Raw genomic sequence first — 133968 nt, 5'->3', positions numbered from 1 at the left:
CAGATATTTTTTATTTTTTAAGTGAATAATTAGCTATTCAGAAATAATTAGCTATATTGAATTGAACTATGCAAGTAAGGGAATAGTTCTTTGCACGTTTCCATATAAATAGCTGAGAAATTAAAAATAAAATATATAACATCCCAATTACCTTACCTAAAATAATATAATGAAATTTAATATATATATATATAATATTATATCACAAAAAATTATCTCTTTATATGAATTTTTTAAATCTATATAATAAAAAATAAAATGTTTTTCTGTTTTATCCTCTAACTCCAGAGTTCCTTGCTGGTGATATTTATCACTAGTACTAGTAATAATAAAACACGATTATTACAAATTCTTAAAAAATACAAACTACTTTATTGTTTTTATATCGATAAACATTAAAAAAATATATAATGTCTTTTAAATTACACTATAATATATTAATGAATGTGTTTATTCTCAATTCTCATATCATTATTTATAGTTGATGTTATAAATTTGTTATCAAACAATTATAAACATTTCCCTATATTTTCAAAAGACACATTTCCCTATATTTTCAAAAGACTTGTATATGTATATATTTTAAATTATCTCCCCCAACAACTTTTCATCTCAAACCTAATATGTATATTTTTTGCACCACAAGATGAATCATAGGAACTTTATTCAACTCTAACACCTTTGTCTATGTGATTCCAGTATCACCAGAGTCCCGATCATCTCTTTGACAAAGTCTGAAAATCAATAAACAACAAAAACATCTCAACACAATAGTTCATTTTTTGAAAATAACATTTTCACAATATTCATAAATCATTTCTCATATCAACCTATCATTCAATCACACGTAAATTTATATTTTTAAAAACAATTAAAAAATTATAAAAAATAATAACACAGACACATCAAATCAATGTTTCATACACATTAAAACTAAAGTCATATTAAACATAATATAAAATAAGAGGATTTTTCTTTTACATACTTTTTTTATTCATCGTTACACATTTACTTTTTTGAAACACTTAACCTCTCCTTTGCTATTAGTTTAAAATTCTATCACAATACATAATATCTTATCCAACTTAAAATATTTGGATTTTTATATTTTTTATTTTTTAAATTTGTCTATAATAGTCTAATTTATTTCATGATTAAAGTTTTTCTAAACTCTAAAATAAAATGTTACAATAGAGTATTATGTGCATTAACTAATGTGAGCACGGGTGCTCTTCGAGTGATCTCATTCAAAATTAAGAATATGTAAAAATCTTTCTATTTCAAAATTTATTAATCATGTTGAGAAAAAATATTTACTTTCAATTAATTATATACTTTTATAATAATAATGTATACAGGTATTGATGTCATATTTAGTTTTTTTCATAGGCAGTGTTACATGGTACGCCATGCATGGGTTGCATAGCCTCATGCATAGGTCACATGTCATTTCTTTTTTGTATTTAAACTCTCATTCTTTACGTGATACACATAGAGAGTTCGCACACTTGATATTCTATTATACGTAAATATAAGTTTTTTTTTCTTCTTCCCCTCTGTCTACTTTTGACTTATACTTTACATGGTACTTAGAGTTGTTTGATTTTTTTTTGGGACAATGTCTACTTCTTTTGTTGTTACGTTACACCATGAAACAGGCTCTTCCACTTCTTCCTCCCCACCACAAACATTCAACACACCTATCAACTTGAAGTTAGACAAAGACAATTTTTTCATTTGACGATAGCAGGTTAATGCCACAATCAAAGTTCTCAATCTTTCTCACTTCTTAGATGGTTACTGTATTCCTCCTCAGTTTCTCATTGTTGAAGATGTCACCTCCAACAAAGTTAATCATGTGTTTCGATATCATTAACAATAAGATCATCTAATTGTTACATGGCTCATAACATCAATGTCCACATATATACTCACTAAAAAAGTGGGTCTTCACACTACCTCTCAGATATAAAACAAAATCATCACATACTACACCACTCAATCTCGTGCGAAGGTTAAACAACTTAAACTCCCAACTCAGAAATTCGAAGAAAGTTCGCACAATAACAACGTATCTTCTTAATGTCGAGAAGATTATTGATACACTTGCAATCATTAGAGCTCCTTTAATGGTCGAAGATCACATTGAAGTGATTATTGAGAGTCTTCCTGAAGAATATAATATTTTTGTTACCTCCATCATGATTCACATAGATTCTTACTCTATGGTAGAATTGGAAACTTTTATGTTAGCTTAAGAAGAGCATTTATAGATTCACTGATAACATCGTTCTTCAATTCAATCTTGCCACTGGATCATATTCTAATTCAAACCAACAAAAAATTGATTCTTACAATTCCAATCATCAACACTACCCTGAAAATTGTTATCCTTTTGTAACAAACACAGGTGGTTGTTCTTACTATCATAAAGGTGTTTTTTAGAAAATAGGTATGGTTCTTCATCTTCGACACATTCTTTTAGTTCTCTGTTTTTGACTCATACCTTATCGCAATGGTCTAAGAAACTTATTTTTCTTGAGCTCCAATTTTTTTGTAAATATTTTTTTCTTAATTTGTAAAGTAGTCATCAGTTACCCTGATATTATTTTTTTTACTTACAGTAAGAATATTACTTGAATTTTGAATTTTGAGTGGGAAATATGAACAATTGATTAGAAGAATAAATACCTCAACAACACATTATGACTCTAAGTTAGTGTTTAGATTGTTATTAATTGATTATACTAAATATCACTTGGCAATTATCTTCCAAGTAGTTAGATGGCTAAGTTGGGTTGGAGATTAATAAAGAAGGCTACTACAAATAATAGACGGTTTTTTTTTAAGTCATATGGAAAAGAAGAAGACTTAATACGACTCTACATATTAAGAATAAAATAAATTTATCTTTTGTGATCATTCAAATATAATTATTTTTATTAGTCAAACTTTTAATCAAGCCGAACATGATAAGTTATAACATAGTTCACTTAAAACAAAAATGACAAAGAGGGACCTAAATAGTATATGGAATTGATTGTACAATTGCTTATGTGTTGGTAACCTTCAAGATTAGTTGTTGAAATACTTATTATCCAAGGTTTTTTTTGCTAAGTTTTTAAAATAAATTTTTGAAACTTTAGAAAATTTATTTGTAATGTAAAGTTACACTTTCAAAACTTTAGAGAATTTAGTTATAAAATATATTAAAATTATATAGTTTTTAATTATTTATTTATAAATAGATTTAATTATATTTATTTATTGAAATTTGAAAAATCTGAAGTGTTTTATTGAGGCTCTACAATAAATCTTTGGAATTTAACGAAGGTTAAAAAAATCTTTGTTATTTTGTTGAAATTTTAGAATAAATCTTTGGACTTAACGGATGTTTAAAAAATCTCAGTTATTTTGATGAGATTTTAGAATAAACTTTTGGAATTTAACGAATGTTAAACAAACCTCTGTGATTTTGCTGAGGTTTTAGAATAAACCTTTGGAATTTAGGAAGGTTAAAAACACCTTCATTATTTTGCTGAGATTTTAAAATAAACATTTGGAATTTAACAAAGGTTAAAGAATTTCTCCTATTTTACCGAAGTTTTAAAATAAACCTTTAAACCTTTGTTATTCTGTTAAAATGTTAGAATAACCTTTTGAAACTTAACAAAGGTTAAAAAAAACATATGTTAATTAAATCAATTTCTAGGATTATATTAACTTGCACTAAATAACTTTCATTAAATAACTTCAATTAAAACTTTTTTTTTTTTAATATACATTTGCCAAAAAAATCATAAACTTTCTTTGATTTGATTTCTTTGAGCAAAACTTTATGCAACCAACACCAACCACATCACATGATTTGAAGTGTGATTAATGTTTTGATACACTAAACTACCAAAAAGTTACAAATACTAATATACAAAATAAATAAAAAATATTATTTAAGTTTAATCATATAGTTTTTAGTTATTTATTTTTTATTTAAAATAATTTTTTTTATATAAATGATATTTTTTTTGAAAAAAATATAATTTTATATGGAAATTTATAATTTATTTACAGTGTAATTTTTATAATATTTATAATATATAACAATTAAATAATTCAAGTTTTTGTTTGTAAAAAGTATCACTTTAATATTTAAAATTATTTTTATAGTTTTTTATTCAAATTTTAGTCAATGTAGTATTTTTAAATAAAATATAAAAATATCAAATTATTAAAATAAAAAAATAAACATTGAATATTAAAAGTATAAGGAATGTAAATATTTATTTAAAAATAAAGTATGAGTCTCATTCATTAGAATTTTAAAACTATAAAAATATAAGATTATTATTTAACATGTTCTAACATGTTCAAAAATATCAATACAATCTTAGAAAATTATTATTATGTTTAAATACATCTTTATATCTTTATTTCTTAATTTTTTAATTTTTTAAAGTGTTTTTTATAGAAAAAATCATACAAAAATTCCAATTTCAGAGAATTATATTCAGTCACTTCAACATCATCAACACATCATTATTGCTTATATTTTTTCTAATCATGTTATCTTCCTTATTTTGCCATTATTTCTTTATTAGGATGTCCATTTTAACAGAGTTACCTTACTGCACCATTTGCTCTTTGATAAACGTACGATTGAGATTTTTTTACTTTGTTTTAGTTTAATAGCATTTTTTGGATTAGTTTGTACATTTTTAAACTTAATTTATCTTCTTCGTTTTTGTAAAATATGTTTATACAACCTGAACATAAATAATGATCTTTTTTTAGATATTAACGTGTAGTTGGCCTGATGAATAAATTCACCATCACCAGTGTGTTTTTTTTTATTGTTACTCCTTTATTTAATTTATTTTAATTTTTTATACAGTGATAATTCATCTTAATAGTATTGTCTCAGATGATTTGAGGAGGTTGAAACAATTATGTATATTGTATATATATAATATGTGGTAGAGAAATCTGTACATTTATTTATATTGATTTAGAGTGCTCCTTAAAAATAATACATAAAACCCTAATTTATTATAAAATATAATTAAAATTACAAAGATATATTTTTCATGTATTAAAACTTAAGGTTTCATTTATCGACCTTGTTTATAACTAGTGTCAAGATGCAAGCTTATTTCTGGATTGGTCGAAGAGGAAGCTGAGCTAGAATAACGCTTGGTCATAAAAAATGTTGGTTGTCTGGGAATTGGCATGGTTGTTGTCTCTATGTCAAGCATATATAAAATATTTGACATAGTGGGTCGATCAATTGGTTCATCTTGTGTGCATAATAGTCCAATAATTGCACACTTAATGAATTGATTTTTGTTGCATGTTTCACCAAGGCACGAATCCATTAAATCCAGTAGCTTGTTCCCTGACCATAAATTCCATGCCTGATACAATGTCAAGAACAATAAGGTCAATACAAGGCACAAAAACAACGAAAGACTACAACACAAGAAACATACATAACCCAAAAGGCTAGAAATTTGTTTGGACTCGTAGAATCCTGTGTTCTTCTTCCCACTAAGAATCTCTAGTAGGACTACTCCAAAGCTGAAAACATCAGATTTGACTGAAAAAAATCCATCCAAAGCGTACTCTGGAGCCATGTACCCACTTCAAAAAACCAAAATCAATGTTATATGTACAGCAAGCATGTATTGAACATCACATTCAGAAAATTAACAATTAGCATTTACAATCACATGTAGTTGGTGAGCTTACAAGGTTCCCACCACTCTCTCTGTACTTGCTTCAGTTTCTTTTCCTCCAAATATTTTTGCAAGGCCAAAGTCTGATATCTTTGGATTCATTTCCTTGTCTAGAAGAACATTGCTGGTTTTCAGGTCTCTATGAATCACTCTCAATCTGGAGTCTTGGTGAAGGTAAAGCATGCCTCGTGCAATGCCCACAATTATCTCAAACCGCATTGGCCAATCTAAGAGTATAGTTCGACTTCGGTCTTTAAAAATTTCAAATTAAGAACAAGGTTAGTGAAGTCATGGTTGCAATAATTAGAGAATACTTTAAGGAAGTTGTATGATGGAATATGGAGCCTAACCAAATATAATTGAGTCCAAGCTCTTGTTTGGCATGTATTCATAAAGTAAGATTTTTTCAACTCCTTTTATGCAGTAGCCCCTCAGTCTGACTAGGTTCCGATGTTGAAGTTTGGCAATCAAAATAACTTCATTCTTGAATTCTTCTAGGCCTTGAGTGGAAACACTTGAAAGTCTCTTTACAGCTATTTCTTGACCTCCAGGAAATGTTCCCTGGATAAAATGTTTCCAAATACCATGAGAAAATTTTGCATGAATTCAATGCTTGGTAGGTAATAGAGTTGGATGAAGTGAATGAATCACCTTATAAACAGGTCCATAACCTCCTCTTCCAAGCTTGTTAGAGTCTGAGAAATTATCTGTAGCTGCAAGAATGCTTGCAAAAGTGTAACAGGGCACTTCAATGCCTTCAATGCCTTTTTCTTCTAAACTTCCTAAACCAATCAGACCTTTCACATGTCTTTCACTCTCATGCAAGCTCTCCTGAATTCGGGTGCTTGCGCGATCTGAACTCAGTAGCAAGATAGCATATTGTGTGTGAAGATAACATATTTTTCATGTGTGTGAAGATAACATATTTTTAATTCAACATGCAAAACTACAAATTATTACCAAGCTTAAGGGCCTTTTTCTTTTTCCACACAATGCCAAATGCTGTTATGCATGCCACAGTAGCCAGGGAACCAAGAGTTACTAAAAGAATCAATTTCAGTCGGGTTGAATGATTTCCTGATGGTGCTTCTGTCAGAGAAAGGAAAAAATCTTCAAAAGGGTAAGATGGCAAACACCATTGTCATTGTTCTACCAAAATACCTTTAATTGACATCGCAGATTAATTCTAGTCAAGACATTGTTTTAAAGCAGTTTGGAAAATCCAGGACAAGAACCAATTGACACATACGGAAGAAAATCTCTTCAAAGTTTGCTCTTAATGGAACTTTGGAATTTAATCAACAATGAATGCTTGGCAGAAGAAGGAAACACAAGCAAATTAAATCAATTAATAATCCTAATCTAGCAATAATTTTGCAACAAAATAGTGCTAACCTCGGGTGCATCTCATAATTGTGTTATTCCAAATATAGTTTGAATCACAATAACACCTACTTTCTCCTTCCCCCGTTGCTCTGCATGTCGAATTTGGCCAATTGATGCAATCTATAAGCTTACTACACGGCGGTTCTGGCGCTGGTAGCCAATTGATTTGTATTACCCCTTCAGTGTACTTGGTTACACTAAACGGAAAATCGAAGCTATTTCGAGGGTTGAAACTGGAATCAAACGAATTGTTATAGTCTGGTTGAATGAAAAACACTCTGGTATCTTCATCGATCCAAGTTACTGGGTATGATATTCCTCCTGGCATCATGAAACTAACTTTGCCAGTGGATTTTGTGCAATTGAACTTATTGTACAAGGGATCTCCACAGTTTGGCCCAGTGCTGAGAGGATAAGGAATTGCATATGTGCCGCAAGGTTCACACGATCTTGCAGTTGGTGCTACACAACAACATATTAATTCAACCATAAATCATGTTTCATCCCTCCAACTGACAAGTCAATACAATAAGAGCTATGAATATCATCTAGAAGTTCCAACTACTTCAATTAAGAACATATAAATTACCTATATCTGCTGTGTTGACCCAGATAGAAAGATCACGACCTTGCTGGTAGTTCTCAAGAAGAGAAGGTAAATTCCGCGTCCAGATATTGCATGAGTATGAACCACGATCATTGTATCTAGAATTATTAAACGAATATGCCTGGCATTCGGAACACGTGTCGATGCATGAGGATTTGCATTCTGCTTCTGTTTGAGTATGAAATCCTTGGTCTGGGTTGCGCAGTTTTATGTTGGTTAAGTTCAGGAACGTCACGTTGCTGGTACACGATATTGATTTTCTGCTACACCCTTTGGACTTGGATTCTCCATTAGAAAGAAAACTATGAGAAAATCCTGGCAAACATTTGCACCGAAAGTAGTTATCTCTGTTACATACGCCGAAGTTCCCGCAATAATTATATGTGTCACACTTGTCCTTTGGCCCCGACCATTTCTTATTCCATTGGGATTCTTTCTTATCCCACTGCAGAAACAGTATCTCGCCGCTAGAATTCATCACCAGCCTTGATTTATTGTACATGTAAGGTTGTGACACGAAGAGTGTTTTGTTAGAATAATTGTACGATTTAGTAGCCGAGGTGTCGTTGTTCAACAGATTAAATACCGTCAGGGAAGCCGGTTCTGAGTCGAGTTCTTCAAGTGCCCAGTAGATTTGTGATTCGTTTTCCACACGGAAGCTTTGTTTCTCTTCGAGTTGAATCTGCTTGAAGGTGAAGCTCCCGGGTGTTGGGTCAGCGGAGTTTCTCCAACAAGTCAACGACAGAGTCGCGTCCATTTTCATGCCGGGAAGAAACGTGTCTGTTGGGTGTTGGAAGCTTTGCCACAGGTATGTCGTTTGAGAGTCATCTATTAGTACTAGATTCCCCGAATCTAGGAGCTTCAATGTTCGGTTTGTGGACGAGGATGGTTCAAGTTCGGAGGACCAGTGCCTTTTGGATGCATATTCAACCACCACATTTCCATCCTCCGCAATTCGAAAAACTCCACTGGAATCTGCAACGGGATCATCTCTGTTGGCAACCCACACCACTGTTTGTGGGTCCAGCCCGTGATACCATATCCCCAGGTATCTTTTCTCGCCGTTCTTCACACCAGGAGGAGAAAAGAAACCCAGCTCAAATGTGGCGTTTGATGAAACAAGGTTTCCTGGGTGAGTTATCTTCTGGGTAGCCTTCAGAGTATCAACTCCCACACATATTTGGAAGCATAGCGGCACCCAGAGAAGAAGAAGAGAGAACGACAACACTTCTCTTTCCATTGCTAGTACAAACCTTCTATGATTTCTCTGATGCTTCTTCTAAAAATTTTAACATCGACTAATATTTCAACCTTTAAAAATTTGCTTAATTTTGATTTTTTATTTTATGGTTAACTCAACTTCTATTTCCTATGATAAACTTGAAATGACTCTGATATCATATTACGAAGTGGACTTTGAACCTAATTCAAATCCATAAAATCGATTTATGAGGTGAGATTTACATTCACTTATCTACGATGAAATGTTGATATCTCTAAACATTTAAAAAAAAAAATTTTGTTAGACTTTCTACGAGCTACAGACTACAGCCATGTTTAAGTCTCACTGGCCATGCTCAACAAAGATATTCTCATGCGATCATTACTCGTCCTAGAAAAAACCCACTTCTTTTCATACAATTACATAACCGGCACCGGTATTATTATTTTTATTTTTTTATTTAATTATAAATTTACTTTTTATTATATATATTTATTTCTAAACCATTACATAAAAAATTATATATTTCTTCTATTAATTTTTAAACTTATTACAAGAAAATCATTAAATAATAACTAAATTTAAAAATATAAAAATAATTAGTCACTATATTAACTAAATTATATATTAATTCAGAGACTACAAAATTATTAATATCGAAGGTGGTTTCTATTATTAATAAAAAATTATAAAATAATTTCTAAATTGATATCTAAATTAACAATATTTTAGCTACTAATATTTATATTCTAAATTAGTCTCTAGAAAACTAATAGAGATTAATGTAGAATATAAAATAGGTAGTAACTTAAATCTTAGTAGTTAGTGATTGAGGCTTTGACACTTCTCTTAAATGACGTGTTCGTGTCAAACATACTTATCGGACACTAACACTCATAGGACACGTATTGGTGAAGTGTCCAATTAAAAAATTATTTGTTGGATTTCTGACAATTCTAACACAATTTTAAAAAGGACATTAATTTTCTAAAAACTCAAACTTATTGTATAAATTTTTAGTAAGATTATAAAAATAAAGAACAAATCATTTTGAATCAACCATGAAAAAACATCTTTTTGTTCCAAAAAAAGAAACATACTTATGCACATAAATCTTTATTGTCAATTTATATAATTCATAATTATATAATATATAGATTCGTGTCCGTGTCAATGTCTTAACTATCAATTTAGAAACTACTTTCTAAATTTTTATTAATAATAAAAACTACTTTAGATATCAATATTTTTTAATTTATAAAATGGTTTATAATTTAGTTAATATAATAAATAATTATTTTGTTGTGAGCATAATTTTTTTTTAGAAAATAATTGCGTGAAATTCCATTTAATATTCTACATCTAGAGAGAGAGAAATTAGTTACAATAACTAATACTAGGTTAAATGAAAATAATATTTTTTTTTAATTTCACGGTCATTTAGAATCATAGCTAAGTTTATTTAAAATTCTTGATTTTATAAAATAATTTTTGTTAATATTACATTCAGTCTCGTTTACTGGAAATGGTGTCCAAATTTAAATATTTAAGTATTTTTAAAATAATATCTTTAAATAAGTTTGAAACAGTTGTAATTTGATTATATATCCATTCTTTGAATAAGTTTTTTTAATTAAATTCTAAAATTAATTTTTGAAGTTTTTTTTCTCTCCCTACCACTTTGGTATCAAGTAAATGGAAAGGAATGGAAAGGTAGGAAAGAAGATGATGGAGTGAAATTGGATAGTGTGGTTGCAAAAATGATGATGAAAATAATTCTAAAAATAAATAGACTAATTATATAATTATTTTTTTCTATTTTGAGTTATGTTTTATTTTTTAACTAAATAATTTAATATTTACTTTGATTTCACATATTGGATTCTTTGCTTTTTTTTTACATATTTTTCTTTTGTCTTGATAATAATAAAAGACAAGTCAAGTCAAAGTCTACGCCATCCGTCGTGTTCTTTCTTCTGCCAAGTGTTATTGCCCAAACAAATTCTTTAGCTTTTCATTACTATAAAAAAAAATTAAAGCAAAAGACGCATTTTATTGATGTGATTTTATATATGTATATAAAGTTATTATCTGGTTGGATTACAATTCAAGGGTGACTTAAAAACATTGCAATTTATATATATGAAATCAATGAATCATAATTGATTTTTCATTTATTAAATCACAAATTCAATTTAAAAATATTGCAATTTCTAATTAAAATGCTAATACTAGAAGAGTAAATTCAGAAAAAAATTACAATTTATTATTAAAAAATAGCAATGTAAAAAAAGTTGTGAAAAATTATGTCACATGATTTTTTTTTCTCGTATTGTGCTTGTGTCGGATTAATTGATTTAATTAATGTTATATACACCATTGTCAATTTTTTTTAAAAAAATACCCATTTTTATAAATTTTTTTCAGTTATCCATTTGTATAGTTTTTATATTGAATTGCACCATTTGGGTGAGTTTTCCTCAAATGTTCAGCTTAGACAGCTTTTACTTTACACTGTGCAAGTACGTCTTTTATTTCTTAATTTATATTGAAAATCAAATTAATATTAAAAAGTGTACAGAAAAACTTTTTTGGTGTCCATTATTATTTAAAAATATTAAAAAAAACTTTTACTTAGCGTAACCCAATTCCACGAAAGTTTCACTAAAATTCCACGAAAGTCCCAAGTTAGAGATTATACAAAGTCTAGATTTTGCTCCCTTGTGGTAGGTGTGCATCATAATGCATTTGTCTTCTGGTAGGTGTGCATCATAATGCATTTTTCTCAGGGAATGATTTTATCTGAAATGCACAAACCATTCGAAACCTCATATTTTGTGTTTGAATCTTTAAGTTTATTAAGATTGATAATTAAAATTTAAAAAATCTTATTTTTTTTGTATGTACATATTATAGAAGTAAAAGATCTTGTTTCTGTTTAGTAAAAGTTATTCAGGAAAATATCGAGAAATCTTCTCTAAATGTTGATTCGTGAAGAACTTAATTTTAATATACTTATAATATATATATAATATCTATGGATATATGTATAACTCTTCTAATTGTGCAAAAGTTTTATATTTTTGTAATATATTACTAATAATTATAAAAATGTAAAATGTTGATATACATTTATATCTACGAGGATATATTAAAATTAATGTCCTCTTTAAGAAAATCTTATTAAAAAAAATTATGCTCACAATTTTTGATTAAATAATAATTATTTATATAATATTGGATGTTACATACTTAATCTTGAACGAATTTCTTTGGCAGAAAAAAATAATCGACATTTCCCACAACATAATAGATATTCAAACATGTGTTACGTGATGATATAAATTCAAAAATGTATGAATGAAAGGAGAAAAAGAGAGAATAAAAACTTGTGGTTTAAATTTATATTAACTTTAAATGATACATAAAATCATGTTACTAAACGTACAACAATAACTTTTATTTATACTCATTCAAAGTCCCAAATTAAAACAAAATAAAAAGAAAAAATAAAATTATTGATTCCATCCGACTTGTTTGTGACTTTTTTTTCTTTAGATAACACTATTTCCACTTTTAAATATTTAAAAATTTATAATGAATTTAAATATTTATAAAATTAAAATAGAATAAAATTTAAAATTTGATAATTTAAAATTAAAAATTAAAAATACAAAAAATTATAAAGAACTATTAATACAAAGAGTATTAAATAAAATATTTTATAAATATTTTGATGAAAGTAAATATCTATACCTATATATAAAGGGGATTCCCTCTTTAACTCTCAAATTTTTTCCTATTTTATCCTTAGATTAATATTTGATTTTATTTCATTATTTTGGTTATTGCGTCATTTTCTACTTTTTAAAAATATTTGAAATAGATTATCGTTTGAATTGAAAGATATGATTTACTTTAAAATTACAGAGAGAAACAAATATTAGGAGACGTGAATAGTGGCCAAAGTAGTGACAACAATTTTGAAATGTAACATATTCTTTTTAATTTCTTTCATAAATATTTTAACTCCCCACTTCTTGGGTTAACCTCCACTATTCCCCCTTTAACTATTAACTTCTTGTTTTAAGTCCTTTAATAGTGTTCCTTCTTTTTGTTAGTATGTTTCCTCTTAACGGAGAGTGACGAAGATGAAAAATGGTTTCGATGGAGTTATTGGAAAGAAGGCTTAACATATGCAATTCAGAGGTACCATCACTGAGTCAGACACCTAATTAAAAGGGAGACAAGCGCAACTCCGTGACTCGATCATTGGTGCACGCTACTGCCGCTTACTAATGCCATAACAACTTCCCTTTCTATTTTTTTTTGTTTCGGTTCGTTCTTTTATAATAATTTATTATTTACATCTTTGTCTCCTCTTCCCTTTCTATCTTTTTTTTTTCAATTCGTTCTTCTATAATAATTTATTATTTACGTCGCTCTCTTCTTTTCCTTTTCTATCTTTTTTCTTTCTGTTGGTTCTTCTATAATAATTTATTATTTAGTCTCTCTCCTCTTCCCTTTTTATTTCGTTCTTTTATAATAATTTATTATTTACGTCTCTCTCATTTTCCGTAACTGTACCAACCTTTTTTAAAAATACCATTATCTTTAAGTTGATTTGAGTTCTAATGGGATCATTCATTTTTTAAACTGTTTTTGTTCAATATTTCTGTAATATAAAAATGTGTATATTTAATTGTGTAATAACAAAAATGGTTAGTAAATTTTAATTTTTTCAAAACAAAAAGAATTTAACAAAATAAAATAAAATCAATAGATACAAGTTTATTATTTGTTTTTTTAATTTTTTTTATTCGCTGTTTGTTTGGGATTTTATAGAAAAAGGGTGCTGATTATTAAGATAGTGTTAAAAAGGGTGTTGATTATTAATGTTTTAAAATAAATAATTAATATTATTTTAAAAAAATTAATATATTTTGATGTCATAGATGAAAATCTTTTATTGTTAAAAATCCATTTTTTTGTGAGTATCATTTTTAAATAAAATATTTTATTTGTTCTCACTTAATGGAGAGAGATTGGTAAGTTAATTTTATTTTTTGGTATCACCTAACTGACAGGAGAGTAGAGAAATTTGTTACTTTTTTTTTTTGTTTTAAACTGATATTCTTCTTTATTAAGTAAGCATATTTTTATTTTAAAATTTTATTTTATTTGTTCTCACTTAACTGTCAGGAAAGTGGAGAAAGTTGTGCCTTTTATTAGGAAAGAGTGGAGAGAGAGGGGTGAAATGTAGATTTATGGAAGCTTACTATTTTTTAGGCAAAAGAGTGATATATAAAAAAACTGTGAGAGAAATAATATAAAAACATATATCTCCAAAATCTTAATTTTGAGATTCTGAGAGAGTGATATATAAGAGAACCGTGAAAGAGAAATAATATAAAAACATGTTAATGTCTCCAAAATCCTAATTTTGAAATTCTGAAACTGTATTGTTGTTATTCCGTTTCCTTAATATTTCATCACCGCCACTTCACCAGGTCTTCCGTCTCCTCAATGCTTCAAAAACCCTAATGTTGAAATTCTGAAATTGTGTATTGTTAATTTTCTTCATATTTTATCTCTTTTATTTATCTTATTTTAAACATATTTAATTAAAAATAAATATAAATATAAATAATAAAAAATTAACACAAATAATAATATATTATTTAATTTGATTAAATTTTATATTTAATTATATAAAAATAAAAAAAATAAAAAATGCGGTGTGCCCGCTAGTTATAAATAAAATAAATATAAACCTTAAATCCAAAATCCTAAACTATAAATCATAAACCATAAATCTTAAACTTTAAATCTAAATTTTAAACCCTAAGTACTAAATTCTAAATCTTAATAAATTGAAAGTGAAAATGATGATATTTGAGGAAAAAGTTCCTCATATCAAGCATGCGACATTATGAAACACTGGCCTTTTGCAATTCCATTAATATTTGTAATATATGTAATTCCATCAACTTTTACAATTGAAGATTTATATTCCACAATGAGAAGACAATTATCCGCTATTAATAATTTTTTTATAATAGTTATTTTTAAAATATATATTTTCATGTCCATCTTTGAAGAAAGACAGGCTATATGTTTACAAAAATATTTAAACAATTTTAATGTGAAAAAAATTAACCTTATTTTGATAATGATATCCTAACTTCATTTCTTAATTCACCTAAAGCTTTCAACTTTTAAATTTCACTTTATCCACTCATTCAGAAAAAAAAGAATAAATTTTCAATTTTCACAAAACAACCTTTGTGGTGTTTATGCATATTTACGAGCAAAAAAGTATTTTACGTGTAATAATATATTTAAAACGTGCAATAAAAATATTTGCATCTTAAAATATCCATTCAATAGAAAGCTTTATAAACTTAACTGTCTTTTAAGTCCACTTAGCTCAATAAATGAATACTTTTGTTCTTACAATTTTAATTACTTGTTTTTTCGCCTATATACTTTAAAAAATAACAATAGTGCTCGCAGTCTTAAATGTTCGATTTTGACGAACTTTAAGATAAAATTTGGTTCTGTTACTAACTTACATTTATTTTTTAATCTATAATTTGACATTAACTATTTAACTTCTCTTACTCGTACCAAAACAACTTTTTAGTTTCTACAAATTAAATCACTTACTAAAATATTAAATAACTTAAAATATACCAATAATAGGTCACAAAAATGCACTAACCAGCTTAAATTTAAAATTAACTAATTGAATTATCATATTATCAGAATGTAAAGGATAACAATGAAGTACAATTACTTTTTTTTCAAATGACTAGACTAAAATGAAATAATTAAATATTTATTTCCTAAATATATAAACCAAAATCATACAACTAAAACTACAGAGGCCAAAATTGTCTAATTAAAACAACAAAAACAAGAACACAAGTGAACTGTCCTGCTATTTTATCAGAAACTAAAACTCTTCTACTTGAGAAAATCCCAAGTTAATAAATTGATTTTGTTAAGATGTCGATGTTGAATTATAACATGAGATGTCTGATTAGCATCGTTACCTGGGATAAAGGAAAAATAAAAAAGAAAACAAAATAACTCTGAAGATGCCTATATATATATGTACTAAACATGAGCACCAGATACATACTGTTAAGAAGGCTTTTGAACACAATCTAAAAACTAAAGGAGAAAAAACAACAGACCCTGCTAGAGCCTGCCTCCTGTTGTTAAGATCTTTTTACGCTATCACCGTGCATTGTAACAAATCCTTCTGTAGCCAAGTTAGCTATAGCATTTCTTAGCTGCATTAACAAAAATTAACCCTTTAGTTTAGCTTATCCTTTGAAATGGGACGTGCGTAAAATAAGGTTAAAAGGGAAAATGACAGGCTTACATCATTGAGATGAACTTCGCTAACACCCGTATCCTGCTTCTTTAATTCTTCCAATAACTGCATGATAATTTTAATTGTATTAATAAAAAATCATAGGAAACTACATAATCTAAATAGTGTATATTTTATATAGAACAAACAACAATACCTCTATTAACCGCATAGAAGGTCCCCCAATCTGCATCTTCTCCATGATTAAGTTGCGAGTTGCTTGTAGCAAACTTTCTCTCCTAATCCTCTCACTTGCCGACACTCCAGTAGTAATAAGATCCATATCAATGGTTCCTGTAAAGAGGAAAATATTATATGATAATTAAACACATTTTCATTTAATTATTTTCCAGGTGAAATTTAAGAACTAGGTTAGATATGAAACCTACCAGTAGAATGATCCGTTGCAGACTGCTGCATTGCAACTTCCAAAAGCCGGAAAGCCTCCGCTACATCATCCTTTTCGACCTGTATGCATCAGGTTATTGAATAGTTATGTATACTACTCCATATATGTACATCATGAGAAAATTGAGTGTTACTAACCCATTCCGAAAAGCGAATCCGAGCCAATGCTTCACTTAGACGAATCAGACTCTCAATCTGCCTCGGAGTCGCTGTTATCACCTGTTAAATAGATTGGTAAGATTGAGCAAACACGTGAGAGAAACATTATAAAATATAAACAAAAATCCTCACAATTCCAACATCGCAAATTAATTCATTCATATCACAGATATCAATACCAAAAAACACAATATTGGTGACATATCATGCACGCCATTCTTTTCTGAGTTAAGAACCTCTGCTTTCTGTTTTGTCAGTTTACAGATAACAGTTAGTTTTTCCTGTAGATTTTACATTCCTTTCTTTTCCTATATTTATGTGTATATATATGTATATGTATATATATATATATAGGTTGTATCTTGTTTTTAAGATAAGTTCTGATATATGAATAAAAGAGTTTTCCTTCTTTCCCAATTAATCTATACACATCCTACGCATATGAAGTCTAAATGAATTTTTTCTCCCTTTTGCAACTTTCAAGAACCGTGCAGTCAGCTATCAATATGGTTATACCATATCCAAGAGAGAATAATTACTCTAATAGAGTTACAGCAAAATCGGTGAACTTGTTCTCTAAACTGATTGCTTAGCTATTAAGTAATATTTTAAAGAATAAAAATTAGTTCCATGCAACAAGCACTATTACAAAGGACGAAATTATTTTGAAGAGAAAAACATTACCTTTTTGCTACTCCCAGGAAAATTTCCTCTTCTTCTTATTTCCACATAACCTCTAGTCAACTCTTCAGCAGCTTCATCAGAAAGCTGAGGGTGTATGTGCTTTCGGGCATAGCTAACATAATCTGTTAATGTAGAAATATCCAACACGTCGTGCTCCATATTCTGTATAACACAGACACAGAACAATGTGGGTAAAAACGCTTAAATTTGGATCTTCACATTGAATAAAATGATTGCAAGTTTTCTAGACCTCGGGATTCTCAAAGTGTAGAGCCACAATATGTTTGGCAAGGCGCCTGTCAGTCTGCTCATCAGCCTTGTCAAGGATCAAGTAGATTAAATCAAACCTGCATGATAGTTCAATGACACTTTATTTTAACCCCTACTTCTCGCACTATTGTGTGTTGAAGAGAATTAATAAATTTAATAAAGCATGTTTAATATTTATTGTGCTCTTAACAAATGAATAAAAAAATATTAGAGGCTACCACCGTATACAACATAGCTAATAGATTTAAGATGCCTAGATGGGAGATAGCATAAATGTGCGGTCAGACCCATAATCTAGTTATCACAGCTTATGGGCAATGTCTACCTGGACAGAAGTGTGGGAGGAAGGTGTATGTTGTCAATGACAGACAAGCGAGGATTATATCTTGAACCACTGGGATTTGCACAAGCCAACACCGAAGTCCTAGCATTGAGGGAAGCAATTATACCTGCCTTTGCTATTGAAACGGTTTGTTGTTCCATCACCTGGATTAAACAGAGACAAGTGCATTAGTCACTAAATAGTCAGCTGAGACACCTAGCCTGTAAAAATTGTAGCATAATTTTCAACAAAGACAAATTTTGAAGGAAAAACATGTATATGACTGCAGAATACTTCATTGGCTAAGATAGGCAGATGACGAATGTAATCAACCTCATGTAACATGCTCCTTGCATTGTCAGACATTTTGTCAAATTCATCAATACAACAGATACCTCGGTCACTCAAAACAAGGGCACCACTCTCAAGAACCTGAATCATAAGCATAAATATCAGGTTCCACCGTGTTAAATACTTAGAAGGCAGTAAAAAATCATATTAATGGTCCATACAGTTTCTCCTGTCTCGGGGTCCTTGGCTACATATGCAGTCAGTCCAACTGCAGAGCTTCCCCTTCCACTGGTGTAAATGCCACGTGGAGATAGTTTGTGTATGTATTGAAGTAGCTGGGACTTGCTTGTCCCAGGATCACCAACAAGGAGAATATTTATATCACCACGGAAGCTGGCACCAGAAGCTAATTTCAATGCATTGCCACCAAAAAGCTGCAGCCAAATATATATTAGCACCCTCAGAAAATTGGTAAGTAATCAATGAATGCATAACTAAAATATGCCTAACCTGACAAAGAAGACCTTTCTTCACGTCATCTAGCTCCCAAATGTTTGGTGCCAATGACTTTGTCAGTATTTCATATATATCTGGCCGTTTTGAGATCTCCTTCAGTCGAGCCACCTGCAACTCAGACAAGCATACAATTAGCAAGTGAGAAAGCAAGCACTGGATTTTCTAGTAAATATATACAAACTGTACTTTTTCTTCTTCAAAGAAGACACCATCTTCATTTCTGCCAGGGCCACTATCAATATCCATAGCATCCTCTACCTGCATCCTGGACTTATGGGTCTTCTTTATGTGAAGACAATCAATATATGTCTACAACATCAAGAGGACAAAATAAAAACATCAGTTAGACAGCATAATAAGTGTAAATGAGATAAGAACATTTAGCACATACCTTGAACAATGACTTAACAGTCCTCTGAGTTGGTCCAACCCTAACAGTCATAGCCCTATAAATACCAGTCACCTGATAAAAAAACAAAACATTCGATGGCATGATTAAACAATCTTAAAGACATATAGCTGTCACAAGTACATCAGTACATCACTAAGGTCTCACCTCAACTCTGTCACCTGGCTTTCCAATATCCACCAGTTTATCATGCAGCAGCAAGCTAACTGTGTGAGGTGTTCCTCCTTCAGGTATCTCGTCAGGTGTCTCCTGAAGCCTCACAATTTGCTTATCAGTAAACCTGGTCGTAGAAGAAAAAAAATACACATAAAAATAGTAACACAAAAAATAAATATGTAAAACAGGGTCAGACTGCCAAAGATTCCCTTTATTCCCATCACTTAATTCTACCCAGTACCCATTGGACTTCAATTAAATTTATTTTTAAGGCACAGTAATTATCTGAACCTCTTAAAATGGAAGCATGGTTCTCAACCTTTAGATTCAACTCAGTTAAACCTTTGACACAAATTAGGCTGAGACTTGAAAGACAGTGGACTAAACAGAAAGTTAAATTTAATTTAAATTTAAAGCAGGCTGATTATGTTTATTGACATAGAAATAATCCTTACAACAATAATAAAACCATAACGTAACCAAAGCAAAATAAGCATTATTAGTTAGTTTGTTTGTTTCAAAAGGTGTTTAGAAGTAGGTGAGTTTACTGGTGGATAACAACCGATTCAGAAGCCTAAGTCTTGCTGCAAGTTATTCACGTGTCTTTTGCTTTGCCAGAAAAACATGTTATCCCAGATTGAGAAAAAGCAAATAAAGGAACCGAATCAGTGGAGAAAAATAAATAAAAGATGTCTTTCAGAATTTTGCTCAATCAAAACCATAACACATCACTCTAGTCAAGAAGAAGATCTCTATATCAAATTGTTATATACCAAGTTTTTGCTTACACATAAAGAGGCGGTATTCTGCCTTTCAAATTGTTAAATTACAAGTGTTTCCGTATACATGTAAAGGAAAGACTCTCCATTTCAATTTGTTAGCTTACAAGCTTTTCCTTATACATATAAAGTAAATATTTGCATTACCTGCATCGGTTGTGAACAAGTGTCATGGAATTCCTGGATTGGCACTCTTCCCTCAAACATATAGTGGGCTCCGTTATTCGTCCTACAAATCATAATAGTCAGCAAAACATTAAATAAGTAAAAAAGACAGTAAATGGTCACTCACTAAGTAATAAGCAGAAACATCCCATTAAAATTACCTCTCTCCACCGGAATTGGGTCACAGCAAAATCCACACACAAGACACCTAAATATAGCTTCCCTAATTTCAGGTATAATTGAACTACACCTTATAATCATTCCTTTCAATGACACCATCCTCTCAATATCTACAAAAAAATTGACATCGTATAGTTATATCAGCCCAGTTGCGAACAATAAGACATAGTTACGAATGATGGAATAAAAGCTCACCAGAAGGGTTCAAATTTCTCATTGAGGTTGAGCTTTTGAGATTGAAAATCCGAGTCTGAATGTGCTTCTCAGACATGGGCTTCAATCGGCTAACCATGTTCATCAAAACCAAGTCAAAGATAGCAAGAACCTCAAGAGGGTATCTAACCATCTTGGTGTACAAATCAGGATCATGATCAAACACGTCGCGCGCATTAACGTCAAGAGAATCTCCTTCAACTTCAATAACCTGTCTGATCAATTTCTCATACTTCCCTTCGGTGTGCAAGTGCAACCCATTATCGTCAGCCTGTGACGAAGACGCCTCTCTAAAGTCCCTCAAAAACCTGTGAATCGCATCGTTCACGTCTTCCACGCTTATGCTGGTGCCCCACACGAAGGTGGGCCTGGCGTCGTCCATGTCGTAGCCATCGCCGCCGTCAGAAGAGGCTGGCACGTCATCGGTGGTGGATGTAGGTGTGGCGGGAACGCGTCCGCCGACGCTCTGGCGGGAGCGCGGCGCGGTTGGAGTGGCTTCGGAGGAGGCAAATCGAGAGCGGCGCTCCGACGGAGTGGCGGATGCGGACGGGGTGGAGGATCGGCGGCGGCGCCTACTTCCCGGCGACGAGAACGTGTTGCCAATAGGGCTGGAAAGGGAGTCGTCGGGGGAAGAAGGACCTAATAGAAAAGAGGTTATAATAAATTACCAAATCAGAAAATTCGGAAAACGAAAACCGCAAGAAGCGACAGAGAGATGAGCTATACTAACCGTGGTTGAAATTCGGAGAAGAATCGGAAGCCATGGATTTGGTGTGCTCGGAGAAATTCAGACACAGAAGAAAGAGTGTGCGTGATACAGAAAGCGCCGTAAGTGGTGAGTAGTGGTCAATAACGGGAAGATATGGCGGGGAATGATTTGTGTATTCCCGCCAAAACTTGTGGGCTTTAATCTGGGCCTTGAGGTTGTCGTATAAAATATAGGCAACTGCGTACTGTACTCCTCAATTTAAACCTGCACCTCCATACATTCTGAAATCAAAATTGCCCTTGCAAGATTTATTTAAAAGCGCAAACTTCCATGGAAGATCGGGTTGGTGGTGCTGGCTTTTCGACACACTATAATTGAGTGGAACTATTGAATTCGTTTAACATTGAGTTCATGATAAATAATATTTATAAAACTAACAAAAACCTAATGTTATTAATTGAAATTGTTGGTGTTACTTCAAAGAGATTCACTTTCATTTTAACATTAAAATAGTTTTGTGTGAGTCGTTTGCTACTTCTTCTCCCAATTACATATTATACACTCTCTTTTTTGCTTAGGAATAAATTATGCACTTTTAAGTACGTATTTTTCATTTTTAGATAAAGTATATTTTATTAACCATCATACAAACTAAACAATATGGTATTTACTTAGGTGAGACATTTTTACTTTAATCTTAATTGAAAATATTTGAAGATATCGTACGAGATTAATAATGGAATATACGATAAAAAAATTTGAAGCTGAAAAAATAATTGATCATAGAAAAAATTTATAGGAGTTTAAAATAATTAAAAAATAAATTGAAAATATTCTACAATATATTTTTATAAAAAAGTATTTGAACGTGTAAATTTCTATAGTTTTGTATTTGTTAGCTACTTCAGTGGATAATTTTATTATTATTTTTGGCTAATTTTGTCAACATATCATTTCAAAAATCAAATCCAAAAATAAAAAACTAGATTGAAAGTGACTCCAAGATAACTTCATCTCCTTCCTCTTATGATTACTAAAAATAAAATTACTCAGTGTCTTAACACTTTAACAAGAGGTCGATATACTTTCGGTACAATTTTAAAAAAATCTTCTCAATGAACAACTATAAAATAATGTTGATACAACTATACAATAATTGCCATCAATTTTAAAACACTTTGGGTTTAAAGGCTTAAGCTTCTTTTGGGTGATATTGACATTTTACATAATATAATATTTGAGGTGATTGGATCAGCATCTAATGAATGGTGAATTAGATTAAATAAAGCATCAAAACATACTTCCTATGCTACTTTTCGCATAATATGTTATATATAAGAATCAAATGAGCAATACGTTGATGTGTGTACAAGAGCCAAAAATAGGGCAACGAAAGCAACCATAAATACACTATAAACTGATTTATTTTTCAGAAAGAAAATCATTTTCGAGCACTCATCTGTTTTGACTGGTCTAGTCGCAACATATTCAAGAGTTAAGGTTCATGAATTCACGTTCCAACAAATGTTGTATAGCGTATTACGAAGTGGACTTTTAGCTTAATTCAACCAACACTTGCTATGATAGGCTTTAAATGAGGATAGGTTTTAAATGACTCTGATACCAGATTACGAAGTGAACTTTAAGTCTAACTCAACAAACACTTGCTAGAATAGGTTTTAAATGACTTTGATACTAGATTACGAAGTGGACTTTAAGCCTAATTCAATCTCATAAAACCGACTCATGAGATTGAGGTTTGCACCCACTTATATACAATGAAATGTTTTCATCTCTAGTCGACGTGGGATCCCCAACATGACGTCCCATCTTCCTCTTATTATACTGCAAATAATATATGTATATATTATATTATTCTTAGTTAAAAGCTTTGCCGAAAGACATTTGCGATTTCATTGCCACCAACTTTAAAGAAAGTTGATTTTCTCGTATATTTTTTTCGTTCTGATGTCAATTAAACGTTAGCAATATCTGAACCAAATTTGTTAAATATTCATCATGAGAAAACTAGGATTTTGAAATCATGACGAACCAGAATTAGCAAGTCGTATATCTGTTAGGTACATATATGGCTTTATATATATATATTGAAGTATAGATGTAAAGGATATATTCGTGAGGTTTGTACGAGTATTCCCTATAGTTAGTGAGTGCATCTTTTTCTATAAAAAGTTTGAGCGCACTTGTGGTTTATCTAGTACTTTACTGTAAAAGCTAACTTCAAACTAAGTTTCACAAGATGCTTCTCATTTCATACCTTCTTTTGTGCAAACTCGATTGTTTTAAATTATTTATTAGGGTTACGGATGATTCTTCCCTTCTTCTTAAGCTTCCTTCATATTTGTTCGTATATGTTTATTCCTTTATAGTACATGGACATGTCTGTGTTTATGAGGTGCATGTATATGCTTATATTTCTGCAAAATATGAAAGCTAGGTTTCACATGTGTATGTATACCATTGGAACTCATAAAAAAAATAGCGTTTATACAAGTCGTTTATCTTGATTTGAACCGCGTTTCGAGCAAGGAGAGGACACAGAATAAATGCAGATTCGTATTCATATTGCAAGTTAATAATTAGGTGAATTACGCATCCTCGTTCTGTGGAGGCAAAAGAAAAAGAACGACCTTTTGGAATTGTGTGAATTGTGTTCAATGCAATGTCATCGAAACAAACAAAAGCACCTACCGCTTTGAAAAATCTTTATTGACTTTTTTTATCAACAATAATAAATAAATAAAAACGACTCACTTCAGGGTGATCTATTCCTTATACAACAAACCAAAACAACTAGTCAACACAAAATCAACCAAACTACTCTAAAACCAATCAAATTATTCTAAAAGAACCCCAAGTCTAAAAACACACAATCTGAGAAACGAAAAACAAGCAGAAAAAGTTTTAGAAGTAGTCAAAGATCAAACTTTCAGTTGAGCCAAAGAGAAAGTCTTTTAATGATTCATCACTTCACCTTGAAAAATGACTTTATTCCTAATACACTAAATATCACTAACCATCGCAATCTAAATATTTCCCACTACTATATTAACAGAATTAGATACGTTACTTAGTTGAACGGTAAGAAGTGAGAATGAGAGAAATAGAATCTGACAAACTTCAACCCTAATCACTCATAACAAAGAGTCTACACCGTAAATTAATATGATGGTAAGTTATGTTATTGTTTGTTCCCATCTAGAAACATTGGGTTTGATGCAGCTTATTGACAAGACACACTAAACAAATTGTTGTGAAGTGTCATTATTTGTGTAGAATTAAATATGGATGATAATGAAGACTTGGCAATTTGTCCCAACTTTGTTGCTTACAGCATGATGGCGACAAAAGAGAGTAGAAGTAGGAACATTATGATTAACAAAGATGTAAAAAGTGAATTACATCAAAACAAGAAGACAAAGCTGCCAAACCTATATAAGTAGGGGCATGTGCTGCACGCTAATTAAATCAAAAACCAAACTTAACAAATGTATAATAATATATATAATACAAGTTTTTCAACCAAAACAACAACAAGCTCCCTTAGTCTACGTTGAACAAAAGTCCTCGAAGAAGGCTCTAGCTGAATTAAAATAGTAAGTATTCTGTTCCATTCTCTTCTTTCCCCGCATCTAAATATGCCCTCTGATCTCATTTTCTTTGTATCCTGAAAAATTACGGTTTTGGGTGTGACAAGTATGTCAGATCAGGTCTGAAGGAAGCTAGGGGAAATGAATGGTGTGGAATAAAAAATGGTTCTTGAGAAGCAGTGAGTGAGAGTGGAGGCATAGTTGCACTTGCACCATCACGAGTGTGGAGTGAAACACTCCTAAGATTGAGATCGTGTTGTTGATCAAAAGGGTTGTCACCCTTAGCGTTGAAGCTTTGTTCAGGACCTTGATCATAGAGAAAACCACTAAACACGTGTCCTCCAATGTTCACAGAAGTTTGATACGCGGTTTCATTAACCGTGTCATCCATAGAACGCACCTGAACACAGCTGAATGACGCCATGGAACTTGTAACAGCTGGAAATTTGAACTCCAAGCCTGAATTAGACAAATCACTGATATATATATATACACACACATATCACCAAATTTGGATACATAAAATGAACAAGAAAAAGCAAACAAAAAAGGAGCACTAATTCTGATACCAAATGATATATGAAAATAGGGTATGTGGTTGATTTTATGAGTATGTATGATGATGTTTTTGAGAGATGGAATAAAACAGCAGAATTAAGGAAAATGAAGGTGTTAGGGCTGTATTATATATGTATATGTATGGATGTTAATTTGGTTTATGCAGTGGAGAAATGCATATATATGTATATACAGTACTTGAATATGGGTTGTGCTTGTGCCTTTTAGGAATATCTCCCTGCTGAAGATTAGTGGTGAGAGGTTGGTGCTCCACTTTGTGGCGTCTTCTATCCACAGGAATCCAAGTGCTTCTGATATGAGTTTGGCACTTGAAGCCTTTGTTCTTGCAGCAGGTTCTGCACCTTGAGTAGGCACAGTCCTTTTTGGCTTGGTTCCCACACTCTTCACACTTTGATCCCTTTACCACTGTTTCTAAGCCTTGTTCTTGCATAGTAGACATCGATCTTTACACTGAAAAGAGTGAAAGTTCACCCTTTACGACCTTCTTTTTGCCACTTCTCTGCGATCTGATGCAAGAGCAGTACTCTCTCAGAGTGATGATGGGTATAGAATAAAGCAAAAAATTGCTGCATATATATATATATAAGCACTTAAAACGAGTTGATCAAAAAAGAAATTTGCACCATGGCAAAGCTTCCATAATTGCACAGAATAAATTCTGGCTTGAAGTAAAACCCACAAAGTATGAACCAATAGCAAAATTTACTGGGAAAAAAGTAATAAGAAAGAGAAACAATTTAAATATTAATTTACAACCAAATGCAGGCATGAACCAATTTTTAGCAGGTTGATTTTTATGTATATGTGGTCATTTATTTGTGAGTATATATTCAAAAGTTGCTTAGAACCTCAAGTAGTTTAATACGTGTTCTGGTTTGGGTTTTATGATGACAAGATATACAATTACATGAAATTTTATATTTTATACTTTTTAAATATTTTGTTTTAATAAATTAATTTAAATTTCTTAAACTTTAAATTTTAGTCTAGATAAGACTATTTGTATATTAGATATTACCGAGACTAAAATATTTGACAACAAAAAAATATGAAATAATTTTTAGTAATTTGAAATATGATATATATATTAACTTGTTTTATATTTGAAGGAAATAGTAAAGACAAAAGAAAGAGGTGGAATGGAGGAAGGGGGAGTGAATAAAGAGAAAGGACATATTGAAGAGATAGTTTTAAGAAATAAGTTATTGATCTTATAATTGGTAACTCGATACATTCAATCATACGAAGCAATTTTAAGTTTAACTTATTTTTACAAAATTAACTTAGAAAATAAGAGTTATTTTTACATATGTACTATATATTAATATTATGCTTAATTGATATCAAATTTCTAAACAAATATTCTTTTTGAGAAAATTCTGATTAAGTCTTCAAATAAAAAAAATATTTATATGATTTTAAATTAAATTATGATAAAATTTTAAAATTATATAATGTATAAAGTTTTTACACATTAATTTATATATAATTTAGTTTTAATTTATAAATAAATTAATTTCATTTTTTACATTTTTTTTTTCTAATTAAATTTTATGGAGAGATGATGTACATGGTTTATTGTTTATATTCTAATTGACAATACATGATAAATCTACATAACAACATTAAGTTTTCAAATGAATATTTATATATTATAAAATAATACATATAAAAATGTTCTTATACAGTAATCATGTCACTACCATGAGTCTAATGTCATATTTTGTTATGTCAAGTACATGTCATGATATGTTATAAAGATATAATCATACATAAGTATACACACGCGCACACACATATATATCACTTTATATATACATACATCAACAATAATCTCACATTTATTGTGTTCATTGTATGCATATCATTACACATATCACACACTAATTAACCACATATCTTAAAAATATATATCATTAATCCATCAATTTATACACCATCAAATACTTAGTGCAACACATGCCAACAAACATATATACATCATCACAACAATAAGCTGCTTGAATGAGTTTTCTCTTACTTGAACAACCTTGCTTCCTTGACTGAGAATTGACATCATTGCTTAAGTGATACTATGTTGCTTGAGTGTTTCTCTCTTAAGTGTTGTACTCCACACTTGAGCGATTATTGTTTAAGTATTTTTCGCGTAATCGTTTGTGTAATTTTTAAGTGATATACTTGTTGAATTTCTTCCAGTAAATTGAAAGTTCGCAATTATCATTATGTTGTCATTTGAGTGACACTTTCATTGCATGAGCACCCTGACATATATGCATTCGTTCTCCAAATATGTAGAATCCATGCACATCACCATTAACCTCACTTTGGCCACTATTGTTTTGCTTGAGTAACATGTGACATGTTTTTAAAGAAGAAAGTTATATCAACCTCTATCTTTGTCTCTCTTAAGTTACAAACTCTCATTTGAGCTACACACTTTATCATTCGAGTGGCCACACTATCGCTTGAGCAATAGTGAGCAGTGGGTGCAACCATTACACATTGCTTAAGTGGTGATATGTCGATTAAGTGATATCCACCCAAAAACACTTATATTTAAATAACAAAGAAAAACAATGACATTATTTAATCCACATGCATTCCAATTGCATCGATAATACATTTTGTACTTTTAATTCGTCTAAGACATAAATTGTATACATACTCATATTTGTATATATTTCTAAAATTATACATGTTTTTTTTTGTCAGATACAATTGGGAATATAATCTAGAATGCAAATTTTGTATTTCAGATTGTACAATCCAAAAATACAAAGAATAAATTGTTATATATTATTTAGAATGTTTTACTTTTTTTGACTATATGAGTTATTACTACCAAAGATATTGTCATACATCCTTTATTTTTTTACATACATTTATGCATTGACAATAAATATTGTTCAAAAACAAAACCAATTTTGAATAAAATAAAAAAATAACACAATTGTCAAATTAAATTAAAACTTGTCATGAAAAGGCATACAATTAATCCATAAATTTAAAACATGAATGTAAACAATACATAATATAAAAATCTAAGTATTATGTCCTTGACTTCTGTCGCGTACAAGACGAGAATGTCTAACATAAACAACTCTCTTATTCATTAAGTCACAGGCAAATTGTAGTGCATTATGTGTTTCCTCTCGTGCTAAAATGCCTTCAGTGACGTGGTCATAATTTATCATCCTCTGCAAGATGTTGGCGACCCACCTTAATATACTTTACATTCATTAAAATGACATTTGTTAATGTCTATGTTAAAATGAAGTTCGTAGTAAATAATAAATAATACATATATTGAACAACATAATATCTTGATGGAGATTCATGATCTTAATGTGATGTGGGTATATGTCTCCATCATATGGACTACAAGCATGACGACATGGTAGTACAATCGATCGATCTTTCTCTACACAACAAACTATATATGGGGATGACACAACTTTGAACCACTGCATGTATTCAATTGCACATGTAGATTCATGAGAAGCTAGTGTCACACCTGTGACGAGGTGGTCAACAAAGTGTAACCTCTTGTCATCTCTATCGTTATATGACATAAGAGGTGGAGGAACCATCTGCTCATTTGTACTACTGCAACACATGTTTGGGCAAATTTCAATGCATACACGTACTCTTACGAATGTGGCCAAAAAATAAGGATATTGACTTAAACAACCTACTGTGGTGATGGTCTTCTTATGAACTCCAAATAACGCCAACATGGGTTAGAACATCTAAATGGACCTACACAACAACAACAATGCAAATATGTCGTCCAATGACATATCATGTTGCCCGTGGGTGAACCTCTTCATAAGTGAGCTACATACCCCTCCTTCTCATGCCCATAAAGTGTTTTTATATCCATACCTACTACAATTTCAACACAATAGTGTTTATGTATTCATATAACAATAAATGTAACTTTTATTAACAATGTATATGATTTACTTGTATAAGATCACATAACTGTTAAATTGCTTTGTTTGGGCAAATCACGCATCTCCTAACCAGACAAACATGTAGTTTAGTGTGATAGTTCTCCACGATTATCCACCACACATTCGTAGATTGCTAAACATCAACAAGTTCGACACAAAGATTGATGTTTCACTTTTGTCAACAAATATCGTGCATCCCACCAAATGCAACAAATAAACTCTCACAACACACTCTCGAGTTTGGCGAATGCAACACTCCTCGTATAACTCTCGGAGCCAACTAAGTTTGACGTGTGCATCTCAAGAATATCTCATCTCTAAGGTGACATCACCGAAGTCAACCCCTAGCAATTCCACCAAAACTATTGAAGCTATAACGAAATCAATTGGGATATGTGTAGGAAATTGACCCACAATGGAGATATAAAGCAACAATACACATCATCCAACATTATTGTTATCTCACCAATCGAAAGGTGGAAAGTTTTGGTGTTACGATATCACCTTTCCACATAGACTGAAATCAATCCATTATTGACAACCTCATAATAACTTATGTTGCACAATGACAACAATCCCGAATTAAGGAGTGCATCAATTTAAGGATAAGAAATTCCAAATTTACTTAATTTAAGACCATGGAATACCAATTTTAATTATCCACTGTCCTAACAAAAACATGAGTGTTTGTAACTAAAAACAATGTCATCATGACCAATATAACACTTAATTAAAGTTTTTTATTCCAACCTCACCCTCCCACATTTTAAGGGAACATGGTAAATAAAACTTAATAATAAAGAACGATTTGGAAGTCCTTCGAAAAATCCTTCATATTGAACATGTCCTTCTCCATGTGCATCTATCACATTACTAACACTAGAATGGCGAATTTGTTCATGATCTCCTACACGGATCGATGTTGTAGGTCTACCTACCAGTGTCTTGAGATGCACCACCTCTTGTCTTATCCAGGACTTTGTCTACAACATAATTCTTATATTAATAAAAATCAAAATTGAATAAACTTTACAAATAATAGGTATAATGACAAACACATTCTAGATACACTCTGAATTACACGATCCATAACATATTACGTTTTTAAATACACTTTGGATTGCATAATTCATTACGTATTTTCGGATCTAAAAGTACTATCAAGATTGTGCAATTTGGAATGTATTTGAAAAAAAATCATATTTTGAATTGTGCAATGCAAAAGGTATATTTAGAAATACACTATGGATTGCATAATTTGGAATACGCTATGTTTTCCAAACACACTCTGAATTATACAATATAGAAAGTACGTCCATATCAAGAAATACATTTTGGATTGTACAAACTAAAGTGCATTTTTTTTATAAAGCTTCCATGTTAGACAAATCTAAAATGCAGGTACTTCCATATCAAGAAATACATTTTGGATTGCACAAACTAAAGTGCAATTTTTTTATAAAGCTTCCATGTTAGACAAATCTAAAATGCATTTAAAAAATGTAATATGTTATGGATAGTATAATCCTTTTTTTTTTTCAAATTACCCAATCCAGATTACAATGATACAAAAAGGGAAAATGTCAAAGGTATATTTTAGCTGAGAAGACGAAGAAGATGAAGAGGGAGTACTACTAAAAAGGATTTTTTCTCATAGGGGGGGTGCAAGAAGAATTTACCAAAAATAAAATCCGAGCTAATTTAATCTTGGCTATCATTAGAAAGCCCATACTATCCATACCCCTGACTAATTACTAGTAATTCGCATCACAAATTACGCCGCTAAAATATAAAAATGGATCAAAGTTAAAATATATAATAAAACTAAAGCACGTGAAATAAATCACCACCTAAAATAAAATAAAAATTGTTTAATGTAGAAAACAAAACACCAATAAAAAGGATAAGACCCTCTAAAAAAGTACACACATCTAACAGTCATCTAAACAACTTACTAGGAGATCAATTTGTGGATTAACTCTAATATTATTGATGTTTTACAAATTACAATATTATTGTACGTATAATAAAGCTTATCTTTTATATTTTTCTTCTCTTGGTCTTGGGTCTCTTAGTTTTAGTAGATATGGATAATGAATGTCTATATATGAATCTCATCTTTTTTTTAATTTTGACTTATATTTATATGTTTATGAGTTCCAATGTTAATAAACAATGTTTTTTTTAATTATTCCGTTCTTTTACACGAGAAACACAAATTTCTCTTTAAAAATATTTTGCTATCAAGATGAATTAAAAATAAAATTATGAATATTACATTTATAAACACAGTTTTTATTTTAAATTGAAAAATAAAAACTGAAAACATAAATTTCTCTTAAAAAAATAATTTTATAAACATGAATTTAAAATAAGAAATAAAATTATATTTAAAACCAATCACTTATCTAAATCAAAAGTTATGTTTAAAACACAATTTCTCTATTTAATTTTTTGGTGTCCGGAAACAGTATTTATATATTACCTTTTAAAATTTACACATTTTAGTCCTGGGACATCCTAATTGTTTCTTCCATCAAAAATATAAGTTGCTACAGTAAAAAAAATTAAAAGTATTCAGTTAAAAAACTTGAAAATAATTAATTTCAGATCTTTTTCTCTGGACCAAAAAGTTAAGGATCGTTCGATAACAGAGGCATACCAATCAAACATTGCATGAAGAAGATAAGAAGTGGCTTCCACGAATGGCTCAATCTCAACTTCCAAAGCATGATTTGTTTGAACAAATCAAACAGCTTTGAATGAAAACCATTTTTGACTAGTCCGATTCAACAAAAATTACGAAAGGATGGAATCGAAAAATTTCCACTCCACAATTTTTGCCCCTCCAATGGAAACAGATTTTTCAATGAAAACCGAACTTTTTTATTTTTTTTTAAGAAATAGATTTTAAATTTAACTCAGACTCATAAAACCGGCTCATAAGTTTAGGTTTGGATCCAATTATATACAATGAATTATATACAATGAAATGTTTCATCTCTAGTCAATGTGGAATCTCCAACCCACCCCTCACGTCATCGAGATTACCAACATGTGCGTGAAGATATGTCGAGATTACCAACATGTGCGTGAAGATATATGTTATGGATAGTCCGATAACGATCTGATAGTGGATGGCTTGATAAATCCAACAAATACTCGTTAGGATAGACTCAAGATGACTCTGGATACCATGTTAAGAAGTGGGTTTTAAGCCTAACTCAAATTCATAAAACTGACTCATAAGAAGAGATTTACATCCACAAGTGTCCTCATCTCTAGTCGATTTGAAATCTCCAGAGTTGGAATCTCCAAAAAGTTTTGAGCAAAAAAATCAAACCACAACTTCAAAACAACCTTATCCTTAAACAAGCACACAAACGTAGTCCCTACACAAACGGAATTCAAATAAACAGAACCATTATCCCTCATCAGAACCAAACCAAAGTGACAATTACCTACTAAAACATAAGATCAACACAACATATACAAAAGCATAAGAATTTTTTTCATTTTCCATTGATAGATACATTCAGAATCAGTACAAGGTATGCACATAAAAGAAAGAGAGACATCGAATTACATGTCCTAGAGATATATCCACCTGATGTTCAAATACAAATGATAATCAGGGATTCTAAAAGTTAAATTAAGCAACCTAACACAATTCAAGAGAGCCCCCAAATCAATAATTGAAAACCCTAATTAGGAGTCAGTAACATGCTTAAGGCCCAAACCATGTTTGCCACGGACACACCCAGGCCTCACAAACAGATAAGGAGATTTTTTGGAGCTGTGCATTTTCGAAAATACCCTTTTCCCCAATTTCCTCATCCTCTGTCTCCCGAACTTGTTGCTCACCGTCCACGGAACAAGCTCGTCATCCAAACCATACCCATCATCATCCTCATCGTCATCCTCATCATCATCACCATCATCAACATCACGAAGGGGAAAGTGACGTTGGTGATAATCGTAGTGCCGAACTTCTAAACCCGATTCTCCCTGCGATTCGCTATCAATTTCGTGATCGTGTAAACTCTCACGAAGAAGAAGATGGCGAATTTCTTCAATTGGAGCATGGTTGGGACATGAATCGGAAGAATTGGAAGATTCGAACGCGTCGAAATCCTCTTCGGCGTCGACGACATCGACGAGCTCCCACTGCAAGAGAGAATCGTCGTTGACCTTCAAAAACTGAACCTCTTCGAGGAGGAGAAAGTGCATCTCTGAGGATTGGTTTTCCATTGTTAACCTAATTGACTCTTTTTTTCTTCTTCTTCTTCTCCTCCTTGTGTTTTTTCTCTCTTGTTAGTTGCGTAGGTGTGTGGTGTGAGTGAATATAAAAATAAATAAAGTATTTATAAAATACGTTGCTTGCGATGCACGGATACGTGTCGTTAAGGTACAACGTTGCAACAGCTTTTATTACGTGCTTAGGCCAATACTAATCGAACACGTGTAACTCCGTACGTGCGACTGCTTCTGGGTTACGGCTTCTTACCCACTTTCTTTTTTCTCAACCATAAATAAATAAATAACTGATATTTGTGATAAAGCGATAAATTAATTCAACTCGTTGAAATACGTTTTAAATTTCTAAGTACAAATTTAAAATTATAATAAAATGATTACCAAAAAGATATTTTTTTTATCAAACTAAATATATGTAAATTAATTTACATGTTAAATACAATTAATTTATAGTTACCATAAAATAATTGATTTTATTTGAATTTTAAAAACAACTTATAAAAAGAAAAAAAAATCCAAACTAAAGAAAAGAGTAATTAATTCATATTTATTTTGTTTGGCTAGTTTATTTAAAGGTGTTCAACTTTATATATTCAAATGAATTTAGCAATTCTATATTATTAATATTAATAATTATTATTTATGTAGCCAAAACACATTGATGTGTACCACAAAATCATTGAAACTATTAAAAAGTAAATTTTAAGTCTAATTCAACTCCATCAAATGGACTTATAAGGTGAGATTTGCACTTATTTATATACTATAAAATGCTTTAATCTCTAAAATATGTGTGATCTCCAACACACCTCATTCACACCGAGAGTGACAACTCGTGTATGAGACAACATATTATGGATGGTTCGATAACAATCCAATATTAAGCTTAAAATCTACTTTTTAATAGAAACTATGTGGTCAAAGAGATATTGACATATAAGATTAAACTTGTGTAGAATGACTTCACTCACAAATAATTTTTGTTTTAATTAAGAAGATTAGTCAAACATAACATACCTGCACTAAATCCTCTATTAATTATAATATTAGTTTGATAAGTTGTGTTAAACACAAACTCACCTACATAGGTACACTCTTATTTTTATAATTACACGTCAGATAACGAAATAAAAGTATACATTTAATAGTAATTAATACTCAAACTACTATATATTAAATTAACTAACTTAAACGTTAGAGTGTTTTTTACAAATATTCTCACATTTTATTGAGATAGAGAACCGAAACCAATAACCAAATACATTAGGAAGAATGGAGATAAGAGTATAATCCCTTCCCAACTTTAGTAAAAAAACTAATATAATAATTTTATACTATAAATATGACTTTTTAACATCGTTCCTTTAAATTGGATAAATTTATTATTTTCTCAATTAAAATAAGTTTCAATAAATCGTATAAAGAGAAAATACTCCAATTATGGAGTGTAAGTTTGGTACTCATACGTTTATATTAAGTTGAGTTTTCATTTCTACTCTCTTATTTAATTAAATTTAAACCTGATGCATTATATTTTATACATATAAAAAAAAAAAAAGTACATACAATCTCACGTTGGAAGAAAGTGGCGGCGAGGGAGTTTTGTCGGTGATTCAAGATGTTTGGCGAGCACGTTTAATCCGATACATCTATATGCACAAAATTTAAGGTAAGATATTAAAATATTTTTTATTATATTAATATACTTTCAAAATATTTAATTTGATAAAATCAATATTTTTAAAAAACAAAAAAAATATCATATTATTAATTTTACGCGTTACAGAAAAACTTTCATTAGTTTATAACAAGCATTGCTATTTTATGCATATTAATTATAAATTGTTGAAAATACCGTATTAATTATAATTTGTTTGACTAACTAACAACAATAAATAAGATCTGTTTAGAAAGTATATATTTTCAATTTATTTTAGGACAGTAATTACTCATTGGACTAATCTTAACGAATTTATTGGACAACTTTGAACCTCAATATTTAATTTATTTGTTCAAGTCTAGATTCGTCCAGTTGTTTCTTAATCATATTTTATAGTATTTAAATGTGTAATTTATTAAGTAATGATGTTGTTAAGTATCATTTGTAGTTTAAGATGAAAAGGATGTGATTTGACAATTGGATCTTAATTTTTATTGTTTGATTTCCTTTATAACTATAAAAAAAAGTTTAATTTTAACTTTTTTAATAAAAGAAATAATTATCTTAAATATTTGAACATATCTTAAATTATTAAAGTTATGATAGATTTTTTTACCAATCTTATTGTAATATATAAGTAAAATAATTATTATTTTAAATAAGAGTTAAATTTATTTATTAATATTGACATAACTTAGATTACAGTATATGAGAAATAGATTATCACGTCAATTTTATGAGACTAAATTAAACTTAAATTCTTTTTCTAACATTCATTAAAAAAATAGATTAACGTACAATATATAAATCTTTATCAGTCAAGTCAATTTTGTGAAGAAAAAAAAAATTTAAGTTATTTTATAAATTTTTTTATAACACTTTTGTTTGTTAGTGAAGTCTTCATTTTTGTAAGATGTTTGTATATTATGAAGTGGTTGTTGGATTAGGTTTTTTTAAGAGAGAGTTGAAGGAAGAATAGCTGGGTGTTGTTTTAAATGGTTGTTGAGTGGTGCAAAAATGGAGTTGGGTGTTATGGACGCCACTCACCAATGCTTTTTTTATCGTCAAATAAAAATTTGGTGAAATAACATACGAAATAAATTTTAAAAATTATAAATTTAAATGTAAGGAATGTGGATATTTTTTTTATAAATTTTTTCAGAATTTATGGATGGCTTCTAACATGTGAGTCTCAGTGAGATACATGATGTTAATCATGTTTCGTACGATACTTTATTTTATAATTTTATACTACTAGATAATAGGAATGATCTTAGATGCAATTTCGAAAATAATTATTACAAGAGTTATTATTAGTAGTAGAAATACATACGTAATATCTATCTATATTTATCTGAATTTTTCCCTTTTCTCAATTTTTACGATGATAAAAATTTAATATACATAAAAAATAATTTTGAAAAAAAAATATGTAAAAAAAAGAATTTATTAATCAAATTTTTTTTCTTCTCTCTTGGTTTGAGTTTCTCTTTTTTCTAAGTGTTTTTTTCTTCCATTGGTAATTTTAGAATTAGAGAGTGTGATGATGTTCACGTTAAAGTTAAGATTCACATGATGGTAGATACAAAAGAATAATGATTTTACCAAGGAATATAGTTGGTTGCTTAAAATGGAATAAAGAAAGTGATTGAAAATAAAAATTATTTTGTTTGATATATGAGATTTGGTGTGAGAGGGTGAGAATATGTTCTCTTTCTTTCTATTGTTGTCTCAAAACAAAAAAATTAAGAAAAGAGTGAGGAACTAGTTTGCATATAAAAACGGTCTCTTAATATTAATTTAATTTTTTTTAAATAATTTTATTTTTTTAAGTAATTTATATAAAATGATAAAATACTCTATTATATCAATAAAATGAGATATATTAAATAAGGGTAGAATTAGAAAAATTTGTATACATACAAATATTATATTATAAAGAATAATACTCTTTATATAGATCTTTCTAATTTAGCTTCATATTTTTTGTTTGAGTGAAATAAGAAAGAAAAGAAAAGGAAATATTGTTTCTCTTATTTCTTAACGTAGAAGATAAATATAAAAGGAAAGAGCACAATCCCAAATGTAAAAGTATCTTTCTTAATAATAATAAAACAAAAGAGGAAAAAATATAAAAACAATAAAAAGAGAAAAATGGAAAAAGAACTTCTCAAAGAATATTCTCACAAAGTGGTTCAATAATACTAAAACTTTGGCAACGCCATGTTCTGCTAATGATCATTACAGAAAACAAAGCAATAGGAAAATGTAAAGGAATACTCTTTTTTGTAAAAATATTTTTTAAAATTGTTATTCCAACTCATTTAATCTTTAAATTCTAATAATTATGTCAAACAATTATTTTATTAAGCAATAAGAATTAAGTTAATAACCATCACGAACCCAATAATTAAATAAGCTGGGATAAATTCAAATGATTGTCTATGTAAAAGATATTGGTAGTCTATATAAAAATATTTTTTATTAGTTTTTCATTTAAGTTTAACCATATTTATTACATTATTTTATTTATCAAGCATTTTTTCTTAAATATTTTACTTTGTTAAATTAACAAATATAAAGAATTCTTAAAAATTCTACTTTCTTAAATAAAAATAAGAGATGCAATGCATGGTAAAAGAAAATGGTTGGATATATTTTAATCCGTTTTATAATATAGTGCATTAAGGTTTTTTAATTCACGAACTTATTTTGACCTTTTTTTATATAACAAGAAAACGAAGTTAACAGTGTGTTGTGTTGTGACCGCTCAACCCACAAACTCTATTTTTTTTTCTTTAAGGAAATATTCATCAATAATGTGTTAGATCATTTTTTTTTTCAATTTAGAATTTATTTTGATTGAAAAATTGATTTAAAACATAAAAAGCAAATGAATGATTAATACCGAATCTAAATTAAATTAAGAGTCAATATCAATATTTGTTCTCTGCTAATGGACGGAATAAATTGTTGTGCTTTGTTTATAATTAATTATCATCTTAAAAGCAATTGTTTGTAATCTATAAGTGAAATTTTTCTTAGATTAATTGACTAAGATTTTCCTCTAAACAGATTAATTGTGATTTCTATCAACACTTTAAAAATATATTTATTTTACTCTAATTTTTTGGATATTTATATTCACAACACAAAGAAGATGGATATATAAATTCAGAACTTAGATATGTCTTTTAAATATAATAATTCGCAACACATGAATGTCTTTCCAACGTTAAAATTGTAGTTTTTTTTTTTTCATTCTCGATGTGAAAATTCAAAAAAAGATAATAAGAGCAATTTAGAATTTTAAAGAAAATGATAGGTGTAGATTAAATTGATATGGTGCAAGGAGAATTAACCAGAGTTTGATTGGAACAACATACACTCAAAGCCTAAATATGTTGAAATTTCACTATTGTTTTCGAAATTCTCATTGAAAAAGGATGAATAAAATAAAATAAAAAACCGGGAAGAGATGAAATCAAGTGAAATTGAACCAAATTCAGAAAAGAGAAAAAAAAAAACTATGGTCTAAAAAAACTTAGAAGAAGATTTTTATGTATCTTTTGTGCTATTTTCCAATCAAAGAGTTTCATACCAATAGTTTTTATATTAAAGTATAATTTACACACAGTGTCAGTCTAATCTTTTTACCCGTTCAACTAATTATCATTAACACGAATTAAGAATTAATAAATGTATCATGCATGAAAGTTCATGAATGAATAACATAGTAAAATCTTTCTCACTGTATGTGCACAAACTACTTCCTTTACATATTAACGTAAATTATTGAAGTGAAATCCTAATTTTAGTTGCATTAGAAAGTAAGATCTTATGAATATCCATATACTGATACCACTTAGCACTGTACACATTCATTAGTTGTTCAGAAAAAACAGTTAATCAATGAAAAATACGAAATACCAAAAATATCTATAAAATTACATCTAACTTATGGTTTCTTCCTGTATCCCATCAAATGGATAAAAGGAATAAAAGACTCCATTTAATCAGTTTGATTTCAAAAAGTTCTTTACAAAATATATTTTAAAAAATTATTCTGAAAGATACATTCCATAACGTGTTCCATCTAATTGGGTCTCATTCCGAAAATCTTTTTCCAATTTTTTTTTTCTTAAAAACACATTCCACAATATATTATACATGTTCTAAAAATCTTATTCTGGAAATGTTTTCCAAAAAATGCTTTCCATTATTTTCAGAAAAAGTTTTTCAACATACACTTATAAATTTTAGAAAGGAGTGTCGAAAGATTCTAGAAAAGCTAATCCAAAATTCATTTTAAAAAAGAGTAAAATTGTATTTTTAGATATTGATGGGTGCAGGAAGAAACATCATAGTTGATAAAATAAAAATGTTGGAAATTAAAGATTTAGATCAACTACAATGAAATGTGAGACTTGTGAGGTACTTCTAAACTCGCCTTGACAATATTCTACAAATGATATTTGAGAGTACAAGGATTAACTGAGATGAAATGAAAGGTTTAAACATCTAAAAATTTATAATTAACGAATCTTACCTTTTATTTACTTCTTTAATCATGAAAACACAATAAAAACATAAAAGTAAAAATAAAAAGAAACTAAACACAATGCAGAATAGATACATTTCTCAAAGACAATTTTAATAACATGAATAATCTAAATCATGATGGCCAAGTATTTGTTTCTTCTATGGATGGTCATATGATACTTATACGAAAACATGGAAACAAATATAAAGAACAAGTAACAATGTGTGATGTATTAAATGAGAAAAACAAGGGTTAGTTGGAAGAGTGGTTTGTACTGCAGAAAATCTATCTGAAAATGTTGGTGGTGGAGGCATATAATGGTAAAATGAGTTGTAATAGAATTACTTCCCGTTTCTAGTCTCTGGACATTAGAGCATGTAAAACAAAACAATTATTTGAAAATATAACGATGACAAATATAAAATGTTATGTAACAAGTTTTTCTCTCTCTCTCCCCACTATAACCTTTTCTCTCTGTACTTTTCCAAATATCTCTGACACTCAGCACCTCCAAACTGCGTACACTTCCTGTCGGTGGCCACTCACACCTAAAGGTAACACTTTTACTGAATTGATTATTTTTTCATTAACCTTCATACAAAACCCTAAAACACAAAACCCCTAACTCTGTAAAAAGAGTTATAACATAAAAACTTGGGCAAATCAGAATTCAGACAAAGTACACATATATTGTGGACGATTGGGTTGGGCAGTTAAAAATGCAGAAAAATGGAAACATGGTCTACACTGCAAAGCAAGTCATTATTTTAAAAAGTAATCATGAATCACTGTATAAGTGCGTTTATTAAAGCCTCAAAATGTTACTTTTTTCCAACTCAAACTAATAAAATTAATTCAACGTAATACAAGAAAACTTCACATGCATGAAAGATTAATAATAGACTTTCTCCCCTTTCTTCTTATACTTAGATGAGGGGGGTAATCGTAAAGGGAAACCATGAAAAAAAAAGGAAAGACAGAAATTCACTCAAACAGTAACTTATGACTACTTCTAGCTTCTACAGAAAAATATATTAATTGATCAATAGGACTCTTATCTGCTGTTGAAAATTGACCTGAAACAAAAATTCATTAACTGCTCCTGATCCAGTGCAATCAACGAATCTGGGAAGGAGAGCAGAGCAGTCCAGAAGCATCCGCCCCTACCACCGAAAGCTCACACACAGCACATAGCTGCCCCTCCAGGGTTGGCACGAAACGGGAAGTACAATAGGGGCAAGAGACATCCTTTTGTCCACGATAAATGGGCACATAGGTTGCCCCACAAATTACAAATGGGTTCCGAAAATCATAGTTCAATTGTAAGACATCAGTCATATTTTTTTCTGCAGCTGCCAGCACTTGCCTTGCTGTCTTAGCTTGGTTTTCAACAGTAGGATTGGTCTCAAGTAACCTCCTGGCAAAGTTAGCTGCCGTGGAGAGGTTCTTTGCCTTGTAGCAGACAGTCATGGCATTCAGCAAAGCTAGCCTCAAGTGAGGCACTTGAAGATTGCAGTGGGTGAAATAAGCAGCAAGCTCTTGCTGGCGTGCTGGATCGTCCTTAATTTCCCTTCTTTTTAGCTCCATCCGCAGCCCCAAAACATACTCTTTCACTATAACAATCAATTCTTTCACATCATCAACCTCCCTTCTTGACTCAACAACTATCAAAGGAATGGTATGAAGAATATTGATAAAGGTGCGAAGAGCATCTGTAAATTTCCCAGAAGTAGTTGACTTGTAACCAGCTTTGAGCTTTTCATCTAATTGAGACAATTTGAAAGGAAGTGCTGGTGGGCCTCTCACATTTGGACTAGATGACTCACTCCAGCCTCTTTCAACAGCAATTGCTACAACTGGTGCAGACGAAAAAGCACGCAGATAGGAATGGCTGCCTGTATGCAGATCTAGGAACATAGATTTCAAGGGGTCAAAGTTCCTTATCCCGAGTTGCCGGTTCAGTAATCTCATTGCGGTATCAAAATTGCCAGCAGCTACATGATCAGCTGCAAGAGATGATCTCTGAATCCATATCTGGCTAACTGCCATCCCAGGTGTTGGGGCCACAAACACTGAAGATCGTGAACTGACAGAAACTTTTGGTGTGTCAGCTTCGGGAGGAAGCTCTAAATCTTCCAGGTCCCATCCCCCTTCTTCGTCATCCTCTTCAGCCACTTCTACTGCATCCAAAATTGCAGCAACATCTCCATTTTGTAATGCATCAACATCAACCATGTCAAGTTCCTCGCCCCAATCACCATCAGCGGCCTCATACTCTTCATCATCAGCATCTCGATCTGTATTGTTAAAACCACCGTCAAATATTCCCCGCATGACCCTGAGAAGGGGCCAATCACCACCACACAATACAGGTGATGGTGGTATCAAGAGAGATTGTACTTTTCCCTTGGGAAAAGATGGAACATTGTCGCCAAGTTCAGCTGCAAGCCTTTCAGCAACATCATGTAGCCCATGCACTGATGCAGTGATGTAAGCAAGAGGCAAATGTCCCACATTCTCCAAGATCTTGACACGCTCTTTTATGTCGCCCATATATAGGGCATTGTGAAACTGACCCATCACATCATTCTTCACTTCAGCAATTTTCAACATTTTTGAAAGTTTGTCCACGTTACCATTAATGAGATAAAGGAATGATAGTCTCTCAAAATTTTTGGTCCTCTGGTATGCATACTCTACTATTCCAGAGTTACCTTGTCGAAGAGCTTCAACCCCTAATCGGTACCAGTGATCTTTTTCATCAATTGCTGTAGCTGATGCAACAGCAATTTGAATGTTGCCACTCTCCAAAGCTAAATTGAATCGGATTCTCTCATCTTTCACAAAATGGAGGGCAACTTCGGGAAACCCTTTCTGTTGTAAATATGCAATCACAGCCTGCCCACAAAGCTGTGAATTCCTTATCATGTTCATTACATGGTCATATTTTTTCTTCAACAACGAAAGCTTAAAGATATATTCTGTTGCATCAACAGTTATAGCCTTGTTTTTCCCATCCCGGCCCAAGCAAAAGATGGTGTTTCCAATAACCTTTGTGATATAGATTGGGACATCCAGTGTTTTTATTATCCCACTATCTCCATTGGGGAGGCAGTATTTGATATGATTTAATGTAGTGTAAATAAAAATGCCATTGTCATCCCAGGCTCCACTTTTAACTCGGATTGTCTCATGAAGGGTGCATTGATGCACAAGCTTCTTGCTAGCAATGACAATCGCATGTTTACTGAGCAGAGCAACATTTTCCATGTCATTAGACCAGACTACATACTTTATAAAAGGGGTCTGAAGATCACCAAGAACAATCCTCTGTTGTAGATCAAATATAAAAACCCTATCCTCGGACCTACATAGCAAGTTGCCGGTTCCAGCATAGAATATAGCATCTGCAGCAGTTGGGAGGGCGCTCTTTTTCACAAGCTCATTTTTCAGATTTTTTACAGAGACTTGGTTGCTACCTTTGTCAAGGACGGCAAATCTATTCCGAGCCACAAAGACTGCAGATCCTCCAAGACCTTTCTTTGGATCTTGCATATCACCCCTGCCAAAACTGTCCTTTGTGCCATCTTTCGATATGCAATATAACTCATAAGATCCTCCATCCACATCTGAGCAGAGAAGAATTGCATTTTCCGAAGGACTATAGGAAAGAGTTTTTGGACATTGATTCAAACTTGAAGAGCCAGGTCGTCTGATTGTAAGTATTTGTGTCTCTCTCTGTGTAGAAAATTCATAGAAACGCAAGAATCGGTCTTTTGTATAAAATAATGAATCACCACTGACTGCAAAAGCTGGTCTTTCTCTCTCCAGCTTAAAGACTATCATGCCACTGTCATGACCAGCTGCCAACAAATTCATTTCAGGATGTGTTGCAAGAATCCAAAACCGATCATGCTCCCTGCGAAAAGTTTGAATTCCAGTTCGCTTTGTGGCATCCCATACTCGAATACTCTTATCTTCGGAATTTGACACAATGATGTCCTGTTTGGCATGGAACATAACACATGAAACATTATTCATGTGCCCTCTCAAAGTATCCACTTCCCATGCCTTAGTATCTGAAAACAAGTGAAAAATAAAAAATATTAGGGACACTAAGAAGGTCAATAAAAATACTATACTTGGTTCGGATAACTAAGCACTAAAAAGTTAATCCATCTTGTATGAAAGGTATTGCTACCAACAATGCATGAAAGTTCGTCCAAACACTGTTTTGTTAATATTTGTAACAATCAGAATAGCATCAATACGAAAGGGCAGTTAGCATGAAAATATGGAATAGAAAGATTTTGACATTCCTAGGAGGATATGAAGTAATTATCTCGGTTTCAAATTTACCATTCATCCTCCAAAGTTTCACTTGTCGGTCATCAGCTCCGGAGACAATGAGAGGCAGTGTAGGATGAAAAGCAGCCCAGTTGACACCCCGATCATGACCTTCCAATACATACTTAACAACTGCATCAACACCTCCAAAAAGATCTGTGTTCATCTGACTCAATCGTAGAATGTCATCTGCAGGAGGCCCAGCCTTCCTTTTGAGAGAACCAATATCCCAAACACGAACAGTCTGATCAAGGGAAGCTGACACAACAATATCCTCTTTTGGATGGAATGTAGCACACATAACATAATGATTGTGTCCAGTTAAAACAGATATACAGGTCCGTGACTGCCAGTTCCAAATGCGAATGGTCTGATCATCACTGGCACTCACAATCCATGGGTTTTCATGATGAAATTGCACAGTGCGGATATAATCAAGGTGTCCTAAAAGAGTGAACAAACACCTATGCATCTTATAGTTCCAAACCTTAATCTTGTAATCATCCCCTGTCCAAGAAACAAACAAAATAATCAAATTGTATAAAGTACAAAACCCTCCCTTTCCACTTGAACAACAATTTATTTTATCAACGTACATAACACATCATTATCTTCTCCACTCCAAGTGACAAATGAAACTTTCAGAAAATCACATCGAACCCAACCATTGGGACAAGATGCCATGCAGCACTGTTTTGTTTTCAAAAGCCATATTTATAGTAGTAATTAATTTGCAGATCCAGAGCATTTCAACTACGCTAAAACATATATGCAAATCCCCCATTCTTATATTTTTTCATCAACCAGGCGCAAGCAAAGACTATAGATGAAGAGATAATACAATCACCATATACAAACTAATAAAAGAAGCATTATATTATATATAATGCAGCCCAAATATGAGCCATCATTCATAATTCTACTTTCATTCGGTTAGCATAGCAGATCTAGACAGAGAGATGCTTCTTACACAAACAAATCTACATAAACCAGAAAGATTTAACCGGATTTTGGTGTAGTTAAGATGTCTCCAAGGCAACTAATATTTTTTGCCACGGGTCTGAAGTAGAACATGAATGAGAGCCCTCATTTCAGATATGCGCAGACCAATTACAAGAAAGGATACACAACTTACAGATCAGAGATAAGCAGTCTGCGGAGAATTGAGATAGTAAAATACAGATAGAAAAACATAAGGAGGGTTTTAATTTGTAAATAAGTGCCCCCATTCAGATACACGCAGTCCAACAACAATAAAGGATATATGACTAACGGATCAGAGTATAAGCAGTGTAAGGAGATTTAGAGATAGTAAATTACAGATACAAAAACATAAGGGTTGTGAATAGGTACCTCCAGAGACAAACAGGGGCTGAGAATTATGGAAATGAACACCTCTGACAGGACCATCATGCTCGTCGAATCTGTCAATAAGGGTCCCCATTCGGTAATCCCATAGCTGGATCACGCCACTGTGAAGACTCGCGAGGATCCAGGGTCTCTTGCTGTGGAAACTGAGTCCCTTCACTCTATTACTTTTGGTCTCGAACTTGGTAAGCATCTTCCCTCGATCACAAGCACCGTCTCTGCACGATCCAATCAAATTGATAAAAAAACTCCAGTTTCCAATGCCTCAATAAGAACCCGAAACCCCAATCCCCATTCCGAAACACGAAACACGTTTCTCTCGCCTCAAATGGAACCAACCTCGGACACAAATTTCATTACAAGCTATAGTAATTAACAATCAACATTGCCCCCACATATTTTTACTGATTCCGACTAAACAGAACGAAAATCAAATCTCATTGTATGGAATTATTATCACTCCGTGGATTCAGAATGCAACACGAAATTGAAAAGTGGAGCGAATTTACCTCAGATCTGATTACAACAAAGAGATGAAGTTCACCGACAGAAGAGTGATGATAAGCATGTATGAGAGATGTGAGAGAAGGAGAATATTCAGTTCTCTTTTCAGATGAGATCTGGCTATGGTTTTTGGGTATGTTTGTTGATTTACGAAGAAAAAGAATAACGAGAGACAGAGAAAAGATAGAGAAAGAGAGAGAGAGAAAGATCGGAATCAAATTTCTATAAGTAGTGTGTGTCTAGCGTGCCCATCAGAAGTTTCAAATGCTACATTGTTATTGCATTTCTCCCATCATCACCGTTTATTACATATTTATCAACCATTAATTCCACTTAATTAATACTTTTTTTTTAATTCTCTCACACAAAAATGTAATCAACATTTTGCTAAAATAAACTGATTCATCCCACTACTCTGATAATAATATGTTTTTAATTTATCTATAATGATTGAAAATCTATGTTGCCCATATAATAATACATCACTTACACGAAAATACGTATAATATCTAAAATATAGGATATGAGACACATATATACGTATAATATCTAAATGTAGGACACAAATCTATATATTATATAAATTGATAATAAGAATTTATGTATACAAGTGTGTTTCAAATTTATTTTAGCACAAAGATGTTTTTCATGACTGGTTTAAAAGGAATTGTTCCTTATTTTTGTAATCATAATAAAAAATTATACAATAAATTTGAGTTTTAAAAAAATTAATGTATTTCTACTTTTTAAAATTGTATTAGAACTACTCTTGAATTGTCAGAAATCCAATAAATATTTTTTTAATTTGACACTTCACTGTACATGTTCTACGACATGTTCTACGAGTGTCGCTGTCTGATACGTGTGTTACACACGAACACACCATTTAAAAGACATGTCTGAGTTTTATTTTTATTTATTTAAAATTTAGTTAATCAACACATCTCATTACATAAAAATAAACTAATCATATAAATCTAATTAACTACATTAAAAATTTAGACCGAAAAAATTAACTACATTAGGAGTTTAGAGAGAAAAAATAAAAATAAAAGACAAGAAATTTTATCCAAAAGACATCAATTTTAGTCTATAGATACAAGTAAAAAACTTTTAATCTTTTTTGTAAAATGATATACAATACAAATCATATAGAAGATCGTTAGTTATATAACTTAAAATAAGACAACAACAAAAAGTTCTAAAACTACATTTTAAAAATATTAAGAAGAAGAAAAACTCTTTTATCTTATCTTATAAATAAACAAATAGGTTTCAAAATTTGTTATGTTACGACAATTGTAAATGGTGGTCAATGACATTTTCTTTCAAGTCAAATAAACAGTGACTGAAATAGAAATTCATGTACGAGTGAAAGTTCTGAGTTATTGGTCTATTAGTTATTTTTGAGCTTAGATTTGAAGCAAAGTGTGGTAGAAACAAGAAAGGTGTTACTATGATGATGGAATCATACCAAACAACTGGGAAAAACAAAGGGTGTTTCGTTCATTAGAAGTCACTTCCCAAAATTCTTATGCAATGCATCATAATTTAATATTTAAGCAAGACTTGTAAATTAAAATAAGTTTTTGCTAATTTGTCTTCTTTTATATAAAAAATTGTAACATAACAAATTTATGTTTTCAGGAAAAGGGTATTACTAAAAAATATTCTAATCATCTCAAGATATATATTTCAGGTGCAATTTCATAAAAAAAAAAAATTAGTACACTTATATTGACATGTATATATCCACATATATATATATATATATATATATATATTTTATAAGTACTTTTTAAAAGAGAAAATAGCTAATTTTAATTTTAATTTTTAGTATAATTTATATAAAATATAGTTTTAGTTAGTATATGTTAATTATATAGGTTATAAAATTTTATTTTATTTTCTTCTAATAATATCTAGGAAAAAATTATTCTAAACCTTGAATATATGTCTGAATTTATTAACTTACGTTTATTTATTTTTATAAAATATTATAATGAATTATAATTATCATTTTTTTAAAGTACATGTGAAATGTGAACTATAAATATTAAAAAATAAAATTTTAAAAAATATAATGAATTATGAATACCATTTATTAAAACAATATAAGAAAAGTAAATATATCTAAAACTAGAAAGGATATGAATATATTTTATAAAAAAACATAAGAACAATAAATATCTATTTTTAAATTAATTTTTTTTATAACCATTAACTAAGTTTTACCTTAAAAATATTGAATGTAACAATGATTTATCAAAGAATACTAAAATAAAGTAATAAAGTGGGGATGCTACCTCTCTTTAAATTGACAAAAAAAAAAACTTAAGATGACATGTAAACATCTCTAGTTATATCACTTTAAAAGTTATATAATTTACATATTTATTAAATAGTATTTAAAAATATATTCCTATTTTATAATTTTTTTAATATATATATATATATGCAAAATAAAACATATAAAAAAAGGAGTTTTTATTTATTTATTATGGAATTCTACCACCTACAACATCATCTATTTTCATGTAATACACGATCACCACATATTAAAAAAAACATAAACATGAAAGCATGGTAAACTAGATATTCTTAAAACTATCACTATAACATTAGATCCAAATAATTCAATCACAAAAATATGTATCACCATAGATTCAAACATATTAAAGAATCAAGTGTCTAAAAATAACAAATAACTCATTTCAAATCACTCATGTCAGAAATCTACTAACATGATTCAATATCACTTTGTGCCATAAATTCACTTACATACATACATGGACACTTGACTATACTTATGAAAGATCTACATTTTTCATACTACCTTCATTGTGTTATTTCCCCCGCAAAGCTACATGTACATATGAATCTAGTCAACTTGTATGACAATGTAAATTTATATGACCTTTCAGACGAGTTATCTTCCAAACTACAAACTCAATCATATGAACATCTTTCTACCCTTATCACCTGATACTTTTCATATATATGATTCCAATATACTAATATAGTCAGTATACCTCCTTCTAAACTAATGCACATCCTAACAATCTCAAAACAATATTTCTTTTCTTGAAAATACTATGTCTCAATCACATTCCTACATGATTCATAGTACAAATCACTCATCAATATATCATTTAATCACAATAAAAATTAATATTTTTAAAATAATTAAAAAATATAAAAAACGAACACATAAAATCAATGTTTCAAATACATATATAGTTAAAATTTACTTATAATTTAATTAATGCAATAAACAACCATCAAATAGCCTTTTTAAAAACAAATAATTTTTTTAGCATGACTGAAAATACTTTTGCTTAGAGAGAAAATAATTTGTGCCTGAGTAAAACTAGTTTTGAGAACGAGTTCATTTGCTGTACAATTTTCACTTGAGCGAAAGTTGGATCGAAACTAGGTTTAATTTTGGTATTATTTTTGTTAATAGAACCAAGTCTAAGCTTGAATTTTTGTTCTTTTTTCACCTGAACAAACGTATTAGAAATTTGTATCATTCAACAAACTCAACATAATCCTAAAACCAATTTCAAAGTCTTTACTCAATATCAATACAATTTTTTGCAACTTTTATACAATTAAAAGATTTCTATAATTTTATATTGCTTAAATATAAATTGTATTCTCATTGAACTCACTTACGATTTAACCGATAATTCCAAGACTTTTAAAGTTCAAAGTACATCACAATTGATCTCAAACAATCAACCATTTTTTAAATTGTTTAAACTTCAAACATTTTCATCAAATAACATATATTTCACTTGACAAAACAACAATGCAAGAGAAAGTTGAAACTTGTAACCATGTCACTTTCACATTCAGATCCTCTAACTCAGAGTTCTATTGAAAGATAAAACTAACCTCTTCACCCAATTAGATGTATGAGTAATCACAAAGAACTCCAACCCTAAAGAAAGCATAAATAACCTAACTTGTACCACAAAATCTTGATAAATGATCTAAACACATAATTAGGATCATGAACTGACAGAGACTAATCCTCAGACCAAACACCTCAAGGCACATATATTTAGATATAAAAAAACTAAAAAGTGGCTCAAATAAAAAAAAAATTAAATCATAAGATCAAATACCTCACATACCATACACATATATCTAGATACACAAGAAAACTAAAAGGAAAAACATTCCTCTGACATTGTTTTTTTAAAAAACTCTCAATTGACACTCTCCTTATGACAAGTAAGGTTGATGGGACAAATGGCAATTTGGTAAATGTCATATAAACCTTGAAAAATATCTGGTTGTTAAATAAAAGTGTATTAAGAGTTAGTGTCAACGTATCTCTATTCAACTAAAAATTGACAAAAAAAGAGAACATAATTAAACTTATGTTAATTAAAAATTTGATCAATAATTTTGCTCTATTTATGTAAAGATAATTTTCGATCATTTGATGAAGAGTGGAGTCAAATTTCTAGAAAAAAGACAAATAAAAAAATAAATAAGTTTTCAAAAAAATAATGAAACCTTACTTTTGAGTTTTACTCAATAAATGTGTAGACACGTTATGTTTCAAAACTAAAATTTAATCATATAATAAAATTGAACTCATGAAAAAATACCGTCATACATCACTTAATCAAAAAATATTAATCACGAAACAAAGAAAATTCAACATTATACGAAGACGAAGGAGGCAAGTGAGAAAACTCAATATAGCAATCTCTATTTGCATCACAAAGGACGCCATTGGATTGTTCACAGAATAAAGAGCATAAAAAACAAACAAATTTAACTGACTATTATAATTTTAACACTGAATTAATAGATCATTTATCACTTTAAGACAATTTTATTGTTTTCATTTTAAGAGACAATTTATTACAATTTTAATTATCAAATTAGTACTCACCCTATTTCAATGAATATCCCTCTTTTAGAAAACTATGATGCTACACACAAATTAAACATTTACTATACCAATTGTTGGATTATTTGTAATTCGATATAAATGTTAAAACGGTGCTAAAAAGATGTAACAACCTTTAAGCCTTATTTAACCTACAATTATTTGCCAGGAGTTGTATCACGCACGTGAAATCGATATAAATCCTATTCTTTAAAAAAAAATAGCACATTGAAAATTTTTAGGATACACTTTTCATTAATAAATAATAATTTGTTATATTTTTATGTTTCAAATTTCATTATTTCCAAAGAATTACAATTCGCTCGAAATAATGTATGGCTGTAGGTCTATATTCAAGTGCCCCGCATAGAATTTGTGGGCATAAAGATTGGCCCGCGGACCTGCGAACCAGCCCGCATAAGAAATATTCATTAAAAAATAATTTTTTAATTAAAATTTTTGATTTTTTTTATTTATATACATTAAGTAAATTGTCTTATAATATTATTTTCATCAAACATGCGTAGTAATATGTTATTAAAAATTTTGAAATGTAAAATATGATACTACATGAAGAAAATATGGGAGTGTAGAAAAAAAATTATATATTTTAAAGTTATGCGGGTTATGCGGGTCAACCCGCCCCGTCCCGCACTTGGCCCGCGAGGACTAGCAGGTTGAAATAAGCAACCCGCCCCGCGTTTTTTTCAACGGACTGCGGGCCCACCCCACTTTGTCTCCCCTAATTAAAAAGAAGATATCAACAAAATTGAAACCATAAATGATTAATATTTATTTTTTAAAATAATTAAATATTTATTTAACTGTTTAACCGTCTTTAAGACACTCAGCAAGAAAGAGTTACAATTTTGCTAGATTCCAATATTACAATAAATATGTGTATTTTCTTCCAGTTTTTGCGACCTGCTACCTGAATATGAAAGTAGACAGTTCTGAAAGCCAACTCTCCGATCCGTGTGAGTATTCCTACTGCTTGAAGATATGTGGATTATATTTCTTCCAGCACATTGTATCAGCTTGGTCTGCGTTACAAATAATAAACCACTTCCAGCATCATGCAGAACATTGCTTTGGCTTATGACATTCTAAGTGCCAGGACAATTTAAGGTTCGAAGAAAATGCTATTGTGGTTTCCCCTGAAAAGCTTGAACAATCTCCTCTGCTCTCTTTTCAATGCCTTTCAGGTACTCTGTCAGAATCCTCTGTCGGTAAGAGCCTCCCTCCTTTGTTTTTTAGCAGCACGCAGTGAGGAGAAAGAACAAGGACAAATTAAAGAAACAACATCAGTTAAGTAGAGAGGACAGAAAAGGAACAATAGCCGCATGAATAGAAACAATGTTCTGTCTCACCGTTCGAATCAAAACGCGTTCAATTCGTTTCTTTAAGACTGCGAAGAGCTCCTCTGCTGAAATATTCCCGGCACCAATTGTCAATCCATTGATCAAAATATTGTTCCATTCTTGTTCAGGAGCTGCAAGGGATAAACAATAATTGATCATTGAAACAAGCTATGTAACAATAGTTGGAGATAAAAGGCGTGACAGTATTAATCTAGTAAGAAAAGATTCTTGATCAGATTCACAAGTTGTTATAAATCCCTTTCATATAAACTATTTTCCACGATTCTTGATCAGATTCACAAGTTGTATTGATTTTAAGAAAAGATAAGGTTGTTCATCTAATAAGAAATTATATTTATGACTTTAAACATTTTTTCATTATTTCACACGTGTTTTTTTTTTACTATTAAACCAAGTGAAATCAAAATCCGTGAAAAGATATTTCTGGAAAAATGAAATCAAGCACCAAAAATACATTCAATTAAAGAGGATGAAAAAAAAAACGAGAAATTAAACCCAAACTTGAAAATTACGAAGCGACTCTTTCTCAAGAACCAGGGACGTAATTCTAATATTAAATTTACAATTGAAGGTTTTTCTACAAATAAAAGATTAGGATAACTAAGACACCTTGAATTATGGTTTCAAGGAACTGCTCGTCCTTTAACACTTCCTTCCCTGCAAGAAGAACACAGCAACCTTCCAAATTAGACATAAAAGCCCAATATTTCTGCCAACCCACAAGGATATGTTGACAAGGAAGAAGTCAACAAGATGACGAGATTTCTAGATGAAATTGATATTTTGCACAAGTAACAATGTAGTGTGTCAAATAGCAGCTCAATGGCTGCAATAACATAAAAAGGATCTCACTACTTGGAGCTATCCTAATGCATTAGTAAACTTTCTTAGTTCCTAAATGAATCAATCCAACTAACCACTCTCGTCCTTTCTTTGTTTAACACTTTGAATAAAAGTCTTATCCCACTGAGTGAGATTAGCTATATGAATCACAGTGTCATGCAGCTGTTAGAGATCAAATCTTATAAAGTTATTATTTACCATGAAATTTCTCTGAACAAATTCCTCCAATGTATTTTTTATCTTCCTCCTCCCCCCTCCTCATGAACTAAAAAACATTCAATCAAATCTACGCACAGGTGTCATTGTGGTCTTTCTTGTATGTGTCCAACCTACCTTAACCAATTTTTTGTCATCTTTTCCTCAATTGGGGCCACACAAATACCACCTTGTCTACAATCATTTTGCATAGTCTTTATTGTTTAGCTGCAAATATATCTTAGCATTCTTATTTATGCTACTCTCATTTTTCCCCTTGTCCCTTTAAAACCCAACATTCACTGTCATATAGTATAACCAGATGCATAGCAATACTATAGAGTGTCTCTTCAATTTTGATATGTACTTTAGATCACAAATAACTTATGATGCTTTTCTCCCTTTTAGACATCCCTTTTCCATCCTAAATGTGACATTCTTATTAATTTTCCCACCATTTTGCAACGTTGATCCTAGATATTTAAACTTGGAAACTTGTGGTGTGACGTCTTCACTTATATTCCTCTTGTCTTTTGTTAAAATTGTAATATACTATTTGACAACATGGAAAATCCAAACGCTATCTCCCTCCTCTGTTCCCTCTAGCATCTCACAATTAACAGTCAATACGCTTATTTTTATACCATGCCTTTCTTCATTCAGAATGGCCATTCAGATCTAAAAGGAATAAAAATTGTAGCACATAAAAAGATCATATACAAACAAGAGATAAAACGAGAACTAAACTATCAACCATGATCGTATAAAAAGAAAAAAATAAGCATTTAATAATAGTTTGACCATAGCAGATAGAATGCAAATTACTGCATTTAACTTAATTTATTCAAGTTACTTTCCCACCTTTTCTATTTCTCGATATCCTGTCCAATAAAGTAAATGTACACATAAATTTAGAGAAGAAAAATAATTAAATAAAAATAAACAGAAAAACTAACCCTGTCACTAATTGGTGCCATTATTTCACAAGCAAATACTCATCTATTTGGAAATAAATTTTCTGCATAGAATACATCAACTACGAACATACCTCTAATGGCATAACTACGTTTTGAGAGAACTTTGGAAGCATAGAGCTGCAACACCTTTTGCAACATAGCCTCGAGCCCAGGCTTATCACCATCTTCCTTTGCCTGCTCATTATAGGCAATAAAAACAAACAAGTAATTCGTTATAAGTAATGTTGCAGTGGAAAAAGGGGGAAAAGCGTGAATCACGTACAAAATACACATCGATCAAACATAGGAATTCTATGCAAATATCTCAAACGATATCCTATACTAGAACAGAAATGCACACAAAACAGAAATTATTGTAAAATGTAAGTAGTTTAATGTCCAAAATTAGTAAGACTTAAAAATTATCCCAATTGTTGATGCAGCACACACTTGGAATCTTTTTATTACATTTTTTTAGGGTAACTTGGTACATTTCTTGACATATAAGTAACTACAGCAAGTTTTAAGAATAAGTACAACATAGGCAGTGAGGATTGGACAAAGTTTGTTACTAGAGTATAAGGGTCTGTTGAGTATTGACAACTGAAATAATTGGAAATTAAATAAAAAGCAGTTAAAGCAAAAAAACAGACTTACTTGTCGTAGCTGTGCATTAACTTCTGCGAGGAACCCTTCATCCAGTTGTCCTTCTTGTTCCCTTTGACTTATTTCCTAATGATTGGGAGAACTTATATAGATAGCGGACTTGCTGGAAATATGTACAAATAACCAAAACAATCCACTAGCAAATAGAATAGCTTATCAAAATGAAGCTCTTCTTTAGAAATTATAAGGGAAGAAACCCATAAACAATAACAAATATCCACGATTTAGCATACACCTTGTTTACTTTTGAATTCCCAAATGACTATGGTGCTTATCTCAGTTAAGCTTGCATTAACAGGGGAGTAAATACATGGAGTTGTTTTAGATAAATTTATTTATAAGCATTCCTACAAGAAAAAAATAACATGAAAAAAATGGAATAGTTTCTCCATAAACTAAAAATTAAATCAAGCATAAGTTAATTTGTAGAAGTTCTCCAATATCAAAATATTATTTTAACTGATGCATAATTTGGTTTTAATTTATTAACAAGTTTTTTTCTTCTTCTCCTTCATGTGATTATGGATATGCACATACACAATTATTTACACATCACCTAGTTAATTATTGCCATTAATCATTTGGTCTCACAACACAAGTCTAATCAAATTCACGTTTTACAAAACCTAAATGTGACTGAAAGACTCACAATCTAATCTGTATATCAAATGTTGGGTTTTAGAATGAAGGTAGGCAGTCAAAAATCCTTGCAACAACAAAAAAGTAAATAGGACGCAAAGTAAGCTTAATGTTTGGAGAAAATGCATGGAGATTTGTGAAGATAAGGAGTTAAAGTCATCTCATATTTTTATGGAATGAAATCATTATGTCGATAAATTGGCTTCTTTAGGATTACAGAATAAGCTTGAGTATAGATGGTATAGTACAATGCCATCTAGTATTGCTCTTTGAATTTTTCATAATAGGTTTCAACTCCCTATATTTCGCTTGGTTTAGGGTTTAGTTGGGAGTGTTTTCTGTATTTCCTTCTCATGGGTTTGGTTTGGTCCCCCCATGTCTTTGTTTCTTCTCTTTTTCTTTTATGGTATGTTTCATGCGATGACATATGATTGTTGAATTCTAGGGTGACATACTAGCTGAGATGTTAGATTTCACAATGATGCCTAGTATGAGTTTTTTTTTAGAAAAAAAAGGAAGCTTAATGTTACGGCGCATGCTTAATGTTAATGACAAAAATAGAGTATTGTTGCCTGCTTTACTACATATGGAACTGAGGGGGGCACAGGGGAATAGTATAAATCTTTTAAGAAAGTCCTTCCAATTAAATAGACCAGTCTTGCTAAAATCAATGAGAAACAGAACGCACCTTTTCCATCAATGTTACGGCCTGCGGATCTCTAGGAGGCCATGGAATCTCTCCTTCCTCATTAATAACAGGTTTTAGTACTCCCTTCAATACATCGGTGGAAGAATCTATCTTCTCCTGCAAAGCATGCGCATGATAACAAAATTACTGTCAGAAGAAGCTACAAAGATAACCAAACAAACTGTTTAACAATGTTCAGTGAATAGAGAGGGTTACATTAGTCTTATGCACCACACAATCCACCACACTCATGATCGATGTAGCCAATTCTTCATAATCTTTCTGAATAGCAATGACAAAAAACACAAATAGTGTAATCAAAGAAAGACTGACCAAAGAAATATTTCGGAAAATTAGAAGTGTACTTTATCATCCTGTGACTTGCAAGTATCAGTCCTTGCCGCAAGTCGAACCCAAAAGCTAGGATTGAAAGCAAGAATGTTTTCAACAACAAGTTTCTGAAGCTGTTTGCAAGAAAGGAAAACAATAATGATGCCGTTAAGACAGTTTACTTAAAATCAATCAATCAAAATATTAAATGAGTTCAAATCACAATTCAGCTATAAAAGTTGGTTAGAATGAATCTTACTTCACGAGGATTAGCTTCTCTGAGCATATCTATGAGCCTATCCATTTCAACAGTCTTCTTAAAAGCATCCTCGGCTTCTTGATTGGCTGCACATATGAAAGTTGTCCTGTTTTTAGATCCAAACACGCCAATTCACTATTCTGACTCTCAATAGCTTAATCAGACACTAGAATATATTAGAATAAACTATAATTAGAATACAACACTAGAAGTGAAAATACACGTCACATGATACAATTAGGGGTAGCAAAAATATTGAACTGCACTGAGTTGGGTGCAATTAAATTAAAATTAAAAAATAGTTCATAGGAACGAGACTGAATTGAAAACAAATTGAGTAAATTGATCTAAACTTTTTCTAAATTTGGTGAACTTTATTTGAGATATTTGAACTGAAGTGTTTCTTAAACCAAACTGAAGTACATCTTTTACTCTAAACTGAACTGCATTTTAAAATAATATTTTTCAAATTCAGATTAGCACTCTTACTAGTAAACTTCATACTAATTAAATTGAATTGTGCCCAAAACAGTTCATTACACCTAAAAACATGTTTTAGATAAAATACTCACAAATATTGCAAAGCTACTACTAAATCCAAATACTGCAGGCTTTTACCAAATATGACATTTTTTCTCTAAAATTCTTCACGCAGTCACTGCACGTATGTGTATAAAAACAGGTTTAAATATGAAATATGACCAAGATAATTCTTCATGAAGTTGAACTGCATTGCATATAATCAATGACTAACTTTTTCAAATAGAAATAATTTATTCATCTTGTTTAACGTTTTGATATTGTTTATCATGCTTTATTGTTTTGTTTGATATCGTACAGTTAAACACAACAACACTTTCATGCTTTTTTCATTTCTGAACTGTCATAAAAACAATTCAGTATTTAAAACTAAACTAACAAAATGGTTTACTTCAGTTTTTATTTAAAAGAAATTAGTTTTTAAGAGTTTAATCGAGTGCAGTTCTTAGAAATTCAGTTCAATCCAATTATTTTTTACCACTCTATATACAATAGTTAATTGAACAATAATCACTGATCAGTGACAACGAACACGAACGGCTAATACCTCCTCTTTCTGCAACTCGAATTCCAAAGAAATGGCGTGAGCCTCAAGCTCAACGCATGCTTCCGAAGCTTCCAATCTTGCAATAGTGCACCCTATAGATAACACGATTTAACAATAAGCATCACAGAGGTTGAACTAAATAGTGCAAAAACATAAACACGAAATTGAAAAAAGTACCTTAGGGTTAGGAAAAGGAGAATGCGTAGAAGCAAAAGCGGAGACACAAAATGCGTGTATTCTCATTCTCAGAACGATAGATAGCAACTTCAATGGCGGGAGAGAGAGATACCTCTGCAGTGACGCTTCAAGTTTTACGCATCCAAATAACAACCATATACTTCATTACCTGTCCAAAATTTTCTTTATAATATTTAATTTTTATTGTCCATACAAAAATAATTGGTAGGCCCAAAATCTGTTTTCATGGTCAAGGCCATTTCCTTTTGCACCCCCCACAAATATTGAAATCTCTATTTTGCTTTTTAGTTTAAAGTTCTTTCTAAATTGTGGAATTTGAAAACTTGTCAATGCCCTTCAAAAATAAAAGTATACTAGATTAAATAATTTGGAAGAGTAATTTGAAAATAAATTTTCATTTCTAAATTGTATAATAAAGTAGTGAATATTATATTCTATATTAAATAATATCCAAACTTTTTTTATGAAAAAAAAAATTAAGTTATATAATTTAAAAAGTACTTTCAATTTTTTCGATTTAAAATATACTTTGATATTCTACAATTCAGGATTTTTAGATTCATTTCGGATTATACAATAAAAATCAAATTCTAAAAAAAATAAGTTTCTTGATGTATAATTTAAAATTAAATATTTAATTTAAACTATATGATTAAAAATATTTTTGTGTTTTTTACCAGAACTTGAACCTTATTTCTTTTCCAAATAACTTTGTCACAGTTTTCTTTGACAAAAATACCTCGTGAAATATATTTCCTTAAGTCCCATTTTTTTTATAGTACTCAACTACGAAAGTTTCTTTGAGAATGAATGAACTTACAGCAAAATATAAATAAAAAATCTTCAATAACTTATAAACAGAGACTAAATAGTGGTGAAAAAAATGAAACAAAATTTAATAACAACAAATAAAAGACGCTAATAAGATAAAATGTTCATATATCTATATATCAATCTTTTGTATGGATTATTTGCATTTTGCAAATTCTTCCTACGTCTCAGCAATTATTTACAATTTACATTATTTGTGTTTCTTCATATTGTTTACTTATAATTTATTTCAAAACTTTTTTTTTTCAGTTTCAAACCACTTTTACATGTAGCATATACGGATACGACACAGATACGGAAATACGTATAATGGATACGAGGACACGAATCTATATATTATATAATTATGAATTATATAAATTGACAATAAAGATTTGTGTGCATGAATATGTTTCAGATTAATTTTTTTAGCAGAAAAATATTTTTCATGACTAGTTCAAAATGATTTGTTTCTTATTTTTATAATCATAATAAAAGTTTATACAATAAGTTTGAGTTTTTAAAAAAATAATGTATTTTTCATTTTAAAAATTGTTTAGAATCGTACTATAATTGTCAGAAATTCAACAAATACTTTTTGAATTAGACACTTCACGGATACGTGTCCTACAAGTGTCATACGAGTGTTGGTGTCCGATATGAGTATCCAACACCGACACACCATTTAGGAGAACTATCTGAGCTTCGTATTTACTTTTAAAATATTTAAGTTCACTTTTTTTTTATGTACATTTTGTTATTCTACATTCTCCACTTCAAATTCGTTACTTGAAATTTTAGCCATTGCACTCCTTTTATATTAATGTATTTGTTTTTGAGGTGATATTCTTGTTAGAAGAAATATAAAAAAAAATTGTTGTGGAGTTGATGGCTGTATTATATTATTTTTTTATGAATTTAATTTTATTATAAATTACTTTTCAAGTATGTCCAAACTAAAAATCTCACTTGTCTAAATAAAAACAATTTACAATGAAAATATATTTTATTAAGTAAATAAAATTACTATATTCATTCTTCATGTAAAACAATAATATAAACATGAAATCTTACATATTAAATATATGTAAAAAAATATTTTATAATATATAAATTATCATAAATATTATTTTGAATTAGTTTTATAAAATTAAATTATACTTAAATTTACTTCATAACATATTATAAAGTTAATTATAATCTATCATAATTAAGTGGATTGAATAATGAGACCATAACTATAAATATTTAATCTAATATATAAGTTGAGAAAGTCATACACGTGAAAAAGGATTTCTTCTAGGTCAATGTTATGCCTTAGTAAATTATAGCACTTAATTTAATCAAATTCAAACCAATAGAACACAACACATTAAAGTGTTAAAGTTTTGGTTTTAAGTTTAAAGAGGATTTCATTAGAAGATAAAATCTCGAAGGTTTAATTAGGGTTGTTGATAAGTTGGATTGAGTAAAATTTAAACAAACTCATTATCTAATTCATAATAAGTTGAATTAAGTTAATTTTTTCCTTTTTATTATGTTAAATTCAATTCAACTTACCGGTTAGATTGTTTTAGATTAATCGGATTAATATTTTGAAAACTTTTATTTTTTTTAATTTTTATGTATTAATCTAATTAAAAAGATAACACAGTCTTTTGTAAAACCTTATTCTGAACTTAAAAAAAATAATAAATCATAATAAAATTTATTTAAACTAATTCAACGAAAAAATATAATATGGAATTTTTTGATAAAAGCTCTCATGTTAGACATTATGAAACTTGACAGGTAAATTGATATCTTAAATAACAACAATCATCTTATCAGCAAGTGCATTTATTCTTTTCACGAAAAATATAAAAAATATTAAATCTGATTTTTACACAATAATTAAGACAAGTATTTCACCATTACAAAGCATAAAAGTAATACTAGTCATATCAATACATATAATACACTACAAGAAAATCATGAAATAAAAATCAATTTTAGAAACAAAAAATAATTAGTTGTTATAGTGACTAAATTAGAAACCATTATAAAAACTAAAAAAAAAATTCTAAATTAGTTTATATTATTATTAAATTATTTCTAAATTTGTATATAATAAGTTACCAAAGTTTTTACTACCAGATTTAAAATATAAATAATTGGTAGTTAAAACCTTGGTATCTAATTAAATACCAATTTAAAAATTATTTAACAATAATAAAAATTAATATTTTTAAAAAAATTAAATAATCTTTACTAACTAATTATTTTTTATCTTTAAAAATATTTTTTATTTTATAATTTTCTTATAATGATATATAATTTCTCAATGATAATCTATGATAAAAATATAAAAAAATCAAATCGAACTAGTTATACTAAATTTATGACTAAATTAATATATTTAGAAAGTTATTTAAAAAATGTTTGATGAGAGTCAATAATTGGTGATTGAGAAAGTGGAGAAATATGTGTTTCTTATCTTGTGCCCACCATTTTCTTCTCCGAAAGCTGCAAATCTCTTACAATAGTCTTTGAAAGATTGTGAAGCAAGATGATACGTATGAACCCTGCATATCGAAAAAAGTGTTTTCTGTCGTTTACTTTGCCGACTTCATTATTTAATCATTTTCCCAACTTGATTCTGGCACTTTCCAGATTTGCTTAATTCTCGCCTTCGTTTTCTCTATTATTATATAACTCAGGAGGATCAAACTCTGCAACAACCACTCTTAATTGTAGGGAAAGAAACCAGCAACAAAAACTTTGAATTAATAAAAATCAAAAGGGATGTTAATGCTCAGTGTTCAAACTATAATTACTTTATCTTATGATTTGAAACTTTGACAAGTTGTAATATAAATGATAATACAAACAAATACATGTCGTGTTAATAAAGAAAATTAAGAAAAATTCAAATGTTGGGCTTTATATAGTTTCAGAAACGATCTTGTATCTCGTGATTAAGAAATTTTCAAATATTAACCTGAATGTTTTTAGGATTCATGTAAAAAAATCATCTCCTAAATAAGAGATAAAAATTATTAAAAAAATTATTTTTAATTAATGTTAGATCTCTAATCCATCTTTTATATAAATAATTTTTATATAATTTATAATTTATTTATTTATTTTTAGTTGGTGTAAGATTTTTAATAAAATATAATTTTTTTATAAATATTTTATTTTAAGAATCTTATCATACTCTAGTACCTCTCCATTTTATATTGATTATACGGTAATAAAATATTAAGATTCTTTATAATAAGACTAATTCAAAGAAAAATTAAAAATAATATAAATATGTAAAAATCTTAAGAAATGCATTATTTATTATATTTATTAGCAAATCTCATGAACTTATTCTAGATTAACCATATTTATTTATGTATGAAAATCATTTAAACAAGTTTTATTTTTTATAATAATAAATATATATCGATAAGTTTATTAATTTAAGATTTATTTATAATTTTTTATTAGTATAACAAGATATCATTTAATTTTTTCTTAAAATTCTTTAGGAATAGATATAGTCTATTTTTTATATTTTTTTAACACGTCCGTTTTAATTTAGTTTTTTCTTTTTTATTTTAATAATATTTTTTTATATTATGATAGATAATTATTGTTGTTTAAAGTCTTAATTAAAATAAATGGAAAATTAGATATGAAAACTTTTATTTAAAGAAAATACGGTTGAGAAACCAATTTTTCTGGCACAAATTTCAAAAGGAGATAAGTAAGAAAAGTCTAAAATTTCTGTTGCATAAGAATAAGTAAATGCATATTTTAGTATAATTATTTATTTGGTAATGTTAGCTGGGAATGACACCAGCATTTTGAATGTTAGCTGAAAAAAAGCACTTTTTTACATTGACAAAGTTCCTTTTGGAGGCATGGTGCATCACAATAATTGATTTTTTGGAATATTACAATATGGGCAAGAAAAACGTGATTTTATATTGGAAAATGATGCTTTCACGATTTATAAAGTTATATATAATTTTTGTTATGTGATAAGTTTAAAAATAATATATATAATAAGAAGTAAGTTTAAAATTAAATAATATAAAAAATATTAAAATAGTAAAATAATAAAATAATAAAATTAAAATTTATAATGTAATCGCATAAAAAAATGTAATTTTAAATTATAATATTATTTTTTTCAATGCATTGACGGAGACATTATGATTGAAAACAAATAATTCAATTTCAGATTCTTAACTCCTTTTAGAAAGACACATTGTTTGAAGCTTCTCTGGCCCTGCTTTCTTGTTTCGCCAAATCTTATCATTATTTTGCATTCTCACATGCAATACCACAAAATTTATCTAAAAGATAATTTAAAAAAGGATAAACTAATTTCATTTATAAAAAATATTATATTTTTTCTACTAAAAATTCTTTTGTGATAAATTGATTAAACATACATGAGCATTTTGAATAAAATTTAGAGTTAAATATATTTTACTTCTTCAAGTATAGTCTGGAATTAATTATTTTTCTCATTTTTTTAATATTTATAATAAAGAAGTATTTACCAGTATTCTTTTATTTAATAAATAATATTATAACATTATAACATTCATATTAAAAAATATTTTAATATTCTATTTTATATTAAAAATTTATTTATTATGTAAAAAGAAAAAACTAACAATGATTTAGTATAATAATTTTTTTTACTATAAGTATCCAAAATATCTAATATTTAGAAAAAACAAAAACTAATTTTATATAAAAATACAAAGACAAAAAAATATTTATTCTTAATATTTAGAAAAGATTTGTTAAATTGATAATAATATTGATGAGATATTTCTCTTACTAGAATATTCCACTTTTATATAAAAATTAAAACGGGAATTGTTTTAATTTTCTTGCAATTTTGGGGATTGACTCATGAAATGGAGCAATTTGAATTGAGAGAAAAAATATATAAACTTTATATATTAAACAAAAAAATATTAAGTCAGAAAGTGATTGAAAGCTAACACCTATAGCTACTCATGGAATTAGGATAAGAGAAAACAAAAATGAATACTATAAAAATTATATATTTTCGTTGATTTCTTAAAGATGAAGACATGAATAAAATCTTTAAGTGACGTGAGTTAATAAATAAGTTATAATTTATAAGATTTAAGCTTATATGATGTATCTTTTAACTATTTTTATTTTTATTTTAGATTGCTTTTATGGCTAATTCTTGGAACCTGGTCTGTCCTTTTTTAGAATCTAAACTTCAAAAGCTCATCATCAATAACTTTTGAGTTTAATTTGTGACGTATATTCTATTATAGTAAATAAATATAGCTAAAGTTTAAAAATTAATATACCTCATTTAAAATTCTTAAATTTTTTTATTTTTAAATAAATTTATTTCAAAAAATCTTTAAATAAATTTGTGTTAACATTATTTATTAAAATAGACATGTTCATTATTTATATTTTTTAAATAAAAGCTTTAATGTTAGACATCACTATGCAACTTAAGATCTCAGTTAGACTGACACCTCGAGTAACAACAATCATTTGTTATCACATGAAAAAAATATTATTAAAAAAATACAAAAATACGGGGACTAAACCAAAACTCATATGTTAACGACAAATATTTCATCGATTACGAAACATCCAATGAACATTTATCCTGTTAGTAAACGCAACACAAACCAAAGCAGAATCACATTCCAGTGAGACATTAGTAGGCCCTATCTTTTGAGTTTCCTCCATAGCATGTATAATCCCATAAAACTGAGCAACCAGAGCAGTATGAACTTCAAGAAACGCAGAAAAAACTCCAATAAATTCTCCCATACTCTCATGAAAAATACCTCAACAAGTAGCAAAACCAGAATATCCTAGCAGCCCCATCAATATTAATTTTAACCCAACCTCATGAAGGAAACTCCCAGAGGAGGACGTAAAACTTTATTGTATGAGTATTAATACGAAAAAACTTTACATGTTCATTATTTATATTTCATCATTGAAAAATTGAGTTTTTAATTTAAAATAATATTAATAATTTTAAATATTTGGTTGAAATTCGATTTTTAGATAATTGAATTCTCATATATCAACAATGTCATGCAGGATGTTAGAAATCCTTGAAAATTAATTTGATTTTTGAAAATTAAATTTATCCGACTAAAATTTAACTTCCACAAAATCAAATTTAGACCATTTTTTGAACATAATAATGTTATTTCACATCATAAATTTTATTTTTCAGAAGGCAAATCTTCAACATAAACAAGTTTTGTTAAATAATAAGGTTAACAAAATATCCATATGTAAATAACAGTCGAAATTAGACAAAATTAAGAATTTTAGTATTCGGTTCTATTTGATATTATTAATATATATTAAAAATAGAGAAAAATTAACGAAGAAAACAATAGTAAATAATACGTTCTTAATCAATTCAAATCTTAATTAAATCTAATAATAATTATTAAACAATAAATAGTTATAACTTTTTTAAAAAAATAATTGTCACTTATTAATTATACCAATCACCAAACACCAAATATTTACTTTAAAGCATCTTTTTAAAAGATATATTTTGACTAAGAATATAAGAAGAAAGAAGAAGTTGACTTAAATAAGAAACCAAAGAAAGACAGAGTAAAGGAGTTAAAAAAAAGTGATCCGATCAATTAGATATAAAATAAATTTATGATATAAAAATATATATCAACTTTATTTTAAAATTTAATTTTATAATCTTGAATTAAATTTAAATTTAAAGTGTACTTTTAAGAAAATTTTAAAATATTTCATAAAATTGGTGTTTGCAGTGTTAAATATAATTTCTGGCGGCTTGGGTTTCCAGAAGCTGACAACGCTGCAGCATCCCCACTCCTCTCTGTATGTGTAGCTGGCAAAGGCATAAAGACGTGCCATTACAATTCAAAATAATTCTATTATAAAATAATTTTTATTAATAATCAACAAAGAAGATACTGTTATTTTAATTGTTACAAGGGTAATAACATTATTTCTTTTCTATTCACGTAAGTGGTTGTAATTTTTTATTATCATAATTATTATTTTAATTGCGTAACAAAATTATGAACACACGCTTATATTTTCATTATTTTTATATAAATAAATATAATTATATCTATCATAGTCTTTAATTAACTTGTTGTACAAGATTGACAGTATAACTGTCATGTATTAATAATGAAGTGATGGATTAAATCAGTGATGCTAAATTTTTAATGCAATTTCACAAAATTAATTTGTGATATAAGGGTAGATTTTTGAGTAATTTTTTAAGAGTTTTATAATAAAGTTCCATACAACTTTTAAAGTTAGATTTTGCATCTTATGGAAGAAGTCGTTCAAATTACTCGGTTTGAATGATGATTATGCTTTGTTTTTGGGTTGTATTTATTATTAGTATTAATGTTTTATGAATGTTTTTTAATTGATGAAATATTTGTTTTAATTACTGTAGAAAAATTAGATTTAGAATTAATTTTTTTTGAAGGGATGCGTATGTTGATAAGTTGGTTAATTTAAAGTTTATTTATAAAAAATCATTTTATTGGTATAATATACTTTTATCTAGTTTTTTTTTAGAATTTTTTATGAATAGGTATAGAATATCTTTGTATTTTTTTATTAAAATATAAATTTTGAATTAATTTTTCAATATTTTTATATTTTTTTTTATGTAATATTGTTACTTGAAAGACTGATAGACCGAGATGTCAAGTTAGAGAAATGATTTTTTTTAAAAAATAAATATTATGTGTATTATTAGTTCACCAAAATAGTTTATGAGATGAGAGAATGAGTGATTTTTTTTTTCTATAAACAGATAAATTAGGCGTAGTTGGTCACTTCCACTTTACTCAAAGAAAGAGAAAAACACAGAAGATGGAGAGAGAGAGAAAAGATAGTTATTGATACATCCATGTCTAGAAATCCAGAGTTTTCTTTCAGATGTTCAGAAAAGACACTTAATACCCCTACCTGTTTTCTCTGGACCATTATGGTGTTGAAACTGAAAACCCCATGATTTTTTTGTCTCTATTCTCTTCACCTCAAACCTCAAAACAAAACCAAAACTCTTTGATCCAACATTCAACAACACATAGACATAAACACAACACAGCAGAAAGCAGAGATGAAGATCCAGTGTGATGTGTGTCACAAAGAAGTGGCCTCCTTGTTCTGCCCCTCAGATGAAGCAGCTCTCTGCCATGCTTGTGATAGCAGCATCCACCATGCCAACAAGCTCGCAGACAAACACAAACGCTTCTCTCTCCACCACCCCACCTCCAAAGCCACCACTCTCTGTGATATCTGTCATGTACTCACTCCTTCTCTCTTTCCCTCATCTCTAATTTTGTTTTGAAGCACTAAACTAGTCCCATATTGTCGAAGAACCAAATCTGACACAGGTTTATAATCAATTTTTTCCCACGAGTTCTTGTACTCGTTGACACCATAAAACGGCTCACGTTATTTAAATTCTTTGGCAGGAGAAGCGTGCTTATGTGTTTTGCAGAGAGGACAGAGCTCTCCTTTGTAGACAATGTGACGTTTCCGTTCATGGAGCCAACGAACATACCAAGACACACGACAGATTTCTTCTCACTGGAATAAAGCTTGGTGCCACCACCGAAGAAAGAACAATAACAACCTCTCGTAATTCTAAATTAACTGCACAAAGTTCACTCTCAAACCAAAATATTGGTTCCTCTCGCACGGTAGGAGTAACTTGTGACTCGAGTTCGGTTCCAACAAGCAGCATATCTGAGTACTTGATTCAGACCATTCCCGGTTACTGCATGGAAGACCTTTTAGATGCTTCTTTTGCATCAAATGTTTGTTCTAAGGTATGTTATTTACTTAATTTAATTTAATATCTGGGAGAACTATTGATCCTTCTGTCGTGTTCGGTCGCCTTCACACTTCTGGCTCTCCCTGACTTAGGCTCTTAGGCAGGTGTATATTTGCAGAACTTCCTCTAACGCTCAAACTCAATTGAGTATCGGTACTAGGTAGTAAGAGTACTATAGATAAATGACGGATCTTTCTCTTTGAAATGCGTAATATTTATATTAGCTTGATGAATCGCTGTTGGACTAGATTATGAGATTAGTTTGTGATTAAGGTTGTGTTAAGTAACTCTTGATCTTGAATTAGTCTCACTAATCCGATCAACCTTTGACTTGAACGTTACGTGTCGGTCGACCACGTGTGCGGCGTGATCGACCCTATCGTTTGGATCGCGGTTTGGTCCTCGAATTGGCCGAGTCATAATACTCGGCCGGTCAGTACAATATCAATCCACATAATATAAGTACGTTCACTTTATAAGTATGTTCACTTTTTTTTTATTTGAGTCCTTAAGTACATTTCTTAATATAATAACAGAATTATTTAATTACAATTTTAACGTAAGAATGTTTTATAATATATAACTAGATATAATTTTTTTTTATAATATTAACATAGATTTAAATTTTATAATATTGATTTAGGTTTAAATGGTTCTTAATACTTAACTTTAATTGAGTGACTTAGATAAAGGTTTATTTTTGTTTAACAATTTTGAAGGGTTATTTCAGGATTATGAGCAGCAATCAGCGTTTGAAAATGAAGATGATCAACTGCAATCTCAATTTACGAGTGCTTCGAATCTTTATCCTGAGATTGATTGTTTAGTTGGAGTTATGGAAATGCCAAAAGCAAAAGGTGGTGAAGAATACTCCAATTGGATTCATAGTTATGAGTACCCACCCTACAAAGTTCCCTCAATTACTCCTCCTTTGGTAAAAAGAACTAAACGCTCTCGTTAATCAACTCTCTGAAATTTTGTTATAGAATTCATATACCCTTATTTTCTTTTCTGCAATTTTTGTTTTTGTGTATACGTTCAAGACTAAAAGTTCATGGAAACCACAACTTTCTGGAGATCTTAGTGCAATGGGTCTTGTTTCCTGCATCTTTTAAAGTTTTGAAGCTTTCTTTTTTGTTCTTTGATGTTTTTCTCTTCTCAAACTTCATCTTCTTTTTTCCTTTTCTTTTTTAGAACGAAATACGCCATTTAGAAATGATATTTTGATAACCACAATAATTAAAAGTTGAGATTAGAGTCTTTTATGATATATAAGTGGCTATAATTCTTAATTTTATGAACCGATTTTAATTCTCAATTTTATGAACCGATTTTATGAGATTGAGTTAGGCTTAAAGTCCACTTCTTAATATTATATATAATTTAAATATAAATATATATAATAAAAAATAAATTTATAATTAAATGATATGAAAAAAATATTATAATAATAATATTAAGAGTTATAATATAATTATATAAAAGAATATTACTCTCCTTATCCTAGTATATTAGATTTGTTACTATTCTTTCTTAATATGGATCTATATTTTCTTAAACATCTATTTTACTAACTATATATAACAATAAAATATTATTTAATTAAATAAGAATTAAAAGTAGTAGTTAGATGGGAGGATAAATTTTGAAAGAGTGTGAAGTTATCCAGTTTAAAAAAATATTTCAAATGTTTATAGCTTGTAAATTATAAGCATAAAAATATGAATTATTTATTAATTTTGAAATAACCTTTTATTTTATTTTTAAATGTTATTTAAGTCACTTTATTCGAAGTATTTTTAAAATAAAAACAAAATAAAAAATGCTATAAAAGAAAATTAACCAGAATAAAAACGAAATTTAATAAAAAGAATTGAGTTTTTTTTTTTAAATAAATGTCAGAATCTCTTGAATCTGCTAAGATCCTTCCTTACAACTTTCAAAAAAGCGTATCAATTGACCCAATGAGCAAGGTTTAAACGAATTACCATTTTTTCCCCACAAAAACAACATTGCTTAGTTTGTGTAAAACATTTTTAAGATGTAATTTGCAAAGGATTTTTCTTGAGCTAAATTTTGCAGAAACAGGTGTCAATATTTTTAAAAATTTAAATATATTTTTATTTCTCAGAATTAAGACACTATCTATTTAGCTTAAATAATTAAAAAAAATTAACTTTCAGTCTTTCCATATAATAGGTTAATTTATTTTTTGAGATAAACCAGCTTAGTGACGTTAAATACAGAGAAACCAATGATCTCTTTAACATTTATTTTTGAAAGTTTATTAAATATTTAAAAATTGTTTTAATCCTCTAATTTGGGGTACAATTTTTTTTATACTCTAATTAAAAAATTTACTCTTTAGTCTTCCGAATTCATGAGATATGTTTAATTTGTATGATTAGAGGCTTTACTGTTTAATATAATCATTCTTTTGAATTTTCAGTAAATATAGGTAAACACATTATTGCACAACATTTACCCTTTTCACTCTATTCTCACTTTCTTAAAGTTGTCTAACCGATCATTAAAAGAATTTGTAGACTTTTTCTTACTGCAACCCATAATTTTAAAATAACCATTTTATCCTCTTTTAAAGTGAATTTCAAATTACTCGTTTAGGAAATTTTTCATAACACACTTTCCTGAAAGGGGATTTTCATAATTTTCAAAAGGAGATTTCTGAAATAAAATTTCTAGAATTAAATTTCAGAAATGCATGAAATAAATTTTTAAATAAGTTTTCATGAATAGGATATCTGAAAGACGCTTATACCTTTAATAATGAGCTTTTTGAAGAAACTTTTCAGAACACATGAAACATGTTTTGAAAAAAGTTTTCTGGAACGAGCTTTTTTTTCTAAGGCATTATCTTTCTTCTTCTACAGCACAATTCGGTCATTTTATCTAATTGAAGGCTGCAGGATGAAAAGCCAAATTTGTATCAACCAACTCGACCCATTTTCTAAACAAGATATAAACTTGTTTTTTTTTTCTAAAAGTAGCGTAATTTTATTCCAAATTTCGGCAAATAGGAATTTTTATTTATTTATTTCAGTATTTGGTTAAATTATACAGGGAGTACAATTCAATTCAAAGAAATCACCAATTGCATTCACGATTTTGGTAATTTTCAAAGAAATTATATTTGATAAATACGTGCACACGCTAATCATTTGTAAAATAAGATTTTAAATAGTAGATAATTAAACTCGTATATTTGGAAAACAAATTTTAAAGAAAATTTGAATAACTGAACTCGTATTTGACAGGTACAATTTCGGTTATATCATAATTATTTACCATGTACAACTTTAATTTAATATTTTATTTTATTTTTTAAAATAATATAATAATTTAAGAAAGATTTGATGGAAAAGATGTATAAAAATTAATAATGATAATAAAACTCTAGAACTAAGACGCTAAAAATAAATAAAAAATATTAACGATAAATCTTAACCAAAAACTTTAAACTCGGAATGATAAACAAAAAGCTTAATACTTAAAGCTAAAGTCTATAATTAATAAACGTCAAAGAAATGGTGAAACTAATTTTAGTAAATTATACCCATATATTACTAACAAATCACTCTAAATAAATATAGATAACATTTTACTACATATTAAACAATTATAGGTTAGTTTTTCGGTTTATTAAATAATTATAGGTTAGTTTTTCGGTTTATCATTTCAGATATACGATTTAAAGTTAAAAGTTTTCAAAAAGCTTAATTTCAAAAAGCAATTACACTTCTGAACTACTCTTCATCGAAAAGAAAATATGTATTCTACGTCTGTTTGGTCCGGCAAATCCATATTCTACTTTAACCAATCATTATTAACCTTCATAACAAAACAAATTGCACACAGCTTCGATAGTTTTTTCTCTTCTAGTTTTTTTTAAGTGTAACTTTAATAGTTTTGTATAATTGGCGTTTGTAAAAACTACAGCTAACCTTGGACAGATCAATTAGAAAATTTCAATTAATAATATTCTACTACATGGGTTCAAAAATAATCAAGGTACTATAAAAAATTAGCAATCATGTTTTAATAAGGGTAAAGTCAAAGCCCTGTAACACAAGATTTTTGTTTAAACAGCAAAATGTCTGAAGGGGAAAAGGAGGAAAACGTGTTCTTATACCCTAGAAAAGACAGGATTTACAACAAAAAATCTGCTGTATTACATAAAAAGAGATAGACTATGTGCAAATGTACTTCAGCAGTGTTGTTTACACCCTTTCCATTTCCCTTTTACATTCCTTTTCCCCACCCCTTGGCCTCCCCCTATTATACAATTTCCAGGGTAGTGTAAAAAGAGATATTATCGACATTCCTTTCAAACAGTTCTAAATACAAAATACTAATGAAAGAATTGCACCTGTGGCCGCACGGATATATTAGTTCAATGAGATAAAACCCTGGAAATTTTTAACATACAAAAATGAAAACATGTTATAACTTTGTACTTGCACAGCATTTTAATATGGTTTTGAAAAAATCGCAAGACCTTTATTTAACGAGTCAAGAAGTAAAAGCAAAAAGCCTATCTGCAATATTTGTGCGGCATATTGGACATTCAGAACAAGCAAGTGAACAAGATTTACACACTGCAATGGCAAACAAGAGGTTGTAATTCAGACAGAAAATAGTCGTAAAACCAAAGGAAATTGAAAAAAATGGAGGCAAGAAAGATACTTGGGCAATGTAGGAAAAGACTTACAACAAAAATGCCGGCATGGAAGAAGAATTGCTGCAGTTGACGACTCAAAGCATACTTTACAAACATGGGAATTAGTATCTCCGTTGCCAAGATGCTTGAATTCTTTTTCTCTCATCTCTTGCATTCGTGCCTAAAATAGGAAGTTACAAATAAAAAAAAGTGTAACCTATTGAACTTTTTGTAACATTACAGATTACATAACTGTACAGTAAAATTGAAGTAATTCGATGCCTTCTGAGATCTAGTCTCTCAAAAATTTGAAGATAATTTATCATGCAAAGTAAAAGTAGCACAGTCCAAACAATTCTACAGACTGCACATTGCTATAGAATTTAGACCTCCTCCTTGGTACCCAACATTTGTGACAAAGAACTGTAAAAAAGCAGGACAGTCATTGATCCTTGAGAACTTGAAAAAGATTGTTTCAGAGAAAAAAAGTGGCATCCTTGAAATTCAAAAAGTCAATCACATAATTAAAAGCAGGACAGTCATTATACTGAGAGAAGTCTGAAGCACATAATTATTTGTGCTAATTGAGTTTTAAGTTAAATAAATTTTGGTATATACAAAATTAGTCCATAATAAAATTGGAAACTCCAAAAAAAAATTCAGCATTTTTATAGGTAACATTCAATAAATATGCAAAGCTGGTCATAACAATAACTTTATTACTCTTGACGTGTTGATAAGTAATCATTCTAATCATATATTACAAGTATGCTACCACAAATTCACATATTTATTAAATATTGAATATAAAAATATATAGGTAGCAATTTTAACAGAGTAAATTTTGGAGTTAGCAAAAATTTATTTATCCCTAGGTTTTTCAAACAAAAAATGTGGGAGCGAGATCTAGACTTCCAAATGTGTATGTCAAGGAATAATTTATGGCTATTTGACAACTGACACTATAAAATACTTAGAATCTACAAAAAAATAGTCAGTTTCACATTTTCGATGTTGAAAGAAACAAAGAAATAAACGTAGTTTGGGTGTTACCTTAAGGCGAACAACCAAAGGTTCTTCATTGGTTATTTCCTTTTCTGGTATTGATAAATCTAAAACCTGCTCCTTGGGGACAATACTACTTTCAATGTCAATACTTTTCAGATCTTCTACATGAACTTCCTCGTCACATTTTTTTATTGATTCTGGCATGGCAGTACTTTCTTTCTTTAACTTAGCCACAAGAACCCACATATTTGCTAAATCATTCTCCAGCGAGGCTTCTCTTTTTTTGGCCTCTTCAACCTTTTTCCTGTACTCGTCTTCCAGAAATTCCTTCTCAGATAATGCAGCCTCAAGAGCTGCCTCTCGCTGTCTCCTAGCCTGCAGTTCCATCCTCAGATCATTAGCATCAAGATTCCATGACTCAAACTCATCCATACCAACTCCGAAACTTTCATTAGCACGGCTTGAAATTCTTCCCTTCCTCCCTGATCGTGTATCATTGTATTTGCGGGTAACACCATTAACTGTTTGTACAACAGAATTTCGAGTGTTGGCCTGGTCTCGTGCAGCCATCAATTCCTTTTCCAATTTTGCATTCTGCAATGAAAGTTTGGTAACTTCCCCAGCTAAATTCTTCAACTCCACAGCAGCAGCAGAAGCCAGTTCTTTGGCATAAGAAGCCTCTTCAGAGAGTTTCTGATTCTGTACATGCAACCCGCTATTCACTTCTGATAATTGAACCTGTTCGAGCTTCAGCTTTTCATTTTCAATCTCCTGAATAGTGAAGAAATATGTCAGGCAATTCAATCAAACCAAAGCTGTAAATTAGACAAAAAAAATTAGCTATTGCAGATTCTAGTAACTGCAAATATCAACAGCATCCTTAAAATTGATTTTAAATAATAATACTTCATTTTATCACTTGTAACTAACGGAATGAAGGCAGAGGAAGTATGCAGACAAGTAGGGAAGCAATAACCAAGTAATGATAAAACGAAAACCAAAGGAAAGGATGTAGAAAGCACATAATCCTTTTAACCATGCGGCCTCAAAATAGTGAAGTAATAGTTACCTGGGATTGTATTTTCCTTTTCAGCTCATCAATGTGTTCTCCAAATTGACACTGATCAGTAAGCATTAACGAGGTACCACTAGGGACTGTTGCCAGTTGATGCTCTAGCAGCTTCACCTTTTCCCACAATTCTCTATTTTCGGAACACTGCCACACAAAAATAACAAAAGAACGGATGTCAACATTTTCATAGCAATAAGCGGTTTCTGCTGCATCTTCAACTTTAAGGATGAAGAAAGCAACCAAAAAGATAAACACGTACCTTATTATCTAACTGTTCTTGAAGGACACGGTTGTCTGCCGATTTTATCTATAGAGATATATTAAAAAATATAAGTTATTATAAGCTAATAATCATTGACTAGATAATTCATAAACTCATATATCATGGAAATTGTAAAATGCAATGAAAAATACTAGTTGGAAAATATCAGTGGGTACAACGTACTGGAAATAAATTGATGACTCATGGTGAATAATAGACATACCTCCAGCTCAAAGGCCTTTTCATCACACTGCGTCATTAATCTTGTGATTGTCTGTTATGACAAAACCACAAAGAAATCAAAATTAAAATTACCTGCTGCATTTATACAAATACAACTTTCCAGTAAATTAGGATGCCAAAGAATTTCAATATCAAAATTGCCACCTGCTTCATTTCAACCAGAGACGAGTTAGCTACGGAAGATTCACCACTCTCAATTATTCTTTGCTCTAAAATGTTCATTTGCTTCCTTTTTGCTTGGATCTCTTGTTCTAAGTTCTCAATCTGTAATAAGAAATTCACATATTCCATATAAAGGGTTTCTACCAAAAACTTAAATCTGCGATGTGTCATATCAATTAGAGCTAGGTACAGAACTTGTTGTAACGTGGAGCATCGATGCACTTCAATAAAATTTGCATAGATATGTTTGTAGAAAAATGTGCAGTCAGTGCTTTCAGTTTAATTACGTAATATTAGTATATTCATATTTATGGGATATATTATAAAAAAAAAATTGTCAAACAAATTGTGTTGGCACAATTATAAATACTTTTTGAATTGCATAAACAAAAAAATAAAATTTATTTCACTTTTATTTTTATCATAACTTTCGATATTGCACACAATATATGAAAGAAGCGTGCTTCAAAACTTCAATAAAGATAAATTTGAAATAGTAGAAATAAGTAGTGAATAAAATAATTTAAGAAGGAAGGAGTGGCAGAAGGGCTTTCAACTCCAACTTTGCATTCTGCATTGGAAGTCTGCTAACTTCCCAAGCTAAATTCTCGCTGCCATAAGAAACGTAAAGTAGGAGGTACACACATGATTTCAATACGTCGCAATTTTTGGCACATCCGCCACGATGCTGTATTGCTTGTTTTTACGGAAAAATTAAAGCATCGAAAATACATTATTAGTTCTTCTCCGCATTTACAAACATGTTTGAAAGCTTCGCAGAATACCTGTATTTTGGAGCTTTCAGGATCATTTACAGACTGCTCCATTAAGCGTTTCAGAGTGCTGGTGCTGAAAGCAATATCTCCAGCAAGCATTTTGACTTGCTCGACAAGAAGATCCATCTCATCAGATATTGTCATCCCTCCCTACAATTTAATATGTAGTCAGAAAGGAGATTTAAAAAGGTATATTAGAAAACCACTTTTGAAGAAAGAAAATACTGTGAGATAAAATAGTCAGCAGAAAGGCAATACTTTTTTAAAAACATCGCAGCGATGGATACTATGTCAGTATTTACACATAAACATTAAAATAAAAGAAATCGTTCATAAGTCACAAGGGAACCCCACAATCACGGCATCGGCTGAGTTTGAGGCTTTAACTAGCTTTTGAAATTTTGATAGGCCCTCTAATAACTTCTCTATGCATTATTTTAACCAGGACTGTGACACGTTCCCGCAGATGAGGCATTTAACATGCAGATTATGGAATGAGACAAGCAAACAGATATTTTGAGGGGGAATGGGAACATGAATCTACCGCTGGTAGTTGTATCAAATCAGTGATGGTACTGCTAGTTGGGGAGAGTTCTTCATTCCGTCTACTTGACGATCTTATATGTCTAACATCATGAGACAGATCAGATGACACATTGGAAACATCTTTTTGACTCTCATTTTCAATCAAAAGAGATCCATCACGTAGGGCATCATAATTCTGGAAGAAAAAAGGAATAAGCTAGGTTTATATGGAAGGAAGATATTTTTCTGATAATAACAAATACTTAATTCACATAATTATGAATAACCAACTCAACCTGAAAGCGTAGAGGCTTAAGAATGATTTATATCACATACCCCTCACCAGAACAACGCTATTTGTGCTTGAAATATGGACAATGCTGACGCTAGATTTAACTTGCTTAAATTTAATTACGAAGAAAAGAGTAGCAAGGATAAAATACTTGACCACTTCATTAAAAACATTTACACTTCAATATATTGCGAGTGGGGATGAAAATTGGCCAAAACTGCTTGTGAAGGCCAATGGCCTAGCCTATATCCGATAGGCTCAGGTCAAGTAAGACTTACTATATAGGCAAGCTCAATTTTTTTCTTAAAAGTTTATTTAATACTAAGATTGTTTAAACAGCTTCGGTCCTAAATTTAAGAATGCAAATATCTAACTAACTAAGCCTAAAATGAGCTGCTCGAGGAACTAAGATAGGGCCATATTTATAACAAGAAACCCAATCTGCACAAAAATATTGCATTAAATCATGATAAGGAGCTCAAAGAAATTGTACTTTAGAGTGGTTATTATTTCAAAAAGACAGTCAAACACACTTCACACCGATTGAAAGAAACACTCACATCATCCTCGCCAACAGAGTGACTCTGATGGTGACTGGTAGCTTCAGTTACATATCCCGGAATTGCATTCTTTGATGAAACCAGAATGAGCTTTGTTAGCTTCTGGATCCGACTCATAAGAGCAACCTTCGCTTCTTCCTCTTCTTCTAATCTTGATTGCATTTTAACTTGACCTTCTTCCAACTACGCATAGTTGTACAAAATTAGAATCAGATCTCGAACACAAATACAAAAAAAAAAAAAAACGAGTAAGAAATGAAAAATGAAACAATTCCGGGGAAACTAAAAACCTTTTGTTTTAAGCTCATAATCTCCTCGTGGTTGACACCAATTTGCATTCCCTTCTTAAGCTGATCAAGTTCATGTTTAAGAACCGAAATTTCTCTCTGGTATTTCTTAATTAGAGATTTTTCGTCAATGATCTGTTTTAACAAAATATTCAATAATCGATCACGAACCTCGTCGAGATGATAATAGTCACGCAGTTCTTTTTTATGAATAATAGCCAGACTGATGTGGCTAATTAATAGATATTCAGTGACACAAAAATATAAACCAGACCTTATTACGTGAGGCATATATTTCTACTCGCTTGGCCCTGCTAGCAAACTTCAAGGTATTATGAGTTTCTTCCATATTACTGGATGCTGGAGTTACGGTGCAAATAAGCTGAAATTTCCATGTTAAAGACAACATTAATATGGTGCAATGGTGCTCATGCAGACATTCTGACGTACTTTTTTCAAATCCATTACGGTAAATAAAGTGAAAGGAAATAGTTTCAAAAGACCATGCCCTATTTAAAGAGTCTATTGCAATAAATTGGGATTCAAATTGAAATTGTCATGCTAATTCCGAATCATAGAACGTATCAAATCATAAAATACAAAAACAAAATCTTGAAATGTGTCAAATGATAAAAAGATGTATAATGCTTAGTATAATAAATTTAAAATCACAAAACTACTACTTAACCACAATTTTCAGAAAAACAAAATCATGTCATAACTGTGTGAAGCCTTTATTTCAAAAGACTGTCAACAGCAATTAGGCAGCCAAATTTAATGTATAGTAATAGAATGAGTAAGTAATGGTCTGAAACCTATTTCAAAAGAATAAAAATAGAGCATCAAACTGATCGACTAGGATGTGCATTTCAATAGGGCTTCTCCAGTTCCTCTTTACAATCTAAAGCTTGACTTCTTCATTTCATTGATGAGTATGTTGAATGTACAATAAATGGTTATAACGGAGTTTCTATTATTCTTATTCATATTAACAACCACTTGAAGATTAATTTTCATGACCAAGATGTCTCAACAATTGTGCAAAATTAAAAGGGACACCAACAAATAAAGATTTTATTTTATCATTAAAAGTGTAGTAGAATCCCAAACTCACTGAAACGTGGCCATGCCCACTAAGTGAAGACTGCAGGAGGCGAGTAAGCTTTGAATCACGATATGGAACATGAGATGCTTTCCCTTCACTTAATTTTCCAATAACCTTTAAATTGAAACCATAAAACCAAGGCTTTCAGAAGGTAGAATTTGTGATCTTTGGCAAAAAGATAAATAGTAGATTATCTAACTAGTGACCAGGTTACTACAAAAAAATCATAAAAAGTATTAATAATAGACAGCAAATATAGGACATGAAAGACACCTACTGTTCCAAGTGTCAGAAGACTTTTGTTTATGTAAGATCCTTCTTTCCTTCTCAATCCAGTAGTTTCAGTTTTTGAGCTCTCGGATCCCGCAAGATCAATCAAGTTCTAATCGGAGAATTCAAGTACAAAAATAAGAATAGCAGGCAATGTGTTTGTGTGCATGTTGTCTGAAAAATTCTAAATAATGTTCACATACAAGCTGAGAGAAGATCACTCCATCATAATCTTCACCATGGGCACTGCTTTCAATCATCTGCGAATGAATTGGAAAGCAATAACAATGCAGGTTAGAAGGGAAACAAAAAATGGCTTACCAAGGTCCAGGTATCCAAATACATTAGCTGAGGAAAAATTAAACATTTAACCAGCATGCAGAAAATGCAATTAACCATCTAAGCAGAATGTACGAGTGCAACACAGCCATTAAAAAACCCGAGGCCTCAAGCTGTGATGTAGATATATTTCCTTTGACAATTAGACCCCGTGTACAAATGTTGCTTCGACATAAAATTTGGATACGGTAATTCCAAGAATGCTTACAAGTGTAAAAATCGTGTGACTTCGGCTGCTGAAAAGATTAAAATTATTTGATCCAACATGACGATGCTCTGCCATTAAATAACATCCAAATTAATAAAGGAACATTTAACCGAGTAACCAACAATATAGGAAAATTTAACTCTCAGTATCAACTTTAACCTTCCCCAGCAGCAATAAAGGAAAGGGCATGTCCAGGAGACAAAACAACTTCTTCCTTTATGCCCTCCACATAAGTTCCCTGAAACACATACCAGCATAAATCACTGGTCATGTCTAGAACTAGTCTTAATAAAACAAGAAATTTGATTGAAAAGTTCAAAACTAAAAAATGTCTAGATTTTATTCCAATAACACGTGTCCTTGAATTATCTTGATGGAAATTTAACAGAAACGTTAGCACTATCAAAAAAGCTATTAATATAAAGTTCTTATATATGACATGACACGTTGCAAAGGCAGCTAGAAATATCGGTTAAGCGTATTGAAAGAAAATTGAGAACAGTGTAGAAAGGAGTTCATTTAAAGATCTGGGAAGAATTAATATAAGTAATTTTAATTTCAATTGACTAAAAATAAGTAAGAAACCTGTGCATCTTCTCTAACACGTAAATTTTGGCCAGTTGGGTCGAGCAAATCATTTATCACCTGATAGAAGCAAAGAAACAGGGAAAACGTCTATCAAAACAAATAAGAAAAAGATGACATATATTAGACAGTGTAAAGTGTAACGTGACCAGCAATATCTCAAAATGCAGATCCTGGAAAAATATAATTGAGGTAAGGCCGAAAGTGTTGCATTTAATGATGAAATATGTTTTGACATGTTCAGAACACAGAAGGTGGGAAGTGTGAACACAATTTGTTCCGTTTTTACCTCATTGTATATTTCTAGATATGAAACTCGGAGTAAGAACTCTCTTCCTGGAGTCTGCATTAAAAGCAATTAGTTATTCAAAACTGGTAATCATAAATAAAATAAGTTCTGACTAAGATATCTTATCAAGAGTCAAGACATACAACTCATGTATTTTGGGGGAATAAACGGTGTGCATGGCAAGTAGATGCCTATTTGGCCACAAGTATGGCACACAAAGCAATAGAAAATTGATAATAACAGATACAAAAGACACTGTCAAGTTCAAAGCATGATATTATAATGAATAACAATGGCGCCACACAAGTATTTCTAAATAAACCCACATATAACAATGACTTCATCAACATTTACTAAGTTAGCATGAAAGCTCACATCTTGGATAATGCTGAAAACATCTTTGATAGCCAGCGGTATGATACCAGGACAATTTTGGTCTCCCTGAAAATATCATTATTAAAATGCAAATCAGAAACACAACTTTAAAGATCACATAAATTTATAAAAGTACACCATGAAAAAGATTCTAGAGAAAGAATGAATTGGAAAGGCAAACAATAATTATGGTATGGTAAATATCTGTAAGACTTCAGTGTCATCCAAAAGTTTGAATCCCAAATCCTGGTACTGAATTTCAAAATTTAACGTACAAAGTTGCAATATTGAATTACATTAGATCTACTTGAAACCATATAATATGTAACAAGCAAATCAACCTTAAAAATGGCTGCTAGTTTCATATGATAACTAATGATCTACTCTCAAATCAAAAGTTTCAGTTCCACCGTCAAGTACACGACCCTTGACAAAGCTAATACATTGTATCTTTATATGAATAAATCTCTATTTTCTGTTAACGAATTGGACCTTTTATCAAGCAAAATAATATAAAAAGTAAAGGCTTACAAGAAAGTTGCTTTCATGTATTGTATTAGAAAATTGAAAACAGAACAAATTCGTTCAAACTACCACCGTTAAAGGTTATTCACTCACAAGGACAAAGAAAAATATAAAATAGTATCCATAACCAGAAAATACACATTGAACTAACTTATCTTCATTAAAATACCAAAAGTATTGTCGCTTCATTAATATATTTTTATCATTCCCCAAAATAGGCTGAACCAACATGGACTTAGTGAAGATATTAAGAGATATGGAAAAAGGTGGAAAAAAACATAATTAAGTATCAGAAAAATAGCTCATACAATGAGAGTGTAAAATATTTATATATTGTCATTCAATCACAAATTAATAATGTATGGTAACTTAATTAATTTTTAAAATAAATATCTCAAAAATCATATCTACCATAATTTTCAAATGTGTAATAATTCTTATATTAATAATATATAGAAATTAATCCCATTAAGTATTTTATTAAATCCTTAAGCTAAAGATAAATTGAAACAAAACAATTTCTAAACAGTCAGATAGTTTTGAATCGGAGAGAGCGTGAATACAATAACCCGTAATAAATATCTGCATAATTACTGAATTAAATGACTGACGTTATGTTACAATGTGATGAAGAGATAAAACACAGATATTTGACTTTCAAAGTATAAACCCAGATATCAAAGATTCAAAATCAATACATTAATTTTAAAGGTGACACTTACATGCATAGTATGTGTCTTACCACTACTCGTCACACCGTATGCAAACACAGTTCCTGCAATGTTTATCATAAGTTATCTTCCAAACCCAGCAAACTCCACCAGCACTAAACACATAACCAGTACGTATTAACCATTGAAATCTAGCTACTAACTATATGCATCAGTAGAAACTAAAGCAGCTTCCATCGAAGAAATAAAATGACTCTGCAATTGCTACTAATTGGACACTGCCAAAGGCAGTACATTCCCGCTGTCAAATATTGTCTTGAATCAAGAGTTCATACCATTTACACCGTCCATGGCAGACTTCACCACGGGTTTGGCAGCTACCTCATACACCTCGTCGGAATTTGTATGCGGTCCGAACACTCTATCTGCCACAAAACAATTCAGAATTCTAACATCCACGTCCATAATTTTCTACACGGAGAGAAAAAACCTAACTGCTCACTAGTAGTTCCCCAAAAAATCACGCTAAGAGAAGTTCGAAATGAAAAATACCAAATGCATAAGCAGTAGCTGGATTATACTCGTTCCTCACAATCTTATCACCATCCGCATACCACGCGATCTCGTCTCCTCTCTGGTACTCTCTTTCACTGCAGCCAAAAAACATCGTAACAACTCATTCGATCACAGACAAATAAAGGCGGAAAAAATAGAAACAAACCGAACGATTCGGTTTCTCTAAAACTCACAGCTAATGGATCTGATTTCACAGCTACAGATCTAAGCATTACCTCAACGGTCTGAACCGAATCGTGGCCGAAATGCTATCCCGAGACCTGGAAGGATCCACAGGCTCCATGATCACCTCGTCCTCCATTCCGAACTCCACCGGCGAAGGATTACCGTAACCGTAGCAGATTGAATCGCTGCGACCGCGACTCGGAGTCATGGACGGACCGCCACCGCCGCCGGAGTTGTAAAACGACGACGTGGAAGAAGAGCAGGAGCGAGGCATTACGCGTCCGTTGGTGAAGGAAGAAGTGGAGGAGGAGGAGGAGTGAGGAGTGGAGGGTTTGCGGTGCGAAAATGGCGAGCTGCTCCTTGCACGTGAGGACGAGGCCATGAGTTGACTCACCGAGTTGGTGAGTCAATAGAAACCAGCGAAATACGAATTAAAGAGGGAACACGAGAAGAAGAATAGAATGTGTCAGAACTCACATGGCGATGGAAAGAAAAAGCGAAGAACATTTAGCTCTCTTTCTTCTCTTTTTCTTTATTTCCTGCTTTGAAGCTTTGATATATGATTATCACATACAGTGTGTTTCGTTTTCTCTAAGACGAGGCGAGTTGCAGAGAGAGAGAGAGAGAGAGAGAGAGTGGGTGAAGAAGATGGTGAAAATGGTGAGAAAATGTAGGGCATGGTCTCAGTTCAAATTTTATTTTCTTCATTGTAATTTTAATTTTATTTATTTATTTTTTATAGGAGAAATATAAAAAATGATTTAGAAATTTCCAAATGCTGACGTGGCGGATGAGGAGGTTGAGATGGGTTTTTAAACTAAGCGGAACAGTGGAAGTGCCCGCGCAATAATATCAGAGAGCAATTGCTTTAAATAAGCCTAAGCCTGAGATTGAGCGGGAGCACAAGAGCAATAAACATATTAATGGCCAATTTCCATAAATGTTCAATTTATATAATTAAAAATTTTAATAAGAAAAATATTTAAGTATATTTTTATCTCCCGCGATATTTTTTTCAAAATCTTTTAGAAAAAAAATTCAAATAAAACTTGAATGATAACTTGCTTGTTGATAAGAACTTTAATTAAACTAGTGAAAGTGAAACACATGCATATTATATATATCTGTCCACATTTTCTATGATAATAGAAGATAATAAATATATTTAAAATATATATATATTATTTTTTTATAGCTTTTTTCAATGAAACAAAAATTGATTAATAACGATGTAATAACGATGTAACAAAACTATGCAAAAAAAAAAATTGTAAAAAATTATGCAAAAAATGAATTATTATTATTATATATTACTTACTTATCACGGATTAGTTACATGTGTTAGTGTTATCAATGGTTACATTTAATGTATTAGAAAATAGATTTTGAAATCTATAATTAGTATGTATACTAAATTATATGTCTGACTTAAGTTTTAATAGACAAATAAACAGTGATGTTTTATTAGGGAATAATAATGTATTGTGGATATACAAGTTTTTTTGTTTATAGTAAGTTAATGGTGTTTTATAACAATTACTTTAAAATATTAAAAAACTTCTAATTAATTGATACTGTAACACATGGAAAATTGATAATGTATATAATATATGGTACTTTTGATAACGTAGTAGTATAAGAAAAATTACACGGACAATTTTTTAAATTAAAATTGTAATTTATTTTTATATTATTTCAATGTTATCTTTTTTTATTGCATGGGTAATTATCTGTTTAAATTTTTTATTGTGGTCACGAAGTTTAATTGTGATGTATTTTAAATATAAAAATGGGCAATGTCTAAGAAGTACATTACCTCTGTAAAAAAACTATTTTTTACAAAAATAATCAATCAAAATCTAAATGAAAAAACAACTTTAAAAAAAATTGCGAGAGATTTGAGGTTTTTAAGGTGGAGTTTTGTACCAGTTAGGAAAATCCATAATTATTAAAAAATATTCCAAGCGGTTGAAAAATATAACAATAGATATGCTTAAAAAAAATCTTATTTTTTTCTTAATCCGTAAAATAGATATTTGATTGTCCTATTTTAAAAAACCATATTTAGACTTAATTAAACCTTAAAGTGAACGTATTCATTTAAAGTGCAATGACAAATTTATTTATTTTTGGTTAACTTTTTAGAATCAAATGTAGACAGATATTAGATTAAACCAAAAATACAAAATTTATAAAATAAGGAGAATAAAAATTTTATTAAACAAATAAAATTCATAATTTTGATTAAACAAAATATAAAGATTAAAAGTATACTTAAGCTTAGATAGACATCATTATGATCAAGGTAAAAGAAATATATACTCGCAAATCTACATTAATTTATTTGTATAGTGAGTTCAAAATAAGCGATTGTATCAAATTATTTATATATTAGAACTAAACAATAATTGATTTAAGTTCGTGAGTATATTTAAAAATCACTTATATGAAGTTTTGATCGAGTGTGGACAGTTTAGAAACTCTACACACGTAACTTAATAAAGATAATAGAGAGAAAATTGAGATATAGAGGTAAAAGAGAAGATATGTTTTATTGCTTCCAAAACAAAATTTAAGGAAATTTTAAAGTTTGGAAGGCAATAACATCTCTCAGTAATGACTTTGAGAAACACAAAAATGTTGATGCTAAAAAAATTATGGTACGTTTAACTCTTTTCTTATTCTATACACTCATTTTATAACTCTTTTTTTTTATTAAATGGTTTAATTTATATTTTTATTAAATATCTTAATTTTATATTTTATTATTAAACAAATTGGTTGTACAAGAAAATAAATTTTATCTAATTTTTATTCAAACAAAATTATTTATGCTTGACAAACATTTTCAATATTCACCTCTCAGCATTTTTTTAAAAGGTTTGTTTGCCATTTGTCATAATCTTATGTGCAAATCGAAATCAACCAACCCAATTAAAAACCACCATTAAAATGTTGTCCATGTCATTTTGTAAATAACAACATCAAAACATATGTTGAAAAACCTAAAAAAATTTGACCAAATTGATATGATTTTGAGTTTGTGTTTTACTTTAACTAGAATGATTAAGATAACAATAAAAGACAATGTTTATAAATTTATTATTTTGTGGATTTTAATTAAAGGTGATGTTTTGGTATCTCACTTATACTATTTAATATGTTTGTAGTTGATTAGTGTTGAATCATGTTGACATTTTTCCTTCAACAAAATCTATGATCTAATACATGATGTGGCGAACATAAAACAAATGCACGACTAGTTAGAAAAAAATATCCACAAACATATCATTTTGAGGTCTTAAAAAAAGTGAGTGGTTAGACACAAAACTCATAAACATATTATATTGGGTTTTAAATTGGGTGTGATGTAGTGGTCTTTTATATAAATTGTTTAATATAATTTAATTTGGTCCGTTAGTTTTTATTTTATTCAATATAATTTCAAATTTCTTTGAAATGATTTAATTTGATTTTTTTATATATTTATTTTAATGTCGTTAAGTGAGTGATGATTGGGTCTACGTGGATAAACACATGAAATTACATTTGAAATAAATGTACATTGAAAAAATCAAATCAATGGATTAAAGTTTGCCCATTCTATATAGTTGCCTATGTTATTACGTCATTTTCCTTCCTTTGTTTTGATTATGTTATTATTCTCTTTTGTTGGGTAAAAATTATAATTGGCTTTTGTATCTACTACTAAAATTAATCATTCTCAAATAAGCCTTTTAATCACTTTTACGAGACTATATATAATAAATTTGTAAACTCCAAAATTATAGCCTTCCATTAAGAGAAAATAAAGTTTTTAAAAGCTATGGTCACAATTAGAATGATAGAGATTTTTTATTATATTTAAATAGCATGTTAAAAGTTTAAAAAATAAAGTTGGCTTTGAGTCCATTATGCACATATATTTTGAGAAAATTATCAAATTTAAGTGCACATATAGGAAGTATTAGGAAAAAAAACTCGATTAAAAATTTGGCCAAAACTTTATATACAGTTACATGCACATGTTTAACTTTTTAGGAACAGGCACAATTTGAATAATAAACAATAATACTAAAATAAGTTGAATAAAATATAATATATCTTTTTATTATTTATTCTCATAAGGAGATGTACATGTACAACTATCGAAGATTTCGTATTTTTTTTTTCTTAGGTTGTTAAAGTTTTACTGTAATTCTTTTGGTCTTTTGCTCTTCAATTTCGGGTGAATGCTAAATGAGAGAGGTATTTGCAGAAGACACTCCGACACTCAAGTCAATAAAGAGAGTATTAGAGACTCGAGTGTGTACAGTAATAATGACGTAATTTTCTTCTTAGAATGTGTGTTATTTGTATTATTTTAATAGACTTGCCTTATTGGGACTGATTAGTGGAATGAATTATATTTGTGATTGTATTACCTAATTCTTAATGGTAGTTTAGTTTCACTGACATTGGTTTGAACGTTAATGGTTAAATATGTCAATCGATCAGGTCATCCATGAAGATGACGATCAACTCGATCAGGAATATTGAGTAATGACCGTGACCGATCGATCCATACCAATACATTATTTATCAAAAATATAACATTTGGGTTTGGTACCATGTGACCATGCAACCATGATACCTTAAATTTCAAGCAATTCTGTTTTGTTTACCTTTTGCTTTTTACATTTATCTTTTTTATTTATTGTTCTTTTCCTCCTAAAACATATATTTTTAAGAGAAAATTTACATGCATAATTATAGAATTGTAGGTGTTTTTCTAGAGTGTTACCTTGATAATTTGTAGCTTATCTTATTAAAAATAAATTATAAATATAGTTAAAGAATAATATCATTTTTTTTATATATAAGATTTTCTATTTTTGTTATTGTTGTTGAATTCACGGCACCGCTATCGCCGTCGTGGTTGCACGCGTTAATGCTTGAGCTTCTGGTTGAACAATTTTGGCAACACGCATCACAGGTATCGATGAACCAATTAATTAATGCTGTATATTAATAAAATCAAATTCAACCACTTTATCTAACACTCTCGTGAATTAAAAACTTTCCCTTGCATGTGATTTCAACAGAATCACTTTTTTTTTTATGTGTACATTTAGACCCAAGAGCTACCATTGGATGCTTCAAATCTAAAATATGTTTAGATTTTTTCCTTTCCCCCTACGCTTTATTCTCTTCCTTCGAGTTACTATTCTCTATTTAGGGTTAAATATATATTGTATTCGAATAAAAATAACAATTTAACTAATCACTTCACCTTGTCATTTTTTTAACATTGTACATTTCTTAATTTTAATGTTTAAAACTAACCAAATGTCGTACTACGAGCTTGTTTTATATCAATTATAATTAATCTTACTTGTTTTAAAGTCAATCTATGTGGATAATATTTGTTATGTTCACTGATAAACCGAAAAATTAAACTCATGTTTTTTACTCCATTTGGTCTACTGATTGACGGAGTATTTCTATTAATAGTATAGGAAAATTATATAAGAATATGGTAAAAAAATTGAATATGTCTTTATTTATTTTTTATATTTACATCACTCAATGTGAAAAAAAATAAAAATACAAATGTATGAAGACTTTATTTCAAAGTTACTACCTAATTATGTAGATCACTACTCATGAGATTGTATATAATATTATGCAATAATTATTTATAATTTGATAATTATTATTTTTCTTAATAAATAATAGGGTGGGTATGGTAGAGTATCGGATTTGACCCAAAACAAAAGATAAAAGGATTGTATGTAAAATTTACTTTAACAACAAAATTAATTTTGCGACCTATCCTAATATAAATTCATAATCAATGATTCATTATAACACTATATTTAAGAGAAAAGATACATATTTTAATCTCGTTTTTACCATCAGATATCAAGTTTTGTGCAATATAGAAGGTTAGGTGGATTCACCAAGAAAACAAGAAAAAAATGACCTTTTCCAAAAAAAAAAAAAAAAAATCTTTTAATTGAGAAAATATTTAGTCCTTTCATTCAATTTTTGTTGTAGTAAAGGTTTCTACTTTGAAAACTATAAATATCGGAAATAGAGCACTCTAAATTATATATTAGTTCTATCTAGGTGCACAATTAAAGAATATACTATATTCACACACACTGCGTTTTGAAAGATAATTACGTGAAAGTAACACACTACCTTAATTGTGTGGAATTTAAGCTTAAAAAAGATCTACTCATGATATCAAATATAATACTTTAAATATCAATAACTATATCTAAAAACAATGATATAAATTAGGTTAGTGAAAAGGGAAATTGCTGCAAGTGACCAACATATTAAAAATATTAAATATTTTTTCATTCATTGTCTACGGTGGTAACCTAGTTCGTTAATGAGATGTGAGAAGCTGAAGTATTAAAAGTATTAAATATTTTTTCATTATATTTTTTCTTAATTATATCAAATTTAATTTTTAATATAAAAGGTGTCACTAGATGTTGATACCGTTCCTAACAAAATATTTTAGTTTTGTTTCGAATTTGCAAGACCATTAGCAAACCTAAAAATCAGAAGAACAAGAGAGAAAAAAAAAACGTATGATGGAAATTTGGGATCATAATGAAAAGCTAGAAAAGATGGATTTGTTTCAACTAACCAACAACCACCGTGCATGTAGCCTTAATGAAAATATTCAATTAGAGATGATAAACAAAAAGGTAAAAAAACAATAGAAGTTTATGGAGATAGTTGATGTCTAACAAATTTTATAAATCATGTTAATAATTTATAAAATCACCTTAGAGAAATTTACATTTATATATTATAAATATTTATTTTATTTTTAATCAATTTTATTAAGAAGTGAATTGTAAGCTTAAATCAACATGACTTATAAAGTGAGATTTGCACTCACTTGTAATGTCTTAGTCTCTAGTCGACATGAGATCTCCAACACATTTTCCTCACGTTAAAACTATATATTATGAATGATCCGATAACGGTTTAACAACGGATGACTTGAAAAGTTCAACTAATACACGTTAGAATATACTTTAAATAACTCTGATACCATATTAAGAAGTAAATTTTAAATCTAAACTTTAAAAGTCCACCAGCCATGTTATATTTTTGACTGTAAATATTTAAAGTAAAATATATATGGGCAAAGTTTTTCATGATTGGTGTCTCTGTCTCTATGTATATATTCTGGGTGTGAAAGAGTACAGGCAAAGAATACAAGGCTAAGAAATTGATTTTCTCTTTGGGGCACTTCACTCCACCTTGAGTGGATGTTGTTAGCTTTATGGCACATGCACGATGATAAGGGTAACCTTTTTTATTGTTTGTGGTCCTTATTTTGGCTGTGCCTCTGACGGTGACCAGAAGCTAGTTACTTGTATCACATTCACTTCACATTCATTACTACAAAATAATAATACTATGTTAGTAGGCTAAAAAATATATGTTCGGATAATGTTAATATAGTCTCATATTGTTTAGGAATCGAGATCAATAACAATTTAAATATTTCCTCATATCACAACTTATCGAAATGTATTTTAAAGATAAAAACGGAACACCAATCTTCAAAGTGGACAATATCTCAAATACAATGATTGATTCTAACGTTATCTTTCGAACTTAAAGTGAGAACAATATAATATGTAAATGAACTTAAATTTTAAGATATTTAAACAAATAAGTTGCTTAAACTGAAACGAAGATTCACGTGTAAGTGGGACATCATGCTGAACTAGGATAGTAATGTTTCATGATTCGAATTTCCAATTCAGTTTTCATGTTTTGTGGCAATATTGGTTTTATTGGTCACGGAACAAGAGGTCATGGTTTCTTCAGTTTTTATTACAATTCCCTGCCCTATCCTAGTACATTATAGTAGTGGTAGTACTTTTGTGGCCACTGTGCAATTTCACCTGAAATTTCTATTGCTAGAATAAGAGTGTGCTTATTTTAGGTATTACTACTAATACTAAACTAAATAGCTTTAAACATGCGATGTATACATAATTGTGTAAATACGATAAATGCCTTCAGTTAACACAACATACTTCTTTCAATATTCCTTTTCTATTCTTTTCACGCATGGAATGTTCAATTGGGTATTGGTGTACCAAGAGCGTTTAAGATTAGGGTGTTTCTCTTGCACCCCCACATATGGCTTTCTGCACCCCATTATTTTTCGAAAAGACCATTTTACCCCTTTTAAAAATGACTTTCAAAAAGTTTTTCCGAAATATCTCTAGAACATATTTTTTGGGAATAAATTTTATGAATTCCAGATTTACCATTTTGAAAATTACAAAAATGTGTTTCAGAAAGGATATTCCAGAATAGTTTTTTGTCTTCTGGATTTCCTATTCTGAAAACACACTTTGCTTAGAATTCTTATTCTACAAACACCTTTTGCTTACGGAATTTTTATTCTAGAATCAACCAAAATTATCAAAAATAATTATGATATTTCAAAAAATATAGAGGTGCATGAAGAAATATCCTTAAAATTGTTCTTTCCTGGGTATAAAATTTGCTTCTATTCCTCTACTTTATGGCAAAGTTTTATTGTATGGGTCCTTGGAATCATTATAGAAAAAAAGAGCCGTCCGGCCCATTAAAGTTTTCAATATTTTTTTTCTTATTTCAAAACCAACACACAAAAAACAAAGCAATTGCAAGACATTTAAGCTACCCAATGGGCCTTCAACCATGATAACAATTTTACATTTTCTTTCTGCACCCCCTTAATTTCTTCTAACACCCCATAAATTAGACAAAATATCATTTAATCTTTAAAAATATATTCAAAATTATAAAATTTGGAGATATTTTCCAAAAAAATTCAGATTGTACGGTCATAATGTTTCATTATAGAAACATATTTTAGATTATAGAATTTATAATTTATTTTTAAGAAAAAAAATATATTCTGTCCAAAATATATGTTTTTAAAAAACATAATTTGAATTATAGAATTAAAAATATATTTTCAAAATAATAATAAAATACAATATAATTTTGATATTTTAAAAACTAGGAAGTGTCGAAAAAAATTATGGAGTTATAGTAAGAAAAGACCTATAAACACAATTTACATTCTTTTGCAACTTTTTACATCAAGAAATCGCAGCAATGCTAATTATTAAGGACAAATTTTAGGAACATTATTTGCTACTTTTATTTTAAGACATGATAGTATCACCACAGTTTTATGGACAAAATTTATTATAACAGTTGTTGGTGTCATTTTTTGTAATTAAATTTAAGGCAACACGATCAACATCTCTATAATATGATACCGTATTTAAATTTTGCTTTTTATAATAATATTTCAACTTTAACAATTTTTTGGGAAATTATGAAATTAACAATAACATTTTTTTATTTTACTAAATTAATTTATAGTTTTTGGTAATTTTTAACCAATAAAAAAAACACACTATGAGGTTTATTACTGTCTTTTTAATTAATTAATTTTATGTGGAGTGGCTTTGCCAATTGCCACCATGTTTTGTTTCTCAGCACCTTATCCCTGGATAATGGTAGAAGATGCTAAGAAGAGTTCAACATGGTTGGCACAATTTCAATAACCCATCAAGCAAGTTCCGTTTTTGCATCTTTGCCATCAATCCAAAGGCAAAAACGTGGTATATGATCTTTCTTGAACATAGCAATTATCAACTGCTATTTCTTCAATTCCCTCATATTCATTATAGTGTAATCATACTTTGAACCTATTCTCACAGGGAATGGGTTATGTAATAAGGTAAGAAAACAAAGAGCAGTGTCAATGTCCCTTGGTAACCAGAAAAATCAGAATGCAGAAGTAGCAAGACTCTATCTGGGGTTTGATTTTGGCACATCTGGTGCCAGGTTTGCCATAATCGACAAAGATGGGGCAATTCAAGCTGAGGCAAAGAGAGAGTACCCCTTGTACATGGTATTATTATATTTCCCGTTTCAATTTTCTAGCAGATGATGAATTGAATTCATTCTGTGTTTAACATGGAGATTTTCAGTAACAAATAATATGAAATTGCCACTGAAATGAAGGTTTGTGCAATTATTAATTTCTACTACTAGTACTGCTATGGTAGGCTGAGATTTCTGTTTGTCTTGTCTAGAAAGAATGGTGAGTCACATGATTGGGTACGTTCATGGAAGGAGACACTGTTTTCTCTGCTTGAAGATGTCCCAATTGACATTCGCAAACATGTTGTGTCTATTTCCATTGATGGGACTTCTGCCACTACTATCATTGTTGATAGGTGCATGAGTATTGACCTGCACTTTTTTATTTTATTTGATTCCTTTGTGTTAATTTGAATTTTATTGAAGATTGTGTATCTGAATTCTGTGGAATCTGGTGTTGCAGTTACACAGGGGAACCGTTGTGGAGACCTTTTCTTTACAATGAGAGTTGTTCTGATGCATTACCAATGGTGAAGTCTTTTGCTCCTCCAAACCATACGGTTTGCACTGGGTCGTCCACTCTGTGTAAACTTGTCTCTTGGTGGAATCATGTTGGTTCGGATAAAAAACCAGCTCTCTTGTTGCACCAAGCAGATTGGCTTTTGTGGCTTCTTCATGGAAAGCTTGGAGTTACAGATTATAATAATGCTCTCAAGGCATCATTTAATAAGTCTATCACCATTGTGTTTTTCACAGCTAGGAGATTTATGTCTATGTTGCAATTTTGACCATTTTCTATGTTTTGCAGGTTGGCTATGATCCTGAAATGGACTCCTATCCTTCATGGTTAATCTCTCAACCATATTATCATCTTTTACCTTCAGTTCTTGCTCCTGGAACTCCGATTGCTCGTCTAAAGGAGGAAATTGGAAATAAATATGGTATGTTTTCTTTATACATTGATTGCGTAATCTGTATCTAAGGAGTCCTTTTGTGAATTCTGTTGTAGATCTTAAATCGATTAGAAATAACAACATGTTATTGTATATAAGTAAGTGTTAAATTTATAAATCAGTTTTATAAGGTTGAATTGTACTTAAAGTTCACTTCTTAATATGTTATCAAAGTTGTTTAGATTATATCCCCTAACAAAAGTACAGATTGGAGGGTCTTTGTGACATGTGTGTTAGAGAACCCATAAATATATAGTCTCACGAGATAGAGATATTGCATAGTATATAAGTGAGTGCAAATATTATTTTATGAACCGGTTTTATAAGGTTAAGTTTAAAGTTCAGTGCTTAATACCTTTTATAAAACTAAATTACACTTGTATGGCTAAAACCTTATTATTAATTTGGCAATTCTAACTTTAGGGACGTTGGTTGGGGGGATATAGATTATTGATTATTTATTGAAAAAATAAAGCATATCTGATAGGCAACATAAAAATTGTTGCCTTTTTAATTAGTTTGAACCTTTAGTAGAGTGTATTGAATACTTCTTGAGTACACTCAAGGCACTTGTTCGTTACTAGGACGCAATTAATAAGGTTTTTTTGTCCTTCCAATTCGTTATGTACAACCTTATCTGGGTGTTGTTTTCTCTTCAGACTAGTGCCTTCTTGAGATTTGAAACAATGCTTCCAATTTGGCTTCTAATAAATTTGGTATCCAAGTAGCACATCATTGTTTTTGTATGTGTTTGTGCTATTTGGTGTAGTGATATACATCAGAGTCTCCTTAAACATCCTGATTAAAATCTTACTGCTATAAAGTTCAAAATCATGTATGATCCACATCCTTTCAGGTTTTCAAAAGAGTTGTGTTGTATGCACCGGAACCACCGACAGTATTGCTGCATTTCTTGCAGCTCGTGCTACTCAACCTGGGAAAGCTGTAATCTTCTTTTTAACTTATTTTTTACTTTGCTTATTCTTTATCTCAAAATACAACTTCAGTTTTATAGGAAGCTGCATTTATGGATTGCTAATTAAATTGGAAACTTCGTATTTTTCATGATTTTGTATTCGGTTTAGCATCTAAGAATAATGTTGAAGCTTATTAGCTTCAAGAATGGAATTTTTCTGTGCTAATACTTAGTCAATTATGATTTTGCAAAAGAAGTGTTTCTGCTAAACCATATCTGACACTTGCAGATCATGTTCCTTATCAATGCAACTGTGTCTCTTTTTATAACTTCGTTTCTCATACTGTCCTTGATTAGGTAACTTCATTGGGTTCAACACTAGCTATTAAACTACTCAGCAACACAAGAATTGAGGATTCTCGGTTTGGGGTGTACAGCCATCGTCTTGATGATAAATGGCTAGTTGGTGGTGCTTCAAACACTGGTGGAGCCATTCTTAGACAGCTTTTCACCGATGACCAATTAGAGAAACTGAGTGAACAGATCAATCCCTCACAACCTTCTCTTCTGGATTACTATCCTCTGCCCAAAGCAGGTGAAAGATTCCCAGTAGCAGATCCAAATTTGGCTCCAAGGTACTGAATCCCATCTGCTTTACCATTGGAATACTCTTTTTTTTGAGTTCACATTTCATTTTTAGCTTGTTTGGAATCCTGTTTATAATATTCTCCCAAAAAGTCTCTTAAACAAAACAAGTGCTAACCAAAAACAGAAAATTCGTTAAACAAGTTATCAACAGAAGGTAAAGTTTTGGGTGATTGTGCCAATTTTTAGAAAGGAGAAACGATGTCTGAAGTTCAATATAAAGAAAGAATCAGCATTAGCTAGTTCTTAAAAGGCTAGTTCATTTTGGGTTTTGTGACAAAGCCAAATTTGGTTCTGCTAACTGTACCATTCAAAAGGCTATTTTTAACTTCACCACAAATCAATCTTAACTTATAGCAAAAAGTACAATTTATGTCAACTTTCGTATTTTCTTCTTTGAAGCATTCATTGAAAACTTCATCTGAACAAGTCTAAAAGACTTTTTCATTTCCATAACCAAGTTTGAATTTTTGGGCAGGATTCATCCACGTCCTGAAAATGATGTTGAGTACTTGCATGGGATTTTAGAATCCATTGCGCGTATAGAGGTAAAACTGAAAATCTTCTGACTCAGTTGAGACACTGTCTTTGTTTCATATTTTTGTTGAAACAAGTGGATCTTCACGCATCCACTAGAGCCAAATGTGAAAGACTCTTGAATGGTATTTTAGGCAAAGGCATATGAGTTGCTAAAGGAGCTAGGAGCAACCCAGGTAGAGGAAGTTTTCACTGCTGGTGGAGGAGCCAGAAATGAAAAGTGGATAAAGATTCGTGAGAGGGTGCTTGGTTTGCCCGTGAGTCGTGCAAATCAAACAGAAGCTGCATATGGAGCTGCATTATTGGCAAAAAAGGGTGATCAACAAAATATTTTTTCATAGTATTCTTGCACTCCACCTGTTTGATCATGGTAACTAGGAGTAATTCTGCATTCAAATTGTTCTTATGAAAATAAAATTGAACTCTTTTGTGAAAGAAGACCCAAGAATGTTTCTACATGGATCGCACCATAGTTATGTTAAGTTTACCTTCTTTCTGCAACATTAATATAGATTGTCCATAATAAGGCTCTCTAATATAGCTCTATTGTAATTTAATTCATATCAATTTAAATATATTATTAAACTTGACTTCCTACTCATTTACATTTATTCTTAAGTAATATTATTTTTACTTATTAAATAATTTTGTTATAATTAATAATCAAAATTTATTTTATAAGTTTTATCAATTAAGTTACGTCATTATTATATATTTGTGTTTTTCTAACTATTCTTATTTTAATTTTAATGGAAAAAACATGTCAATCCTTATCAAGTTGGCCAACCAGGTGTAGTTTGTTTTCTTATGACTAATTTGGGACCAACTAATATTCAAAAGGGCAAATAATATAATAAAAACTCGGTTTACCTTGTGTATGTATTTTTTTAAATAATATTTTTTTTTATGTCTAAATTAAACAAATGACATTTTATTTGATCTTATTTTTTAAATTTGTTTTCTTCTTATTTGATCGGTCGGTTGGATAACACTTCACTTCCTCTCTAAACAAACACTTATCTTTTCTTTATTCGTTTTACCTTTCGGTCTTCTCGTAATCCAGGCGTGGGTAGTACATGCAGAAGACAATCCGACACTCAAATCAGTTTTAGTATTCGGCATTCGATAGTGAGAACATTGTATGAGGACGTAACTAGTTCTTGAAATTTATGTTATTTATATTATTTTAGTGGTTTTTTCTCATTGGGTCAAATTAGAGGGTTTGGGTCATGTTTAGAAATACATTACCTAACTCTTAACCATTGATTAGCTTGATTAATCTTGTTTGAGCGTAATTGGTTTAGGGCGTCAGTCAAACCATTAATAAGAACCGAGACATGGTGTTGGTCGACCATTGATGGAAAGATATATGGTCAGTCGTAAGTCTTACAGGTACAAAATTTTAATTTTTTTTTTTTAAATAAATTATTGATAAAAAAAATTGTCAATACTTTTGATTTATGGATTGATATGTGTTATGCATTTAACTTTGTTATAAAAGATTAGATCTTGTATTATAATGTAAAAACATTATAATTAGTGTGTTTTGGTTGGAAGATTTTGGAAGTGGTGTTTGGTTTGGTTTGATATAGAAAGTAGTGCAAGTTACTGCGCCGAAGCGAAGAAAGTAGCGTGCATCCCAAAGGAGGGTGTTGAATTCACCTATAACCACGTGGGTCCATCAAATCATTACGCCTTTCTAATCCATATTCGACACCCCCTTCTTCCCATATCTTCATCATCATCAATGATCCAAGATTTACCAAATTTTTAAACAAAAAAACTATTTTTTTTAGTTTTTTTAATTTCAATGTATTTTTTATTAATTTAAAATAATATGATACCATACATGATATTTTTTTAGGAGATTTTTTGTTTTCTTTTAGTCAATTCTAGGAGATTCAGTTAATTTTGATATGCAACAAAAGGATGTAACCTGAATCATCTAGAGACATAAGTTATAAGTGAGATTTTGTATTTAATGTATTTAAAAAAAATATATTAATATGATATACATTTAAAATATTGTATTTTAAATAATATTTATAATTATAGAAATAATATTTTTTCTTTATTGAAAACATATTTTTCTACCAATTATTAAAGAAAATATAAATTGCGGTATGAATAAATCACGTATTAGGAGTTAAAATTGTAAAAGGAAGTTTATAAATAATAGATTAAAAAAATAAAGTATGAATATTTTATTATTAAAACATAAATCATATAAATAATACAAGTATTTAAATTTTATTTTAAAATAATCATTATTTTTTAAAATTCTTCTCTTTTTTTTATTTTTTAAGATTTTTACCAAATTTCTTTGAAGTAAGTTCTTCCTTGTCTTTTTTTGTCAGCTTTGAGAATTTCAAAATGTTTGGGGAGGAAGGTGTTATATGTCATATTTTTAAAGCTAAAATGAGTCTCTTGTTAGTCCAGGATTCATAGAGGTATGTTCAAAACATTGATTAGGATTTTCTAAATACAAGTTTATTGATATTGTGAGTCTTATGAAGTTGAAAACTTTGGTTTTATGTCGAGCAACTAACCATTAAGAGAAACTAGTTTAGTCACTACAAGAAAATCATTAAATAAAAAGAAATAGAAACAAAAAATAATTAGTCATTATATTGACTAAATTATATACTATTTTGGAGAATAAAAAATTATTGTTATCTAAAGTAGTTTATATCATTAATAAATAGTTTATAAATTGATATCTAAATAGCTATCAAAGTTTTAACTACCAATTTAGAATCACATAGAGAACGATTATCAGGTCTTAAGAGTCAAAGAAGGTTCTTATGACTTAGTCTGTGGTGTGAAAAATAGTTGGACTCACAAGTCATGGGGATTTATTCATATGATAGGATTGAACTCCTATTGACATACATGTGTTTGAGAGACAACATAGTGAAGATAGTATGAGAAATACATATCTTTAGGTCAAATTCAACACAGGCGTATTCTAAAAGTAGAGCCAAATGTTTTGTGATATATGTTAATAGTGTTATGACATGAGATGTAGAGTACATATATTTGTGAAAAACACTAGATTTTGTGTATGATTTAAATGTCTTAAATTAATTTTGAGATGTATTTGAAAGTGTTTGATAAAAATAATTGTATTATTATTTTTTTTAAATATGACTTACCTTGTGTTTGTGCTCTTCTTTATTAATTGTGATGGTCATAAACTACATAGAAAGGTTAAGTTATGAGAAACTTTTATTTATATATATATATATATATATATATATATATATTATTTATTTATTTATTTCTCTCAAGATATATGTATTTTGTTTCCCAATAAAAAGAAAACAATTATTTTATTTTATTTTATCTTTATATATATATATATATATAAATAGTGTGATGAGATTATAAATAATGTCTGATAATAAAAATATTTGCATTATAGTAGTATTATAGTAGTATGTAAACAAATAATAAATATCCTTGATACATGATAAAAGTGTTTAAAATCGAATTGATAAAAAATAACTGAAAATTAATTTAAAAAATCAATGACTAAAATAATTTGTTTTATCAATTTGGATGTTTGTTTTTAAAATTAAATGATTCTATTTATTTTCAGTTTGATACTTCAAAATAGTACAAAAACCGAAATCTATTTTTTAAATATTATTATAGTACTTGTTATTTCACTTGTATATAAAAGATGTGTGAGGCAAATACTTAATATGTTTAATCTGGTTGACAAATGAGTTACACAACATGTTTTAACATGTGAATGATATATAGGATGAGTCGTAATATGGATGTTACATTACTAACCTTATGAGAAAAGAGTGTTAAAAAAAATAAAAAGACTATTGAAAAGAAACATTATAAAGAGATTTTGATGGTTATATTTTGAATTCATGTCATGTAATACTATACACGTGTTTTTTTTTTAATACAATGAAATATCCTACATGTTATTTAATATTTATGTCACAATGAATAAAATATAATATTTATTTATTTTTTCTTCGCATAAACACGACTTGTGTTTTTATAACTTAATATAATTCCCTTATTGATAAAAAAAAAAGTTGGTAATATGTGTAAACAAATGGTTTAATACTATACACAATATTGAAGAAAACAAATCCTTCGTTATACTGAAGTAGAATACACTTATTAATCACAATATAACATTAGGTTGTTACGTTAAAAAAATTATATTGAATACATGTACTGATAAGAAAAACTATACAATCAATCTACAAAACTAATCTAAATCAAATCACAAAAGTTTGTTGGTTTACTTTTTTTATGTATAATCAAATCAAATTGAACTACATATAATTTTATGTTTGGTTTTAGTATATTTTTAACTAAAAATAAAATCAAACTAAATCATATTGTGAATACCTCTACTTTTAGGTACTTGTGCTACCAGTTACAACATCATTTATTTATGTACTACATAAGATTATAACTATCAACAACAAAATGCAAAGATACGTTAATCTAGTTTTAAACTTCTCATACATTGTACATAAAGCACATAATACAAACACGCATATATCACACATCATGTACACCACATCACATCACCTATTACACATTGCATTGATAATAAGGTGAAGGTATCTCTCAACAACACTTACGAACCTCAATTGAAACATCGTCAATAAGGTGTCAGAGTCATTAGTCACATCATCAATGTATAATATAAGCTCCACAAGACATGTGCTAAAAAGACATATAGGTATTAAGCATGTCTCACTTGATACTAACATTTGCCCCATGTCGAGGTAGTTGATCCACTTATTTATCCAAATATGATATATGACACCGCCTAATGTCTTAATTTGTGTTACCAAATGATTTGTAAACCCAAAATATCTCATACATTATTTAATGAGCGAACATGTTTGGCATTTTGTCACATAAGTCATTTGCCACACAAGCTACTAATCATGCAAGGTCATACCACTCTAAGTACCCACAACATATCATAAATATATCACTCTACATATATATATCACCTTATATAGATTTACCCTTACCATTATCATCATACACATATTAAAAGGCATATGATACATTAATCAATTATATTAAAACATGTATAATTAATATATCAATGTATTTTAATTAATACTTAATAACACACCAACAACACGAATACACGTGTATATAATTAAACTTGAGTTACAATGATATTTGTGTTTGAGGAATCATATTTATTTAACGAGATCATCTCGTTTGTCTCTTAAGAATAGTTATTACTCAAGCAATCTCTTGTCTCTTGAGCAATATTCATTTAGAGAATATAAACTCATCTTGTACTTTTCTTTCTTAAGTGCAACTTAGGAAAACTCAACTAAATGAGCGATACTCCCACAAAAAGGTAATTCATACTTATAAAATATTTTTCTAGTTCTTACTTAATGTTGAATAATTTTTCAAATGAACCTTCACTTGGTATTTCATTCACAAAACTTAATAATCACTAAAAAAAAAAAATGCAACATCAAACATTTTAAAATCTCTTTCAATCCATCTTAATTTTTAATTTTTTTTTTAAACTTTCATGTTATGCATCACTATGCATTACTATGTTATTTGACATCTCAATTAGACTCACACCTTAATTAACTATCAATCCATCTTAATTTCAAAAACACTGATTATTTTCTCTATTTACATATTAACAGATATAATTGAAGAATTATACTATTTAAAAGTTTAAAAAATAACATTAAAAAACAGCTATTTATCAAAATAAATCGAAAAAAGAGAACCGGATAATTACGTTATTTAATCATGTTTAGTAACCATTGGACTAATAACAACCTGTCGAAATATTTTTTTATTTTATTTTAATGTAATTTTAAGTAGCTTGGCTATTATACCTTATTTAATTGATTTGTTTTAATGTACATTTATGTGTTATCGCCTTTTATATATATTTTTTTATCATAAATAATTTGTCTTTCTTTATATTAATTATATTAAGTAAATTAAGAATATAACTAAAATTTTATGTTCTTTTTTTTTTACAGATTTTATTCTATTTTATCGATTTTTATCCTACCAAATTCTTGGTCCTTCATATTTATTTTCTCTGTATTTTGATTGTTTAGAATGGAACACAGAATAAGAAGCATGAAATAAATAGTATTTTTGAAATGTATTTTGGTTTTAAATAATAAATTTAGAAGAAAAATTGAATATCTTGAAAAGAGATTATTTTTCAGATAGTAGATGACAATAATGTTGTGGCAGAGAGATGCATTAAATGTTTATGTAATGATTACCTTTTCACTCTTTCACCTTTTCTTCTCTTTCCGTCATTTTTTGGGCCAACCACTACTCCCTACTCTTCCATCTTTTCTTTATTCAAATTACTTATTTTAAAACATTTATTAAATACTCTACTTTATTAAATACTCACATTAAATTTAATAAAAAAAATCATTAATCTAAGTTGTACTAAAAAATGGATAGAATAGATCATTCAAAACAATTAGTTATATTGTTTTTATAGAGATTAATAATAGGTATAATAGAAAATAATTTATAGAAAACTTGATGAAAATCAAATTATTCATTAAAAGTGACTCCTCATATTTCTAAATAAACAGTTGTCATCCATGCAATAAATACATATTATGTATTAGTACCATGGTTTATTATTATTATAATTATATATATATATATATATATTGTAAGAAAATAATTAAATACAAATTAATTTAATTAGTTTGTATATATAGACTAGAGACCATTTTATAAACTAAAAAAATATTATTAATTTTATAATGTAATTTTTAAATTGCTATTCAACTAAAGATTTAATTATTAACTAATTTATATTTGATCTTTTCAACATACCTTATACACCATATTATTTCTTTAAAAAAAATAAAATAGTTGAGGTAGATTTAACTATATTAATCACTTGAAGAGATTTAAAACAATTTTGCAATACTAAATATCGAGAAATAGATTGAAAAGTAACTTGTTTCACAAAAATTAATTTATGACTTGTTGCATTAGTCACAATTTTGAGATGAGAGAATCCTTCTAAAAGATCATAATCTTTATGAGACAAAAAGTTATTTGTTTTTTTAGCAAATCATTTTATTCGTGGATATCGCCTGACCAACTACAACTTCAACAAAGTTACCAAGATCAATAGCAATTTCCTTAACCTCCATCACCCATGCATTATGAACAAGTATATTATATACTTGTACCTCAATAACAAATTTTTGTTTCTCTATGACACCAATCACTTTCTTGTGGGGGGCATCGTTAGTTTATTTGGTATCGACAACCATATGTTTATATTATACAACAAGTTTTGACAAAATAGTAAGTTTGACTGTGATATTAAAATTATCAAGATGTCGTATGCATTTATATATATATATATATATAATTTTGCATGAAGAGCAAATGCAACTTCTCAAATTCAAGTTTTTTCCCTAACATGTAGGTAAAACATATATTGCATTAGTCTATCAAATTTTATCAATAATATTTAATTTAACCAATTACATAATGTGTGAATTATTGTAAAACTTGCAGGGTGTGTTTGGATCGGAAAGAAGATTTATGAGGATTTAAGGGAGTGGATGTATGAAGATTTGAGAAGAAAGTATGAAAATAGTACATGTGTTTAAAATGAGATAAGTTAAAGTAGAGTTTGTGAGTGATATGATGGTTGTTAGGTGTAAAATGAAAGTTTACAAATTTATTCTTATCTTTAAAAAAAATTGAATAATAAAATATGATGTATTTTTACGTATATTTGAGTTAATTAAAGTTTTGTAAATGATTTTCGATACGTTGAATAAATATTTTTAGAAAAAAAAATTTACTTAAAATTATAGGAACATAGAAAATTGCCATAAAATAACTTTATTTAAGCATATACAAATTAAATTTACTGCTATTTTTAAATTAATTTAAAAAATATAATTTATTTGTTTGTCTATTTTAATTGTTTGTAATTAACTATATTAACCTTGTCTAGAAATTGACTTTGGAAAAATCACAAATTATGTAATTTAGTTAGAACATAAAAATTTATCAAGAAATAATTATATTTTAATTAAAAATAAAATTTTAATATTATATATTATGAAAAATTATAGATGAAAAATTATGGATATATGTAAAAATTAAAAAATATTATATATAAATAAATAATTTAAAATATTTACAATTTTATAAAATATATTTAGAAAGTAATTTTGTAGTTAATTTAAATAATATTATTATTATAATAATAATTATAGAATTTTTGTATTATAAATAATTATATATATTTTTTATATTATAATTTTATTTGATTATTATTATTATTTATTTTTATTAATATTATTATTCAACATTTTTCAAAAAATATGTTAACAATAATAATATTAAAAAATAATTAATATATTTTAAAATTAATTTAATATGTAAATATATTTATAAAATAAAATAATTGTATTATTTTTTTATAATCAACATTATTAAATATTATTATATAATGGAAGTTACTCTAGTTGTTATGTCCGTACTTTTTCTTTTCTTTTCTCCTACTTCTCTTCATCCAAACAATAAATATGAATGATCATTTAATTACATACTTTTAAACTATTTATAATTATTGTACCAAAAAACATTTTTCATTCAACAAACATCTTTATTCCTTAACACCACAAGCACATTAAAAAATTGCAAATTTGTTAACAATAATTAGTGAAATTAGTTTTAAATCATTTTCATTCAATTTTTTATCACAAAAATACTTTTTTAAACCTTAATTAGACTATGTAATTATGATAAAATTTTCACTGTGAATATATGTCTTCAAATATTAAAAAATTATTATACATTTACCTTATTGTCACTCTCTTAGGGTAATTACACCTTAATCAAAATATTAAATAGATGATGTTGTCGAATATAGAAATGAAAAATAGTAATTTTGTGTTAACATTATATTTTATATCAGAAATATAAGAAATAAGAGTTATTTAGTAGTAGGTCCATTTAAACGTTTTTTAAGAATTTTTTCATAGAATAACTAATCATTGGCAACTTTTATATGTTTACATAAATTTATTTAAAATGCAGCAATAAAAATGGTCATAGAGTGAAAAAAAAAAAGTTGAAAAATTTAGTGTAACATGACATGAACATAATCCCATGTAAAACTGTGAATTTTTTTTCCAAAATAATAATTTAAAAATATTTGAAAATGGACTCTTACCTATTTTATTTCCCAAAACATATCACTTTAATGTTGTAAAAGGAATTCCAAATGTGAGAGTCTTTCCAAACTGAAATTCATCTTTTTGTTTGTGGAAGATGCAAGTCTTTACTATTCCTACTGCATTCTTTAAATAACTTTTAACACAACAATCATGTCATGAACAAAAGCAATCATTTTAACACAATCATGTCATGAACAACAGATATAATAAACAACAATATTCTAAATCATTATAATAATTACTCTTAATTCTTAATTATAAAACAAAAGCAAAAAAAATTGAACCATACTTTTTTTCTTTATCTCAAGCAAATTACAAATTTACCTTAATATTATTATTTTCCAATTTTTAATTTTTCGCAAACAACAAATGTTATCCTTAATCTATGTTTATAAATTTAACTTTATTTTATTACAATTTTTAGAATCTTATCTTAATTTAGCTCACCAATAATAATAATTGTTTCAATATAGTTTTATATCACTCAATTTATATATTTTTTTTATTCTAACTCATCGCGTCTTTTAACAAAGAAATTGTAACGGAGGAATGACCTTTAAAATGAATAATATTTTAAATGTCATGATTCACCCTCCTAATGTTATCTCTAGATTAAAACATATTTTTTTTTTCATTCTAAAAAAATTACATTTTAAACTAAATATTTTTAATTACTTATTTTATATTTCTTTCTTATATATATATATATATTTATCATCACACACAATAACAAAAATTATTAAATTAATTAAGTTCTATTTCTACTTTTTTTAACACAGAAACTATTTTTTTTTACAATCACCATATTTATTTTTGAATGCACCAAGCCAAAATTTTAATTTAATCTTTTCATATTATTTATTCCTTTTTATTTTAAACCAAGTAATAATCACAATTTTAATTTCACACAAATTTAACAAAATATATTAATTCTTCTCTTATATATTTTTTTTTCTCCTTCTCTCGTACAAATTAAGAAAAACCCTCCAATATACTAATTCAATTTTTAATACATTTTCTACTATAAAATATTTTTCTTTCTTTTTCTATTTTTAAATATAAAAATACACAACACATACTTTTATTTATTTATTTATTTAGAGCCAAAATCTTGTATGATGTATGAGTTTAGAGAGATTGATGTTTGATGATTATGATTTGGCCACATTTGAAAGTTGTGGTGTACTTTGTGCAGGTTCAATTTGGTTTTTTTGGTGCCCTCTCGTAGGGTTGGTTTAGGCACTTGGATATTTGACGTGCTTTTGGTTATGACAAAGTTTTTGTTTAGTTGTTGGTTTTTGTATCCTAATTAGAGGGTGTGTTTTTCTTTGAGGTGTTGTTGGGACCTTGTATCTTGTTCGGGTTTATTATTATGCTATTGTGTTATAATGTTTGTCGGTTCCCTAGGTGGTTGGAGGTTAGGAACTTGATTTAGGTTTTTGTATAAGGGTTGAGACAGCCTGAATTGTCTCATTTTATTTTATTTATTTCTTGCAGATAAAAAAATTATTTTTATTTATTTTATACTTTCAACTGCATTTTTTTTAAATCCTTTAAAATCTTTAATTCACAAACAATAATTACTGTTAAAAAAATTATTAAATAAAATTTAGTTTTAAAGATAAAAATAATTAGTTATTATATTAACTAAATTAAATATTATTTTAAAAATAAAAAAGATTATAGTTAATATAATAAATAATTATTTTTTATTTTAAAAATTATTTTTTATTTAATAATTTTTTTTAATGAATAAATATCTAATATTTTTTTATATTTACTTCTATTTTAAAATATTTATAATTTTTACAAAATCAAATTATATTCTACCTTACATAATCTTTTAAATATCTCTGACAAACCATTTAAATTTCATTTTCTCCTAACTTTAGTTAACTTTTTTCAAATAATTTTTTACCAAGAAAAAACTTATTATTTTATTCTTTCTCCGTCTTCTACCCTATTCAGCCTCTACAAAATAAAAGAAAATAGAACCCTTATTAGAATTCATCAGTATAAACAAAATTTCAAGTGACTTTTTTCAATAAAAACGCATTCGTTGGAAGTTAGGTTTTCAAATAGAGTAAATGGGTATATTATTGAAAATAAAGTCAAACACGTGAATTTATTATTTAAAAAGAGATTATTAAGGAAAAAACTTGTAAAATTGTAGAGTATCTAAGGAAACTTTGGATATAATAAAATTAATAATATTAATTAGTAATTGATAATTATTATTATAAAAGAGAGAAAATTTAGAAAGTAGCACTGGAATATCTATAAAAGGAGGAGCAGTAATGTGATAAATGTGTAAGTCATTCCTTCAACAGTCTTTTAGCTATTTCTTCTTCTTTCTCATCGGAAAAGCCATTTAATCATCACTCCTTGCACTGCGCCATCATCGTTTTTCTTCTGCATACCTTTCTCCATCAACAACCATGGTTTCTCTCAATCCTGAAGCACCCGAATTTTTCCCTTCTCGCACCTTCAAGCTTCACCAACAAGAACAACCCTTTCCATGCCCCAATTTCCCCACTTCCACGTTCACTCCTCACTCCCACTACCACTACTACGTCGTTTCTTCATTCCCCTCCAGAGAACTTCACCCTTATTTTTACTACCCCACCACAACACTTCCACCACTTTCCCTTCCCTCTCACAATGCCACCGCAACCACCCCTTTGGAACCACAAGCTCAACCACCCTGTTTTCATGGAACACAAAAGTACTCTTCTCCGGTGAATGCCCATGCAGTGAACCCAAAGAACGATGAACTGGTTGTAGCAGAAGCCGTGACGTGTGGCGCAAAAGGGCTTGTGCAGAAGCAAGTGTTCAAGGCTTTCATAAGCTGCGGAACAGTGAGAGGGCACCGTTCTGACGGCTCGAGAATGAAGGCTTACGCGCGGAGAAAGAAGGGAGAAGAAAACGGTCAACGAAAAAGTTTTGACTTTTTGAGGAACGGAAAGGTTACGAGGAACCCAGATGAACAGTGTTTCAAGGGCTTTCCGAAGAAGAAACGCTGTTATCCTCTGTTGCCTGTTAGAGTGGACAGGAATGAAACCACTGTCATGATCAGAAACATTCCTAGCAAATACACGTATGCGATCTTCAATATATATCCCTTCGTATTCCCTTCTGTTTCAGATTTTCTTGGATCAATTTTCAAAGCCTGTGATGGTTCAACTTCTTATTTACTGTGATTTTTGTCATTTGGGATTTTTTTTAACTGTTCATTGTGTCTGACGCAGCCGAGATATGCTGGTGGAGTTTCTGGACAATCACTGCATGAAAGTGAATCTAAGAGACAAAGAGAGAGGCGAAGAGTCCAGTTCTCTGGCTTTTGATTTTGTTTATTTGCCTATTGATTTCAAGTAAGTTGGTTTGCACAATTTTTGCGTGTTTAGCTATGATTTTATTTTTCCTGTGTGAACACCATTGATGGTGATTTTGTTCAGCAGAACTGGGATGAACAAGGGTTACGCTTTTGTGAACTTCACCAAACCCCAGGCAGCGTGGAAGTTTCTTTTGACAGCCTCCAATATGAAATGGGACTTGTTCCAGTCCCACAAGATACGTGAAGTGGTTTCTGCACGTTTGCAGGTATGGTCACATACACATGTAATCATAGAATACACTTAATCATCATTAATATTATTATATCTCTCTCTTCACCTCATTATAATTTTTTGCTAAAGAAAAACAACCTTTTTTTTATGAAGTTTCTGCATTAAAACTAAAATATAATTTGACTTTTGATTATTATTGTAGTGCTTTATTAACATATATTGTTACTTTGTTCTAATATTAGGGGATAGAGAAATTGGAGAAGCACTTCGAAACAATGAACTTTCCGTACGAGTCCGAGGAAGTTCTGCCAGTGTGCTTTAACCCACCTCGCGATGGTGTAACGAAGGGAAAGCAACGAACTTGTGGAAAACTTTTGGAAGCGTGAAGAAGTTTGAAGTGAAGGATTGTGTGTAAAGGACAAAGCTTTTCGTGGTTGCTGGAACATGGTTCAATGTTTGTTGTATTTGTTAATATGCATGCACATTTTGTTTCTGAGTAGGTTTTGTGTTGTGGTGATTGTAGTAGTAGTGATGAACGTGGTTTTGAAAAGTTTCCACGAATGGGTTGGGTGGACACTGGCCACTTGAACCTATGATATGATTCAGGTTGTGTGGTGGGGTCCACCCTTTCTCTTGTTGGAGGCTAAACTCTGAATCAAGGCTTATGCTAATGATGTTCCTTTTGGGGATGTTCAGTCTATGTAGTGTTTGCAGTGTTACTCTGTGGGTGTTGCGATTCTTATATCTGTTTATAAATTTGCTAAATATATATGTAGCTTGTGTCCTACGAAAGCTGAACTTGTTGTTTAGCTAAGGGAATATGGTTTAATGCGTTGTGTCGCTTGTGTTTCTATTTGTAGTAATGTCGCAGTTTGTTGCTCCGAAAGTTCAAATTCTTCATGTTTGGTTTTGTGATATCTGGCATGTTAGGGCTTTAGTCAGCGCCTGGAGATATATGTATGAAGTCAAAGGTGCTAAGTACTGAATGGTTGGTTTACTTTTAAGATTGTGCTTGCTGGGTCAAAAGATTTTAACCCTTTTGAAGCAATTGGAATTAATGGGTCAGTCAAAGGAGGTGTTTTGTGCTCTTTCAAAGGTGGTTAAAAATGGTGCACATTGGGTGGGTTCAGCTTTTTTCTTAGGATGGTCGTTTGGAAAGTACAGCTTGTTTGTCCTCAGCAAATTTGGCACTATTTTTATTGATATTGTCTCTGCACTTGTAAGTAGTGTGCTTTTTGTGGCTCTTTAAAACCTTGTCTTTCAGAATTTGGGTAAGTTGCTGTAGTTACATGAAATTGTTAGTGGCGTGCAAACTCTTGTGTAATACAGAAACGGAAGCTGAGTGCTTCTAAATTTGAATGAACTCTCTTGTGAGTCGTGACTTTTGTAATTATAAAACGAATGTGACCTATTTGTTTACATGGAATACATGCTATGTTTTAATAGAATTCAGAAAGGCCTAATAAAATCTGTGATTTCCATAGTTTATTAAAATGTGGGAACCTTAATGAGGTAGAATGTAGAATATGGTCCTTGGGAGCAGCTTCCTTCGAAGATTATGAATACAAGGTTCATTAATTTTTGTATTGGAGGGAAAGCGTGCGCTACTTTATTTTCTCTTTCTGCATTATGATGTTCTCGTACAAGGTAGAAAATTCTATCGCGTTAGCTTTGTTAAGTGCCTTATTGATTAAATTTTGAATCAGTCATGTGTTTCATAATTTGAAAATGGGTAGATCCAGCTTGTTTTCGAACTTATATACATGTCTTCTTATATCCGACACTAACTTGTGATAAACGACTATTTTTATTGCAAAACAATTTGGATGTATTAAGTAATTTTCCTTCATATAAATGATCTACAATATGTAAAAGAATTGCCAGTGTTGTCAAAATATAAGTATCTTATGAAAGGTCAAAGAACCAAAAATATGTAAAATACAAAAGGTGAAAATTCCAGCGTTTAGAAAAATATGAATGGGGTGTTGCGAGAATCGAACTCGCGACCTCTCGCACCCGAAGCGAGAATCATACCACTAGACCAAACACCCTTCTGTTGTTAGTGTTTTTAACATGTAATTATATATTTGTATATAATATATATGTAATATAGCATAGCCTATTTTCTTGTGTGCTATCTTTCCAAATCCAAACCTGTGTAAAAGACAGTCAGACACCATCTCACGATTCATCCAAACTAAAATGGCGGCAGTAGCAGCAGCATCTTCTCATCTAATGTTTGTTCTTCGTTCACAACCATTGTCACCGTCACCCTCTTCTTTCTTTTCTTTCCTCAAACCTCTTCTTGTTTCGTCTCGTAATAGTGTATCTACACCCCTTCGACATGTCCATTTCCCACCGCTTCGAAAATCTCTCTTCTCCATTTCTTCTTCTCTTGTGGTTTCCCAAGACGGCGAAGAAACAGAAATTGTAAACGACGAATTGGATAGTGAAAGAGGCAATTTGGGAGATGTCCAATTGGATTCAACGTCGTCGCCCTTGGTGGAAAAGAGGGAGGAGAGGCTGAAGTTGGAAGTGCCGAGTCTCAGTGTGAAAGAAAGGAAAGAGCTTTCGTCTTATGCTCACAGTTTGGGGGATAAGCTCAAGACCCAGTTGGTGGGAAAGTCTGGTGTTACGGCCAATGTTGCCACCTCTTTCGTTGAAACCCTTGAAGCCAATGAACTTCTCAAGGTATCAATCAACTACGTTAATTTCTCGATCCCATGTTTAGTATGTTTGTGTTCTGAAAATAAAAATTATTCTCCGTTTTGATTGTGGTTGTCTTTTTTGTTTTTATGAATTTTCCTGATGCTTGGAAAAAGGAACCGTTGTAGTTGTATTTTTCTTGCTTTTTGGCTGATTGCTCTTCAAATATTTTCATAAAATTCAGTGGTCTACTTAAATTAGTTGAAACTTCGTGTGGCTGGAGGCATTCATTTACGTTGCATGCGTAGAAAACAAAATGCGATTTTCACTAATGTGTGGGTGGATTCATTCTCTACCAGTCACTTAATTAGGTTGCTGTAGACTGCAGCCACTGTTTTTTCCATCCACATAATTGTTTCTACCATGGTGTCTTCATCTTGTGTTTCCTCTATTGCTTTGTAACTTGTAAAGTGAAAAAGTGTAACTTGAAGTTTGCATGGTATGTACAGATTAAAATACATAGGAGCTGTCCAGGCGAGTTAGATGATGTGGTGAAGCAGTTGGAAGAAGCAACTGGTTCGGTGGCTGTTGGTCAGGTTGGTCGAACTGTGATTTTATACAGGCCCAGTGCATCCAAATTGAAAACGGAAGAAAAGAAGAAACAAGTTCGTAACCTTATTCTGAAAAAGCAACTAAATCCAAGAATGGTAAACAAGGTAAAGTTTGTGCCGTTATGTTGTTTTGCATAAAGTATTGTGTTCAATAGCCACGTTTCCCTAATGCTATTGTGAAATTGCAGAGTAGGGTTCAAGTACCTAAATTATCGCGGCCTGGTTCTTCATGGAAGGGAAGAAGTAGGTCATGAACACATTCTACCTTTGTTGAGGTTAGTCATGGTGCCTGCCCGACCAAGGTTGAGGCTATTGCATGCATAAAAACCAAAGGTCATGGTATTGGATGTTTATTGGCGGAGGAAAATTCAGTTAAAGCTCATTTTAAATCAGAGAACGCATCAATACGACGATAGAATGTGCTTGTAACCACTGGAGAACATAACAGTGCATCGACTTAGGTCAAGATTGTTTAAGACCAAATCAGTAGATTCTACCGCGATATTGTATTTGCAATTATTAATCAGAAATCTTGTTGAACACAGTGATGGCAATAACTTAAAAACCTCGATAAATACATTTCCTTCAAGGAATAACCTTTTGTTGGTAACAAGGAACATCTTTCACTATAATATAAACCCTAAACCCATCAGATAAAACAATTATTGATTGGCAAGCTGCAATTCATGCGACTCTGCATTCTTTTTCTGTTACGAGTATTTCAGAATTTAGGCTCCAAGTTGTTTAAGTGCATTGTACTACAATAGAAATGTAATATAGACCGCGTTTAGTTTCATGTTAGATTTTCTAGTTTCACGTTAGAATCATGAAGTTGAAACTTCTGTTATTTCAGTAACATAAGAAAAATTGATTGGGTCTCAAATTAATTCTGAATTAAAACAATTTTAAACAAGTTTTACTTAATCGATAAATTAATACTTAGTTTTGCTTCAAAATTATTTTTAAAACAAAGATATCCAAACATAAATTACATAATTTCAAATCAATTTTAACTAAAATCAATTTGTAAATTTGATCTCACTCAAAATCATTTTTTGCTAATGATTTGAAAGATCTATTTTATAAAACCAAGGGCACAAGTTAAGTAGTCCTTAGCTTTCGCAGCTTATGCTGATCTGTGTTTCCTGAGTACAAAACACCCTTGGGAGAAAGAATGCGCTGGAGGGCGATTGAAAAGCGAGCCTAACAACCAGAAAATAATTGCAAATCAGAATACTTGAAGACTTTAACTTGATACAAGCTAGAGATCTTATTCTTACCCATTGAAATATTGCGAGGGAAAACCAGCAGCCAAGTAAACCAAATCTACTACTCATGGCCTGGGCATCACAAAAAATTGGGCGTTTCAGGCAAAATTGGGCAAGCAAACAAGCGAGTTTAAGGAAAGGTAGTTTACCCATAATAATACTGAACCCGCGCAAAAGCATCCAGTCATTGACAAACTTATAAATCTCAGGTCCCGCCCAGCCTGCATGAGTAAAGATACATTAAAGTTACAATATAGTTTTTATGTGGCACGCAGGTCCCTGTTTTGAATGAGTAATACCATAAATAAAATAAGTTTGACTGAGGTGTCGGGAATAAAATAGATTATTATAATAAGCTTCTTAGCAAACTTTTCAAGAACAAGTTCTTTTTAGTTTATTCCGATAAGTATTGTAGTCAAATTTATAACATAAGCTCTCATGATAAAAACATATAGAATAAGCGCTTCACCAAGCTGTTTAAAACAAACTCACCAAAAGTCCTTTGAAAATCCTTGAAGAGAACGTAATGAAAAAAATTTATATGCTTATTTTTCCCATTTATATAAAGATGTAACGAACATACCAGCAATGTTCCCTCGAGGCTGTGAGTAGGGGGAGTTATAGACAGCGCTATAAAGTATGGAATCAGCACCTTATGCATCTGCACGATCATGATTACAAACACACCAGTTAACAGCTATCTACAATCTAAATTCCAAAATATACTAATTCACAAAAATCGCTGCATTTCCGTTTGTTTTCCCTCTTGAGTGCCTGCAGGTCCAACCAGGCACTGGTTCAGTAACCAGTCAGCACACCCTCTTTAACTTGGTGTTTGAAAACCAGTAAAGAATTAAGTGAACCAGCCTGTTTAGTATTTAACTGGTTTGAGCTTCTTGTACAAAACTTCGACCCTAGGATTTAAAATTTGATATGTCCAGCTTCATAACCATACCATACTGTTGGCCACTACAGCAGGTCGTTTATTTAAAAAAAATAAAAAAAATTATAATACTGCTTTTAGATTGTGTTAAATCTAATATTTATATGTTTTACTAATATTATTTTGTGCAACTTAAATTTATTCATTTATTTATTCAACTCTATTAAATTTTCACACTGCAAGACACAGTCTTTTATGTTATTTTAAAATCTAAACCTCAAATTCTATAAGCATAATATTTATCTATTACTTTGTGATTATGTAACAATTACATTGGTTCAACCCGTCAAAGACAAACTCTGAACTACAATATTTTCAGTTTTAATATCTGATATGTTTTTAAAAATATTATTACACAGGTAGTGATTTAAAATCATAAACTCTTAAAGAACAAGACAAACAAGGAAAAATAGTAATTAAACTTCTAAATACTTGATTGACAATACCGGCACATGTTTTGAAATAAGTTGCAAAGGATTAAGCACAAAAGGGGTGACAACACAAATATGAAAATTATAAAAAGGATTGAACTAACCTCCTGAATAACCATCCGATCAGGTGTAAAAATGTATGGAAATAACCAAGGAACTGATGTTCCAACAATCCCTAACAATATTCCAAGTATGACTCCGATTGTCAGAAGAGACCTTAGAAGCAATTGGGCCTGTCATGAAAATTTGAAAAAGAAGAAATGATCAGAAATGTCTTATATAACATGAATGTCAACTAAACACGAGTGATCACAGACAGTAGATATAAGGATAGGGCACAGGCTCTTGAACATCGGAGTATGATTTGTGACATAATAAATAAACACTGACCTTTGACAAACTGCGATTTACTCCATATAACAATTCGGGCATAAATGACTGAGAAGTTTGGGAGAGAGGTTCACCCCAAACAGTACACATGGAATATGTTTGGACCATGACCTAAAGCAAAAATTTATATTATTACTGGCCTTGAATTTGGTTTTCACGGAAAAAGCTCAAACAACAAGCAAAGAAAGGAAAAATCACAAAACAGCAGACAGAAATAAAACTAACTTGATGAGCAGCCATTGTATGAGTACCCAATGATGTAGCGAAATATATAAGCAGTGAGTAGAAAGCCACCTAAACAGTAGAACTTCAGATTACATTAAAATCTTTAACTAATCCAGAAAAAGGTACAGATCTAGTATAATGCTGGAGACAACCTTTGACATCATTGTCATAAATACAGGAGCAGCAAGCCCAAATATCATCTGAAGTTCCTTCGCTGATGGAATGGAGAAGGCAAGTGAATTATATCCCTTTTTGTTTAGAGTTTGAATCATCATGTAAGCAGCAGCAGCCTGGAATCAGTATGAGAATAGGAAAATAGTATATAACGAGTAAGAGAGAGTACTTTGAGAGTAGGTAGAGCCACATATAATACAATGCATAAGGGTTAGCTCAGCATACTTGTGAAACCATTGTAGCCCACGCTGCCCCTACAATTCCATAGCCTAACCAGGTGCACAAAACTATGCAACCAATAACATTTATAACAGTAGCAGCAGCCAAAGACTTCAAGGGTCCCAAGGAATCTTTCATGCCAAGACTACAGAATGTGCAATTAAATTAATAAGCCAACGCTCACCATTCTTTGAAATCTTTCAAAGCAAACATTGACAATTGGTATTATATTAAGCTGCCAATTGTAAGAGCAGCCTAAAAAAGTTGTTTACACAGTTTAGAAAGAGGAACTGCATACTTAGTTCAAAATACAAGATACAGACAATATATATTCAACACAAAGACGTAGTAAATTAACCTTGTTGTCTGAGAAATGTCAAAGCAAGGGAACTTTAGCCAATAGTTTCCAAGAATTTATCAAGACAAATCTATTATTATATTGAATAGTATTTCCTACATGATATCAATTGCTACATGAAATAGAATATCAAGCCTCGAGATCATTAACTCAGATTGAACAAAACCTATCCCTTCAGAGACTCAGATGTTAGAAATAAGCATAGTTGCACCTTGCACTTTGAGAAACCCATCCAACAAGTAAAGCAGGCCATGCCAAGCCTCGAATCTAACAAAAACAGAGTAACCGAAAAATCACTGCAGTAAATTAAGAGGAGAACACCACAGTTTATAATTAGGAAACACAAAGCAAAATCTTATTAGCAGTTTTTGAGAATTGTCATGTTATTCTTAATCTAGAATTGCAAATAAAAAAATTGGTGAAATTTACATGCATTTTTATTTCCCATTTTCAATTGTTGATTTTATTTTCAAACTAAAAAACAGCAACTTATTTTCAATTTGTTATTAAGAATTTGTATGAGAAAAAAAAAATGTTTTTAATGTTTCCAGTATAAATATTTGAAATATGAATCAAATTATAAACAAGGTTGACTATTTTAATTAAAAGGTGAAAACGGATAATAGAAACACATTTAATCACCCTCTGCATTACTTCCCTCCATATATAACATGTCAAGTAACTTCTTGAATTCATAGAATGTTAATTACAGTCTTTATTTAAATCAAAACATATAAAAACAAGTAGAAACAAACCTTTACATAACTGCTAGCTGCAGGTACTATGTGTGCATTCTTTGACCCAGTGAAAGCTGCATAAATAGAAAAATCATAGGTTATGGGATTGATTCTGCTACCCTTCTAGCACAAGTGAATTCTTGTTCTTCAAAATGTGTCAAAGAACACAAGTGACTAAAGCACTCTATTTTCAATACCAGTTATTATTGCAGCACCAAATAGCCTAGTGAACAAAAGCATCACAACGCCACAAGATAACCCAACAAAAGACAAGATAGATATGTGATGTTGTACTTCTTGTTTGTCCTACACAAGCTCGAGAAAAAATTAGTGTAAGTCCCAAAAGTGCACTAGTTAGATCTGCAGATTGAAATCTACAAGGTCATGTAGATTTAGTCAAATCAAGTAATACTAGATAAAGATGAGGTCATTGCATTACCACATATTTAAATATTGCAACATCGAAGGTTAGGTGTCAATACTATGTTTTTAATGAAGTACATATAAGTCAGAAACAGAAAATTAAGAGTATGATTTGAGACATGCTACAAGAAGGTATTATTGTGACAAGCACTGGCTCCTTTTCCTCTCCTATTGTAAAAAAGATGGCACACGAAGATTTGTATTGATTATAGTGCTATGAATGAATTATGATAAAAGACAGTTTCCCTATGCCAGTTGTTAATGAATTAGATGGAGCAACTTATTTCTCTAAGCTGGATTTAAGATTCTGATATCATCAAATTTTAGTCAGGGAGGATGATGATAGACATAAGACAACATTCAGAACTCACCACGACCATTATGAATGGTTGATGAAAGCATTTGGACAATAACTAATTTCCCCTGCAACTTTTCAGAGCTTATGAATGAAGCTTTTCAAGGTCTTCTTGAGGAAATATGCCTTGGTATTCTTTGATGATATATTGATTTATAGCTCTTCTTGGTCCTCCCACCCCATTAGTCTCACTTGGAGGTGCTACTTCAGATATTGCAGCACCATAGACTTTGTGCGAATTATATAAATGCTCATTTGGATTGCCGCAAGTAGATTATTTGGAACACAGTCTCAAGTAAAAGAGTGGGAATGGACAAAAGTAAAATCCAGGTACTGTTGGATTGGCCTATACCTTTGAATCTTAATCTGTTAGGAGGCCTTCTTGTACTTACAGAATACTATAGAAGATTTATAAAAAGTTATGCTTGATTAACCATCCCTCTTAACATTTATTTAAGAAAGAAAATTTCCACAGAGATAATCATACTGCCACAGCCTTTGTAGATCTCAAAACTGCCATTGTTCAGGCCCCAGTCCTACTCTTCCTGATTTTCTCAACTTTTGTCTTGGAAACAGATGCCTCAGGATTAGGTATAGGTGCTGTGTTGAGCAAAAATCACCATCCAATTGACGACTAGAATGCACAAGCAGTCAGACTATAGCAGGGAGTTTTATGCTATATCTGAGGTGGTTGTTGAGTTCGGGACATACCTCCTTGGCCAGAAATTTGTGATTATGATGGATCAGAACAGTTTGAGGAGTTTAACTGATAAAGTACTCCAGACACCGGAACAGAAATATTGGCTACCCAAATTGTTGGTCTATGACTTCACAATTGAATATAAACCTGGTAAAGATAATGAGACAGCAGATTCATTATCAAGATCATTCTTCGTGGCCTGATCTCAACCATTCAATGCTGAAAGAGGCTGTATGTGCTGATTCTAGACTATTACACAGTACATTATCAATTGTTATAATTGAAAGGCAGGCTAGTTATTCTAGCAGAACATGAATTAAAAAAACAGATTAGGTATGAGTTTCATAGCTCGTTGCTAGAGGTACATGCTGGTGTGGCTACAACTTGTCCAGAATAACAGCCCAATTTATCGGCAGGGCATGCACAAAGATGTCAAGCAATATATGTTCAGGATTGCCTCGTTTGTCAACAAGCTAAAACTGAAAATACTCTTTCTGCTTGTTTACTTCAACCCCTTCCTATTCCAGATCAAATTGGGAAGATTTAGCTATGTATTTTATCGCAGGGCTTCCCTCTTCCAATGGTTTAAGTGATTTTGGTGGTAATTGATAGATTATTCAAATACGCCCATATCTCCACACTCAAAGCTGGTTACACCAGCAAGCAAATGGCTGATATATTCATGAAGACCAGTCAAACTATATGTTAATCCTAAAACCATTGTTCCAGATAGAGACAAGGTGTTTACTACTAGTCAGTTTTCGCAATATTTGTTCAACTTAGAATAAGAACATCAATTTTGTGTAACGACACATGCATCTGATTCGACATCCAACAATCTCACACATTTGTTACCAACCTGTTTAGCAAGGGCAGTGGCAACCATATTGGAAGTGGCAATTGATAGAAACATGAACACGTAGCTCATGTAATCACAAACGACAGTAGCAGGACCTGCGCGAAGGAGATTAAAATAAGATAAACTAGATATTTCACGTAATTGAAAGAAAACCTAATAATGTGAATTAAGCAACAATTAATCCGTTTCAATACCTAGAGCAGCAAGCTCAATGGAGCTTCTCTGACCAATAACTGCAGTATCAATGAGACTCATAAGCGGTGCACATATCCAAAGTCCGGTTGCCGGACCTGTAAACATCACAATTTCCTTTATCTGATCCAATATGCCTTTATTTGCCAGTTCCTTTTTCTCACCCTGCCTCGATACTTCTTCTTCTTCTTCGCCTTCGCCTTCGTCAGCGAGTTCATCGCTTCGAAATGCGCGAGCAGTTACGAATGCAGTGCGATGAAACGAGGATGCTGAAGCTGTGGTTGAGAGACGGAGAGTGAGAGGAAGAGAAGGTGCAGAGAAGAGACGAGGGAGACGAAGGTTTGAAAGTGCGAAATTAGGGTTTTGGCGGGGAGAGGAGTGAAGAGAGGAAGAAAGAGGTAGTTGTTGAAGTTTGAATGCCATTCTTCGCTCTCTCGGCTTTGGCGAACGAAACGAAACGAAACGAAAGCGAATTATAACCGAAAATCGTTAGGCTGTGTTGGGCGTCGGCGAGTTTTCCATTTTTAGTTTTAAAATACAAAAAAGGAATTAACAGCATTTAATTTTTTTTATTTGGGTCACCATCACAAATTGATGTGGTTACAGAATCAAGGGGCATAAGTCTCTCAACCATTTTGTTTTCATCCACCCGATCAATTCCAGGAAAAAAAACTCGCACTGATTGAATAAAATACAAATGAGTGATGTGATTTTGGAGGGTGCAAGTGCACATGCATGTTGTTGTTCATATATCTCTATGGTCTTCGCTGAAGAACCCAATCACGAGATTTGAACTTGCAGTCTCGTCGAATGAGAACGAAGAGGCACGGGCACATGATTAGTGTCTAAATGCCACCTTCAAAACCCTCCACGTCCAATTCATATTTGTAGTTTGTACGAGGTGTCTCTATCCACTACAAATTTTACATTCTTGATCCTTCCAGATTGAAAGCCCAAATTCCTTCTTCACATTCTGTTCATTTTCGGGCAAATTCTTCCTACACCTAATATTTTTTAAACTGCACTCAACACAATTATAAAATTTCGAAAATATCCTTTATTCCAAAAATAAAAATCTAGAATAAAAAATAATACATTCCAGAAAAATAAAATCGGAATAGCTTTTTGTGTTCTGAAAATAAAAATCAAAACCACATATAGATCGAGACAAACTTGTATTCATTATTTCTGTATAAAAAAATTGACGTGATATAAATTTTGTAAGACCTCAGTGTTGTATTTTAGAATCCAAAATATTCTTTAAATAGAAATTTGAATACAAATTTAAAATGAAAACTATCATTTAAATTAAAATTTGAGTTGCTTTGAACTTGAACTGCTATTGATATATTGATTAGTTTAATTGGAGTTTTTGTCCACCCTTAATTAAATTTTTTGAGATTGCTTCTATGTATAATTGGTGGCATTGTCCTTAACTCTTATTTATTTTCACTAAAAAAACAAAAAAGTCTGAAAAGTTAGAAGGAATTTCATTATGCAATGGAAATAATGACAATAAAGAAATAAAAACCTTTTGCCAAATAATATCCCTCAAACTTACTTTGCTTGTGGAAGAGAACAACTCACTTTAGTGATTATAAACCTTATACCATTGTATAATCCAAAAACTATATGCATGATTATCAATATAACATGAACACCGATTTTGAGTTCTAAATGGTGATTTGGAAGAAATGGTTTAAAAAAAACCAAAGTATCAACATTCTCCTTTGAAATCCATGGCTTCATTCAATAAGCAAAGACTATCACCCGGAGTCAATATCAGCATGCAACTTGATAACAATCTCATTTCTAGATGTTAAGATAACTCGATGCTGAAAAAGATGATCATGTGTTATCCAATTGTATCATACAAGTGCTATCCTTCAATAGTCCTCACCACAAAATTCATTTACTACCAAACATAACATTTTCCTCAGGATTAGTTTTATACAAACCACAATTGTATATCGCAATTGTCACAGAATCCTAAAAGAATACCAAGTCAGAAAATAAATGTTTCATTTCTCAAGCATATACAATTTTTCAAAATTAATTGAGGGAAATGAGAATTGTTCTGAAGGCCCTTAGTTAATGGTTTACAACCGAAGTAATAAGTCATACCATACTACTTTCTTTTTAGGTATAATTTAAGATTCTCTTAAAAGATTAAAAAATACAAATTTTCTTGACTTTAATAAATATTTATAAAATTTTCTATTTCATATTTTTCATTTCTATACCATAATATACAAATATATGTAAATTAATTAAATATTAAGTGACAGTTTATATAAATGATAAAAGTGTAATTACTATTATTCTAAACCTTGAAGATGGCAGTTAAATAAAAATCATTAAAAAAATACAAAATTAAAAAGAAAAGTATTACATAAACCAATACAAATTGCACCACTACAAGGATCTGAATTATTTTTTATGCTACTAGAAGGAAAAATCATTTATTCAATCCAATCTAACACAGATAAAATGAATTATAAAACTAATGACCCGTGGGTTGAGATGACCCAACAGTCTTCTGTCCTTGTAACTTGTGTGATGAAATATAATATAAGTATAAAAGCAGGGACACAAACTAAGCAGTCTTTAGCTTTAGCAGCTCATACTGGCCTGTATCTTCCGAGTATAAAATGCCCTTGGGAGAAAGAAGGCGCAGGAGGGCCATCGAAAACCGAGCCTAACAACCATAACAGAATTGAAAATCAGGATACTTAAGGAACTGGTGCTTTAACTTAGTACAAGTCTAGGTCATATTCTTACCCATTGAAATATTGCGAGGGAAAACCAGCAACCTAGCAAACCAAATCTACTACTCAAGGCCTGGGCATCACAAAAAATTGGATGTTTCAGGCAAAATTGGTGAAGCAATATGCCAGGAGTTCAAGGAAAGGTGTTTACCCATAATACTAGTGAACCCACGCAAAAGCATCCAGTCATTGACAAACTTATATATCTCAGATCCCGCCCAGCCTGCACGAGTAAACATACATTGAAGTTGCAATAGCAGTTATTATGTGGCACATGCAGAGGTCCCTGTTTCTAATGAGTTGCAATACTGGGCATAAAATTAAATCATCATCAAATAAGCATTAGATACCATTATGATAAAAAAATATCAAAATATTAATTCAACTTGAAACAACAGAATTTAGATATTGAGAGAGTTAATGAAACACACAAAGTAGACTTATTTAACTTTGTTTTTTTAAAAAGACTAATAATTGAATTTTATTTCTTTTATCCATAGAAATTAAACACATGGTAAGGAGTTTAGAATAACTCACATCTTGTTCAATCAACTGAGCTAGACTAATGTGGAATCTCCAACCCACCCCTCATGCTGAGACTACCAACTCGTGCGTGGGATTATATATTATGGGTGGTTCGATAGCGGCCCGATAGCGGGTGGCACGATAGGCCCAACACAAACACTCGCTAGGATAGGCTCGAAAGGGCTCTGATACCATATTACGAAGTGGACTTTAAGCCTAACTCAACCCCATTAAACCGGCTCATAGGGTTGAGGTTTGCACCTACTTATATACAATGAAAGACTCTAATCTCTAGTCGATGTGGGATCTCCAACAAGGATAATTTTTTTATTTGAATTTATATTCAGATAACCATTTTTAAAATTTACAAAAAATAAATATCTAAGGGTATAAAATAATCCACAGGTAATTTTAAACGGGTAATCGGGGGTAGTGGATAGCTACTACCCGTACTCATCCTAATCGTGGGTTTGAGTCCCCCCAACGGAAAAACTAACATTTATCGTACAAAAAAATAACATGGCAACCGCCCACCAACAATTTTGGTTCTTGTATTCCTTACCCTTTCCATTAGACAAGGTACAATGTTATGTATGGTCATACCACTATGTGTACTTGGATTTCACCTCCCTTGATCTCCTAGTTTTGAGGGATGATTTCAATTTTGTTAGGCAATGTGGGGTGGACAAGATTTGCCACATAGAAGGAAATATTATGCCTAACAGTGGTTTTGAAATTTCTCAGTACTTCTTGGTATGTTGTTAACATTGCATTGGCTGAGTTCAATTCCATTATTGGGTTTCCTACTTGTGGAATGAAACACAAACCCTCATCCACCTATTGACCCAAAAACTTTCTGGAGGCTATCACTAATGAGTGGACAACATCGCATTGCAACTCCACATTCTTTCTCCACCTCAGATTATGCATAGGTTTTAAGCATCAACTATTTATTTTTTTTTTTGTCGAGGTGAGTCGAACAGAAAAATCAGCTCCCTTGACCTCGTCTTTTTATGGGTTATGCTTGACCCACAAGCATTTATGCTTGGGGTTCTGACGTCCATTGCTAAGCATTATGATCATACTCAATTCTTATCAACTGAATATCTGTGAAGGCTCACCAACAATTGACCTAGACACTACCATGGGATGCATCAAGGTCTAACACTTTGTTTATGAACAAAAGACTGATGCTTGCTACTTAGTAGTTCCTCAAACAAATGTCTATAACCAGTAGCTACCCATGTTCTCTCAAAGTAGTATGCACCAACCTTATGTTCATAAACAACATGTGGAGCTTGATGCATCCCATGAATTGTACAATAACTAGATCATTGTGGGTAAACCTTCAAGGGGATCCAAATGATCAAGGAATTAAGTATGACAATAGCACTTAGCAATCGAGATAATGAGGCCCTCAAGCACAACTACACTAAAAGTTCCATTGGCAATAGTTTGAAGTCACCTAGCAAGCAAGACACCAATATCAAGTTGTTCCTATTCGTCAATCAGTAGCCCATAAAAAAGAGAAGGTCACGGTAACTGATTTTTCCATTTCACTCACCTCCACCAAAATGGTGGATGTTAATAACCTATGCATAATCTAGATGAAGGGGGGGAACTAAGGATGAAAAGATGCATTTTTTTAGCATCCACTAAGACTCACTAATAGGTGAATGGGGGGCTCATGCTTTATTCCACTAGCAGGAAGCCAAAAATGGGATTGATTTCAGCCACGACATTGTTGTACCCCGTTGTCTGAATGATACTTCTCCTTCATTGACTGGATCACCATAATTAATTCCAATATACAAAGTACTAAGAATTCCAAAACTAATCCCAAGTAGAAGTTTTCCTTCATTGAGGTAGATCTCGCCCACCCCCATATTGCCAAAAACATAAATTGAAATCATCCTCAAGCTTATAAAATCAAGGAAGGAGAAATCCAAGTAACCAGTGGCACAAAAAGTGTGGCAGTACAAAGCATCATATTTTTTCTAGTGAAATCAAGTGAATTAGCAGTGGGTGTTTCCACCATCTTCCTCAAATAGAGCTTCTCCCTTGAGGGTTTGGGTTGAGATGACCCAACAACTGGATTCTTCTGCTTGGAGACCACTGAGTTGCAATAATGGTGATTTGGAGGAGATAGAAAGAAGATGAAAGCTGGTGGGTAGGATAAAGGAGAAGGTTGTGTGACCTGGGAAAGAGATAAGGAAGATTTTATATGGAGTATGGTTGGTTTAACTGTGGTGGAGGGTAGGTATATGATGGTGGTGAAAGGAGTGGCTAAGGAGGTTCTGGGGGGACGAGGAAGATGAAAATTTGAGGGGTGAGTCAAATAGGGGCACAACTGAGAAGGGGATGAGGGTTTTTAGGATATAATGTGGGATTTAAGGGTTGAGGAAAGGGATTTAAAATTAAAAATCGCATGCCTCATTCTGCATGACAAATTGCACAGCTGCGCCATTTTTCTGCACAGCTGTGCAACTTTCAAATACACGTTTTACCCAAACACACCCAAAGATCGTAAACATCCTACAAGAACAAGTATGGAAGAAGATGAAGTGAGCATACATACCAGCAATGTTCCCTCAAGGCTGATAGTAGGGGGTGTTACAGCAAGGGCTATAAAGTATGGAATCAGCACCTTATGCATCTGCAAGGTTACAAATACAGTAGTTAACAGTTATGTATAGTCTAAATTTCAAATTATTATAATTCATAAAAATCTCTGCACATACATCTAATCTCAGGATTCAAATTTGATACCTCCAGCTTCATCCATCATCACCTCACTGCTGGCAACTACTTCTTTGTTACATTACATGTGGTGGCTATTTTATTTCACAAAATCTTTATAATAGCTCATTTTAAATCATATTTACTCATTTTACTAATAGTATTTATGTAAATTAAATTTATTTATTAATTCAACTATTGCTATTAAGTTTTAACAATGCAAGAGACATAATAATATGGTCCTTTTTTTAATTTTCAAATATAACCAAAAGAATCCTCTTTATGTTTTATTATATTTTATAATTATTTTGTGTATAATTTATAATAGTTCGACTGTGCATTAGTATCTTACCATTTTAATGTCTCTATTCCGGCTTTAAAATCATTATTATCCAGACTACGTTTTAAAATCATAAAACTCTCAAGGGACAAAATAAACCATGGGAAGAAAGCAATTTAGCTTCTAATGATTGATAGTACTGCCACACATTTTGAAACAGGTTGCAGTGGATTAAAATGAAAGAGGAGACAACACAAATATGTGATCTAAATTTTGAAAAAAGAATGAACTGACCTCCTGGGTGATCATCCGATCAGGTGTAAAAATGTAGGGAAATAACCAAGGAACTGATGTTCCAACAATCCCTAACAATAAGCCAAGTATAACTCCAATTATCACAAGCGACCTTAGAAGCAATCAGGCCTGTTTGATATTATGAAAACAAGAAAAAGGGGGGTTGAGAGATCAAAGGCCGTAGATAGAAGACAGGGCAAATACCTTTTGACATCAGAGAATGATTTGTGACATTATAAATGAGAAACACTAACTAACCTTGGACAAACTCCGATTTGCTCCATATATCAGTTCAGGCATAAATGATTGAGCGGTTTGGGAGAGAGGTTCACCCCATACTGTACACATGGAATATGTTTGGACCATGACCTGAAGCAAGAAATTAGATTATTATTGTCCTAGAATTTCGTTTTCGGAAAGAAAGAAAAAAAAAAACTCAGATAGCAGGCAAAGGAAGCAATAGTCACAAAAACAGGAGACAGGAAATAAAACTAACTTGATGAGCAGCCATTGTATGTGTACCCATTGATGTAGCAAAATATATAAGTAGTGAGTAGAAAGCCACCTAAACATCATAACTTCAGATTATATTAAAAGGTTAGACTACTGCGTACAAAGCTACAGAACTAGTATTACACTAGAGACAACCTTTGACATCATTGTCATAAATACAGGAGCAGCAAGACCAAATATCGTCAAAACTTCCTGCCCTGAAGGAATGGAGAAGGCAAGTGCATTATATCCCTTTTTGTTTAGAGTGTGAATCATCATGCAAGCAGCAACAACCTAGAAGCAAAAAGGGAAGAGAAAAGCAGTGCACAATGAGCTTAGTACTTTGAGAATGAGTACAACCGTATATAATACAAGCCACTATATTATCATAAATAAGAGTTAGTTCAGCATACTTGTGAAACCATTGTAGCCCATGCTGCCCCTACAATACCATAGCCTAAACAGATGCACAAAATTATACAACCACTTATATTTATAAAACTAGCAGCAGCCAAAGCTTTCAAGGGTCCCCAGGAATCTTTCATACCAAGACTGCAGAACATGAATACCAAAACCATTAATTAATTTAACAAGCCAAATATTGACATATTCTTCAAATCAGACAAAGCAAACATTGATACTTGGTATGTATTAAGCTCTGCGAATATAAGAGAAACTTTAAGAGGTTATTCATAATTACAATTATTTTTTAAAGAAAACTTAGAAAGAGGAAAATACATACTTAGCTTAAAATATAAGAAATAGACAATATATATTCCAGATATAGAGATGTTGTTTCAGAAATGTTAAAGCAAAGGAATTTTACACAATAAAATATCAAGAATAATCTACTGATATATTGAACAGTATTTCATCTTGATATCAATTGCTGCATGAAATGGAATACCAAGACTGGAGCAGTATCTCAGATTTGACATAAAAATTCCAACTACTTACATCAGAGAATCAGATGTTAGAAATAAATAGCATATTTGCACCTTGCACTCTGAGCAACCCATCCAACAAGTAAGGCAGGTGATGCCAAGCCTCGAATCTAAAATTGAAAGAAGAAAAAGAAAACTGTAACTGAAAATTTACAGCATAAAAAAAAGTGGATGTGAACACCATCACATATTGTTTAAAAATAATTAATGAAGCAAATTCATATTACAAGATTCTATCCCTTTGTAAAAAAAGCAATCTTACATAATACCTTTATCATAATTACAAGAAAAAAAAAAGCTTATGAACTGGTAAATTACTTGTCTCCATAACAGTTCTGTAACTTCTAGAATTTATAGAGCATGGATTGCAGTCTTTATTTAACTCAAAGGATATAAAATCGGGTAGAAACAAACCTTTACATAACTGCTAGCTGCTGGTACTATGTGTGCATTCTTTGGTCCAATGAAAGCTGAAAAGGCATGTAAATAGCAAAATCATCAGTTATGGGATTGGCTCTACAGTACTAACCTTTCAGGTTCATTCTAGCTATCCAAAATGAGTTGAAGAGCACAGATGGATAAAACACTCCATTTTCAATACCAGTTATTATTGCAGCACCAAATAGCCTTGTGAACAAAAGCATCGCAATGCCACAAGATAGCCCAACAAAAAGCAAAACAGATATGTGGTGTTGTACTTCTTCTTTGTCCTACATAAACTCGTGAAAGAGCAGTATAAGTCCTGAAAGTGCAGAGTGGTGGATATACAAATTGAATCGTGTAGATTAAGTCGAATCAAATAATAATAATAATAATAATAATAATAGATAAACCATGCATCACAGCGTATTTACATTTTACAACATTCAATGCTAAGCTGTAGTGTAAGTATACAAATTGAAGTCTACACAACCGTGTAGATTCAGTCAATTCAAATAAAAATAATAGTAGTAGTAGTAGTAGATAAATCATCCACGCCAATATTTACTGTAGTGTAGACATTAATTTCCTAATCACCGATATTGTTATAGCAATCAATCTGGTAAAGAGATTTGTATTCACTTGTATCGGTATACACTTGTTTAAATAGATACATAACGATACAGTAGCCTAGAAACCAGAAGAAGGTATGGTCTCTACTTATAATAACAAACTGCAGATAACAATAGAGCTTATTTAATTTCAAATAATCTGTTATTTAGTTTTACGATCACTCTCTATTGTCTAGCCGGCTCGTTACTGCTAATAAGTGTTGGGTTAAATTATTCACTGGTCCCTATACTTGTCTCCATTCTAAGTTTAGTCCGTCTGAGAGAAAACTGTGAGCTTTAGTTCCTACACATGCATAAATTTAAGCTTTGGTCCATAGTGTTAACACCAGAAAAAAAATGCCAGTATAGAGCCACTACATAAACTTTCTCGTAAAGATAAACCACTAAAAAAAATTGTCTGGGAACAAAATTTTACAGTTCTATGTTGTCCTCACATGCAAGCTATATACAAGATAAACCATGTTAAAAGATCTGTGACGAAAAACCGCAGGGCACCACCATTCTCCCTTGTAGCACATAAGAGTAACTTCACTACACTCACTATACTTAACAACATCAATGGTGTCAACATCACAGATATGGACCTAATTGCATCGTGCCTCAGTTTTTCGATACACTATCTTATTTAGCATTCAATAATCTCACGTGTCTGTTACCAACCTGTTTAGCAAGGGCAGTGGCAACCATATTGGAAGTGGCGATTGAGAGAAACATGAACACGTAGCTCATGTAATCACAAACAACAGTAGCAGGACCTGCTCGAAGGAAAAAAAGAAGATAAACGATATATTTTTCATAATTAAGAGAAATCTTAATAATGCGGATTAAGCGACGATTGATCCGTTTCAATACCTAGAGCAGCAAGTTCAATGGAGCTTCTCTGACCAATAACTGCAGTATCGATGAGACTCATAAGTGGTGCACATATCCAAAGTCCGGTTGCTGGACCTGTAAACATCACAATGTCCTTCATCTGCCTCCATATCCCTTGATTCGCTAGTTCCTTTTTCTCACCCTGTCTCGGCATTTCTTCATCTCTGTCTTCTTCGCCTTCGTTAATGAGTTCATCACTTTGAAATGCGCGTGCGGTAACGAAGGCAGTGCGATGAAACGTGGATGCAGAAGCTGTGCTTGAGAGACAGAGACTGAGAGGAAGAGAATGTGCAGCGAAACGACGAGGAAGACGATGGTTTGAAAGCATGAAATTAGGGTTTTGGCGGGGAGAGGAGTAGAGAGAGTAAGGAAGAGGTAGTGATTTGAGTTTGAATGCCATTTCTTGCTCTCTGCACTGCTTTGGTGGAGGGAAGGAAAACGAAACAGAGTATTCCCTCCCACCGAACACAGGTCTGAGTGGCTCACCACACTTCAACTGATTTTCTATCCTTTTCTTCTCTTGCTAACAGTACATTCTTCACATGCTTATTTTAGTAATAATATTATTATTTATTAAAATTATAAAAGTACTGTGGATGGATTATTGAATTTATGAAATTTAATAATTTGTAATAGATTTATATAACGACAGGGAAATGTGTTCAACATTATATATTCAATATTTCTATTCTTGTTGCTAGAAGTTCTAATTTTATATTTTGCAAAAATAAGAGGATTTATTCCATTGAGATTTCAAAAAAAAAAATGTAGGTTTTAAAAGAAATTTGTAAGTATGTGGTGATTTTCTAAAGTTTTTCTAAGAGATTTTTATTGATAGGGTTTTGTAATTAAATTTTCAACAATTTTATATATTTTAATTATTGTTTAGCTCTGCAAAATTATATAAATCAAATTGCATTTTATTGACAGTAAATGTTGATTGAGACGGTTTCATGGTAAACCATTATTCAGAATAGTAAACAATTTTATTATTTATCACCTCAGAGACACTGTACGAACGGAGATACGTAAAAATTTCTAAAATATAGAACACAGATACACAAATATAGAACACAGATACACGAATCTATATATTATATAATTATGAATTATATAAATTGACAATAAAGATTTATTTGCATAAGTATATTTCAGATTATTTTTTTAAAACAAAAAGATGTTTTTCCTGACTGGTTCACAAGGATTTGTTTATTTTTTTTATAATCATAATAATAATTTATATAATCAAGTTTGAATTTTTAGAAAATTAATTTTTTTTTTCTTTTTAAAATTGTGTTGCAACCGTACTAGAATTGTCAGAAATCTAACAAATAGTTTTTGAATTAGACACTTCACGGATACGTGTTCTACAATGTCATAAGAGTGTGGTGTCTGATACAAGTATCGAACACCGACACGCCATTTAAGAGAAAAATCTGAACTTCATCTTTGATGACTAAATAGAACAAATATTTAATATTTAATAAAAGAAAATACAATATATGTGAAAAAGGGTACATCATAAAAAAAAATCAAAATAACTATATATGTTTCCCCGAAGAAGATAACAATAAATGGTGAAGTTTTAATTAAAAAATATAAATTCATTATGAATTATAATAAGTAGATGACTTGTTCTTATTATCCTTCTATATAACATTTATTGCCAAGCCTTAAATGCAACTTCCACTTCTTAAAGTTTAATTTATATATGTTATCAAACTAAATTATTTTCACATGAATGCTTAATAAGAATTTTGTAACATATTCCATCACACCAAATTTTTTTCCATCCATTTATTTGACAATTAAAAAACTCATTTGATATATTTATTATAAATTTTAAGTTATAACTACACAAATATTTAATATAAAAAATCCTACACTCTTTTTTCAACACTTTCATCATTTCACCCTTCGTTAGCAATTTTTTTAAAAAAACTGTTTAATTTATAATCAAAATTTCATTTTCAAAATAAAAACTAAATAGTTACATTATCTTTTCATGAGATTCTAATGGTTACATTTTCAAATGTTAATAGTAATTGAGTCTACAATCTAGACTGTTAATTATTAAAAAATGTTTAAAAATATAGTAAGTCAAAGGTCAGCGTCGTATGAAAAAATATATTGAAATTGTGAGAATAATTGATTAATTAGTTACGGGTTTTTTGCTGTTAACTTTGTTTTACTGAAAAAATGTATTATGTGATGTTGCTTAATTAAGATTCATTATTGTGTTATTTAATGGTTTATGAATGTAAATATAATTGTATGATTATAATCACGTAAAAAGCTATCAGATTGTTAATGAATATTTGTTTAGTTCGAATTATATATTTTTATTGTCTATTCTTCAACTTATGATGATAGTCATAAAAATTATCACATAGATGATGCATGGAATTGTTTGTTATGAAATTGTTAAATCATCTAAAAAAGATAGTAGATTTTGTTTAAATTAAATCAATCTGAATTGTAACATTCTTATTTTATTATATATATAAAATATAATAGGTATGAATATTAAAATAAATATCTCTCTATATATAACATATAAATTATACATAATTCAAAATATTTTTTTTATTTGAAATTTAATATCTACCCATATCAAATAAAATTCTTGAAAAATTAAACATTTTCTTTATCTAATTTAGAACTCTTCCACCTTCATCATCATTTTCTTCCGTGTAAAAACACGATCATCACAGATAAAGAAAACATAATTAAATACATGATTAATTCACATATCATGTCAAATTAGTTGTCTTTCAAACAACGGACACGTTCATGGGAACTACATTCGACTTTGTCACTTAAATAACTTCATTTATATGATTTCATTATATCAATAAAATCAAAATATATCTTTCAAAACAAATCACCAATCAATGTACATCCTAACAATTTTAACATAGTATTTTATTTTCTAAAAATATCATATCTTGATTACAACTTCATATTTCTTATCTTACATTATACAAAAACACACAAGTTAATCACACCAAAGTTTAGAAAACAAACAAATAAATTCTACTCATAAAATGAACATAATCACACGGACTAAAGAATTTTCAACTAAATATATAATTAAATTTCATATAAAATTAAATTAAAAAAAAATAATAATAATCCAAAAACACATAAGCAAACATTGAAATTTAAGTTTTTTTTAGCTTTAGCAGAAATGAAAATCAAATCGATAGCACCCCATTTTTTACCTTGTTTTTGCGATAATCTTCTAGTTTCAACGAAAGTTGCATATTAAAAGCTACATAAAACTACTATATTTCAAAATTTCCAACAAAATTTCACACTCAAACTTGAATTTTATAAAACATACGAGGCAACAAAACATATCATGCTTAGAGTTGCAAAGTTACTTTCATTAAGTTATTATGTCAGTTTATACATTTGTTATTTCTAAACCACTTTCAATCATTTAGATTCAAACAACCAATACTTATCATTCTTACACTTCAATTGAATGATGATGAAATTCAAACCAATTCATACTATCATTCAATACTTTCAATCTCAGACAAAAACACATTTAATAACTTATCAATGTCAAAATCAACATATACTATACAAAATAAACCATTTCACATTTAATTCCATTCAATATTGTTTTACTCAAAAGTAAACAATCTTGCAAGGAGATTTAAAAACGGTGACCACTTCACCCATATCCAAATATTCTAATCTAGGATTTTATTGAAAATTTAATCTAACTTTTTTTACTTGATTATGTGTGCTCACATAGAGCTTCAACTACATGGCTCCAAGGATAACTTAACTTGCAATACATAGTCCTGATCAAAGGCATATTACTAAGACTCTGACAAAGACTGGTCTTTAAGCTAAAAATATCACATGCAAAAATCTATACCAAAGTAACAAGTTCAAAACCAACTCAAATGTAAAAAAGAGAAAAATGAACTTACTTTATCTAAAACTCCAACAGGACAATCTTATAGTATTCGTTGTTAAGAATCTAATGGTGAACTTCGATAATTAGTTTGATGACATATGAATTTAGCAAATTAAAGAGAAAGTTGATGAAAAAATTTTATAGAGAAATAATGATTATCTTAAAATAAAACATAAATAATTGATTTTTCTATCTATATACTATTTTTTGTTTTAATAATTAAATATTTAATTACCATTTAAAATATACGAGATATACTCTAAAGTGGTTTTTTATATCATTGCATTGATATGACTAACTTAAAACATAACATTCAATTAATGGGAAATTCTTCCTCCCAAAATTCCAGAAATTTCATAACACGTTTTAAAATATATTTATTTGACTTGTTCATATTTTTGGAAACTTTTAAATTCTAAACTAATTAGAATGAAAGTATAAAAGCTAGAATGGAGGTTAGGAAGTATCTTCTTTCATTTCAACAAGAATGTAATTTACTCATCGCACCAGAATAAAAACCATACAGGTAACATTTAACATTTTA

At 30.3% G+C, this 133968-nt stretch overlaps 12 protein-coding genes, 1 non-coding gene and 1 pseudogene across 19 annotated transcripts; 4 read left to right on the top strand and 10 right to left on the bottom strand.

Annotated features, from left to right (window-relative positions):
* Positions 1-4969: 4969 nt before the first annotated feature.
* On the bottom strand, positions 4970-9016 carry LOC137828831 (G-type lectin S-receptor-like serine/threonine-protein kinase At4g03230). The gene is made up of 8 exons (XM_068635567.1): positions 7708-9016; positions 7128-7580; positions 6693-6821; positions 6384-6586; positions 6083-6293; positions 5746-5983; positions 5487-5637; positions 4970-5411 (listed from the first exon to the last, which is right to left on the bottom strand). The coding sequence occupies exons 1-8, from the start codon at positions 8963-8965 to the stop codon at positions 5109-5111; spliced, it is 2946 nt and encodes a 981-aa protein (XP_068491668.1). The 5' UTR covers positions 8966-9016; the 3' UTR covers positions 4970-5108.
* A 6877-nt stretch (positions 9017-15893) lies between these two features.
* LOC137821745 (DNA replication licensing factor MCM4) lies at positions 15894-21768 on the bottom strand. Its single transcript, XM_068626487.1, has 18 exons — positions 21614-21768; positions 20866-21522; positions 20652-20780; positions 20473-20554; positions 19538-19670; positions 19373-19444; positions 19168-19290; positions 18976-19089; positions 18687-18899; positions 18508-18606; positions 18178-18338; positions 17833-17929; positions 17583-17744; positions 16878-16958; positions 16721-16799; positions 16489-16625; positions 16341-16397; positions 15894-16248 (listed from the first exon to the last, which is right to left on the bottom strand). Exons 1-18 carry the CDS (start codon positions 21645-21647, stop codon positions 16174-16176), a joined length of 2505 nt encoding a protein of 834 aa, XP_068482588.1. The 5' UTR covers positions 21648-21768; the 3' UTR covers positions 15894-16173.
* A 3191-nt stretch (positions 21769-24959) lies between these two features.
* On the bottom strand, positions 24960-26345 carry LOC137822419 (protein SHI RELATED SEQUENCE 3). The gene is made up of 2 exons (XM_068627310.1): positions 25960-26345; positions 24960-25662 (listed from the first exon to the last, which is right to left on the bottom strand). The coding sequence occupies exons 1-2, from the start codon at positions 26219-26221 to the stop codon at positions 25289-25291; spliced, it is 636 nt and encodes a 211-aa protein (XP_068483411.1). The 5' UTR covers positions 26222-26345; the 3' UTR covers positions 24960-25288.
* A 6883-nt stretch (positions 26346-33228) lies between these two features.
* Positions 33229-34134, bottom strand: LOC137821308 (uncharacterized). Its single transcript, XM_068625831.1, has one exon. The coding sequence runs from the start codon at positions 33987-33989 to the stop codon at positions 33447-33449; it is 543 nt and encodes a 180-aa protein (XP_068481932.1). The 5' UTR covers positions 33990-34134; the 3' UTR covers positions 33229-33446.
* Positions 34135-40960: 6826 nt separating this feature from the next.
* LOC137810865 (coatomer subunit alpha-2) lies at positions 40961-46709 on the bottom strand. Its single transcript, XM_068612341.1, has 4 exons — positions 46423-46709; positions 45899-46131; positions 44558-45052; positions 40961-44277 (listed from the first exon to the last, which is right to left on the bottom strand). Exons 2-4 carry the CDS (start codon positions 46104-46106, stop codon positions 41315-41317), a joined length of 3666 nt encoding a protein of 1221 aa, XP_068468442.1. The 5' UTR covers positions 46107-46131; positions 46423-46709; the 3' UTR covers positions 40961-41314.
* Positions 46710-52098: 5389 nt separating this feature from the next.
* LOC137823191 (uncharacterized) lies at positions 52099-58724 on the bottom strand. Of its 3 annotated transcripts, none has more exons than XM_068628359.1 (11): positions 58552-58724; positions 58375-58466; positions 57288-57393; positions 57064-57162; positions 56915-56980; positions 56699-56815; positions 55363-55437; positions 54798-54900; positions 53321-53368; positions 52700-52821; positions 52099-52573 (listed from the first exon to the last, which is right to left on the bottom strand). In XM_068628359.1, exons 1-11 carry the CDS (start codon positions 58615-58617, stop codon positions 52472-52474), a joined length of 996 nt encoding a protein of 331 aa, XP_068484460.1. In that variant the 5' UTR covers positions 58618-58724; the 3' UTR covers positions 52099-52471. The 3 variants fall into 3 exon arrangements, with proteins under 3 accessions (XP_068484460.1, XP_068484469.1, XP_068484476.1); XM_068628368.1 differs by having other exon boundaries at positions 57288-57373; positions 58552-58710; XM_068628375.1 differs by having other exon boundaries at positions 57288-57453; positions 58552-58708.
* An 8509-nt stretch (positions 58725-67233) lies between these two features.
* On the top strand, positions 67234-69355 carry LOC137831770 (B-box zinc finger protein 20-like). Its single transcript, XM_068639582.1, has 3 exons — positions 67234-67714; positions 67887-68243; positions 68979-69355. The coding sequence occupies exons 1-3, from the start codon at positions 67529-67531 to the stop codon at positions 69207-69209; spliced, it is 774 nt and encodes a 257-aa protein (XP_068495683.1). The 5' UTR covers positions 67234-67528; the 3' UTR covers positions 69210-69355.
* A 2906-nt stretch (positions 69356-72261) lies between these two features.
* On the bottom strand, positions 72262-84062 carry LOC137819111 (kinesin-like protein KIN-7D, mitochondrial). Of its 4 annotated transcripts, XM_068622869.1 has the most exons (26): positions 83699-83932; positions 83272-83574; positions 83033-83130; positions 82816-82905; positions 82532-82584; positions 81285-81350; positions 80910-80963; positions 80621-80680; positions 80195-80273; positions 80036-80103; positions 79692-79748; positions 79496-79600; positions 79228-79332; positions 78388-78495; positions 78117-78248; positions 77827-78009; positions 76994-77170; positions 76459-76599; positions 75656-75775; positions 75492-75542; positions 75266-75313; positions 75004-75150; positions 73980-74705; positions 72978-73107; positions 72765-72864; positions 72262-72675 (listed from the first exon to the last, which is right to left on the bottom strand). In XM_068622869.1, the coding sequence occupies exons 2-25, from the start codon at positions 83493-83495 to the stop codon at positions 72779-72781; spliced, it is 3108 nt and encodes a 1035-aa protein (XP_068478970.1). In that variant the 5' UTR covers positions 83496-83574; positions 83699-83932; the 3' UTR covers positions 72262-72675; positions 72765-72778. The 4 variants fall into 4 exon arrangements, with proteins under 4 accessions (XP_068478970.1, XP_068478984.1, XP_068478963.1 ...); XM_068622883.1 differs by lacking the exon at positions 76994-77170 and having other exon boundaries at positions 83699-84062; XM_068622862.1 differs by having other exon boundaries at positions 83272-83991.
* An 8648-nt stretch (positions 84063-92710) lies between these two features.
* On the top strand, positions 92711-96780 carry LOC137826307 (D-ribulose kinase). Its single transcript, XM_068632236.1, has 9 exons — positions 92711-92874; positions 92974-93167; positions 93356-93495; positions 93603-93855; positions 93948-94080; positions 94949-95037; positions 95366-95643; positions 96132-96201; positions 96325-96780. Exons 1-9 carry the CDS (start codon positions 92796-92798, stop codon positions 96529-96531), a joined length of 1443 nt encoding a protein of 480 aa, XP_068488337.1. The 5' UTR covers positions 92711-92795; the 3' UTR covers positions 96532-96780.
* Positions 96781-107745: 10965 nt separating this feature from the next.
* Positions 107746-109717, top strand: LOC137829295 (uncharacterized). Its single transcript, XM_068636100.1, has 4 exons — positions 107746-108520; positions 108672-108794; positions 108882-109023; positions 109232-109717. Exons 1-4 carry the CDS (start codon positions 107862-107864, stop codon positions 109373-109375), a joined length of 1068 nt encoding a protein of 355 aa, XP_068492201.1. The 5' UTR covers positions 107746-107861; the 3' UTR covers positions 109376-109717.
* Positions 109718-110968: 1251 nt separating this feature from the next.
* On the bottom strand, positions 110969-111040 carry TRNAP-CGG (transfer RNA proline (anticodon CGG)). Its single transcript has one exon. It is a non-coding gene; the product is annotated as a tRNA-Pro (tRNA).
* An 83-nt stretch (positions 111041-111123) lies between these two features.
* On the top strand, positions 111124-112790 carry LOC137811212 (uncharacterized). Its single transcript, XM_068612861.1, has 3 exons — positions 111124-111680; positions 112145-112351; positions 112435-112790. The coding sequence occupies exons 1-3, from the start codon at positions 111192-111194 to the stop codon at positions 112498-112500; spliced, it is 762 nt and encodes a 253-aa protein (XP_068468962.1). The 5' UTR covers positions 111124-111191; the 3' UTR covers positions 112501-112790.
* A 399-nt stretch (positions 112791-113189) lies between these two features.
* LOC137811203 (protein DETOXIFICATION 46, chloroplastic-like) lies at positions 113190-120388 on the bottom strand. 2 transcript variants are annotated; one of them, XM_068612848.1, is made up of 15 exons: positions 119523-120243; positions 119329-119423; positions 117786-118616; positions 117189-117297; positions 117010-117065; positions 116466-116521; positions 115903-116041; positions 115656-115793; positions 115504-115572; positions 115279-115389; positions 114993-115121; positions 114098-114175; positions 113664-113735; positions 113527-113586; positions 113190-113449 (listed from the first exon to the last, which is right to left on the bottom strand). In XM_068612848.1, exons 3-15 carry the CDS (start codon positions 117792-117794, stop codon positions 113348-113350), a joined length of 1128 nt encoding a protein of 375 aa, XP_068468949.1. In that variant the 5' UTR covers positions 117795-118616; positions 119329-119423; positions 119523-120243; the 3' UTR covers positions 113190-113347. The 2 variants fall into 2 exon arrangements, with proteins under 2 accessions (XP_068468949.1, XP_068468944.1); XM_068612843.1 differs by lacking the exon at positions 117786-118616 and having other exon boundaries at positions 119523-120388.
* A 1505-nt stretch (positions 120389-121893) lies between these two features.
* Positions 121894-130008, bottom strand: LOC137811195 (protein DETOXIFICATION 46, chloroplastic-like; annotated as a pseudogene).
* Between the last annotated feature and the right edge of the window lie 3960 nt (positions 130009-133968).

Source organism: Phaseolus vulgaris, chromosome 11 (assembly GCF_000499845.2).
Source record: "Phaseolus vulgaris cultivar G19833 chromosome 11, P. vulgaris v2.0, whole genome shotgun sequence".
Lineage (NCBI taxonomy): Eukaryota > Viridiplantae > Streptophyta > Magnoliopsida > Fabales > Fabaceae > Phaseolus > Phaseolus vulgaris.
Note: the sequence above shows the minus strand (reverse complement) of the source record. Positions and strands in the feature narration are given on the sequence as shown.

Coding starts and splice junctions, on each gene's coding strand:
- LOC137829295 (XM_068636100.1), top strand. CDS start 107,862: ATGGTTTCTCTCAATCCTGAAGCACCCGAATTTTTCCCTTCTCGCACC. Junction 108,795..108,881: donor TATTTGCCTATTGATTTCAA/GTAAGTTGGTTT, acceptor TTTGTTCAGCAG/AACTGGGATGAACAAGGGTT. Junction 109,024..109,231: donor TGGTTTCTGCACGTTTGCAG/GTATGGTCACAT, acceptor TTCTAATATTAG/GGGATAGAGAAATTGGAGAA.
- LOC137831770 (XM_068639582.1), top strand. CDS start 67,529: ATGAAGATCCAGTGTGATGTGTGTCACAAAGAAGTGGCCTCCTTGTTC. Junction 67,715..67,886: donor CTCTCTGTGATATCTGTCAT/GTACTCACTCCT, acceptor ATTCTTTGGCAG/GAGAAGCGTGCTTATGTGTT. Junction 68,244..68,978: donor CATCAAATGTTTGTTCTAAG/GTATGTTATTTA, acceptor GGGTTATTTCAG/GATTATGAGCAGCAATCAGC.
- LOC137810865 (XM_068612341.1), bottom strand. CDS start 46,106: ATGCTTACCAAGTTCGAGACCAAAAGTAATAGAGTGAAGGGACTCAGT. Junction 45,053..45,898: donor GCCCCTGTTTGTCTCTGGAG/GTACCTATTCAC, acceptor TTTCTTGGACAG/GGGATGATTACAAGATTAAG. Junction 44,278..44,557: donor GAAACTTTGGAGGATGAATG/GTAAATTTGAAA, acceptor ACTTGTTTTCAG/ATACTAAGGCATGGGAAGTG.
- LOC137823191 (XM_068628359.1), bottom strand. CDS start 58,617: ATGAGAATACACGCATTTTGTGTCTCCGCTTTTGCTTCTACGCATTCT. Junction 57,394..58,374: donor TCGAGTTGCAGAAAGAGGAG/GTATTAGCCGTT, acceptor ATCTAAAAACAG/GACAACTTTCATATGTGCAG. Junction 52,822..53,320: donor CCTTGAAACCATAATTCAAG/GTGTCTTAGTTA, acceptor TATCCCTTGCAG/CTCCTGAACAAGAATGGAAC.
- LOC137819111 (XM_068622862.1), bottom strand. CDS start 83,603: ATGGCCTCGTCCTCACGTGCAAGGAGCAGCTCGCCATTTTCGCACCGC. Junction 80,274..80,620: donor GTGTTAGAGAAGATGCACAG/GTTTCTTACTTA, acceptor TATGTGTTTCAG/GGAACTTATGTGGAGGGCAT. Junction 72,865..72,977: donor TCCATGCCGGCATTTTTGTT/GTAAGTCTTTTC, acceptor TTGCCATTGCAG/TGTGTAAATCTTGTTCACTT.
- LOC137822419 (XM_068627310.1), bottom strand. CDS start 26,221: ATGTCTACTATGCAAGAACAAGGCTTAGAAACAGTGGTAAAGGGATCA. Junction 25,663..25,959: donor CAAGCACAACCCATATTCAA/GTACTGTATATA, acceptor TGTCTAATTCAG/GCTTGGAGTTCAAATTTCCA.
- LOC137826307 (XM_068632236.1), top strand. CDS start 92,796: ATGGTTGGCACAATTTCAATAACCCATCAAGCAAGTTCCGTTTTTGCA. Junction 92,875..92,973: donor AATCCAAAGGCAAAAACGTG/GTATATGATCTT, acceptor CTATTCTCACAG/GGAATGGGTTATGTAATAAG. Junction 93,168..93,355: donor GAGAGTACCCCTTGTACATG/GTATTATTATAT, acceptor TTGTCTAGAAAG/AATGGTGAGTCACATGATTG.
- LOC137811203 (XM_068612843.1), bottom strand. CDS start 119,943: ATGGCATTCAAACTTCAACAACTACCTCTTTCTTCCTCTCTTCACTCC. Junction 117,298..119,328: donor CCACTGCCCTTGCTAAACAG/GTTGGTAACAAA, acceptor GAGCTTGTGTAG/GACAAACAAGAAGTACAACA. Junction 113,736..114,097: donor GCCTCGAGGGAACATTGCTG/GTATGTTCGTTA, acceptor TTACTCATGCAG/GCTGGGCGGGACCTGAGATT.
- LOC137811212 (XM_068612861.1), top strand. CDS start 111,192: ATGGCGGCAGTAGCAGCAGCATCTTCTCATCTAATGTTTGTTCTTCGT. Junction 111,681..112,144: donor AAGCCAATGAACTTCTCAAG/GTATCAATCAAC, acceptor TGGTATGTACAG/ATTAAAATACATAGGAGCTG. Junction 112,352..112,434: donor ATCCAAGAATGGTAAACAAG/GTAAAGTTTGTG, acceptor GTGAAATTGCAG/AGTAGGGTTCAAGTACCTAA.
- LOC137828831 (XM_068635567.1), bottom strand. CDS start 8,965: ATGGAAAGAGAAGTGTTGTCGTTCTCTCTTCTTCTTCTCTGGGTGCCG. Junction 5,984..6,082: donor CTTGGACTCAATTATATTTG/GTTAGGCTCCAT, acceptor AAATTTTTAAAG/ACCGAAGTCGAACTATACTC. Junction 5,638..5,745: donor GAGAGAGTGGTGGGAACCTT/GTAAGCTCACCA, acceptor GGTTTTTTGAAG/TGGGTACATGGCTCCAGAGT.
- LOC137821308 (XM_068625831.1), bottom strand. CDS start 33,989: ATGGAAAACCAATCCTCAGAGATGCACTTTCTCCTCCTCGAAGAGGTT.
- LOC137821745 (XM_068626487.1), bottom strand. CDS start 21,647: ATGGCTTCCGATTCTTCTCCGAATTTCAACCACG. Junction 21,523..21,613: donor TTCTCCGAATTTCAACCACG/GTTAGTATAGCT, acceptor CTTTTCTATTAG/GTCCTTCTTCCCCCGACGAC. Junction 18,607..18,686: donor ACCCCGAGACAGGAGAAACT/GTATGGACCATT, acceptor CTTATGATTCAG/GTTCTTGAGAGTGGTGCCCT.